The following is a 105653-nucleotide window of genomic DNA, read 5'->3' on the forward strand; positions in this document are numbered from 1 at the left end:
GTGGTTCCTGACTTGAAGAATGGGGACCCCAGGAAGCCACAGAACTAGGTCAGGGTCCTTTGCAAACACGTTCCTGGTATCTTCATCTTTAAATAGAGGCCATCCATTTGCCTTTTGGGATCTTTCTAACTCCAAGATAATGCATAGAAAGTTGGCAGTGGCTGCATTATTGCTATTATCACTTGATTGTTCAACAGAGTAATTGGAAAGCTGTACCATTACCGCAGGCTTTAGAAAGCGAGGTTAAATACCAACCAAAATGGGCACTGACACCAATATTTTCTTACAGCTAATTCTTCATCCCCCTCCAAGTAACAGACACCTAACTGGCTGCGATTAAACAGTAGAGCGTGGATTTTTCTTCTGCAGTGAGACCTCCAGCAGAGGTGGAGGCTGTGAGTGTCAGTGGGCGACGGGGTGACAGGCTCTGTCTGTCCTTTCTCTCTGGCATCCTTGGTGTGCTGGCTGTGGCTCGGGCCGGAACCAGTCTCAGGGGCAACAGGACTCACAGCTGGGAAGAAGGGAGCCGAGGTGGCCATAGACGTTTCCTTCCATGATTGCAGGAAAAGCGAAAACTTGCCCAGAATCATGTTTCTACCCCTAGAATCTTCCATGTGCATCATTTTTTGTATTTTTCCCACCAGAAATGTGTCCTACAGTGCTGCAGGAGGAGCTGGGAGAGTGATTATTTATCTTTTTCTCTCCTGCTTGTGGTGTGATACAAGGACATGAGAATGGAAGCTGGAGGTCAGTGGGGGCCTCCGCCCACCCTGGGGCAGGTGGATAAATTGGTGTCTGTTTGGGAGGGAAGTGTTCTGTTGACTTTAAAGCACATTTACCTTCAACCCAGGGTCTCTGTTTCACTGGAAATCTCCTAAAGGAATGGAGTAGGTGACTTCTCGAAGTGCTTGGAAAGTAAATCGGAAATAATGAGACATACTCACCTCAAAGTCTGTCCACACAGCTGTGAGGAAACTCTGTTTTCAGCCCAGGAATTTCCTCATCTGTGCCCCATCGGCTCCTGTTTATCTTTTCTTGCAGACAAAACCAGAAATCCAGCAAGGCTGCCTGAAACCCAATGGAGGAGGAAGTAAGACCAGGAGAAAGTTTTTATCCTAGTAAAAACCCCGCCCCAGAGTCCGGGCAGAGCTGGCCAAGACAAAACTTGGAGGAAAAGGGGGTGTGAATACAGTTTCTGGAAAACTCTCTACTTCTCTGAAGCCCCGCTGGCTGATGCAGACACTTTTGCTCTCCCCCTCTTCAAAACTCCTCCGCCTAAGTATCTGCTTTCCCAAAGCTTGGGGCATGGTCTTTGAAACATGGTCTGCCATGTTCTCGGGCTTGCTGGCTCCTGAGAGAACGCAATTTCCCCCCCTCCTACTCCTGTCTCCTGAGTTTCGGTCTACGAGGAGCGAGTGGCCAGACACAGGCTCCTGTGACAGCGTGAGACAGTGAAGCCACAGGACACCCCCGTGTCAGAGACGGTGTCGTAGTCCTGGGAGGGCCAATGGAGATGGGTCCCAAAGGCACATTGTTGGCTGAAAAACATGCACAACGATCATGTACATGTCGAAGCACCAATTGAGAATCTGCCCGTGTTTCAATTTTAAAATGTCATATTGCAGAAAAACTTGGCAGGCGCCACAGGGCTGGTTCAGCTCTTCCTTTGTGGGAGAGGGCGAGGGCGGGATCTGTCCACGTCCTTTGCATTTTCTCATAGAGTCAGTTCATGTCATCTTTGTGTACTTAAATATTATGCTCTGTTCTGTAGTGCAATACTGAGCAGTTGTTGGAAACAGTCACTAACATCTTTTTTTTTTTTTTTAAAGATTTACTTGTGCATACAGAACTGGGGTACAGGCCAGAGGTGCAGGGGCGGCGAGAAGATTCACCAGAGACAGAGTGGGGAGCAGAACAGGCCGACTGACGAAGTACACTGCTGAGGGGAGCAGCGGGCGTGTCAGGAGAGGTCTGCCGCGCCATGTGGGTCACCTCTGGGGCGGGTGGGGTTCGAACTCAGGCTGAAGTGGCTTTAGCTTCTTAGTGCTGTGCTTTAATCCACTGCACCACAAGGGCGGGCCCACAGTCACTAACATCTTTTAAGAAAATAAACAAGGGTCCTCCCTGGTGGCTCAATGGGTCAGGACACAGCACTGCAAGCTGGCCGCAGCCATCTCAATGCTGGTTTGATTCCCGGTGTCCTTCGTTGATCTGCCTGTTCTGCTCCCCACTCTGTCTCTGGTGAATCCTCTCACCGCCCCTGCACCTCTAGCCTGTACCCCAGTTCTGTATGCATAAATAAATAGCTTTGTAAAAAAACAAAGAAAATAAAAACAGGTACATGAGCGTGGAAGGAAGTCTCAGCTCACCTTTCCTGGGACTGCTTTGGAAGAGGACCTGCCCTGCAGCGGGAGGCTCCTGGGCGCTTCCAGTCTCTGCAGTTCTGGGAGAGCAAGGCCACATACAGTTGAGACCTCATTTGCTGGTCTAATGTAGGGCGGGGGCAGGGAGGAGGGTCCCAAGTTACACAAGAGGCCTTCGGACCTTCGCTTGACCTTGGACCTCCAGAACAGACAAATTTCTCCTGCAGATCTCGGCTTTTCTAGAGATGCTGAGTTTTTTGCTGCCAGCATGCACTGAGAGAAGAGGCGTCTTTGACAGTGTCCACTGGCTAGTCCAGCAGCTCTGTGTTTGCCCAGGAGAAGCGGCCGGCAAAGCTGCCCAGCACAGAGCCAGCACTGTCCTGGCGAGTGGCCGGTTCCCCTTCCCGCTCCTGCCTCTCTTCTCCTCCCTTCCAAATCCTCCCCCAGATAGGGCTTCCAAGCAGCAGCCAGATGCCTTCCGCCAGCAGATGATGGTACAGCTACCCCTCCCCCCCCCCCCCCCCCAGTGCCTGCTCCAGGCTTTGGCCCAGGGGAGCCACTGGGCTCTAGTAAAGGAGCCAGTCAGTCCTCTGTGCGGGGAAGAGTGGGCTGGGAGAGCCCTTGAAGGCTCCTGCTTGTCCAGCCAAATGCCCGAAGCCTCCCAGGCACCAGTCCTGGGATGCTGCCAGATGTGACTTGGGAAAGTCAGTCAAGGAGATTGACAGGGAGCAGAAACTAAAATAAACAAAGTGAGGGTGCTTTCTGGCTCTCTGGCAGATGGAGACTCCAGGGAATCAGACAGCATAAACAAACAAGCATCAAGTGAACAAAGCCTTCTTCAGCCACGGGTCAACAGGGGAGACACAAGTGAACTACTTTCTTTTTTTTGGTTTTGACATTTTTCAAGATGAAATGAATAAAATAGTCCTCATCACATCACCCTTGTGTGTCCTGGTCAATGTAGACTCCAGGCTGGAAGGCCTTTCTGCTCATACTCTGCATTTAAATCCCACGATCACACGTGGCCCGGTGCAAATGCTGGGGACCTCCCTGGTGCCTCCACCTTCCTCCACCACAAGGAGAATCAAGCACGTCTTCTCTGGATTCTTATTTTGGTTTGCTTCTACTGTTTTGCTGGCTGCAAGTCCGTTCTCACTCACGGGACAGCTGTCCGAGTGCTAATCCCAGCCAGCAGCCTGGCCGTGCCTTGAAGTCGGGAATTCTCATTCATCAACTTTGCTGCCGTCAGCACCATACACATGGTAGGGCAATGGGAACTGATAACTGAATAAATAGGTGAATCATGTATTCATTTCATAACATTTATGATGCATCTGAATATACCAGGCATTTTATGAGGCCGTGATGTTGACAAGACAAATAAAACAGTGAGCTCGCTAGTGTTGTGGAGTCGACTGATGGGTAGATGATGGCAGCTATAAACAGATAATTATAGTGAAGACCTGGGCACAACCATGAGAAGTATATATGAGGCGGGGGGGGGGGGGGGGGGCAGAAGAGAGTGGGCTCAGTTCTAGGAGGGAGGTTAGTCTGCAAGGAAGAGGTGGTGCCATCTTGGTGCAGGAGCTCGAACAGTGGAAAAGCAGGAGCAAAGCTTGGGTTAGAGCTGCAAAAGATTCTTGGGCAGACAGAGCAGAGGCAGGAGAGTGAGACCACAGTGTGGCGGGACAGAATAGTGCAGGAGGAACTCTGCAGGGCAGTTCCAGGAACATTCGGCCAGTGGAGAGCCATGGAGCCAAAGTTGCCCTTGAAGCAACCTCCTGTCCTGCCAGGATGCACAACGTGCCGGCAGTGGGTGGGAGCGGCCCACAGCAACCACAGTCCACAGGAGAACCAGGTGGCAGCTCCAGTGTAGGGCAACATCAGTGTCCCTCCCCAAGCAGAGGGAGGTGTGTGTGGCACCTGCATTTAAGTCTCAGCAGGTAGACAGATGATGCAAAGTGGAAGAGGGCGATGTTTCGGGACGAGGGAACTGCCCAAGCAAAGACACCAACGCGTGAAACATGTGGCCAGTGAGAGGACTGGAGTAGCCGGGCCTGTGTGGCGTGAGGCTGGCTGCTGGAGGCAGCAGGGTGAGGAGTCGGAGACACTGAGGATCGGGACAGGAGGACCGGAGCAGACTGGGGCCTGAAAAGGGGTTTTGGTGAACGCTGGAGGAAGCGAGTCAGAGATGAGTTTCCAACGAACATTAGGAGCAACCGGGAGGTCGGGGAGGCGGGAGTGGTGGGTGGCAAGGAGGGAGAGAGGGGTGAGTGAATGGAAGGATGGAGGAAAGCGGGAATGAACGAGTAGATGCAGCTGGCCAGGTGTAAGCCAGTTGTGCTGTTGTCCTGGGAAACTCAACGCTCTGGACTTTGCTTGGTGTGAAGATGGAAGCGAAGCAGCTACTTCCTTCCAGAGTTGCCATGAGATGAAACTGTGCCTTGATATATTCCTCAGGGAAACAAGTTCTCTCCCAAAGGTCCTCTCTGCAGAAACACTTCCACACTCGCTCCCGCCAGGCTGTCCCCAGGAAGGCCTGAAGGCCACCATGTGCCCAGCTGGAGCGCCAGCGCCCGGCAGGCCAGGCTGCCCTCTCCACCCTCTGCCCCGCTCGTCAGGACAGGCGACATCCACCGCCCTGACTCGCTGGTGGAGTCTCCTCGCTGGTGTCTCAGTTTGCTTCCTTTCAGTGCTTTCTTCCATGTGCTCGCCTATGGCATCTGTGTCACCCTCATCACAATCAAGGTGACCACAGGTGCTCTCGGCAGGTGGCCAAACCCAGCTCCCACAGCTCAGCTCTGCCTCACCCCAGCTCTGGGATCACTGCACCGGGAGTCCCGAGACCAAGTGAGAAATTTTGTTAGAAAACACTGTTGACTAGATGAGATGGTGAAGCCACCAGCAACAGTCGTGATCAGAAGGAGAAAGACTGTCTCGCCCAACCTGCTTCCTTTCTCCCAGGATGTCTGATACCATCTTGTGTGAGGACTAAATCTAAGATGCAGCCTTGAGGACGTGCCCCTTCCCCCACTCCGGGAACATCAAGGAGTCAGCATCTCTGCCTGATGCCAGATGTTCTGACCAGACTCAATGCCCGCCCCCAAATCAGAAGCCTCCATCCTGCCTTCCCTGTCAAATGCCAATCTCTTCCACCTTTCAAATTCAGCTCTACTTCCTTCTAGAACCTGCTTCCCAGAGTCTCTGTTTCTGCCCACAGCCCTAGCCAGTTATGATCACCTGTCTTGGTGTGAGTTCCAAAACTCTCTCAAGTGGGAATGAGATCTTGCTCCTCCTTTGGGTCCTCCAAGCATCTGGGGACTGACTTGTCTGTGAGCAATTGGGAGACGTCGGTGTCTGATGTGCAAGGTCTGGCTTCTGGTTCAGCTCTAGCTCTGCTAACTTCCCAGGTCCACCCTCACCCCTGCCCCCTCCCTGGAAAGCCCACTCGCCTCTGCTGGCCCACGGGCCTCCTCCCGGCCTGGGTTCGAGTGCCCTGTAGTGCCAAGAAGGAACAGGACAGAGACACTCCAGCCATTTCCAGAAATTTGTCAGGACCGGGGGAAGCTCGTCTCTGCCTGTCTTGCGTTTCCACCCCTCTGTCCTTCTGACTGGGGCCCTGCTTGGCGTCCCCTCCCTGCTCCTGCATGCATTTGTGGTGTTAAGTAACTGTCTCACATTCGGAGTAATGACGCTATGTGTGATCTTCCAGAATCTCTTCTGCTTAGCACGTAGCTCCCCGGGCCCTGACTGCACTTGGGTGGCAGCGTGCATTTGCGTCAGTAACGGAGAAAGAAACAGCCCAGCAAGTGCCAGCTGGCAGCCTCTCTGGATCAATCGTATTAACGATCATAGAGACTTCCACAGAGCTTTCGCCAACTCTTTTGGCTTTTTTCAATACGATTATCACGATTACAAGAACACCCCAAGGCCCTTTTACTTAAAGACACAACAGAATACCCCAGATAGGAGTTGAGCTGATTTTGCTCCTCACGGCCTGCACCCTCAGTGCTTCCTGGAGGGGCAGTTATTGGGGCTCACCTGACCTGACTTTGAGGGCCCCAGCCTCAGAGAAGGATGGCAGGCCCCTGAGAGCTCATTCTGTGCTAGTAGCCACATGGCCTAGCCTCTGCTGTACCCTGAGAATTTCCACCTGCCACTTGGAACACATGCTTATAAAAATCCAGGGCTTGTTCCAGGTCAAACAGAAATGCAGCATGAGGCCCTCCCTGGTGGCACAGTGGGGTAAAGCACAGCACTGCAAACCTGGTTTTAACCATTGCAGTGCGAGTCCCTGCCAGGGAGCTGACCCACATGGTGTAGCAGACCTCTCCTGACCCGCCCGCTGCTCCCCTCAGCAGTGTACTTCATCAGTCAGTCTGTTCTGCTCCCCACTCTGTCTCTGGTGTCCTCTCACCCCACCCCCCGCCAGTATCTCTGGCCTGTACCCCAGTTCTGATGCATAAATAAATAAATCTTAAAAAAAAAGAAATGCAGCATGAACCACAAATGTAATTTTTTTTTAAAGATTTATTTATGCGTACAGAACTAGGGTATAGGTTAGAGGTGTGGTAGGTGAGAGGATTCACCAGAGACAGAGTGGGGAGCAGAACAGGCAGACTGATGAAGTACACTGCTGAGGGGAGCAGCGGGCAGGTCAGGAGAGGTCTGCCGCGCCATGTGGAACACCTCTAGGGTGGGGAGGTGACTCCCTGGACTGGAGTCGAACTCATGCTGAAGTGACTTTAGCTTCTTAGTGCTGTGCACCACCAGGGAGGACCCACAAATGCAATTTTAAACTCTGCAGTAACCATATTTAAAAAGAGAAAACAAGTCAAATTGATCTTAATGGTGTTTTATTTACAGCCTTATCAACATGCAATCGATATAGAAAGGATTCTTGAGATAGTGTGTTGTGGGTCTCATCCTGAGACCTCCATGCCTAGACTGGGTCTTTTGGGCACATCTCAGGTGACGGCACCTGAGCTGACACCTTATGGCGGGGCTTGGGTGACAGCAGTGATGACTGACACCACCGAGTACTCATAGGAGGGAGGTTGGCTGAGCGCTTTCAGGCGCTAAATCATTCTAGCTACAACATACGCAGTAGATAGCACTTACATGTGTTTTTACAGAGACGAGGAGGTGGAGGCCGGGACCTGTAATTGTCCCCATGCCTGGGGCTGTGGCTTGGTGATCCGAAGAAGGTCTGCTGGACCTGCTTAGAGCCCCGTTTACTGTGTCCCTTTGGGCCAGGGGGCCCATCAGGTCTGCTAACAAGCCGGTCAGGTCTGCTCACAGGGTACCTAAGAGTGTCTGACATCAGTGTAGGGCCTGCTCTGCTCTGCCTCGCTGTGGCTTGTTCCTTCCACCCCTCCAACTTTAAAGTCACCCATAGCTTGACTGGCAGGAAGTTTCCATTTTGCAGTTCTTACTATTTCTGGAACTCAGAGTCCTAAGGAGACTGTGGCTCTGCCAGCCTCTGTGCCTGGGTACCGGCAGGCCACAAGGAGCTCAGGCCTCTCCAGGCCAGAGCTGTGCGTTCACGTGAAGTTGGCTGGAGGTGGCGTCCGGAACACCACCTGCCCCTGTGGGGTGCTCTGGTCACAGTCCAGGCTGCCAGTCAACCCAAAAGGTCCAACTTTTGAGTCCATATCACAAAATCAGGACATTGCACATAAAAATCTGAATGTATAGTTTCTCTCTAAAAATGAGAGGATTTCCACAGGGCCCCTGAGAAGCAGCTCTGCCCTTTAGAGGAGACACATGCCTTGGACACTTGGACACAGCCCTCACCACTCCCTACTGCCTCTCTGGCACTAAAGAGCAGAGTCCCCATTTGTTATCACATTAATTATTGGTAGTAATCGTGGGGACCTCTCTACGTTCACGTCTCTACCAGATACTGCACAGACAGCCCGTGCATTCCCTAAGGCTGGCAGCATTTCTCTACTTTCCTCACCTGGCACCTGGCAACACCTGCCCAGCCCTCGGGTTCCAGCCCTTCAGCTGCACATGTGGTCATTCTCCTCTGCTCAGCAGGGTGAGCTTCTCAGAGACACTAGGCGGCTCCTGGGCCCTTTTCACAAAGGTGGGTGGTGTCATGTGCACACATGTCATGAACACATATCCGGCTGGGGGTGCTAGACAAAGGTGTTCTTCCCCACAGATGCTGGGAGGAGAAAAGTGGGATTCTACTCTGCAGACAAGACACACGCTGAGCCCTCAGGCAGGAGCACAGCAGGGTGCCAGGGCCCCAGACACAGCACAGGCTGCCTAGTTGAGCAGGTGGTAGAAGGGGCTGCAGGTGGCAGAAAGGCTTCAGCTGACATGGAAGCAATGAAGGATGGGGGTCCGGGTTCCAGGACCACCACCCTGCTAAAGCCAAAGGGCCGTTGCTGGCTGGGCACCCTTAGCCGAGGAGGGAACAGGCCATCTCTACCATCCCGGAGCTGCGGTGTTGACCAGCACTGGCTTCCCTGCTATGGTCTTGCTGTGACTCCTCCTGGCTGTCCCAACGCTGTAAACACCACAACCCCCAAGGATTCAAGGACTGTGTCTACAGGAAAACCTGGTGCATAATGGGAGGTGCTGTTTGAATCTCAGACCTACCCTGGGCTCCATGGGAGCTTTATTTTTATATATATATATGTGTATATATATATATAACAGTTTATTTTTACATCATTTTGTACATTTTTTTCCCATCTCAATTGTAATCCCCGCAGGTTTCCCATCACCAAGTCACCCGTGTGCCATCACCATAATCCCGTGCACTTCCCTCCCCACACCCCCGTTTTTGATCCCATCCCATTCCCCACTCCACCCATGGGAGCTTTTTTATTGTGGCGGTCCCCATGCTGGGCACCCCCACACTCACGTATTCATTTATCCACAAATTCAACCTGTCACATGTAGCATAGCACAAACCCCACGGGAAATAAATAAGACCATCCAATGCATAGAACCTGCAATGCATGAGAGGGGCGGGACCCCAGGCTCCGTGAACTGTTGTGTTGAAGCATCTTCTGCGGCTCCTGCTCAAGACTCCGTGCCAGGGCCCCACTCTGTACCCCGACTTCACGAACCCGGTGGTTGCAAGTGACACAGACCAGACACCCCTGCACCGTCTGATGTACGGTGCTGCAAGGCCTCTTCCTCCCTCCTCAGCCGCAGTCCACTTCCCTGCTGCACCTCAGGGCCAGTGGAGGGTCTGAAGCCACCTAACATTTCCAGAGATTTTCCCCAGTTGCATGTATCCTGGGCATGGTAGAGCCTCCCCTTCCCCAGAAGCCTGGACGTCCTCCCACTGCTGGAGCCTGTAATGAATGAGTTCATTCCCCGGCTGCTGGAGCCCATGACAGCCCATCTGCTGGCATGATTAATTAAAGCTTCGGCTGGCGATGGAGGTGCCATCTCAGGGCTGGGAAGCAATTCATCGGCGCGTCTTCCAGCCTGGCATTTCTGAGGGAGCCTAGAGGGCTAGACGCCAGGTGGAGCAGGTCTCTGAGGTCTGCCCGGCCGCCTTCCTCTCCATTATGCTCCCTACTGCGTCTCCTTCCCAGAAGCCCACTCGCATGAAGGGAAGGGAGAGTGGGGAGACCAGATCCTCACGTTTCCCAGGGTGGGTGGGAGTGGCAAGTCCTTCAAGAGGGTGTTGGCATTGAAGGAGGCTCCTCCCTCTCTTCCTGAACCCTGGGCGCAGGGACCAAGGACCCTCGTGGGTACCTCCATGTACAGACAGTCTTCTGGTCCAGAGCTGCATGTGAGACAAGATGCTGGACCTCAGCCCCGGATCCAGAAATGCAGCATTTGGGGGGCGTTACTGCTTTGTCATAAATGGAGCTGCTACTCTAGTCTCCAGCTGGCCCTGGTGACAGCATGCCTATCTCTGCACCTTCCCAGAGGGGAAGCAACATCTCAGACCCTGGGAATGAACCCACCAGCTCTGGGAGTATGGGAGCATCACACTTCCAGCCCTCTTGGGCAGCCCAAGTCCTGGGACGGCAGGTGGGATCTGTGCAGAGTCACAAAAGGAGCCCCCTGTGCTCAGAACCTAAGAAACTACCCCTGGCCTTGGTCTACAGGAGCTCTGTTTCCGTATCACGTCTCCCCCCACTGCTCTCCGACTACACCCAAAACAAAACTCAAATCTAGGCGGCTCATTCTGTTTCCTTAACATGGCAGTTCCAGCTGTTGTCTTTATTAGGAGCATCTTCATTTTACCAGGACCAATGCCTTGAGCAAGGGAGCGAGAGAGAGACTTTCTCAGACCAGGAACCAGTGAGCAGGAGGGAACCCTGAGGTCTCTTAGGCCCCCTGGGAAATCAACTTTTATGCAAACCCTTTAGCCCTGATTTCTCTATATTCCTCACACCACTCCTCGCCGGAGAAGCATCGCATCACCTTATTATCACCAGGAAGGGGGTGCATGTCTCTACTCTGAATGAATGTCATGTGGAATCCGCGTAGTTCAGGAATGAGGATGACCTTGAATTAACTCACGTCTCCCTGTGGTTGCTTCCATCCATGTCAGTGCTTCTTGCCACGGAGAAGTGAAAGGAGGCGGCTCAGAGACTGGCGGGGGAGGACGGTGTCAGCTGAGCGAGTCTCGAACAAGGGTACCTGAGACAGAAGAGGGCAGGCAGGAAATTGGGGTCACACTCAGAATCATGCCGGAAGAGACGGGCTGAAAGTTCAGGTTCTGCTTTCCCTTCCAATTCACTGTGGATCATAAGGCAGTATCCTGGAGTCTCTGCATTTGGAAATTCTTTCTGGATTTATTATTATGCAGAAATATCATGACAACCAGGAAAGTTTCATGTCTTAAAGCATTTAACAGAAGACTTCTACTTTGTTTCAAAGCGCCATTTGTTCCCCTGTGAATCCAAATGAGCTCAGAACTGGATATTTGTCTGCTTTGTTTATTGATGTGCCTAGAACACTGCCTGGCATATGGTTAAGTATTTCGTAAGTATTTGTGGCAGGAAGTAACCTGCAAGGCTTCATGAAGTTTAATGTTCTTAAGCTTCTTAAAGCTGTGGAATCCTGTGATCAAGCACGGGCTCCCAGTAAGGCAAGAAGAAAAAGAATGATTCTGGTGAAGTGTGTGTATACTGGGGGCGGGAGGGAGGTATTCCCCCTCCCCTCCTTTAAGAATATATGAATAAGATGGGAGCAAACAGATATAGGAGATACCCCAGACCCAGTGGACTCTCTCCTAACCCAGGAGGCTTCCCCAAATCTCAAGAACACCCCTACCTCTCTCTGCTGCCTATGTTAAACTTCTGTGTGTGGAGGCTTTCATTTGGGGAAGTCAACTGTTTTTTAAAAAGAAAGGATAACCACTGTTGGGGGACTGGACGGGGAGAGTATAAGCAGAAGCTGGTTTTGGGGGAAACTCAACTTCCCTTGTATTATATATATTGTATCACATCATAAGAGCCTCAAGAAGTCAAGAGTGTGTGAGAACTCTTCCCTCTGCTTCCTTTGTGGGGTGACTGCTGACTCGCTGAATAGTGGGGAGGATACTTGCCTCACTGAGGTGGTTTAATTTGGTAGGAGAAAGGGAAGAATGTGAAAGGGGACAAGTGAGGAGGGAGGAACTAAAGCAAGATTCCCTACTTTGTCCTCATGGCCAGTGATACCCAAAAGTCTCCCAGCCATGGTGGGGGGTGGACAAGGGAAAGGGTGTGTGGGGAGAGGGGCTAGGGGGCAACAGAGCACCTCACCTGGGCTCCTCTGCAGAGGTTGAGAGATCAGCACTGAGGCACTCAGCCTTGGCTGCACGTGAATTCAGCTGGGGGCGGTAGTCACTGCCAGGCCTGGCCCCCCTCCTGGCCACCTGGCAGGGCCAGTGATCTGGGGGTCTGGAGCTCTTCCGCTGATTCTGAGACACAGCAGTTTGGGATGCCCTGGACTGGGAGCAGGGGTGTGCAGCCCTGGTGGAAGCCCCCAGGGAGCCGCTTCTGGGGGTTCCCCCATTTCTCCTGAGCGTGGGTTCAGGGAGGAAAGGACCTGCAGCCCCGCAGCACACAGGCCAAGGTGGCACAGAGACTCACCGGGCTGCAGAAAATGGGAGCCGGAAGAGCAGCAGCACTTTCCTGAAAAGGAAGAAAGGGGGGGGGGCTGCAGTGGGGAGCAGCGTGAGACAAGGGTGGGGTGTGGCTGCTCCAGGAGGCAGAGGCTGGGGCAAGCTGACCCAGTCTGACCTGTGGGCTGAGGGCCAGAGGGGCTGGGGTCCTGGACCTTGTGCTTGTTCTCCCAGACATCTCAGGGCCCGATGGTTAAGGGAGAGAGGATCCCCCCACCAGGGCAGGGCTGTGGGTGGGGCTAGGCTCTTGGCCACCTCTCTCCTCAGGGTAGCCCTGGCCTGGACCCTCCTGGTTCTGGGGAGTTCCCACAGTCTCCACAGGCCTCTGCCCCTCTTCCCAGTGTGCTAGCCCCAGAATAACCTTGCTGAAGTGCACAGCTGATTGCACTCCTTCTTGCAAATGCAGTTCTCTTCGTGGCTGCCCTGACCCAGCCTTCCAGGCTGACTGCTCACGGCTTTCTATCGCGTCCCTCACCCTCCAGCCAAGCCAAACCACTTACCCTTTCTGGTCCTCTGCTGCATCCACTATCGGAACATCCGGCCTCTCTCTGCTCTCTTCATTAGATTCTTGCTCTGCGCATGCTCTGTATTAAATGCCAACCACCCCAGAAACTGTCCCCAGGTACCAAGACTGAAATTAATCTCACTTCAGTGCCCCTGCTGTTCTTCTTGCTTCTCTTGTACCAACTTTCTCACTTCATGGACTCTGGCTGCTTGAGAACTTCTGAAGGGCTGCAGTGGGGCCTTCTGGCCTGGTTTTCGTGCATGCCCAGCACTGCTGTGGATGCAGCAGGGGCTTGATGCATGCTGAACAAGGAACTGATGTGCATTGGGGTGGGGGCTCACAGGCAGGTGAATGTCTGGACAGGTCAGTCTTGGTGGGAGGGGGGGTCTCTGAGGCCCATATAAGGCCCAATGCAAGAGGATGACCCATCTGCCTGGGGCCACAGAGACTCCCCTCCCACCAAGACTGGCACTGACCACGTGTTCGATTTCCTTATAAAACATGCAAATCTATGAATAGGACATCCACACTTAATAAAAATAACTAGAATTTCTGGTACACTGCAGTTTCATATTCACATTCTCAGTAAGCCCAGACACCGATTCTCTCTTTGTGATTCAGCAGCCTGACCCTTCCCACTCACAAATACCTCAGGCCTAGAGGTATTCATTTGGAGAAGACAGAGCAGGGCACTTTAAAGCCAGTCAGATGGTGGTGCAGAAGAGGAGGAAGTATACAGACGGGGCTGATACTGAACTTACTGTATGCTGTGCACTTTATGAGGCTCATTCACCCCAACCGTAGACGCTGTCACGTCAACCTGGCTGCAGAAACATGATCGTGGTCACACAGCCAGGAAAGAGTAGAGACAGGATGTGAAGTATGCCGCCAGAGTCTAGACTGGGTTTTAGTTAATGATATTTGTAGACATTAGAAAGCAGGTCTGCAGGGAGAGGAGAGGGATGTGTTGTCACCAAATTAAAGATGCTGCAGACAAATGAAGTCCTGGTTCCAGAATTAAGGTTCCACACTGCGCTCCCTCTATGCTCCTCTTCCTTGTAGAGAGGGCTGGACATGTGTCAGGTTTCTGCCCAAAGAAGTCTGCTGTGTGAGGGCTGCTGCTGTTTCTCCGGACAGACACAGCACAGCTGTCCGTGCATCCTGCCTTCTTTCCTCGTTGGGGCTGGAACAAGACGGAGGAGAGGTCAAAGCCAATCTCGTCATGCCAGCACTGAGCGACCAGTACCCACAGGTGCCTAGTTTTTGCCAGGCTTCCTGGGTATGGGGACGACAAAGCTTCATTTTGTTAAGCCAGTGTTCAGTGGTCCCCATAACTCAGCCTCATTTCGGGCAGGGCGTGCGTGAGGGGTGGGAGACAGGCACTTTATTTAACCTCCAAAGACCTGATTTTGCAGCATTTTAACATTTAAAAAATTGGGGTGCAAATTAAAATGGTCACTATTTTTTGTTTGTTTGTTTCTTAAATAATTATTAGTATTTTGGAGGTGAAACAAAAGCCTAGGAAACTGACTGCTGAGCCCACGCCTTCTGTGTCCTCCAAAGGGCATGGTGTACCTCTCACTGCCCATTTTGCCCCTAAAATGGAGAGAAAGCTGGAGGGTGAGTCTTCGTATCCAGGGACGAGAGCTCACAGATTTGCTTAAATCATCACAAGTCCTTGCAAGCCTCCTTGCTAGAGAGAGACCTGAGAAAGTAAGGTCCCTTTGAAATGAAAACTTAGATCATTTATGCAAAAACATTATCTATGCTGCTAGTGAGTAAAACTTTTTCTCAAATTACCTTTGGGGTCTGTGACATCTTTTGAACATCTGCAGCAGTTTCCAACTTATGAGAGTGTTTTTTGATATCTGAAAACAGTGAAGTTACCTCTGGTCAAAGCTTATGAATAATGATCAAAACAGCCTCAATGGCTTGCTTTAAATGACTGATGTAGTATGAAGTTTGTTGCCCCCAAAATTTACTTTGAAGAACACCAAGAATTTCGCCTTTCTAGCACAGACCCTGGGTGAGCTGCAGGAGTATTCTGAGTGGCTCGAGGCTTCTCGGGCTGACCTTGCCCCATTGCTGCCGGCACTCGGCAGCAGGCAGCGCTTGCGTCTCTCTCAGTTCTGTCCGCTTGTGAACATGTCAAGATACAAATACACGGGCTTCGCATTATGTCGGTCCTTCTAGCAAGAGAAAAACGTCAGAAGTGGATGCCATTTCTGTATTACTCTGCACAGATGTCAACCCTGCTTTTTGTCTGGTCCAAGATGGAGTCTAACTTCAGAGGTAGGTGGGTACTTTCTAAGTCCACTCGTCTCTGACACACACTGGGACAAAAACACCCCGTATTGACAGAAAGAGGCCTTGGTTGCTAAAGCTGCAGAAATGACAGCTCAAACTGGGGACAGCTTCTGCTGAGTTTTCACCCCATCAGACATTCCCATGGGTGAGCTTCTGGGTTCTTATTACCCCTAACATCCGAAATGCCCTATGGTTCCTTTTACCTCCGCCCCCACACTCTGCCAATTTCTGTCAATGCAAACTAAACAGAGATTGAGATTATTTTGGTCTCACCAGGGAAGAGACAAGCCATACACACATTACACAAGACTGCATAGATTTGCCAGAAACTCACCACACCGTCCCCTGTGCTCTGGGAAGGGCAGACTTTCATCTAAGTGGCCAGATCAGCAGAGTAGGGAGATAAATTATTTTCCTGTTTTCAGACTCCCCAGAGCGCTCTCATCAGAGCATGAACGTCTGGACACGAGCGGTAGAAATGTGGGAAACGTGGCCACGAGGAGTGTGTGTGCGCGTCTTTGACTGTGCGTTTGCTCTGGCCCATTTCCCTTATTTCATCTAATTCAGATCCAACAGTGTAGGTTATTTTAAAATAATGAGCGGTGACAAATGTGCCGCACTTACTACCTTTTGCGCTTTCCTGGCTGCCTGCAGCTAATTTCAAGAATGGAGCTCATTTTTGTTCTTACTTTGGAAAGTGGGGTTACACTGAAGTTTGATTTGAATCATAAGGTCTACGATGTGACCTATGGTAGAGCCGAACACATGGTCACTAACATCTGCCTGACTTCAGGTTTACAGGGACCCTCCGTGTAGCCCAGAGGTGCCTCGCAGGCAGCCTATTCTGCCCTAGCAGGTTAGAGCTCACAGCACTCCTATATAGCCTCTAAAATAACCAGCTCCTAAGTGCATTGGTGGGAAACAGCTACTTATTTCAGTGACTGTTGAGTGGAAAAGGGGAGGTTCTCTCACGCCGTCGGCCAGGTAAGAAGGCAGGTTCTATTCTTCTCAGCTGGCCCATAGGATGCTCCTGCTCACTCCTAGGCTTGGCAGCCACTTGGTGAGAGCTGGATGTAGGAGCAGACATAAATTCAAGCAGAGTTACCACTAGCTGTTCCTATGCGGACTGGGTAGTTTGCTCCTTGTGTATTTAGCTCCAGGAGCGGTGGATGGAAAGGCAGGATATAGTCATTGCACAGGTCGTAGTTTAGATGCCAATTTAATGTGAGCAAAACTTTGTCAGAAGGACACCTTTTGAGCCTGAAGAGGAGGACACTGCATATGAATATGCCAGGACACGATTCCCAAGTGAACTGGGGTGCCTGGTGTCCTCACCAAACCCTAATCTCAGCCCATCCCTCTACTTTAACACACAGAATCTAATTTTCATGTAGTAAGCAGGTAAAGAAACCTAAGCTCAAAAGCAATAGATAATTATAAAAATAGCCTGAATACTCAAGATTAAAAGAAGTGCAAGGACCCGAGGCAGGCTGCCCACCTACAGACCCAGCCAGAGGCGCCGCCCACGCCTTCTAGCTGCTTTCATGACCTCACAGTGCTGTCATCTAGGTGGAACATGTTTCTGTTTATCAAGCTCTTCATGGGCATGCTCTTCCTCAATGGCACCAGGTTTGTTATCGGGACAATGGCCACACAGCAAGTGGCAGAGGCAGAACTCAATCCCAGATCTGGCTGCATCCAGGCGTCTTCCCACCTGCAGCGACCCCTTTGAGATCTGCTCTGAGTGGGCTACAGTCTGTATCCTGAACCACAAGCTCAGGAAGAGGAAGATAATCCCGGGGAAGGAGGAGATAATACAAAATGAAGCCAGTAGGATGGACAGAGCATTGTTACATGAATCAAAATTAGCTGCAAAACCAGATCATATATTGAAAGCACTTCTTTTTGCCCTTTTCATCTAGAAACTATCCTGAGCTAGGTAAAAACTAGAAAAAAATTAGGTAAAAAAACTACCTATATCTAACATGGTACACTGAAGAATTTCCCGTGTCTGGGCTCACTCTACTTCTGAATGAATGCATGCTAATGACAGAGAATCCCATGGAGTAGGGCCAGTCAGGCCCCATGTTTAAGGGTGAGTAGGCTGAGGCCTGGCCGTGCCAACTGGGGCCTGCACTGTCTGCTGCTCTCCCAGGATTGACAGGCACCCCTGGGGAGCGCCACAGACCTGCAAACCGCTTTCCAGGGAAAATGGTCCTTAGTATGTTTATCAAAATAGATGAAGCTCATATTCAAAACAGTATGCTCTGGCATTAGAGTCAGACGGCTATCTGGTTCTTCCTCTCCCAAGCCTGGCAAACTCATTTTTTCCTTCTGATATTCAGATAATTTAGGCAAAAGTGGGGTTAGCCTTCAACAATGTATAATGCAAGGCTAACTTGATAAAAAAAAAAAAAGAGTAAAAGTTTTTCTAAAAGTTGGGCTAGGGAAGCACAAATAATCCCACTAGGACAACATCAATAGAAAAGTATCAGGAGCTTTAAAAGACTAACACATTTTTTCTGGTTTGACAGAAGGACTGATGTTTCCAAGAAGGAATTCCTCAAACTGCCATCTGGGACTATGCTCGTTAAATTGACTCATGTTGCAGGGATATGATCAGAATGCAGAATTTAGAGAATAAAGCCGTTTCCTCTTGATTCTATGAAGTGCCTCAGTTTTACCCAAGCCACAAACACCCCGTGGGCTTTAACTTCTGAGTAGACAGTAAGATGTGGCATCTTCCACTGGGGTGGCTTTAATGGGCACTGTACCTTGAGACTGACGCAAGAGGCGTTAGCATGGAGGAGCTGTCCTAGAGGACCCCAGGAAAGGCTCCTTGCTCTCCTCGGCTTACTAATGATGATCCGTCCTGAACTCCACAAAGGCCTTCAATTCTCAGCACAGCACCAAAATGTTCTTTTGCAGACAATTAGTAATAAGCAGTGATCCATGGGAAGGAGTTATTTATGCCTTTAATGTTACACTTACAAAATGAAGTTAATCAATGGCCATTTATGGGGGTGCTGAGGATACAGGCGATCGGGCACCTGTCTGTGACATCCAGGAAGCAGGAGTTCCAACTTGGGGTTGGAGTGAGGACAGGAAAAGGCAAAACCAAGGGTTTTGTAATTTTCTTATTTTAGGAAGGGAAGCATCACTGAGAGAAGAGCAAAAGACACTTAGGTAGAGATGGGAAAGACTAGACAGTCAAGGAAGACGTGCTTTTAACACAAGCAAATTTTCACTTTGAGATCCGCAGAAGAGTGCAATGAGATGATTGAATCCTGGCTGCCATTGATGAGTATCCATTCCCTCCCACCCCCTACCAACACTCCTCCCCCTTTTAAGGTTAACTGGTCAGTCAGAGGCTGAGCCAAAAGAGGCTCTTTCTTGAGAACATCATGATCCACTGCTTGAGACCAATAAGCAGGATGTGCACCCTGCTGAAGGAAAGCCACCTGCTACCACAGCCCAAGTAACATGGCACTAAACAGCTTTAAGAGAAAGAGAAATGGGTCAGTCCTTGGCCATGATTTTCCAAACCTAGTTTTCTGTTGGCAGGAAACAAACGTCATGGATTGATGGGCTGAAGCTTGACTGTGGGGGGAGGATCCCAAAACAGATTACATCTCCCGTAAGAGAGGCACCGAAGAGCCATCTCTGGGCCAGAGGAGGCACTCACTGTCAGCTCAAGGGTAGGAGGCGAGCTTCCCAAGTGCTACCCCGATCAGGGGTGATGGGAAAATGGGGCAGGGCTGAGGCTCTTGGCAGTTAAACCACTTGTGAGAGGGGTGTCCCTGGAGAAGCCCCAGAGACATGTAAGACTCTGGCTTGGTCTCGGTCTCTGCTGAGTGGATGCTGTCTGGGAGAGGACAGAGAGCATCTGGCCACATGTCAGCCTGTGCATTCTCTCCCCCCTTTTCTCACTTCCTATGTAAACCAACATGTTCTTGTTGTTTCACTGCTTTTGGGTCGTATCTTGCCACTACAACATGCAGCTGAGGACCTGCCAAATGGGCATTTGCTCTGGGTTTGCTTGGTTTCACTGGGGAGGACTGGAAAACTCATCACTGACTATTCCATAGTTTGGGGGACACCTCACTGCAGTCCTTCCCACATCAAGCTGGACTCTATTTTCAAAAGTTTCAAACTATGTGGGTAATATGCCAAGATCAGTAAGACCACAAAAGAAACAATTCACTGATCAGAAAATAACAATGACTCTTTATAAACCTGTACGGGGTCTACATTATTTCTTCTTTGTGTATATTTTCATTCTAGAGAGAATTAAAGCGATACATGTCTGCAGGGACTATGCCCAGCACTTCCGGTTCCCCGAATGGCTCCCTCCAGCTTGTTCCAGGCAGACGTCTGGCATGTCAGGGATGGCAATTCTTGTAGATTCCTCACTATCCATGCTCATATCAAGTCCAGCTGTGAACAGGAACACACAGTTAGAGAAAAGCCTGGTCCACTCCAGTCCACCATGTCTCTGGTGAGAGTTTAGGGGCATGTTTAGGTGACGTCACAAGTCACTGCCCCCTCTTTCAGGATTTCAAAACAAATACATCTCCTCATTACAATACCAAGAAATTCTCCACAGAAAGGCTATAAGCTTTTTCTGGACAACTGTCACGTGAAGTTTAAAGATAGCCATTTTCCAGACACAAAAGATACATAACAACCAACACTTCTACAGGCTTCAGGCTTTCAGAAGGGATGTGATGAGGATGAGAAGTCCCCAGACGTCTATCAGTCTATTTTGTTTACACTAATTGAGAACATTAAGAATTAGCACTTTAAAAGGCTGCTTTTATTTGTCAACTACACAAAGTACATGTTATAACAGTTTCAGTAAATTACATTTTGCTACTAAAGGAATAGCTTCCCCAGGACTTTTTGGTTCTTGAAAAGAAAAAATTAACCTGAATAAACATATAAACCACAGGGCAGAAGAATTTTTATTATGAAATCAGCTATCTGATTAAATGTACAATGGCAATATATAATAGTGTCAGGAGCTTTTGGTGTGTTAAAAATTCAAACAAAAACATGAAACAAATCTATGATAAGCAGCTTTTGTGTCTGTATTTATAGTTCAGATGATTCCAATCACTGGAACACCTGGTACATATTAAAAGTACTTACTAAATCATCCACATCACCACCTTCTTCAAATTTGGCTGCCGTGTCTTCATTTGGATTTTCTTTGGGGGCCAGAAACTGTGGAAAGGCAAGTGTGGTATCAATATGGCATTTCCCTCTACTGATGGATGATCAATCTGCTGGCATTGCCACTCTGCTTAGCAAAGTCTCTCAGCAATGGACCAAAAGGGACACCGTCTTGATGTAGTCTCCCTCGTTTGGTGTTGGATAAGGGAGGATCGATTTTGAAGGTGAACAACGCATGCTAACTAGTCACCAGAGGAAAGTGAGAAGGGAGGAAAAGTACGGTGTGCCAAGGCAGAGGCCGGCTGCGCACTGCGATGTCCCACACTGCCATTTCTGCTTTCACAGGTGGCCAGTGAGAAAGAAAACGAGCTCCCTAAACTAGTATGTTCTGGTGTCTTCTGAAGGGGATATAAGAATCGTGTCTAATATAAGAATCTAGTTTAAAAATTGTGATAATCTGTTCCTCAATTCCACTGAGACAAGGAAGTAAAAGGGAGAACTCTCTATGAGAAGTAAAACACAAAAAAATGGATGAGCTTAGGGGATTGCGTCAATTCTTTTTCTGGAAATTCCTCAATTTGTGTTAGAAATCGTCTGAAAACAGTAAGGTAGATGCCAAATCTTCTAGTGGATGCTTCTGTTTGGTATCGTAAGTTCTAAAAGGTGGATCAAGGGTGCCGAATTCAAGTCTGTGAAGGTCTCAGCATGAAACTCAGATTTTAAAGGGAAAATGAGTACTAATGAAAACTACCTGAACACTCTTGCTCTCCATCCTGGCCCTCAAGAGATAGTGGTGGATAGCAATCTGTTCCTTCAACACATCTAAGAGCTATTTCCTATTAATCACGTGCCTATCCCAGCACCAGAGGGTGGTCTTAAATACTTAAGATGATACAGAGCCCAGCTGGTAGGACGAGCGTAAAGGGCACCCATCCCTGTCAGCCTCCTCTGGCCAGTGTGCGTGGAGGAGCCTTGGGAGAGAGCCTTTCTGTCCTTGCCTATAGCTGTCTCCACCTGAGAGGGAAAGATGGGGTGATACTCTTCTCACTTCCTCTACTTATAAGCATGGCAAAAACTCAATTCCCTATGCATTCATATTACTTTTATGGTACAATGGACATAATCAAAGGCCCTGAAGCCTATAAACGATCTGACCACGTGCAGTCTCAGGAAACCAGCACTGTATGTCCTTCTACTCTTTCATGTGGAGAGACACACACCCCGAGTGACAAAATGGCAGCTGGAAAGCCTTACCTGAAGACTTGGGCAAAGTCTCTGTTAGCACCGTGGACATGGCCATGACCTTTGTTGTTGACTCAACCTCCCTCCTGAACTTTTTTAGTCACAGTCACTTCACCACTCACTAACATCAATTCAGACTGAGAGATCAAGAAATAGATCTTCCTCTGAGAACACTTATGGATCTTTCCACAGCTTTACTGAACCTAAACTGGACTGTGTTTAACATTGGGAACCAATGGTCTAAGAGACGGAAAGTGTTAGCAATAGGGGTACAACCTGGAATGCAACTGTAATGCAGCTCCAGTATCATCAATTCTTTTATTTATTCTAATAAATCATAATAAAGATTCTCAGGGCATATGTCTAAAGATCAAATTGATTAACTTAGATTCCCAAATTAATCTTCATATAGACTCTCCTAGTTATAATTATTACTATTAAAATTTATTTTTATCTTCTCCTCTTCTACTCATCATTAACCCCCATATGATTTTCCCTACATCCAGAGTATACGGGTAACGGGTACGACTTACCCAGATGAAGTGAAAGGAGTAAAAAGGAGAGCCACGCCTTCACCGTAAACCTCGGTGGAGCCAGAGATGACTGGCATCTCCAAACACAAGACCCTGGGCTGAGCGCTATAGCCACTGCTTTCATTATCCTTCAGTACCCAACACATGGTAGATATTACTGATGAATCTAGAAAATCTCTCATGCATTTTGGCAGCCAGTTTCTAAAAGCACCGGTTGCCCTCTTTCCTTCCCCATTTGCAAAGTCACTTTCACACTGCGCAGTATGTCCACAGGATATACAAATGGCACATCTCTGTGTCTAGGCCAACTTCAAGAGAGGAGCAGTGGCAAACTCATTTCCATCAAGTGCTAAACATCTGCAACTGATTTTCCTGACAGATCTGTTTCACATTTCTACATAAGCAAATTATGGCTAAAAGCTGGCCTGCCATCCATTATCCTTCCCGAAGCCCCAGGCGAGCCTGAGCTCTCACATGTATCACTCATCATCAGAGTTTTTAATTTCCCGGCTGTGCAGTGACACAGAAGCTAGAAATACAGCAGCAAATTCAAGGATTGGCCTGCTTTCTCAATAAAAGTAAGAGTCTCTGAAAGCAGCAGAAAGGGGTAGGAGTCAACTCTTATCTTATGCTTTGGGGGGGGGGCAGTATGATGAAAAAGCAGAGACTAAATGGGACTTTTGTGTGATACTCTCCTTTTTTCAAACCAAAATCATTTGCTCAGGGTTACCAAGAAAGCACACCCGTACCCAGAGATCTTTATGAAATAGATAAACCACTGCTTTTTAAGTGCACTGAAATACAATCCTGGCCACGAGCAGAGAAAAGGAAGACTAATCTGCGCTGAAAGCGCCAGTCCTATTCCTCCGTGAGACTGAAAGCTGACATTCAGTTTGTACGGAGACTCTTACGAGCCCCCAAGTTACACGGCTTGCTGTCAGGCTGACTCGAGCACTATCAAGTGATTTCAAAGACTCACCCATAATCCAGATGGGTAAAAAAACCTCAGAAAGAAAAGTCTGTTTTCATGCATTTTATTTAAAATGACATACATTTATGTTTAATTAATGCTGCCTATGGTTTATTTTATACTATAAAGGTGACATAGTGAACAGAGAAATCCTGCAACCCAGAATGGAAGAACAGGGCCATAATTTCAGTTGTTAAGCTTATCAATAGCCCTAACTAGTTTTCCTAAAAACAAACAAAACCCTCCAGAAATACTACTACTTACCATTCTATCTGATGGGGCTGTGCTGAGTCTCAGCTGGAATAAAGTATATAAAAATGCATATCCTATAAAAACGTATATCCTGGCAGTGGGTTAAAGCGCAGCACTGAGAATCTAAAGCCACTTCTGCATGAGTTCGGTACCCGCCTGCCCTGGAGGTGACCCACATGGTGTGGCAGACCTCTCCTGACCCACCCGCTGCTCCCCTCAGCAGTGTACTTTATTGATTTGCCTGTTCTGCTCCCCACTCTGCCTCTGGTGAAGCCTCTCTCCGCCCCTGAGCCTCTGGCCTGTACCCCAGTTCTGTATGCACAAATAAATAAATGTTAAGAAAAAAAAAGTATATCCTAGGCTTTATGTTCTAACTCCTAGGCACAGACCCACCATAGGTCTACCAAATGATGTGTAGACTATCCAGAGCATTTTTATTCATAACTGCTAAAGTTTGAAGATAATCAAATGTCCAGCATCCAGACAATGGACGAATAAATTGTGGTATCATCATAAAACGGAGCAGTATACGAATGTAATAAAGATGAACAGCTGCCAATATGAATGAATGAAAAAAGGCATACTCCAGTCACATGAATGTTAAGAACAGGTAAAGCTATTCTCACATAACAGATGTCAAACTAGATGTTACCTTGGCAGACAAGGAGCTTCTGATGGGAAGGATACAGGGAGCTTTCTTGGGTTATGGAAATGTTCTATATTTTGATCTGGGTGGTAGTATCCAGATAAATGTGTAAGAATTCATCAAGCTGCACAATTAAGATATGTGCATTTACTGTATCTATGTCCCACTTCATTAAAAATTTTAAAATGATAATTTAAGTATCAAACTCAAACAAATACCACTGTTACTTTTAACATTGTGATAATTTCTTTTTCTTTCTGGTTCTAGCACACAGATGTTCTACATAAGGATTTTAGGCAGAAAAGCTGAAAAAGCAAAGTAAAATATCATGGGGGCCAACAGGAATCAGTAGTTACAGACAACTATTTTCACGAAATGATTTGTAAATGTTTACATTATTATTCACAAGGGCTCTGGGGCCCTCTCACTCGTGTGTACACACCAAGCTGGGAGTACTCCTGTAGGAGGGAGCATAAGAATCTTTCCTTGGGTAGATGTGGCTGGCGACAGTCTAAAGTGGAAGCATGCAGTGACGGAAAGAGGGTTACGGTAGGAGTTTAGGGGTCCAGAGTCTAGCAAATTTTAGCCATGGACTTGCTACGAGACTCTGAGCAAGTCAATTTCTCTCTTAGATCACCTCTGTACAAGGAGCAGGTTGCTAAATTCTGACTATCTTTCACGCTCAGGTGGAAAATCAGCCAATATCCACAATGACAAAGGTGGCCAGACTAGGTAGTCGCCAGGAAAATAACTGCTAAAAATTCTTTTTCCTTCCACAAAGCTGGTATCTAGTGACTGCTCACATGCTCAGTCTTTTGGAGAAACTACTCCAAAGCCACGGGAAAAATCCTCTTTACTTCTATGTTCTCAATACAGGGTAAAAGCATAGAGGGCAGGGGTCAGCCCCAGAATGGATTCCTGGCCAGAGACAGGCTACAGAGCTCGACATGCCATTCTACTTCTCAGTGCCCTAAATTTCTTCATCTCGAAAGCCAGGTATCTGGACTAGATCAGTATTTTTCAGGGACTGTTCCTTGAGGTCCTGCGGGTTCTTTCCAGTCCCCCTGGGCACAGGTAATTCCAATCGGCCACACCCCTGCCCACCAACTGTGGGGCACTGCCTTTGTCTGGCTTATGTATCAGGGTTCCTTGCAAGTTTTCAGATTTAAAAATAAAAACTTGGCTAGGAGATCATTAGGATTCTTTCTAGCTTAATAAAGTCCCATACAACTAAAGCCAATGTTTTCTGCCTTAGTTAAGAATCTGTTTTGTTTAAATTCTTCTAATCCAGGGCTTCTCAACAGCATCATCATTAACCTGTTGGGCCAGACAATTCTTTGCTGTGGGTCTGTCCTTTGCACTGGAGGATGTTTGGCAATACCCTTGGCCACTAGGGGCTTGTAACACACCCCCTGTTGCAACTATCAGAACCAGTCTAGCAGAAGCCTTGCCTGTCCCAGCCCCAGGTCTGTTACTGACTGCAGCCTGGGCCAAACCACTTCCTAGATGGTCCTGGAATGTGCCAGCTAAAGAGCCTCTCTTCCTACCCAGCAGTGCCATGCCTTGAGAATGAACTTACAGACTGAAGGTACAAAGGAGCTACGTAGACTTTACCAAACACTGAATGTTAATTGCAAGTCAAACACTAACAACTAGAAACAGAGCAAGTGAATCTTCAGGTGCAATGACAACATACAGGAGTGTAAAGAGGTTAGGTAATGTTTATGCCTAGGCTTCCAAATGGATTGAGAGACAGTAGTAAATTTAAAAGGAAGCAACTAAACTTACGTTACCGAAAAACTTCCTATTTCTGCAGCAGGGCTGACTTAACTACTTTTCTCAAAGAATCATAAAATCCACATGAGGGAAACTGCTCTCAAGAAGACAAGTGTAAAGATATGGCTTAATTTTCATTTAAAATGAAATGCCCCTCCCTGAGCAATTATTTCCTTTCAAATCATTAATATTCAACAGCAATAATTCGACAGCTTGCTAACTTTAAATAACTTATGATAAATATCTTGAAAAAACTTAACTGAGCTGTGAGGCCTGTTCTTCAATCTCTCTGATTATAATCAGAATCATTAATTGATTATTTGGCTTAATACTGGCTTTGACGGCAATGTAAATGAATGCTCCAGTACATGATCAAAAAAAATTATGCATTCCTAATTTGCCTGGAAAAAAAAAAATAGCTGAAGAAGAATCTCACTCATCAGAGTTCTCCCCACTTATTAGTAAGGCAAAGGATTATGTTTTGACTCCAAAAATATAAAATAAAGAGTTCATGTGATAATGAAGGAAATGCAAAAGGCTCATCTCCAAGTCAGACAAGACAGAGCACACCCTGAAGTGAGTGAGAGCAACCAGGTCTGCCCTCCCATGGTCATGTATTTCCTTCCTATTCAAAGAGGGTGAAGTTTCCAGAGCTGTCTGAAAACACAACCAACAGAAAACCAGTTCTGGATACTAGAAGCATCTAAGGACACTACCTCCTATCTCGTCATTAGCTGAAATTTCTCTCTGTAGGTTCATTTTCAGATACTCAAATTCTTGGTGCTAGGCTCTGTGTCTTTAAATTCCAAGTAAGATACTACATGTGCAACACAGAACGAGCCTCAGACAATTTGCCAGAAGCACATTATCTCTTCTTAGATTTACTTCCTCTCTGTATTTCAGATTCACTTAGCTGTGACAGGTTTGTGGTTAAGATGTATTGCTGGCAGGAAAACCACCTTTTCCAGATTAGTGCTCCCCTCTTCCTCAAAAATACTGTTCTCAAGTCTTACCTGATTTTTTTTTCTTTCAGATTTATTTTATTTCCTTATGCATACAAGAGCTGGGGTATAGACCAGAATTGAGGGGGTGGGGGGAGCGGGGGTAAGAGGATTCACAGAGACAGAGTGGGGCAGGCAGATCGACTAAAGAACATTGCTGAGTGGAGCAGCAGGTGAGACAGGAGAGGACTGCTGCGCCATGTGGGTCAGCTCCCTGGCTGGGGAATCAAACTGTGCTGCAGTGGCTGCAATAGCTCAACAGTGCTGAGGCTTAACCCCTTGTGCCACGAAGGGGGGCTGTGAATGATTTTTTTTAATGCAATGATAACTACAATTAAATTACTGGATTGATTTATTTTAACTAGAAAGTAGATTGACTCACTTCACCCTGTGCAATGGTCATTTAATTCTATGTGTCCACTCGGCTTATCTATGGTGCCCAGTTGCATGTCAAACACCAAATTAGAGATTGCTATAAAGGTATCCTGTAGATGTGACTGTAACATTTACAATTAGCTGGCTGTAGGTAAAGAAGACTACCCGATACATGCAGGTAGGTTCACCGAAGCTGTTAAAGGAATTCTGATTTAAGACTGTTACAAAAGGATTCTGCTTGCTCCAAGTTTGCTGGCCTGCCCTACAGATTTCAGATAGGTCAGGTGCCACAACTGCCTGAGCCAATTTCTTAAAATCACTCAATGCCCCCCCCTTATATATACACATTCATATCAACTTCTCTCTCTCTGTTCTGTCCCTCTGGAGAGTCCTGAATGATACACCCCAGTTCAAAGGGGAACTATCATCACGCCATTGCGGGTGAAAATACACCCGCAGTCCCACGACAGTATTCAGCACTAAGTATGGCCACAGCAGAAGAGGGAAGGACACGATGGCCAGCTTCTAGCACAAAGACCGCTTCTTAGCTAGAGTATGCTGAACTCCCAGCCTCGTACACCCTGACGGGTGGACTGTGTCTGCTCTGCCGGGCGAAGTGCTTCATAAAAATTTTTGTATTTTCAAACTTTTCTGCTAAAATTCTTGTTTTGCTGAGAACTTCAGGCATTTTTAATTTGGCTTGAGTGTAGCTGTACGTATTTCTTGCTTTCTGTCATTCCCTTCACAGACCTCTGCTCGCAGCCTGGGACCACCATCCCCTTAGTGTCTGTACAGCTACTTTTTGAGTCTTCTTGCCTTTTCTCCTACTTTGTAACCAACTGCTTGAGTTCCCGGAAGGTGGAGGGTCGTGTTATCACTAATTTGGCTTGTCAGACTGTAGAGCAGAGGTGTGGTAACATGGCTGCCAGCTAGCCAGTAGACAGCACATACTGGCTTACTGGCTGTAATCGAAACTGAATGTTATGAACCATATACTTTTGTGCTATCCTGTTTAATTTCATTAATATCTCATTAGCAACCACAGGTATACTGAAGGATTTCTGAGCTACATAAATAGCGCATGTATTTAGTTCACAGCTGAATCAGATTTCTTACAAGTACACCAAGCAGGGAGGCCTTGGTCTACCTGTTTGCCAACATAAAGTTCACAGCTCCTGCACACAAAGGGTCTTTCCCTGTTGTAGGCAGAATACCAGGGCTTCCCCACCTTACTGTGCATTGCTATTGCAGTGACCTTGTTCAGGACACATCACCCAGACCACAGAATCTTTGGGGAGACTCTTGGTCATCAGTTGTTTTTTTATTTCTTTAAAAACAGCTCCTCAGGCGACAGTGTGTAGCCAGGGTGGGAATCACCAGGAGAAATGGGTCTCATAGTTTAATCAGGGGCTCATTCAAGCTTAATATACACCATGGAAGTCAGAGGCTGTATAGCTACTGAAGCTCAGATCATACAATGTTCTAGAAACATTATCATAGCTTGTGGAGAACTGAATCAGATTACAATTTCTCCCATGAGGATGCTACAGTTGAAGCAATTTGCCTGTCGGCTGAATAAAGAGTGGCTATACTAGTTTAGGTGCCTTAAAGCTTTACTTCCTCAAGGAAGAATGGACATCAGGAAAGCAGTGCCTACCACAATAATTCATCTAAAGACATCGAATTAACCCTCAGTACCTTTTTGGCTTCCTCAGCTGTGACAGAGCTTCCAGAGACTTCATCTTTGGTGATCAGAGTAACTCCATCTAAAAAGCAATTCACAGAGAAAAATCCAAATACAAGAGTTAATCCCAATCCCACCTTCCTCTCTGCCACACCTCCCCTATCTTTGTACTGGATATTTCTAAAACTATAAAAGTGTTCTTCACTGTAAGAAACAGAAAACTACAAAGTGAAATGGAACTCATATTGTTCCTTCCATCTTGTACTATCATTTCTCCTGTTTTGTTATGTAGAATAAAGGTCACCTCTCAAATGTTACCTGTTCCATGAACCTACCTTGAATAACTACAGACACAAATAATCTCTCCTTTAGAATTCTCAGATCACTGTATATGCCTTTGAAATAGTTTTCATCACATCTTACCTTGTATAACTATCTGTACATAGGTTATCTCTCCTAAAATTGTATTTTTCTCTAGTTAGGGATAGGTCTTACTCAACCTCAATGTAGAATATAGCATTACAGGATTTCCCCTCTATCCAGAAGTAAACTATTTCAATTTTCTATGATTTGGTAGGCTATTTTTTGAGCCTAGGAACTTATATGGAAAAAATACTTGAGCTGTCCTTCACTCAAAAATTAAGCTACCAGACCATACCACCATACCAAATAGGAGCATTCTGCTTTTGGATAGCCTATGAAACCTATAAATAAATGATACTTGAATGACTATATGCTTTGGTTCAAACTCATTAACTACTCAATACAGGGATCTGCTGGCATTTGACGCTGCTAGTATCCTGGCTATTGATGGAACGGCAGAGGATTAAGGTCAAGAGCAATGGCTCTTACAATGGCTGTGTCTATCATTTAGCGCAGCACATCAATTATGGTTCAGTGAGAGCAAATCAAGGATACAAAATCTACCCGTTAGTTTTCTCCTGCTCAAATGCCTTATGCATGACATCCTTTCAGAAAAGCATGTCCGTTTAACATCTACTTGTACCTAGAAACGGCATAGGTCAGGTGAATGCTCTCAATAGGTTATAAGCTCTCAGAAAATATGCATCTTGTGTATGTCCTATAAGTTTCTTTTCAGCAAACGATATGCTGGAGGCATTCGATAAATACCAAAACCAATCTTTTTCATCTACTGGGTCAGCAGTAGAGACACAAAAGTGATTTGAGTAAGCCCCATTCACCACCTATTCTAATTGCTTTTGCTCCCCAGTGTAGAAGTTAAAGGGCTGAAAAATTAACTGTCAGAGAAATGGCTGCCCTTGTGATGAGAAGCTGTGTAGACAGATATGCAACTCCTTTGTAGGGAATTTTCAGACAGGCTGAAACAAGTTTGGGGTTTTTAAGTGGAAAGTTTTATGCTTTGCAACATCACTGTTTTCACAATATGTATTTTTAATAGGTAACATCTCACATGGGTTCTAAAAGAAGATCAAGTTAAAAAAAAAAAAATGGGAAGAAGGGCATAAAGGAAAAAAATACCACAACTAAAATTGAAAGAATATACGATGTCTTCTAGGTTTAAGTTGCACTGGTTGCTATGAATAAGTGAGGAACTAACTGCTTTTGTGCGTGAAGACACCGCTTTGTTCACACACAAGCTCAAGGACTAAGGAAAGCCAGCAGGAGTGAGAGAGAGAGGGCATGGATCAACGTGGATCAAAGGGGTCTATGGATTTGAGAAAGAGGACAATGTTTTCCCACATCTGTTCTTTATTCAACAGTGGGGCACAGTCTTGGAACTGGAGCATGTTGCACAGAGTTTAGGACAGACAGACATAAATGCTTCTCATTTATCACTTTGTATGTGCTTATTAAACAAGAGTTTTAGCTCAATGAATCCTCCGTTCCAAATCCACGTCAGAAGTCACCAGATATCCATGTAACCACATAATATAACATATCTAGAATGTACAACTCTATTTGGAAAATAGTATGAAATTTGGAGAAAAAGACAAATGACACCTTACCCTGAATGATTATTTCCCAGAAATGATTTAATTGTTTCATTTCCACTTTTTCTCGCAGGGCTTTCAGGAAGTCGTTAAAGCGCCGCTCTTCTGAAAACTGGTGCCGTGTGGAGCAGAGGAGGTGGCAAGTCAGAGCAAGAACACAAACAGTCATCCCCAAAGCAAAGTGCTACATATTTTGAATCCACCATGATATTATTAAAAATACTAAAAATATCCTTCTTTGGTAAATGTGACACTTCCACTTTAAATTTCAGTTTTGTTTGCTGGGAACCAGAATCTTTCCTTGTGTGGAAAGGAGGCCCAGAACTTTCTAGTCATCACTGTTTATTTACAGCCCAGTATCTTCTTTTATAACTCTTAATAGACAAACTTAAACAAAAGCAGAAAGAGTAATATGGCGACTCCTCATGTATCCATCACCAGCTTCAATAATGATCAATTTGGCCAATCTGGTTTCATCTCACCCTGCCCTTCAACCATACACACTAACAAGTTTCAGTCACATTATTTTTATATATAAATATTTCAGTTCTCAAAATTAAAAATATATGCCTCTTAAAAATACTCACAAAATTTTGATTAGTAGAAAAGGTAAAAGAGATGTATTAGTCAACAGTATGGATTTGTCTCAACTACTTAGAAAGACTGTTTTATTAATTTGGCTATAATAGCTAGCATTCTACTATTTTTATAATGTTAAATATACTCAAAATGGTTACAAAAATGCAACAGTCAGTAGTCACATTTTCCAAATTATAAAACTTTTTTTCTCATTTTACAGTAAAAATGGTCTCTATATTAAGATAGACTGGCATGTTTCCAAAGTCCTTTGGTTCCCCCACCCCGCTCTCTCCTTCTCTGTCTCAAACAAACCCTGTGTACAGAGCAGTCGGCGACACCCCGCCCAGCCTCACAGCGTTTAAGAAGCCTCTGTATTTTCACTATCTTTCGAATTTAACTGAATCTTCACTTGACTCATTCTCAGACAAAATTTTGTTTTTATACCTAAATATATTATCTATAATTTTTTTAAATGTATGTAGAACATTTGGGTCATCTACTTTTGAATCTTTTAATCTATTCTGATTTTAACAATGTTCTCATTTTTTTAATCATTCATTGTAAGTTGAATCTCTAAACTATTCAGATATTTAACTTGTTCATTCATTCAGCAAATATTTAAAAGCACCCACATAAGAACTAACAGACTACAACTATACTTACTTGAAAGATATATTTTATAATTTAAATCTGGTAACTTTTTGCCTAGGGTGTGTGTGTGTGTGTGTGTGTGTGTGTGTGTATGTGTGTATGTATGTATGTGTGTGTGTGTGTGTGTGAGTACACACACACGCTATGTGTATACACACACACACACAAAGTCTAGAATAAAGCAATTTGTAAGATTTTTGGAAGTTTTTCCTAAAAATTTCCCATGATAAATATGTATCTATATGTATATATATGTATATATGTAACTCCCAGGTATGAAATGTCTCCCTTAGTCACCCTTCTTTATTCCCTCTTAGCGACGACAGTGAGTACAAAGTGAGCCCGTCATTCCTACTTCTTTTGGCATATATTGTTATTCATACTGAGAATGATTATTTCCACAGCCTGGGCTTACCTGCGGGACTCTCTGCCTTTCCCCTGTGACAGTGGTCAGTGGTTTAGGAAGCAGAGATGGGCAAGGACAGCTTTACCTGAATGGCTTCTTCACGGAAGACTTTGATACAGTCCATGCTCTTCATAAAATAAGGCGTCTCATTAGTATCCAAAAACTGCTCAATGCGACTTATTAGTTGGTGACTCACTAGAACATAAGACAATACATTTATTTTCCTTCATCTGAGTGATGCTCGTTAGAGTGCATGCTTTCCTGCCTGTGCATTTGTTAAGTGTCTATGGTAAGTTAAGAGCCTCATGGGTTAAGAAACTAAATAAAGTATTTTCTAACATACTATCTTGAACATATTGGAGAAAAATATTCTTGGTATGTACAAAAGCCCCTTAAGGGCTTGGGTATGAAGGGATGATGAGAGGTAAAATGTTAATACCAGAAATACTTGAGTTTGGACTCTATTTACTCATATTTGTCAAAACATCAAATTTCTCAAATGCTAAGAACTATAGTTTTAGGATCTGGGATTGCAAAAAAAAAAAATTGTTGCTTTAAAAAACTGTGGTTGCTTTTTTTTTTTATCCCTCGGAACTTAGGGACCAACTGTATTATTCAAAATTCTCTTTCTTGGTATTTTCATAAGAAGCAGATCCTCGAGGCCCTCCCCTAATTCCACTCATGATAAGTGTCAAACAGTGCCAGACACTGAAAAGTAGTAAGCTAGGGGCACTCCATCTTTTACCAATCCAGGGCAAACTAGAAAGGATCAGCCCACATCTTCACAATGTCCCTTTACAATGGGAAGCCACTACTGCTTGTCTTCTGCTATTAGCTGAAATTGAATCCTGTCTGCTGCTCAGGTCTACAGGTCATGATACTTAATAAACAATGACTGCCAGCAAGCAATGTCATAAATGCCACAGAAGGAGGAAGTGCATTCAGAATGTTAATACTTCCAAGGTGGGGTGCAACTTAAGGCTGCCTCCTAAACAAAGAATTCTTCAGTATGAAAAAAAATCAGAGGAAAATAGAAACAAAATTAGGAACTCTAAATTGCTGAGCAAATAAAAAAATGGCCGTGACAATTTGTGTAGAACAAATCCAGGAAGTATGAACACACCTGGCCTGAAGGCTCACTCTCCTTGTCCCTGAATCACTACCTGGCTGGCTGGCAGTTTATAAGGAATGGTCAAGGTTTTCACTGAGTCACGCTCACATAATCAAGCCTCACCTGAGCACTCTATGAGTCACATGTGCACACGATGCTGATGAAAACTATTTGAGCAGCCTCGAAGGGTCCAAGGTCCCTAAGTGAATTAGGGGCCAGAGCACTGCTCAACGCTTCTTGTAAGACATGAAATTTGGTGCCATGGACTTATTTTCTAAGGATCTTTCAGCATGTAGAGAGGATTAAAAACCTGGACAAAGTGTTTTCTGATATAATAATTTTGCAGTGAGAAAAATATTCCCAGTAACTATTTCACTTCTTCTACTAACCAGAAGATTATGAGCTCCATAATTAAAAAGTACTTAATAGGGCTCTCCCTGGTGGGACAATGGGTTAAAGCACTGCATTATGAAGCTTTCCAAAGCCACAGCAGCACGATCCCTGGCCAGGGAGTTGACACACATGGCGTGGCAGACTTCTCCTGACCCGCCTGCTGCTCCCCTCAGCAGCAAATTTCAGTAGATCTGCCTGTTCTGTTCTCCTCTCTGTCTCTGGTGAATCTTCTCATCCACCACACCTCTGGCCTGTACCCTAATTTTGTAAGCATAAATAAATCTTTTTTAAAAAGTACTTAACAAACTTGAGGGATTAAAGAAATGCCTGCCTGCAATTTCAGAAATATTTACTAATATACCCTATAGCTATGAATTAATACCCACTACAACTCAAAAGACAGAATGAATGTTCAGATGGTTTTTATTTGATATTCTCCATGTTACTTATAGCAGTCATTTCTCTGATCGCTTGGTATAAACTTCAGAATTATTATCTGAGCACAGGAAAGAACTTTTATAGGCCAATGACTTCAATGTCAGATACTCCAAGTTTCTGGTATCTTTTGAAATGAGAATGAGGAATCTTAGAAAGTATAATATAATGCTCTTCTTTATTCCATTTAGTGATTATTTTCATTAACTTATCCTATGTATATATATTTATTGCATAACTGCTATATATAAGACACATTCTGTGTTTTCTGGGAAATATAAGTAAGTTGAAGATCCTTGCTTTTGAGGAGTTAACATTTTATTAAGGGATATAATATACATCCACAAAAGTAATACTCAGAGGGAAATGTGAAGAGGGTTATGAATGGAATGGAAACTTATCAACTGACCTGAGTTTTTAATACTTGGTAATTATATAAAAACTTGATGAATTCACATGGCTTTTTAGAAAGTAATGAAAACAGGATTTAGCCATTAGATGGCCATGAACAAAGGAATGAAGAACAGATATGGGAAGGTACAGGGTGCTTTGAAGAAAGGCACATGGCCCAAAACACAGAATCTTCTTAAAGGGCAAGAAAAAGGAGGAGTAAGAATTAAACATAAAGAACTGGTTGGAGGAAAGGGAGTTCCATAAAGAAAAACAATGTATGTGAGGGTCTTCAAGAGCCAGAGCTTAGCTCCTTAGAAAGTGGGGGAAAAATGGGTTCAGGGGCAACTCTTTAAGGGACTGTAACATTTAGAGGTCAGACAGAGCGAAGTAGACTAAGAAGGATTGGGAAGGGTAACCGGAGAAAACCAGAGGGCATATGGGGCACTGACAGTAAGAGAAGAAATTATTTAAAGAGATTTATCTACTGTGTCCAAACTGTCACAGAAAGATTACAAAGAAAGGTGCATAATGAGTTCAGGGATTGAGAATTGGAATTTAGGGCCCTCCCTGGTGGTGCACTGCGAAGCTAGCCACAGCTGCTTCAGTGTGTGTTTGATCCCCGCCCTGGCAGCTGACCCATGGAGCAGCAGATCTCTCCTGTCTCACCTGCTGCTCCCCTCAGCAGTGTACTTAGTTAGTCTGCTTGTTACCACTGTGTCTCTGGTGAATCCTCTCACTGACCCTGCACCTCTGACCTGTACCCCAGTTTTGTATGCATAAAAAATAAATCTTAAAAAAAAAAAAAGAACTGAAATTTAGGGAATCCTCAACCTAGTAGCCAGCAACTAGAGATCACACAACTCCTTAACCCATTTGATCTTGATATGTGATAGAACAGACCCACAATTGCAATTTATGGAGAAAATATTTTTTAAAAGACTAAAATAATGCATATACAAAAGTCAACAATGATAATGGTAAGGAAGAAAAGGAAGTAGCAATCTTAGATCCAGTTTCTATTTAAGAAAGAAGTACCTGCATATTTGTGAGCCTCTTTGGATTTATTTATCTTGTTTACATGTTAATTGTTCTGTCCTTCTCTCCAGAGGGTTCAGACACATAGGTAGATAAACTTATCCAAACTTCCAATAAGTCCAATGAATATAAAGAACCAGGTTTTGCCCTTGCAAGAATAATCAATTACATGGCCTGTGCATGTGGCCATGATTGTGAATTCTGTCCTTCTACCTAGACTATCCCATTGCTCACTGGCCATAACGAACCACCTAACACCAGAGAGTAACATGGGATGTGGTACTTCATGTCTCACTGGTATTCTTTAAAAAAGTAAAATGCAGAAATGGCTCACAAAAATAACATTCTACTTTGGTTGAATTATGCTTTTGATTCCCCCTTCCTTTCTGTCTTGATAAAGGAAATGACTGCCATTAGGGTGCTTGTCTCTGCTTCGACATCAATTATATGGCTAAAGAATGACCTGTCAATCTTCATACTCAGTAAATCACAGCCCCAATTATATTTCACCAAAATGCTTTTCAGAATTAGTCAGAGGCTCAATAATACTCATTAGTAACTAATAGAAAAAATGGCCATTGGAAGGACCATTCATCTCAGGATAACAAGTCAGGCTGAGGTTGTCATTTATCTTGAGGAGTCTCCAAAATCAAAATAATTGCTCTGGATTTCAAAAATATCTGTTCTGGATTTTGAGGTTTAAAAATAAAGGACCTTATATACCAATCCAGCATGTTACCTTAAACCAGCTCAGATGATGATACATAAAATTAATCTCAGTACAATAACACTTTAGTATTACAACAAAAATGCTACCCAGATTCAGACATGTTGATGTACGAGAAAAGGGCAGCATTTTCTTGTATAGTCTGAAATGTATGTACTCCTTCTTAAGAGAAAACACTCAATACCATACAAAATCTTACAGAATGTATCACCTCCCTTCTTGTCAAACAGTAACAAAGGCCAGAACACCCAAGGCCCCATGTTCATCAGCCTCTGACTTACTTACTTACTACCTTGTTCTTTGCAAAGATGTTTCTAACAAAATGAAAGGAAGTCATTTACTGTGAGTCTCCCCCTCCATCTGCAGAGCCAAAAAGCCCTAGTAGATTCGCTCATCTGTTCCACATTATAGAGAACTGTAAGGCCATCTCCAATGATTTTACTGAATTCAGTTATCATTTACATTTCCCAATTTAATTCTTCTCTTTACCTCACTGTCTCTTGTGAATTTCACTTATTAAAGAGGTATGCAGTGGGGAATGGGATCAAAAACAGTGGGGGGAGGGAAATGCACTGGACTATGGTGATGGCACATGGATGATTTGGTGAAAGGAAGCCCAAGGGGATTGCAACTGAGATGGAAAAATGCACAAAATTATGTGAAAATAAACTATTATATAAAAATCAAATAAATAAATAAATAAGAGGTATGTACTTTGCAGATATTAGCAGTGAAATAACTTTCTATTGCTAAGACCAGATTTGCATGGCCAATGACATCTTTATAAAACAAAATAGAAAAGTGGCAATTAAAAAATCCAACACTTAAATATGTGGTCAGGTTGGTCCTTAGGAGAATAAAAAGTAGAAATATCTATTAGCAAATAACGTAAGCAAGTTGTCCAGTTTGCCACCAATTAAATTTACTTGTGAATTATAATCAGTTTTAAAAATAGAAATTTGTAAGAAACAATTGCCTGCTAAGAAAATGAGTCTGTTTTAATATAGGCAGCTAAAAACAGAAATGGATCACAAGCAGGTTTCCTCAGGTCTCTTACAGGATATAAATTAATGGGTCACTATACCTCAGTCAGGGTCTAGCCAGCAGAATGAGAATCACTCTGACTAGTTAACATGGGGCATTTAATGCAGATAATTGCCACACAGGTGGTGAGCTATGAAAGCCAAAGTGACCCAGAATTGAGGAGTAGTAAGAAGCCCTGTGCATCCCTTAGCAATGTGGGACACAGAGAAGTGTGGGGTGAAACAAGAACTCAGACATCTGCCGCATGGGAACCAAAGCCCTGGAGCACTGAAGCTGCTGTTCAACACAGAAAGGGAGCAAGAAATCAAATCCTGTCTTCTCCTTCTCACCTTCCTTTCTCCTGTCTCTCATCAGGGTTTCCCACTGAGGGAAGCAAGCAGACCCAGAAGCCAGGAAGTGCTTTAAGGGTCACCTGGAACTGTGTGCTCTTATAAACTCTCACTGGATGCTCGATGACACAGTGGGTATTTCCAGGACATAGCAATTACAAAGAAATTTCTCCCATTTTAATAATAAGGGAAGCTATACAATGTATAGGGTTTTTTCTTTTCCTTCTTTCTAGTGAGGTAGGATACAATGAAATCCAACTTTATAGTTATTGAAAAGGTTCATAAACTTATTTAAAGCTTCTTCTAGTTGTCCTACAAAAATAGAATTATATAAAAAATAGGATTTCACTTCTTCAAACATCCGTAGAGCTACAGACACTTCTCTGTCCTTCAGGACAAGAACAGTAAAACAACTGCACGGACCCGACAAACCAGCAAGAGCACTGGAAGAGACTGAACCCTTGCGTAGTTGTATTCACGACCTTTCAGAAGTCAACTGAAACTTCTGAAACTTTAAAAAAGAAGGTATCCTGGCCCTCCCTGGTGGCGCAGTGGGTTAAACCACAGCACTGAGAATCTAAAGCCACTTCCGCATGAGTTCGATTCCCGCCTGCCCCAGAGGTGACCACATGGCGTGGCAGACCTCTCCTGACCCGCCCGCTGCTCCTCTCAGCAGTGTACTTCGTTGATCTGCCTGTTCTGTTCCCCACTCTGTCTCTGGTGAAGCCTCTCACTGCCCCTGAGCCTCTGGCCTGTACCTCAGTTCTGTATGCACAAATAAATAAATCTTTAAAAAAAAAAAAAAATTTAAAAAAAAATTAAAAAAAAAAAAAAGAAGAAGAAGGTATCCTAAATATTTCCCCTCTGTGATGTGTTGAGTTACCTTTGAAATACCCTTTCTGTTTGCACTTCCAAAAGAGTTGGGACCCAAGACCCCAAGGAGAATAGTATGCCCTGGTGTTCGGGCCTCACTCTAGTATTCCTGCTTTTAGTTTCATGGTCTTTAATGAAATATTATTACTAGGAAAAAGAAATCACCGATGGAAACAAAAGAAATGGAGAACTAGAAAAAAATAAGCTTTATGAACCTGAAAATGGCCTTCGAATGTTACCTTGTTTTCCAGCAGCTTGACTGTGAAGACACAGCTCTGCCATGCTCTTTCGCCCCTTTCCTGTCCTCCTCCCTCCCAGAAACTGTTCTGTTAGACTTCTTGCCCCCAAGTTCTTCACCTAGCACACAGAAGTCACCTGCCTCCCTTTTAAGATCAGGAGAAAGCCCATAGATGTGACACAGAAGATACAGGCAGAATATAACGTATGACCAGCAGCACGGGAAACTGAACTGAGGTATACAAAATGCTGGCCACTCTGGCATACAGCTACTGCCCTGGTGGGTTTATTATTATTATTATTATTATTATTATTATTTTTCTTACCAATAACTAAAAAACTCAATTAAAGCCTTACCATTTAAGCTCCACAAGTTCAGTCACAGCCCATTTTTTCATGCTTAACGATTTTCTCATTAAATGCAGTAATTTCTTACAAATTGCACTAATAAAAGTAAATCCTGCTGGGTATTTTCCCCTCTTCTTAAATGCTGCCTTTTCATTGATGTGTTAAATTAAAACCCCAGGCACAAAGAGCAGAGAAAATGCAAAGTCTTTATTGTCAGAATCTATTCCTGCAGACTATGAGACCTCTCTCACTTTTATTTTTGTTTTTATTTGAGCTGTGAACCCTACTTTGTAGCCACAGAAAGAATGCTATTGAAGATCTCTTGGTCTTAGCTGTCTCAAGAAAAAAGGGGATAGTAAGAGCTAATGAGAAATGGGAAAATGACATCCAGTTCGCCCACTGATTGTTAAGCTCACGATGTAACAGAACATGACCATAGTCTTCTTCATGCAAGATGACTATTCTTATCTTAAATAATTTGGGTGTGAGACCATACCTGCTTCCAAGTCATCTGGAAAATTCTAAGTTTCTGGACAATGGGTGGGTTGGATGACATTCTATGATCTTTTAATTTTTTATTAAAAATATTCAATTTAACAAATCATGATCCAAGTGAAGGTGTTCCACAGAGCCTGAATGTTATCAACTAATATTTACAGGGCTTACGGCAGTTAACTAAAGACCAAAGAATACTCACTCTTTAGTGTAACTAATTTCCCCAATTCCCTAAAGGGCTGCACTTAAAGAACAAAATTGGGATATTATGCTAACATACAAAACTAAGAGGAGAGCTTCTCATCAAATGAGGAAGTGATTTATTTGGTGTAACTATTTGCCATATGTGTGGAAGTATGTTGGAGGTGGAGGTAGGAAGGGAGAGTGGACAGGGAAAGAGGGTTCCATCATTTCCTAAAGAATTCTTTAGAATTCTAAAACTTGATAAAGGTGATACAGAAGAACTGAGAATCTTACCATCTAGACTTGATCTCATTCCAGATAGGCAACAGAAGGAAGACAGAATACAGTGGTTTGTACTGTAGCAATTTTATAATATAGTCTAGCTGGGTACTCGAGTAGATGTCATCAAACTAATGAAAAAAATAAGCAGAAGGAGCCAAGTAGTCATAGTAACAATGCAGTCAGAGGAAATGCTCTGAAGAACAGGAGACCAATCTGGCAATGAGCTCCAATTAAAAGTTGGTAATTGAATGGAACTGCAATTCATATATGAGCTGAAGAGATACAGTGATGAGTCAGTTTCCTCAGCAAAGAGAGAAGCAGGTGGCCACTGGCTGAATGTGCTTTTGTAGACTATGGGCGATGGGGAGCAGCTTAAAATGTTTTACGATGCCTCAAGAATTTGAGTCATTCTTAAATAGAAATACCAGTTATCAGAAATTTTAAATAATTGTATTGTGGTATGTGGTAAATCTTTCTAAAAATGGACCAATAATGATGCCCTGTGTCTATACCTGTCAGGTCCCTCATTTTTCTCTGTCTTTTTCTGATTTTATGACTTGATCCAAAGAACCTGATAATAAACTTTGTTAAATAAAAAATTCAATTTATTATTATTCCTAGCACTGCTTTGTTGAAGTCAACTATGGAAACAAACAAGATTTCTATTAGCAAATAGTGCTCAGATAACATCAAAACAAATGGAGGTTATTTGTCCCATTGATGGTAGACCAGAAGCATAAATCATACTACAGTAAAACTGTTAGTGGACATTGGCATCTCAGTATATACTGGCTCTTAAATCACAAGCATCTCTATAGAGTAGGATTTTGGGCATGACAGAAAATGGACATTCTTTGTTAGAGGGCTATCACAAGCAATACACAGAGGGAGAATAGCCAATGTTACAAGGTTGGCAGCAGAAATATGGTTTGATAGGAGGACAGGGTTCACAGACAGGACCTGTAGGAGGATGGGTCATGAATGGCAGGGAGGGACCAGACTGTGGAAAGCCTAGAATGAGGACTGATTTCAAGGATGTAGGGAGTGATTAAGAAAGACTGATCCATGATCAAATTTCTGCTATAAGAATCTAAATCTGTACAAATATATGAGTTGGGCTGAACAAGAACTTTCAGTATAGTTAGTACTGAGCATGCTGGAATTGTCCAATGATGAAAGAGGGAACACATGATTAAGATAGTGGCAATTCAGGAAGGAAAGGAAGAGACCGATCCGATTAGCAAATGACTAGACATTAGAAGAGAATTAGAAATAGGTATCAAGCAGTAGAAATGTTCATCAGCAGTAAACTCAAGAGGCAAAAACCCTATACTGGAGAAAGGTCAATTAGTATTCACAACACTAGGACACTCTACTGCTTAGGTTGTTGTCTCACTTGGCCTCTACAGCCTTTTCTGTTGCTTACAATGACATCGCCCATGAATCTGTATCAACCCCCTATATGCTACTTTCTGTCCTATCAACTATTTCATCTGTGCATCTAAGTCACCCCTTCCACTCACACCCTAGATCCCACACTGCTCTGACTTAATCATTCCCTTTCATGCCATTACAGGCCATCACTATGGTGACTTCTAGATTTTATATGGACAACCTAAACCTCTGTCCTGAAGTCCTGTATAAGCAACTCAGTATGTCTTTGCCTTCTCAGCAAATGCCAATTCCTTCAGTTGCTCAAGACAAAAAAAAAAAAATCTTGGAAGTCATCCTTAACTTGTTTCTTTTTTTCTCACATCTTATTTTCAAGCCATCAGCAAACCCCATCAATTCTACTTGAAAAATGTATCAGGAATTTGAGCTCAACAACCTCCTTCACTTGGGTTACACTAGCCTTCTAATGCACCTGCCTATTTCCACAGCTATAGGAATGTTTTTTAAAAGATAAGCCAATAATAGATCAGCTTCTGTTTAAAACTATACGAAATTTTCCCATTTCCCGCAGAAGAAAAGCAAAAAGGTCTAGGAGACCCTACATGGAAAGTGCTTCAGCTACTTTTCTGGTCTCATCTACTACTTTTCTCTAGTCACACAGTAACCTTATGCTCTCACAAGTTCTTGAAATCTAGCCGTCTTCTCTCACAGTGGGTGACTTTGTCCTTTACTAATGAACACTAACTCCTCCCAGGAAGCAGAAGATTCCCAAACACGAATATCATGTTGTACCACATGTACCTAAGTTCATTTTTCTTAAAAAGTAGCCTGGGTGTACTCTGCCATCATGGCTTCATCTCAACCTGGTGACTTCCACAGGCTCAGACACCAGCACAGTGGCGGTTAGGCTTTTGTTAGGAGGGTGGGGTGGGGCATAATTCAGTCCACGGCAGGGTCTTGAATCATAACTACTAAAGATTTTTTTCAATAGTCCATAAGAAACCTCAAAGTAAAAAAGTAAGTTTTTCTCCTAGATACAAAGACATCTATGCTGATAATATTCTCAAGTTTTGCTGAAACTGAGTCCTATTTCCCAGTCAAGCTCCCTTTCCACTCCTGGACAAAGAAATAAGCACATTATTTAAAAGTTTTATGTAGATGTGGATGGGTATGTGACAGGACTCACTGTATCAAATTACACTTGCCACTTGTTTTGTATCAGCATATTTTTTGCCTTGGGCTTGCAATTTGAAAGGGGAGGACCAAAACACTTTTATTACTACATTTATGTGGGGTTCCAAGCTGTTTTGAGACTCGCCTTAACGCATTTCAGCTGATTAGTGACTATTTTAACAAAAGCCTACCATCCTTTCCTAAACATCTTAATTGGTTAAGAGCTTCTGTTGCTTGCCACGAGCAGTCACTTTAAGTCATTGATTAAAGTAGTTTGCACATCAGCACAATCTGAAATCAGTTTCCTTTTTCAACCAGCTAGGCTTAAGAAGCAATCTTGGAGGCAGTCCCAGTCAAGGAGAATCAAGTACAATGCTCCACATGACAAAGACTCACCAGGCAAGGAAGAGCCCAGGATTTATAGGAGACTGAAAGAACCAAAGAGCCATGTGTAAGTACTTCCATCACTCTGCCTCACAAATCATTCTCATTAGCATGGACTGCAAGCACGCTGGCTGACATGCCCCATGGACCCTTTCTCCAAAGCACCCCCATTGGGCCTGCCTTTCCATCAGAGGCTGCTGAAGCCCGGCTTTGCTTGTTGCTGGCATGGGTCATCAGTGCAAGTGTTAAATACAGGCTTGAATAAACAAACCCTGGACTCTTCTAGCTGTTCTGGTGCAGGGAAAGTGTTCTTATGAAGTCCACATTTTAAGCCAGAGGGAAAAATATCTTTTCCATTTTTAAAGGAAAAATACTCACAGGCTTAAGGTGAGCAATGTTACCACCTAGCACAAGAAAACAAAACCCTCTAAGAAACAGGAATACTGGTGTATATTACACTCAGACTTCCCTAGAGCTCTCGGGAAGAAACCTTAGTGCTCACTGGGAATGTAACAGCAGCAAACAGGCTTTTATTTTTATGGTACCAGTTGTCTCTCTTTTTGGATAGCCAGCTACATTTTACAAGAGCCATACCCTGCAATTAGAGATATTCTGATCCACAGATTGACAGGAACTTGAAAAGATTTTTAGAAGCTAAGTAAGAACAAATTAGAAGTCTTTTTGAGAGGGCTGCTGAAAACTAAAAACACTTTTAAAGTGGTTATATGTGTACGATGGTCTTTGGATTCTGTCATGTCTTTCTAATTTTTTTCTTTTTATCTTCATCTCAATGACTTCATTCTAATTACTTGTTTGGTGAGTTTAATAATATTAAAAATGTAAACTTCGGCCCTCCCAGGTGGCGCAGCGGGTTAAAGCACAGCACTGAGAAGCTAAAGCCGCTTCTGCATGAGTTCGATTCCCGCCTGCCCTGGAGGTGACCACAGGGCGCAGCAGACCTCTCCTGACCCGCCCGCTGCTCCCCTCAGCAGTGTACTTTGTCGATCTGCCTGTTCTGCTCCCCACTCTGTCTCTGGTGAATCCTCTCACCCTCCGCATCTCTGGCCTGTACCCCAGTTCTGTACAAATAAATAAATAAATATTTAAAAAAAAAATGTAAACTTCAGGGTAATGCCTTGCCATCTAATGAAATGTAGGCAAGCAATGACGACGTTAAAGCCACAAGAGGCCCTCTGTGAAGTATGCAACAGTGTTGTCCACACATTTGCAATAATCTACAAAAAATCATCTTAGCTACTCTGGGCTTCAATCCACCCACACAAAGATAAGCAAGATTTTTTTGGTTGCTAACAGATGTCACCATGTCAAATGATAACACTTCCTTTAAGCAGGTGTCCTTTAAAACTCCAAATAAGTTGATTTTTGTTTTCAAGTGAACTTATCAATAATAAATGAAGCAGTAAATAAGCCTGGATCATCAGATTCTGGTATTTAACACTAAACAAGGCACAAAAAGATTCACTGAAGAACAAGTGAGTTATATAATAAAAAACATATAAAGTATAGAAGTCTAGACTAAACCATTAGGAGCCATAATCTATAATCACGAGTTTCTCTCTTGTGATCAAATGTATCACTGATATTTTGGAAAAGTAATAAGAAGGTATGTCAAAGTCTCAAAAACAAAGTAAAACTTCTATGGAGCTAAGGAGGATATAATTTTAGCTAGTACATATTTAGCATCATTCTTTAAGATATTTAAGCTATCTGACAGAACTTATTTTTCTTCAATTTACTACCTCTGTACAAAACAATAGATAAAGGCCATATTTTTATCTGGAAAGAACTAAGATAGGTTACGTTCATACCAAACATTACATACAAATCAGGGTCTATTAAGAAAACACACATAAATACACATAAAATTCCTCCTAGACTTCAGCTCTTGAGAATTCACAGCTTAGGGCTTGACTCCTGGCAGAAGGTTATCTCATCTATGTAGGTAAACTGCTGTGCAAATGAGACAGTACTTTCCTTTTAAAAGCAGAACTGAAAAGAGAATCTACTGGACTTCAATGAAAATTACTAATTATACCACATTCTACGTATTGCTGAAGTTCCTGTGGGAAAGTGAATTCTAAGAAATTCCCTTTAGGTTGAAAGGATGCTGTCTGATGAATATGAGTAAGGTAAGTTGGAGAATAAAGGCAAAAAAAAAAAAACGTGATGATGAGATGTAATCTCACAAGAAAAAGAGATACAAGTGAAATAAATGCCTTAGTCACCATATTAAAGTGCTCCTCATCTCATTAAAAAGGTGTGTGCACATGATTTCTCACTGTACATAACTCTGATGCAAACAGCCATTCCAAGTAAGAGTCCATACCACTGGACATCAGACATTAGGATAATTTCAAAGGTTTTTTGGTTTTGTTTTGTTTTGTTTTGAAACAAGCATGCTTATGTGAATTCCATTAAGTGGAATGCAACACTGCTACCCTGTCTCTGTGAGAAATTGGTGGTGGGAAGCCCAATGGGACTACAACTAAGATGGAAAAAAAAAAATGCACAAAATGAAGAATGATGTCAAAAACAAACAAACAAAAACAACAAAGTAGTATGCAAAAAAAAAAAAAAAAGAAGAAGAGCCTATAATGTATAATCTAAGTGGCAAAAACAGGGTCTGTGGATGAGAATCTATTCAAATCACAAAACATTACATCCCATCCTGTTAACTGTTCCGCAGAGTCATCTTCTCTGGCTTTATGGTCCTCAGAGAACCTGGTTTTGACACCCCAGTGACAAGCTATTTTACATACTCTCTCGTACTCTGCGAGAACTAAGTTTAGCCCTACCTCAATCACATTAAGTCTTATTTAGAGCATTATCTTCCCAAATCTGTTGTCTACTTTGGGCCATTTTGGCATACTTCCTAAGTAAAAGCAAGGAAAGCACAAGGAATCTGAAAATCTTGGGGGTACCTTCCTGGAAGCTCTGAATAGCTGGCAGAGTTCACTGCCTCCATTCCAGGAGTTACGATGAACTCAGGGTCTTCCAACAACTCATATAACAGATATCACAGATAATAGTACTGAGGTGTTTATGAATATTGTGTGTGTGTGGGAAGGGGAAGGATACAACCCTACTATCACAATTAATAATTATTAAATATATAGCCATGGCCAAGAAATTTTCTATTGTAAAAATAGTGAGAGTGATGGAGTGTGTAGGAAGGGAGGGAAAAAGGGAACAGAAAAATAAAGCTACCAGACAGACAATCAAAGACAGCTTTCAGAAGCATCAGCAGCCAGATAGAACACATTTCATGAGGTTCACAGAGTTAGTTATCTCCTTTATGCCAATAAGCTCAGGTCAGGGAAGCTCCCTCATACTGAAAACCAGAAGATAATAAATGTGTCACTGCCTATGACATATTGCTGATGTCAAGGGTTAGAATCACAATACTCCGAGGACGACTAAACTGCTATTGAGATAGACAGAACAAAATCATACCCATATTTTAGTTTCTAACAATGGATGAAAGGATGGGTTCTACCTGAGGATAAGGCAGACTACCAATTAACTATCACTGATCACACTTTTGGCAAATTTTAAAAGTAAATGTACTGGAGAAAATATAAGGGCTCGCTCCCCACTACCCTAAGCAGAGATCTGTGGGAGAGCTAAGATCACAGCAAGACCTTGCTGCTGCCCCTAGAATTGATCTTTCTGAAATGAACTATATCCTCACATGTTTCTTATCAGATATAACCTAGAATTCTATTTAGCTTTGGGTTAAAACAGCTTCCAGAAATGAACATTAAGTCTGGGACAGATGTTTATTCACCTGATTATCTTCAAATTCTTTTTCATTTACCCTTTAAAGAGAGACAGCTGACAGCTGTAATCCTACAGGACTCTGCAGACAACAACGTTTGTGGCATTAATGCTACCCAGAGTGAGGGCTCCATGAGCTGCCTCTGATGCATGTTTATGTTAATGCAGGTACAGGCCTTTCCCAACTTCTTGGCCTTTAGAGAAAATAATGATGTCTAGAGGTCTGGAAACCCCACAACTGTTCAGTTAGTCATCTGCAGTGTGTAGCACGGGTCTGGAGGAGCTTACGACTCAGTGTGAGGATCCCAGCCAGAAGTCTACAGCTGCTGTGCTGTTGCCCAAAGGTAGCCATAACCTGCTGAGCCTCGGACAGAGCCGTTTACCAGGCCATGTCCCATTGACAGGAAGAGCAAAGGACACACCCAGAAGAAAAAACAGCACCTTCATCATTGTCATCTGAATTATTTCATGTTTTAGGACAAAGAGGCTGAGAATTTGCTCACATTTTAGGAAACGTAATGGCTGCCCCTATGCCATGGAACTGGGGATTAGAAGTAATCCCCTGTGACAATAACAAGGGCAAGTGACGCCTTAATGGCATGTAGGTTATGACAGGTACCGTAAAGGGGCTCAAACTCTTAGGCCTGAGAACAAGAGTGATTTGTCTCTGAAACAGAAAGATATATGGCACATGTTTTATTCCAAACTCACAAGCCCCAAAGAATTTCAATGAATGGTACCCATACCTCCAGGGTTCTGACCCACAAGTTTCCTAACAGGGAGGCCTGTACATGAGTTCTTCCTAGGCCTGGGCAGACCTGTCCTGAGTCTCCACTCATGTGCTCTGACGTTGCCTCAGTGAGCTCACTAATAAGGGATGATTGCAGAGATACGCCAGGAGAGAAAATCCCAGAGCATGACAAAACAGCTCCACTTAGAATCTATCTAGACTGTGTAATAGCAGGGCCAACAACATTTCACTCACCTTCCTCAAAGCTGGTATTCTTCTGCCTCACTAGCACACGGAAGTTCTCAGCAGGGTTCACACTTCCAACCTAGAAAGAACCCACAGACAATAAACCTGCAGATGACTTCTATTTGTGACAGCACCCCAGGCAGTACAAGATGGCTTAATGTAGTGTATGCTTATAAAGAAAAAATAAAGGGAAGGCCCTTTCATTTTCATTTCCAAGGTTCTGTTAAAAGCTAGCAGACTTCTGCAGCCAAACAGCTGCTGCTATCCTTTCACTTGCTTGTCTTCACATAAGCTGACTTCCTTTCAGAGGGGTCAGGAGTATCACAACCCAAGTCACCAACTGGCCCCGGTTGAATGACTCACGGAGCACACGCTTTGTGGAGCATTCTGATACCCACTGATGGGGGAGGTGAAGGAGGGGGTTCAGCGTGTGGCCATTTCACAGTGTATTTGCCCCACTAAGAAGACATGAGAATTAACAGGCTGATTCGCTGAACCGCTCTTTTTGGGGAAACTGCTGCGGACTCTTGGCATTAAAGTTTCGTAGAATATACAAAAAACATGCCCAAGTTGAACACGCCGAGTAAGTGGAGAACATGTATGAAGATTTACTGGGGAGCTAGGTGGGAGAGTTCCAAAAATAAAAACCCCACCACACTTGAGGTGCTTTATGATCTTCAATGTCCTGGACCCAGACTTAAGAGGGTCTAAGGGTCACCTGGCTAATAGGCAATAAAATCAGGAGTTTCTATTGTGACTGATGAGCTCTGGTACCAAATGTACTAAAGTTTCCACTTTGTTCTGTACAGCAGTGAGAAAAGCTTTCAGAATCAATCAGGCCATGATTTTTTCCCCTTTACAATAAAACATTGAAATAACCTCTAAATTACTTTTTATACATTCAGTTTTTCTGAGAACCTTTCTCTTTAAAGAGTATGGCTCAGTGTTGACTATTACCTTATTTTGCTAGTACAGGACAATTTTTAGAATCTCTTCAAAGTAAAAGTCACATAAATTAAGGCTGTATGTTCACATTCCCAAACTTTCCCATTAAGTACTAATTATCTCAAGTATCAAAAGACACTCGATTTGAAGAAATCCTAAGCTGAAAAGAAAAGAGAAGGGAAAGACACTCTTAAATTTTAGAGACCCGGAAACTGACACTCATATTATCACGCCGCACTTATCCTATTATTCTGACCAGCAGAAAACCACGAAATGAGGCCCCAAAAAATACCTCTGCAAAGTGCTCCACATACTACATAACATTTGGGGCGCTATGTGATGTTTATCATACAGACAATCCCGTGTGACTCACTGACAATGACTACCTAAAGGAAGAAGTATGGGACAGTACAGAGACAGGGCCAGAAAGGGACATGTCAAAGGACAGACAAACCACGCAGTCTCCCCCACCCCCGAAAAGGGAAGCACCCCAGAAAGCTCTGCTTACGCTGGTGACGTGGCCTTCAGCCAGGTTGGAGACACTAAAGTTCGCTTCCCCTTCCTCAGTCTTGAATTTTTTAGAGATGGGTCCTTCTCCCTGGCTGGAAAAGAAAGACGTTAGCTTTTCCTTTTTGAACAAAACAAAAAATACAAAACCCAAAACTGCTGATGTGAAAAGTATAAATTTATTTTTCAAGAGGCAAAAATAAACTTCAGAACTGTCTTTCTTAACAGGCAGCCACCCCACCCCCCACCCCACCCCGCCAGTCTCAGGGCCCCCAACAGGCTGGCTGGAGTGGTCCTGGCCTGGAATCACAGCAGAGGAGAAATAATAATTAGCAGTCACATCACAAAGCTCTCTCAAAAGATGAACTGCAAGCACAGGTAATGGAAACTTAACATTTCAGAAGAAACCCATTTACCCTTCAGAAATTATTTGCTAATTTCTGTCTCAGAATTGATAGCTATTAGCTTTCCATATACATGGAAGCCTTTTTGTCTAATAAGCCATCTTCTCCATCATGTATATGAGTTTTATAAGCTGCTACTTAATGGCTGTCAAAACTTACTAGACAACCTTTAATTAAATATGCAAGAGCTTGCTCTTTCAGAAGTCTTCAACTATTAAAAAAAAAAAAATCTTCCAAGAGAAAACTTTTAATTTGTACTCTTATAAACCCAACTCTGTTTGGGACAATATGCTAACAGAGTCCAACAGCATCTTGGTGCTAAGGGAGACAGGACTCCAAGAGAGTGTGTCAAACACCTTCCCTCAGGTAACAGATGACTTTAACAGCCTGCCTTAAAGTCAAGAGGAGGTCAACTGCAATCGAGAGAAAATCAAATCCAAAAGATCTGTCCAGAATCTCCCTCAAGCTACTAAACATAAAGCTATGAAGATTCTTCTCCCAAATAATCTGTCAAAAGCAGCTGTCAAGAAATGACTGAATGAGGAGAGAAATTAGTAACTAAGATCCAGTATTTTTAAATGTGACATGTTTTTGTTAAAAGCAACCTTCAAGCAATGAGGCTTGAAATATAAAGCAAAGAAAAACATGCCATATTCTGGCTCATTCACTAGCACTTAATAACGAATCTCCTCATACAGCTGAAGTAATCACGAGACCCTAAGAACATGAATTAAAAGTTTTGTTACTAGGTTATCTTTCTCACTTATCACTTGCCTTCTTCCCCTTAAGAAATGAAAAAAAAAAAAAAAAAAAAGATAAGTAGAAGGCAGAAGAATGGAGACCAGGAAATATTAATGGGGTGAGTTATCCAGGATGCTTTCCTTTGAGTACAATGAAAAAATAAATCATTTTCTGTTTGTCTTAACGGCAAAACAGGAAAAATGCACAAACCCAAGTAAGTCAGAATGCCATCAGAATTGGGACCTTTGGTGGCACAAGGGGTTAAAGTGTAGTATTATGACGCTATCCACAATCACTGCAGCTCAAGCTCAGCTCAAGCACAGCAGACCTCTCCTGTCTCACCCACTGCTCCCCTCAGCAGTGGATTTTGGTTAATCTACCTGTTCTGCTCCTCACTCTGTCTCTGATGAATCCTTTCACGCCCACATCGCTGGCCTGTACCCCACTTCTTGTATGCATAAATAAATCATTTTTTTAAAAAAAAGAATTTGAGACCATCATTTCAGTTAACCTTTGCCAGTTATTCCCAAAAGACAGATACCACGGTACTGGCTGAAGATCTGGGGACAGAAGGCCTATGTTCTAGTCCCAGCTTTGCCACTGATGAGTCTTGGAATCTTAACACTTTCTTGAAGGTATTGCTTGCACATTAACTTTTGTTTATCTAGAATTTAGAGTCTAGTAAGTTACTATCCTCTCTGAGCTCCCTTTTGATGAAAAGCATCAAAACTCTTCCAAAAATACAAATTAAGTTATACAGTATTATGATACACTACACATTGATACAAAGCACTATGCTAAGTTCTGTAGGTATTTAAGATTAAATGACTTGAAGAATTTCTTAAAACATATGTCTAGCACATGGGGGAAAGACTTTGTTAAGAGTATGGAACTTTGTCTGGTGAAACAGATAGATGATCCGCAAGATGGGCCAGTGTGGAAGGTTCTAAGAAAGGTTCTAAGGAAGAGACGACAAGGAGACATACATACAACTGCATATGCATACATGCAATTTTCCAGAATTGGGCAGGTAAAAATATACCCAGAAATAAGACAAAAGTAGTAAAAATTTCAAGCAGTTAGTATTCTCTATGTTGAATCCTTTAACAGTGTCATTAGGAATTTCACATATATTCTACGCGTATCATGTCTGGGTGAAGTGAGAAAGGGCTATGGCTCATCCCCAAATGATCTGTGAAGGAGCTGAGCCCCGGGAGGTAGAAATGATCCACGCAAGACCGCAGCTGACATACAAATGTGAACAGCTGCTGCATTAAGATGATATGACCATGGTAATTTGTTCATTTTTCTCCTTTCCCTTCATAAATATGTACACACTTTGTAATTCATTTATTTAGCCAAACATTTACTCAATATTGACTGTGTTGGCCACTAACATAGGCTCTTAACTCTAGATGTACAAAATTTAATGCACCATCAACATCTTCAAGAAATTCAGTGAAATAAAGAAGATAAATATATAAACAAGCAATTAAAATATTGTTATAAGCAACATATCCATTGAAGAGGATAGCAAGGATCTTGTATTAGACTGGCTAAGGTATGAAGTATTAGTTGGAACTTAGAGGGGTAAAGGAACAAAATACCTAAATTAGAACCACAGAAATGGTGAGGAGAAAGTGATTCTCTAGGTAGCTGGATTATGAGCACACACTTTTCTTTCTGCTTATCTGGGGCTTCTCATTTGTGTAACAGACTTTAGTCTTAAACTAAATACAACAGAAAGTCATGAAAGCAACAGTTGTTAATCAAGGTCCAAGGATGAATTCAAAGAACATGTGAAACCTCTTAAGCTATATGGATGTTGGGACATTTTCCTGGGGAAAGGGTAAAATAGTTTTTTATTGGAAGGTTCCGTCTCTCTCTCTTTCTCTCTCTCTCTCTCATACACACATACAGGTCAAAAGTCATTGCATAAAAGGATCTTATAGAAGAGAGTGATGTGACCAGAGTTTCTTTTTAAATCACTTAGGTGGCCCTCCCTAGTGGTGCAACGGGTTAAGGAAGCAGCACTGCAAGCGAGCCACAGCCGCTTCAGTGCAAGTTCAATCCCTGTCCCGGAGGTGACCCACATAGGGCAGCAGACCTCTGCTGACCTGCCCGCCACTCCCCTCAGCACTGCTCCCCACTCTGTCTCTGGTAAATTCTCTCACCACCCCTGCACCTCTGGCTTATACCCCATTTCTGTATGTATAAATAAATCTTTAAAAAAATCACTTAGGCAGCAAAATGCAGAATAGACTGGAAAGGATAAGACTGGAATGAGGAAATCAGTTTTGGAGTACATCTAGGATACAAAATGTCTACAGAAAAGCAATGGTAGTGGGCAATGTGAGTAAGAGCTAACTTCTGTTTTAATGCTTACCGTGCACTAGTCACTATGCTAAGCATATTTAAAATATCTCAGTTAAACCGCTGAATAATCCTATGAATGAGCTATTATTATTGTGCTTTTACAAACAAGAAAATCAAGTCTCAAAAGGGCTTGACACTGTTAACATACAGGAAAGATGGGGTCCACAACCAATGCTGTACTCTTAAACCCATGCTGTACTCTACAGCACCTCCTAAAAGGCATGCATTTGTTATCACCTGACAAAGCAACTTGTCAACTTCAACCACTGTTAAAGAGAAAATCTTGGATTTTTTGATAAATGGATCTGACTCCAAAATCAATGCCATTTGCTACTACGCCAATCCAAAGTGATGGGAATAGGTTTGAGATAACTCTCATTCAACCTGGTAAGTTAATTAGATATAGGAAGTAAAGAAAAGTGACGAACTCTAGGAAAGGAGGCTGCATTCACTGAAATATCAGAATAGCAGAGCGATTTGAAAGGAATATGGAAGGAGAAAGATGCTGATTGGAGGTGTTTGCAGATGTCTTTAGCTGCCCAGTGGCTAGGGTAGACAGGTACCAAGTAGTTTGCGAAGACCTGTATGTGACAACTAATAAGAGGCTGGACATGCACTGTGAAGGCAACGTGGGTCACAGCTGGGAGCACAAGCTGCAGGGTCAGACAGCCTGCATTTACTTCGTCACTCCGGGCCCTCCCTAATGGAGCAGCGGGTTAAAGCACAGCACTAAGAATCTAAAGCCACTTCAGCATGAGTTCGATCCCCACCCCGGAGGTGACCCACATGGTGCATCAGACCTCTCCTGACCGCTCTCTGCACCCCTCAGCAGTGTACTGTGTCAGTTGGCCTGTTTCGCTCCCCACTCTGTCTCTGGTGAATCCTTTCACAGCCCCTGTAGCTCTGGCCTGTACCCCAGTTCTGTATGCATAAATAAATAAATCCTAAAAAAAAAAGAAAAAAGAAAAAACTTCACTCCAACAGTCAACAAGCTGTGATCTCGAGCAGGTTTCTCATCTTCTCAAAGCTCACTCTGATAGGCTTAATAAAAGAACCCATCTCATCAGCTGACCAAGAGAATCCAAGCAGATAGGTATGAAAAATATTCTGTGCCTTACCTTGTACAATAAAGCCATCTCTCTCTCTCTGAAGAGTTAAGCAAAGCATCACCATATAAAACTGGCAGGGAAAGAAAAAACAGCCCCTGGGGGATCTGAGAGGGAACTATCAAAGGTTTAAAAAGAAAAACTTGGAGAAGTTAGGGAACATGAGTTTTGAGAGGGAAAGAAGAACTGACAATGTCAAAAAGGTCAAGAAAGAAAAGAACTACAGTGTTGAAATCAGCAGCTAGTCTTCTGGGAGACCAAATTGGGAGAGTGGGGCAGGAGTGCAAGACCATGAGTGCAGGGAAAACAAACGGAGCACACAATTTTTCTAATGAGCCTGGCTTATAAATGGAAAAAAAGACAATAGGAGGTAGTGATTAGAGGGGAAAAGCTAGAGGAATTATTTTATTTTGTTCTAGGGGAAAGAAACGAAATGTTACTGTATGGAGGGAAAGGAGCTGGTACAGAGGGAGAAGCTAAAGATAGAAAAAGGAAAGAAATTACTAGTAGATTATAGTAGCAGATGAAAAAAATGATGGCATCCCAGGACATCAGTGGAAAGATTAACTTGGACAGGATGAAGTACTCTCTTCCACTGAGACAGGAAAAAAGGAAATGAAGATGGATGCAACAGACATGTTTCTAAGAAGCAGGGACAGAAAACCCGGGTGGTCCCTCTGTTGGCCTGTATTCTCTACGAAACCATCATCATCATTGCTAAGCCATCACACATGGATCAGGGCTAGGGCTAGGACTTCAGGAACCTTTTCTTCCCTAACACGGTATTTCTACCATATATTGGGCACCGTGCTGGGCTCTAGGAACAAGAGTTCTCATGATAACACTGACAGCGCTGTGAGACAGATAATCCTTTTTTTTTTTTTTTTTGACAAAGAGGATACAGGGGCTGAGGGAGAAGAAGCAACTAAGACCTGAGGGCACACTGACAACAAGGGAACCCACACACTTTGACCAATGTAGGCCTGGTTACATCTTCACCAGGAGCCAGGGAAGGCTGGCTTCTAGGAGACAGGGGGAGGAGTCCTTGGGGACTTGGGAGAAAAGCAGAGAATTTTAGATAATCTGCACAGAGACAGAATCAAGATCACCTATGAGTTCATTGCATAAGCAGGATTAGACCACAAATGTCCTAATCTTCTGTGAATTCCCTGTCCAAATGACATTTTCTTTTCAAGAGTTTCCAGTAACATTAAGAGAAACTAAGTTTTTGTAGAGTAAGAGTAATATTAATTTAGTGCACTTTTTACTATAATGTCAGAAGGTGCGTTTATCCTCTTGAGGTGAAGAAATGTCACTTCTATCACCAGGGGTTCAACATGAACTCTAGATTTTCCCAAATGTTCAATGTTTTTATTGATGTTATTATTGCTTTGGGTTTTGACTACTGCTTTTCCTTCAAATAGTTTAAAGTGAATAGTTTAAAGTGCTTTAATAACTGCGATTCCATTATTATATTTTGATATCAGGCTGTTTTTAGATGAAGAAACTCTCATAACAGTACAGTTATTTAAACAAAAACAGATTGAGTGACAAAGCTGGGTTGAAATTATGATTTCCAATTCAGAGCTCTCGTCTTGGCCTCTGACACTTCCTGAACAGACATATGCCTACTCTCCAATCTCAGACCCTAACTGACCCCTATACTGGAAATATCTATCCTAGTTAAATATAGAGATGCTAACTTTACACACGCCACTGCTAGCTGTTAGCAACTTGTTTATCTTAGTGAGAGCATTTCTAAAGCTGACTGAAGCATATAAACACTGAGGACTTGGAGCACCCTGCAGTAGGTGCTGAGTAACTCTTCTTGCATACAGGAGGTACTCACTAAATACCTCTTAGATGTGCTATTTATGCAGTTCTCAAAAAGTAAGATTTCTGAAAGAAAGGGTAGCGAGTAGGAATATGAGTGAGTGGGTGTGTGTGACTGAAATTATTCTCAGGCTAATTCAGAAAGGGAGCAAAGAACAGGAAGCCCAGGACACTCAAGCTTCCTGAAGAAGTGAGTGGTAGCGACAGAGCTGGAGGTGTAATCACAGCAGGGATCAAATCACAGACTACAGCCTTCTGGGTATATGTGGTGTGCTTTTTTAAACAACTAATTTACATTTTAATCGATAGAAGGAGGAGAAAATGGCCCATTTCTTTCCCACAACACCAGAAGGTAATCAAGATATGAACTGGAGCTTTACTACACAGAAAGAGAATAGCCACATGACTGCAGTGAGACTAAAGCAAGGCTGTCATGGGAAGAAAAGGACTTTGGATTTTATTGAACTGTTCTACAATATTGATCTAGAGTGATACAGAAAGATGAAGATGTCAGAGGTCAGCAACAGAATGGATTTTTAGCTTGGGTCTGCCCACAGAGCAGGCAGTTGGGACTAATGCCCCGCCCCCCCTCTCCCCCCAGCTCAGTAAGACCCCAGGAGATGTCAGGGGTGCACACACAGACCCTGCCCACCTGGTGATCTTGCACACAATTCAATAAAGCTCTAAAAAGTCACAGAAAATGCAAAGCTTTGTGTTCAACTTGGAGGGTAATTTATTAAATTAACAGTTTTTCAGAACCTATGAAGAGTTCTGGAAATTACTTAATACTCCTCCACTGGGATATTTATGAATATACTTTGTCAATAAAGATACAACTGTGGGGAGAACATTTCTTCTTTAAAAAAAAGTTAAAAAGTTGGGCCCTCCCTGGTGGCACAGCGAGTTAAAGCACAGCACTAAGAAGCTTAAGCCACTTCCGCATGAGTTCCATCCCCACCTGCCCCGGAGGAGATCCACATGACCCGCCCGCCTCTCCCCTCAGCGGTGTACTTCATAGATCAGCCTGTTCTGCTCCCCTCTCTGTCTCTGGTGAATCCTCTCACTCTCCGCATCTCTGGCCTGTACCCCAGCTCTGTATGTATGAATAAATAAATCTTTTAAAAAACAAAAAATTAAAAAAAAAAGTTAAAAAGTTTCTTCAAACTGGACCTCAAAATTCAAACTCATGCACACATAATTTTGATTTGGGGGAAAAGTCACCAATAACAAAACTTGTACCTGGCAAAATTAATGTTTTACACCCAAATGATTCTAGATAATCAAGAACAATTGATTTGCTTTAGTTTTACTTTGAGTGGAATTACTCGGTGAGAGAAACAAACAAAACAGCTACATGAAAGTTTGATTTAAGGATTAAATGAAAAGCTTCATACAAACCTTAACTTATAAATACTCACTATTGGTATAACCAATAACAGCACTGGTATAACAATAGCAGAACTTAGAAAAGGGACAAATTTTTCATTCTCTTTCCCACTTTTACATCAAAAATCTCCCTGATATTCTCCTGACACCTTTTCTCAAACTAAAAAACAACAACAAAAAATTTTAAATGTTTAACCTTTCCTCTTATCCCCAGTATTTACTCGAATACAAGTAAAAAACTTCGCTTAGCTTTCTTACATACAATGCATCAGAATGTGATGCTGAGGAAAAGCCCAGAGAAGCTCTAAGTAGTCCTAGGTGATCGGCAGGGATAAAATAGGAGTATGATGAACAAATAGAAAAAAAATTAGTATTTTCAACTCGAGAATCAAATATCAAAGGGTTTTTTTTCCTGTATCTTTGTGATCCCACAGATCCAATACCAATACTTAATTCCAGAACCCTCTAAGACTATCACCAATTTTATGTGCAAAACTGTCGAAGGCAACCACACTAAGTACTCACTTATCTTGGAAAATGTCCTGGGCAGTTACTTGGTCCCTTTTCTTGACGGCTTCTGTCAAAGGGAACAGGCTCTTTATTTTAGAGAGAGGAACTTGACATTTAGCTGTTACTTCCATGGGGGGATCCAGCATATTCAAAATATGCTGCTGAATTGGAGGCAAAGGTTCCTGAGGATGTAAAGCTCTGTGCAGCAAACACTGTTGGAAAAAGTAGAATGATTTTAAAACATCGTATACAGGTCCTCATACAGCTGCTTGGGAATCCTCTACTTTTAGCTTGGGTTGGCTATGTGTGTGGCAACAAAGATAAAGGAGACCAAAGAGGGAAGGCCCAGCAGCTGGTCTCTGGTGGGACACTGGTCATGCCCAAAGCACCGTAAAACAGACCCAAGTCTAGCCGCACTGCCAGCTGGAGATCTCCTGGATAGGGGCCTCATCTTAAAAAACAGGCTACAGATTTAACTACTTGGAGAACATGTGAGGTTCCCTAAGACACATAATTTTGCTAAAAGCCTCTGACAATCTGGGACTCTAACTTTTCGATTATAGTCCCTTTTGCTTCCTTTTGGCATACTGTGCTTTCTCCCTCGCTCAGTCTTAGAAAATAACATAAAGTAGATGAAACAGGTGGCTGAAGGGAGGCTGCCCAAGCTCAGTGTGTTCCAGGAAAAAGGTGTGAAAGAGAGAGGCACGCTGGGTCTGTCCCAAGCCTCCCTCGAGGGCGGAGACTGGGCTTTTCTCCACAGTTGCATCCACTTCTCCCTATCTCTGCCGTTAGCGCGCTGGTCCAGGCACCAAGCCCTCCAAGTTGGGCTGCCACCAGAAGTGCAGTCTTGCAGTCTCCCGCATCTGATGTCACTGTTCTGCTGTGGTTCAAGTCATCGTAAAACAAATCTAACAAAGTCACACATAAGGGAGACCCCCTCGCTACTCTCCTTACTGACACAACCCAGCACACTGCCCCATGCAGACTCGCTCACACGTGCAGCTCGTTGCAGCCTCTGGTCCCAGGAACAGTGTTCCTTCTGCCTCTCTCACCTGCCCCAGAGCTCAACAGCACTGGCTTTTTTCATCATCATCATCACCATCTCACCATCATCATTACCATCATCATGATTATTATGTTCTTTGCTCAAAAACTGTGTGAGGCACCCCCTGACACTATATATCGAGTCCCGTCACCCATCCTACCGTGCAGTCATGCTCTGTCAGTACCATTGTTTCTCAATTTTTACAGCATTTACCATTATTTAAACTTAACAATTTTTCAGTTTACTTGTCTTTTATCTAAACTTTCCCCTTGAAAGTAGAGCTTTTGTTTGTCTTGTGTGCTGCTGATTTCCAACCACAAAGTAGTGCCTGACATAGAATAAGCCCCTAACAGACACTGGCTGAAGGACTAAAGTGCTCCTCAGAATTCTCCTTGTGGTCAGAGGTGTCAGGATGCGGCAACAAGAGTGAGGCCAAGAAAAAGGCCGGCACAGCTTCACGTGAATGGAAACCTGGACAGCAAGCCACTTCTGTCACCTGTACTACTTTTGGGGATGCTGGTATTTTCTCAAAAAGGTAAATCTTCTAAGTGGAGTACAGGAAGGTAAGCAATAGGATGAGATACAATTAAGGAAATAGATTAAAAAAAAAAAAAAAAAGGCCCTCCTTGGTGGTGCAACGGGTTAGGATGCAGCACTGCCAGCTGCAGCTGCTTCAGTGTGAGTTTGATCCCCTGCCCCGGAGGTGAGCCACATGGCGCAGCAGAACTCTCCTGACCCTCCTGCTGCTCTCCACAGCAGTGTACTTTGTCAATCTGCCTAATCTGCTCCCCATTCTGTGTCTGGTAAGTCCTGTCACCACCCCTGCACCTCTGGCTTGTACCCCACTTCTGTATGCATAAATAAATCTTTAAAAAAAACATTTTATTGACATGTCCCCCCCTTTTAAAAAAAGATTTATTTATTTATGCATACAGAACTGGTGTACAGGTCAGAGGTGGGGGCGGGGTGTAAGAGGATTCACCAGAGACAGAGTGGGAAGCAAAACAGGTATGTTCATAAAGTACACTGCTGAGGGGAGCAGCAGGTAGGCCAGGAGAGGTCTGCCACGCCATATGGGTCACCTCCCTGGCCAGAGATCAAACTCGTGCTGCCGAGGCTGCGACAGCTTCATAGTTCTGCACTTTAACCCATTGTGTCACCAGGGAGGGCTTGACATGTCCCTTCTTTTGTTAGCAAATAATCCCAAAATTAGTTGGCAAACAAGGCTTCTACTATTCCCACCCTGAGACAACATACATACTAGTGATTCTGAAGAAAAAAATAAGGAAGGAGCTGAATAGCTCTTGCAATTTTGAAATGCTGTTTCATATGGTAAGGTGTAGAAGTTGAGCTGTTTTCCTATTCCATTGAGAACAAGTTGGAAGATTCAGTTCTAAAAGATACTTAGGCTTACACAGTAAGTATCACCTAAGAATCAACATTCTACAAATTCAGAAAACCCTGAAGTAGATATTAAGTACTAATTTCCTCCAGAAGCCTCCTGCACTGCTACTTTGTTTCAACAACCAACCACAGTCTTCCTTCTCCATAACATATTCATTTGTTTCAGAGTTTGACTCTGTTATCCTCTTTTCTAATTACCTGACTTTCCCTTGAGCATCAATAACATCAGGCCTGTTTAATGTGAAGCAAAAGGAGAAACCAAAATGATCCCAAACTCTGTGAATCTACCTCCAATCTTCTTGTGCATAAATTTTAGCTCACAGAGCTCTCTTTCAGTTCATTAAAATATCTAAAACAACTTCAAAGCCCTAAGGATCTAAGTAGTAATTGAACACCTAACACAACCAACTACTTTTCACAACTCTGGGAGACTCTGTGATACTCAACTGATATTTTTATATTGAAAATAAACACAGAACAAGCAATGAGCAAATACCCTACCCAAACTCCTGACTGAAAACATTCTAGACTGTCAGTATGAATTCTAGACAATTCTTTTAAACAATGTCATCAACCATCAGTAAGACCTACAAGGGATGTTTTACAGCAGCATCAACCTCTCTTATTTTTTCAAAGGTCACATTTTAAATAAGGCTAATTAAGATACTTACAAAATTCACTCAATCAAAAAATCCTAATCCATTTTTTAAAATGAGGTTATGAGAAAGTGACATTTTTTAATAACTGAGATGCTAAGATCAATCTCCCTCTCTTTTATGCAACTGAGCAACTGTTGCTCACTGGTGGGATTTTTATAATTTGAAAAAGAGTAGAGAAAAACTGCAGGTCACCTAAGTTACTAAGCAGTTGGTACTAGCAATATAGAATCAATTATATAAAAGGCAGTTTAGGCAGTTTAACTATACACTTGCTAGAAGATATTGTTCAGCACTACTTTCCAAAATTAGAATTAGCTTCTTGCCAATAAATCAACCTCTTCCTGCTTCTACTCTCCCTACTCTCAGCTATAATTACTTCTTATTTACATGAAAGAAAAGGAAAGTCTTCCCAGGTCCCACATCCTTCTCACAGGGTCACAGGGTCCCGCCTCCTGTTAATCACAGGGCTACCCTCACTGCACTGCGGCAGAGACTCCAAGTCATCAAAGACTCCCCCAAGCCCAAAGGCTCTCTGCCGTGAGCATGGCATCGTATTCACCGTTGTGCAAGTCTGATTCTTTCCTCTTGGGTGTTCTTTTTTTATACCTTCCAAGACACCAGTTTCTCTAGTTCTTTCTACCTCTCTGACTTGTTTCGGTGGGTGGAGACAGGAACAAAAAAAAAAAAAAAATTTTTTTTAAACAGCTCTTCTTTCTCTAGCAACCCCTGTCACTCACATGGTCTTCAGAACTCTTTTCTCTGTCGTCACTCAATATCCTGTCCCAGATGATACCCTCCCCTTCTTTTTCTATTTAGCTGAGGGGACGTTCATATCTCCATATTCAGTACTGAATTCTCTCCTAGGCCCTGAATCTATTTCTAGCTTCCAGTGGGCTGTATATACTAGGATAGCCATAGATACCTCAAATCTGACACCTGCACAAATAAGTGAATCACCTATTCTGTGTGCTCATTCTCATTCCTCATTGTAACTGTTGGTGTTATCAGCCTCCGAGTCACCCATGCAAGGATTCTGCATACTCAATTCCTCTTTTTATCAACCACCAGCCAATCCCTTACACTCTATCTACTCTACCTTCTCATTTTTCTTCTCTCCGCTGTCTGCCACTGCTTAATTCAAGCTTCCATGTGGGCTGTTCCAGGTTTCCCAACTGGTTTCCAGTCCATGTCCCATGTCCTAACATGCTTAATTTAACTATTTTCTAAAAAATTACATCAACCAGCTGCTGACAAAGTCCTTTTGTGATTATTCACTGCCTTTAAAACCCAAATCACTGGCTTCTTCACAATCTATCTGCTATTTATGTTCCCTACCACCCTTCCCATCATTTTCCCCATGGAGCTTATTCTCCACTCAAAAGGAGCTACTTTCACTCTAATGTACCAGACCTCTTTTATTTCTTTTCTTTCCCTGCCTTCATGCCCTTGTCATATCAGGCTTTACCCTGTTTTCTCAGTGATAACATTATAACCTCTGTATCTGACCTATAATCATGAAGTTTTTGACAAATGTGCCACTGGAATACTTCTTAACAGTGGTGATGTTAATGTACAGTTCATAGGAAATATTTGGATATAAAAACAAAGATAAGTCTCATTCACACAAAATAGAAAAGCCTGAAAAAGGTACAAAAAGAATACACTTTTTTACTAAGTGCTCCTGTTTTTTTTTGTTTTTTTAAGATTTATTTATTTGTGCACATAGAACTGGGGTAGAGGACAGAGGAGCAGGGGTGGTTAGAGGATTCACCAGAGACAGAGCGGGGAGCAGAATAGACCAAGTAATGAAATACACTGCTGAGGGGAGCAGGAGAGGTCTGCCACGCCATGTGGTCACCTCCGGGGCAGGCAGGGATCAAACTCATGCTGAAGTGGCTTTAGCTTCTTAATGCTGTGCTTTAACCTGCTGCACCACCAGGGAGGGCCCCTCTTGTTTTGTTTTTTTTTAACTAACCTTCCTCCAGATAAAAATTAGAAAATATCTAAACTTTACTTCTAAAATCCTTGAGTATTTAATTTTTTTTTTTTTAAGTAGGAAGGGAAAGTGTTATTCTCCATTGAATAGACAGAGCAACCGAGGACCTCAGAAAAGAAGAAGTTTGTTTGAAACTGCCCGATTTTCCTACTTTTCCCTCAGCTCTATTTCATTAAAAAAAATAATAATAACAAAATAACATGACTGGCAATAGCTTTACTGCATTGTATCTTTAACCACTGTGCCACCAGTCACCGCAGCATGAATTCGATCCCTGGATGGCCAGGAATTTAATCCACATGGTGTAGCAGACCTCTTCTGTCTCACTCACTGCTCCCGTCAGCAGTGTATTTTTAGTGGATCCACCTATTCTGCTCCCCTTTCTGTCCCTGGTGAATCTTTTCATCTCCCACCCCCAACACAAACACCTCTGGCCTATACTCTGGTTCTTATATGCATAAATAATCTTAAAAAGAAAATGATGGATTCATCTTTCTTCTCTCACCTGAAATAATCTCTGAAACTGAGGATTTGGAATTTTGGTGTTCGGAAACAAGTCCTCAATGGTATCCTCCTCTTCGTCTTTCTTTACTAAGCTCATGGAGTCAATCAAAGCATCAACAGCACTCAACTGTGCCTCTAAACAAGGACAAACAGAGAAACAGAAATCCAATATGAAAACCTCCATGATTCCCCAGTAAAACAAACACTTTCCATTCACAGACCTTGACAGCCATGCTGGCAAATTATACTGTCCTGGATCTACCCAGAACACTCTCTAGTTATGCAAATAATTTATCCTGAGTCTTGGGTTTTCTTACTTATAAAAAGAGCTAGTCTCACGGATCCTTCCCAGCTATACCATTCTGAGAACCTTTGGCAATGGACTATCACATAAAAAAAAAACTTGTTCCAGAGGAATGCACCAAAACCATACAAAACCCAACTTCCACGTGGTGATTCAAAGTATTCAAAAGTTGATGAGTTAACATTCAAAAAGTATAATTAGCTAAAGGAAAAAAAAAAAAACAATTTATAAAAAGAAGAAAAAACCTTCAGGTAATGAAGCACAAGGTTTATTAGGACTTAATGTAACTTGTACCAACTTAACAGGACATTATTGGACAAGTGAAAAGATTCCTTCAATCTCCTCAAGTCAGAAGAAGCTCTTTCCTCTTAAAACCTAATTACCACATATATGCAGACCTGCAGATGTGTCTGACCACCCTCCATTCAAACTAAAAGTCCCCGAGAGCATAACATGACATCCTCTTCTTCATCCTCTCCTAAAGCCTAACAGAAAGCAAGTGCTTCACAATATCTACCAAGTCAATGAAATCAGCACGGCCCAAACCAATGCAAGATGACAGGAAACTCTCCCCCAAATTCCTCCCCCTAAATTACCCTGTGAAACTTTCATTCTCCTGATTCATGAATCAGTCCAGCTATTGAAAGTTGGAGTGCTATTCTTGGGTCACTCACAGTTACTAGGCAAAAAGTGGAAAAAAGCTAGTATCTCCTAAATGATGTGTTACGCTTCTATTTGTCACCTTTTCAAATATCCCTTTGCACAGCTGTTGCGAAATGAAGGAGCCTATCAATATTTATCATAGATTCCTTCTATCCCATTTGTGGACTTTCCTGGGGCTGTTTCCACAAAGGCACAGACATTCATCACCACCCTACTTACTGTAGGGTCCACCAGGCAATAGGCAGGAGGCGGTATCTGTGTCTGTGTGTGAACATTCAATGACTTTCATCTGCTACTACAAGCTATCATCAAGCCAGATCACTTCGCATGGTACCAGCTACCTAAATGTCTACTTGGGAAATAATCCAAGTTTTAATGATACATTTTTCCAATGGAGAAAATACAAACAAAAACATATTAACCAATAGAAACTAACTCAACAAATTGAAACATAGTAAATTTTTTAGATCCTCAGTGAATTATTTACATCAGTAAGATAATTTTTCAACAGAGTTCTTTTCTTTCCAATACTGTACTCATTTTAAGTTTGGAATTCTCAAGAAGTAGAATCAGAATATTCTAAGACAGTGGTAGCTTCTATACCACTGTATTCAAGTCCATACTTGGCTCCACCATAATGCAGAGAGACTAATTTTCAGAGGAAGGTAAAGATACAAGCCCTATGGATCCGTCTGGGAGAAACAGGGGTCTAGCCAAAAACATGCAGAAGAACCCAGTTCTGAGTCTCGCCTCACAATTACCTAGTCCTACAAGGTCACAGATTTAAACTTGTATGCCAAAACATCCAATCATCACTTTGTGGGTTCTGGAGTATGTTCCTTCCTTTCATCCCACTATATATGTGTCTACATCTCATTATCCATGAGCTCTTGGGAAGACAGGCTCCACATCTGTGACAAACATTCTGTGCACCAGCCTCACATTTACAGATAAAGTAATAAATGCCTTTTTCTCATCAAGCTCCAAGTAACTCCCGCAAGCCAGAAATAAGGAATGAGAGTTGAACTGATACTGTCAGCTCTAAAGAGAAAAGTCAAATCTCCGCCACTGTCACTGAGTTCAAAGTTACATCGAATTTTATGTAGCACACTAGAGTCACAGGCTTGATACTGCACATCAGTCCACCTCAGCAAGGCGCAAGCCTGCTCACAACTAGACAACGGATAGTCATTTCTGGCAAGCTGCGCCCTGATATTGGCTCTAAATCAGGAGGGGGCACTACACAGCACCCCCACTACTGAGAAAACATGATGAATCTATCACCTTCATTATAACTCAGCATGAACGTGCGAATGGAATCCAACTAGCCTACCCTATGAAATTCTGCCTCCAACCACTGCCTGCAGACATGTGATTTCCCAAGAACAGTCTGTGTTTATAGACCATTAGTGAACAAAACAGAAATAAGCTCACCTGTGGGAGTGTATTTCTTGTTATTTTTCAAGGATGAAAACATGTATTGCCGCAAGTCTTCCATGAAAGGCAGCTGCACATACACCAAACACTAATGAGAAAGAAAGGGAGTAAAAGCAAAAAACATCAAATTAATGTAAAAATACAAAACTAGTCTTAAATGCTGTGAAAGAGGCTCAACAAAAGTATTTTAAAGTCAGATAGGTCCCCCTCCCTGGTGGTGCAGGCAATAGTGCTATTAAGCTATTGCCTGCCACTGCGGCATAAGTCCCACCCCTGGCGAGGGGGGTGACCCCCATGGCGCAACAGGCCTTTCCTGTCTTGCCTGCTGCTCCTGTCAGCAGTGGATTTCAGTAGATTTGCCTGTTGTGCTCCCCACTCCACTTCTGGTGAATCGTCTGTCCTACATTCCAGCTTTTGTATGCATAAATAAAAATAAATCTGATAAAAGATTAGATAGACCAAGTCTGGTACACTGAAAATATTTTTATTTCTACTAATAGCTGTACACAACTGTAAACAATCTGAGTATGTAAACATAAAAGACATGTCTAAAGAAAGACTATCAAAGAATATCAGCAAGATGCAAGACTAATATGAAGAAAGAGTCAAGATGACCAGAAGTCAAGATACTTGCCTTCTCTTTCTAGTTCTGCCACAGTAAGTTCTGAGAAAGAGGAAATGGTGAGGAATCGAGACCTGCATTTTTAAATAGCAGAGCCCAAATAAACTGCATTTCACAAGGATCACAAAATCACACCCTCAACCTTTATCCATAGTCCCCATTTGTAAAAATGGAGATAATCTCTATTCCCATTAGGTTCTGAAAAATCATGAAGGATGAGAACCAAGAGAAGGTCACTGGATTGAGCAAACATAAGGTCATAGTTAACCTTTACTTATTTGATTTAATACAAAGCTCCTTACATACTTTTATAATTTATGTTCTTTAGTGGCAAATGAAAGTGTGGTTCAGACCAGCAGCATCAGCACTACTTGGGAGTCTGTGGAAATGGAGGCTCTCGGGCTGCACCCCAGACCAACAGAATCAGGACCTGCATTTTAAGAAGGTCCTGAAATAATTTCCACGCACATAATCAGTTGACAAGCACGGTTTAGAATAATGGAACTGAAGGAAAAAATAGCAACATGAATGAAAAAATGCTGTGGGTTTTACCTCGTAGGTGTCCTTGATATAAGGAAAAGCCACACCAACTTGAGGATTGGCTCTTTTGTCATAAGCATATCGAACGACGGCTACCATGTCCAATTCCTCCAAAGCATGGATGAGGGAGGAAAGAGCCACCGCCGCTGCCTAGTAAGAAAGGTACAAGCATCAGCACATCCCCAACATGCCAGAGTTTGCACAATGCAACTCAGCCTTTGCCCCGCTTCCCTACTGAAATCATCTTCTGAAGTCATACCTATGATCTCAGCTGCCAAATCTTCACTCCCATTCTACGTGTTGACCTTTCTGTAGCATCTCACCACTCCCCACCCTTTCTCTACTCTTTCTCCTTCACCTTCAGAAACATTTTCTGTTATTAGTTTAGTTTGAGGGTTACTCCTCCCCGAGTTCTTCCAATGCATCTTCCAATTCTACTTACAGCCTTTTTCTCCTCTCCTCACTCTAAAACCTGGGGATTATTTTATCCATGTCCCGTGAGCTGATGAATAAAGTCTGTATATTTAGCTTTAAAGCTCTCCCAAGATCCAGACTTACATTGTCTAACATGGTTTACCCCCAATGTCTCAGCCTATCCAAGACCCAAACTAAACTAACCCCCCCTTTTCCTCCTGTATTCCCAACTTCCATTTCCACCACCTCCCTTTCAAACAACCCAGAAGCCCCAAATCTCTGATAGTGCCACCTTGCTCATTCACTTTCAAGTGTTCCACAACTACAAATTCTGCCTCTTTGCTATCTCTAAAATCTACCTATTTTCTTCCATCAAACACTGACACCCTGTTCATAGAGCTAATCATGCTATTTCTTCCTTTAAAACCTCCAATGGGGCCTCCCAGGAGGCACAGGAGTAGTCTCGGCATTGTCATGCTGTCACTGCTGTGGGCTGAGTTTGACTCCCCAGCCAGGGAAGCAAGCCCACATATGGTGTAGAAGACCGCTAATGCCTCACAGGCTGCTCTCCTTGGCAGTGTATTTCCTTAGATCAGCCTATTCTGATCACTATCTATGGTGAGTCCTCTCAACCCCTGCACCTCTGGCCTGTAACCCAGTTCTGTATGCACAAATAAGTAAATCTTTAAAAAAATATATTATGCTCTCAATACTTTGCCATCAAGATCCTCCACAGATTTCATGATAGATTTTATACCATCTCAGTTCGATTCAAGGATATTTACTTAGTGCCTACTTTTTGGTAGGCAGTGTCTTAGGTCCAGTAAGAAAACAAAGATAAGGTCCTGATCTCACTGAGCTAAACTATTCTTCACTAGCAAAAATGAGACACATGCCAAATACAGAATGTGTATATTCCCATTCAAGAGAGCAGATAAGCACAATGGGAATCTAAAGAAGCGATTACTTCCAATGCGTATTTATAATTTTTTATTTAGGTGTCTTTGATAGGGCCAACTGGGCTATTCAAAGTCAAGAAGGATGGAGTAATAAGTGATATTGTATATAGATACTGTAATACAATACTACCTTGTAAAAAACTCAAATTAATTCCTTTCCCTTTCTTCCTCTCTCTTCCACACAGTGTAAATACGAACATAAAAGCATAAATTCGCTATACAATATCTCTCTATATATATATATACTAGTGACCAGAGTAAACATTTTGAAAGGAATTAATCACAGAATCAGAAACCAACAGTATTCTCTAGTTTAACAACCCCCAGAAGGAAAGAACTCCCACCCCAACATCCAACAGGTGGTAAAAAAGACTGTTTGGAATTGGGAAATTACTAGGTTGGGAGTCTGACACTGCCCAGGTAGCTAATCCTTTTGGAGACAGTAATTCTTGTTGAAAAAACAATTCACACTGAACAAAACCACCACCTGTCAGAACCAATTTACCATTTGGTAGCAAACATACCTTAGTATCTATTCCACAGGTTAATTCTCCAAAACACGAAAAGGGCCATTATGCTGGTTATCCTTCCTACTAACCTGTCCTCTGACACAAGTCTTCTCCATGCATTTTTACTGAAGTCCCCACATGACAAGGGTTTCCTTATTCTCCTGGTTATTTCCTGAGTGCCCATTGGTTACTGTTCTTTGACTATGACATCAAGAATTAACACCAAAAAGTAGCCCTTAGCTATTTGGTAGCCCTTAGCTATTCAGTTTTGAATAACCTCAAAGTTACAGGGTCTGCATGAGGCTGGATTTGAATTACGCAGGCCATCAGCTTGCCCTTAGCTAACAAAGTTTAGATAATCACCTGTACCTCAACACCAGCTTTGTGATACAATATACTTCACTGAGTAACCAGCAATCATATAAAGTGATTAGAATTTTCTTTCTGTAAAAACTTCAGCAGAAGTGATAATGCAGTTAAGTTGTATTAACAGCGTATATCAGAACTGCACAATTCTCAACAAGAGTTGATTCAGAAGAAATGTAGGACTATAAATATGAACATTCACATACACCTTTGTGTCTTAGTGAGTCTATTCAGTACTGAGCGGAGCCAAGCATTTTCATCTCCCCAGTCTGATTACCCCAAACAAACAATGGTATACCCATCCACTAGATCAACAGTCAGCTACCAGTCAGGTGTGATGGGAAAATGAAAATTAAGAGGACTCAATCACTTTCACCACTACCTTTCCCCCTCACTCCCCAAACAATCCTCCTACAGTTTACTAATTTCAAATGCAAATACTTCTAGAACATAGAGATTGACTTAAGTAAGAGGTCTAAAACAAACACTAGACTGTAGTTACTCATTTAGGATCAACAGCTCCAGGGAATTAACAGGTCCTGATCTGCAGGTTAAACAGGAAATATTTTACAAAGAGGGCAGGTGTGAGTTTAACAGCCAGGCAAAAACCAGCCTAAAAACAGAATCTCTTAGGGAGGTGGGAAAAGTAGTAAAGAAAGAAGATGGAAAATTTCTCAATGACAGAAGTGATCCAATGAGTCAGTGAGACTCATCTCCAGGATGCTTAAGGCAGGAGTCAATGTTCAGTGTTTATAAAGATGGAAATGTCAACCTGACCCCAGCCCTCCTGAACATTTACCCAGGAGATTCGCACACCCAAATGTGTTTGTTCAAATGCTTTCAATACTCACTTGGTCTCCAACTGCAGAAGTATGTTCTTAGGCCTTGTGCTCACACTATGACAAATTCATTTATTCTTTTTACGTTTTCAGAGTTAAAGGTTAGTGAATTTTCCCATGGTTTTGTGAGAATTAATGTCATTTCAAACTATAAAAAAGCCATGTAACAACTCACCTAAATGTCAATTCAATTCTGTAGCACTATCTCAGATACCACTGTCAACTTACCTGATCATCTTTTGCTGCAAAGACCTTTAGTACTTGATATCCCATAAAATATCTCCTGTGTACCTATAACAGTAGGGAAAGTAATTAGTTTCTATCCAAAAGAAGCAAGACATATAATCACAATGTCACATGTTACTAGGTAATTCTAGTCAAAATGCTCTTAATAAAAATATTCAGATATTAGAAACAACCTACTGCTTGAGGTTATTTTCAGTTCAACACACTATATATCTGAGCATCTCACATATGTCAAACATTGTTCCAGGCACTGTAAATGCAACAATGAACAGGATATAGTCTTGTACTGAGGAGCTCAGTTAGAGAAATACAAAATAAACTGCAATGTGATAGTACTGCAAAGAGCAAAAAATAAAGGAATATGGTTAGGTGCTATAGAAACACCTAAGAGAGGCATCTAGCTTGGTCAGGGGGGTCGGGGAAAACTTCCTCAAATGGAGACACCTAAGTCCAGACTCAAGGGATGTGTAGGAATGAACTAAGAGAAAAGACTGGGCACAAGCATCCTGAGCATGGGTAATAGTGAAAGTAAGGCCGGATGACAAAGGAACACCATAAACTTGGGGAACTGCTTTTAGAGTGCTAAGCAGCACAGTGTAAGGAGAAAGGTGAAAAATGGATTGGCAAGAGTGAAAATATCAGATTAAGAGTCTGTTAGAGCAATGTTAAATGATTTGGAAGTTATACTAAGAGCACGACAAGGCACTAATGAATCAGGAAGAGACCTGGGCAAAAATCAATTAGAGGACTGGAGGAAGGGAAACCAGTCAAACCAAACCAAAGTACCGCAGACCCAACAACTCCACTGAGAGGGAGCTACCCATAGGACACAAAAACATTAACCTGAAACGAAACCTGCACTTCTCGGCTCACTACAGTACAGTTCTCTTCAAAGACCAAAGAGTAACACTTAACCATAGATTACATTTTAGAAAAACTGAGTGAAATAAATATATATTATAAATAAAAGGATCCATCAAAAGCGTACCATCTCAAATAATAAAGAAAAAGCTCATTTATTTTGTTTACAATTAGCAGAATAAGTGCTGTACCTGAGAAGACCTACAAAATCCCAAAACAGAGAAGCATTTCCCCTCAGATTTATATTTCATTTGTTCCTGATCCACTTTGGAGAAAGGAATAATATCACTTCCATAGCGGTACCCTAGAGAACAAAATAGCATCTGTTACACACATGGGACCACATTTTCCACAAGCTGAAATCAGCCCTACACATACATTAACAATGCATATACTCCAGAGCAAGCCTCTATCTGTATACTATTCCCTGGAATCAAATTACTTCCCCTCATGATCAATGGGGAAAAGAAGCAGAAGATGCACAGACAACATATACAATATAGAGGGGATTAAAATCTAATTACATTTTTTAAAGTAGCATCTTCTACAATCTAGTTACCTTAATGACTATCCAGTCTAGAAGAATGTAGAAAATGCAATGTACTAGTTATCCTCCAAAGATAAGTCATAGTTGAATAAAGTACAAGCACGATGTGTAAACATAATAACAAGAACACATTTATTCAGAAACCTGGAGACCACAGAGAAAAATGCCCATAGGAAATTTTCAGAACAAAATGTTCTAAAATAATGCATGCTGGAGATGTATAAATACCAAATAAACAGAAGAAGTCAAAGAAGAGTCTTCTATTTAGAAACATGTAATTGATAAGTTGGATATTTTTCTGCATTTAAATGTATTTTTCCCTGTAATTAGATTATTACTTTCTTTTAAATTAGTCAGGTTATTCATACTATTAGGTTATTCTTGGCTTCTGTAAAAAGTAACAAGAAAGAGCCTGGTTGTTTCAGGGCCTCTGCTCTATATGGAAGGTCATGCCCTTTCAGCATTTACTCTTCTATGTCTAGTAGGAAAAACATCTAAATCCAGAGATTATGGCTTTGGGTAAAATGGAAAGGAAAAGTATATGTATTTTTATTCCAATCAACGAAGAGATTTGTATGTTTTGGGGGCAGAGTCTATAATCTGATGTTTGTTTATTTCTGACAATCTGTTGTTACTATGGATTTAATGAAAAAGAAACACAATTCTATTTTTATGTCTTTTTAAAAAACTCCAAGATCAACTTGACAGGGAAGTATAAGGCACATGATTAAGAACAGTATATGAACCTAAGGACTTCTCTAACTTTTCTGTCAATAGACATTCTACTTGAATTCTTTAGCAGAGTGTTGAAAATTATAATTAAAACTGTCTTGAGTTTCTTGGCTCATTTAAAGAACAAAGCAATAACTTTTTTGTATGACAAAAAGGATAAGGATACACTAGAATACAATCCTATTCCTTTGCCTACATATACTAGTCTCTCCAAGAAAGAAAACTTGCATATTAGGGGGTAAAGTGGAGGAGAGGCAAAGGAAGTGTGTGGGTAACTGCAAAAATATGAGAGAAAAATACAGGTGTATGCTCTTTAAATGGAAACTTTTTTAAAGAATTATTTATGCTTACAAGAACTGGGGTACAGACCAGAGTTGTGGGGGGTGTGGGTGTGGGTGGGGAGGGGATTCACCAGAGACACAGTGGGGAGCAGAACAGGCAGATGGACTAAAGTACACTGCTGAGGGGAGCAGCAGGCAGATCAGGAGAGGTCTGCTGCGCCATGTGGGTCAGCTCCCTGGCTGGGGATCTAACTCCTGCTGTGGTGACTGTGATAGCTGCATAGTGCTGAGCGTTAATCCCTTTCACCACCAGGGAGAGCCCTAACTTAAACTATTTTTAACTCTTCCCTCTCCATTGCTCTACCAATAAACGTCCTTTTGGCCTTCGACAACCAATCTGTTTCTCTGCTTAGAACCAGAAAAATTGGCACCCTGATATCTAATCCCTTCTCTTTTTAAGTCATCATATATCCAGCTGCTATATTAATCTTTGTTTTTTTAAATGTATTTATTATGCATACAAAAATGGGGTACAGCCAGGGGTACAGAGGCAACAAGAGGATTCACCAGAAACACAGTGGGGAGCAGAACAGGCAGACTGACAAAGTACACTGCTGAGGGGAGCAGCGGGCAAGTAGGAAATGTCTGCTACACCATGTGGATCATCCGGGGGGTGGGGATCGAACCCACACTGGAGCTGCCATGGCTTGGCTTAGCTTTGCAGTGCAGCACCAGGGAGGGTCCTGCTATATTAATCTTTCTAAAACACAGCCCCCGTAACATAAACTCTTCAGCCTATTACTCAAAGTTCGCTTACTTCAAACCAGTATGTAGGGACACAGACTGAAGTTAAGACAGCCGTGGTTCAAGTTCTGCTAGTTTCTAGCTGTATAACTTTGAATACATCAATGAATGTCTTTGGCTTTAAGTCCCTTATCTGTAAAATGGAAATAACAATAGTAATTCATTAGATTGTTATAAAGATTAAAAGAGAAAAGGCCGTGTGTTAGATACTAACCTGGAATACTAATCTACATATGCCCCTTATACCCACCCAACTGACTGTATCGCTGAGGTGGCCTGGTACTTTCCTGGTCCTGCACCTTTCATCATGCCATTCTTCCTGTTATAGGCAGGTCATCCTGACAAGATCAAATATTAGCAAGTGATGGAGCCATGATTCTAACCCAGGTCTGACCCCAGAATTCATGTTATTAAAATAAGTACAGGTACTACTGAACTGAACTGAAGGATGATAGAAAGTTTAGGATATTAATTATGTTCTACACATAATTCATCAAGCGAAAGAAAAGGACTATTTACCTTTAACCACTCACTCCCTGCTGCCCCTAAAACACATATAAACATATGCAAACACATGATATTTCAGGGCCACAGATAAAAGGACATTTTGTCAAGGCTTGTAAATTAAAATGATAACTGGCCACATAGACTGGCATTAAATCTATGCAAAGGCCCTGGCTATTATCTTAACCATCATTTTGGTATCTTATAATTTTAGCTCTTGAATCTTCAGGTACTCTCAGCTTCTAACCTCTCTGGATAGAGAAGCTATCTAGACATACAATATAGATCAAATGGGCAAAAATAGATAACGCACAACTCTAACAATCTTTTGAACACTAAAAATATAATAAACACAAATAAGTATGCTTATCCCCTTAATTACTTCAAGTGTACATAACTGGCAGGATATATGCCCTAAAACTGGCACTCTGAATTATCATCATGAAAGGCAAAACAAGATATAAGCAACAAAAAAACTTGCTTCAGCCACATTAATGTAAGCATTTCCCTAGTTAGTAAGTCTCAAACTTCAAAATAAAAAGGCCAGTGTGCTGTCCTGAGTGAGAGAGCAGATGCTCAAGCACACCCCAGAGCTCTCCTCTCTCAGACACCACAGCTGAGCTGAGGCCCCGGGTCTCAGGGCCCCCTGAGATCACACCTCTCTGGAACTCAGAGAGATACATGGAGTAGGTAATACTACAAACACTAGTCTGCCTCAAATCACCTTGAAGAAAATCTCTGTTAGGCAGATGTGCAAATTCTTATCGGCATACTTTACCCTGAATAATATCTTCTTTTGGAACTTCAGTTTCATCATCATCATTTAAGCAGTAGACTGTTTCTTTTTGTATATCTTCTCTTCTCAGGGTTCTTGCATCCACAACTGTCCAAGTCTTCTTAACTTTCTCCTGTGTAATCTTTTCAGAAGAAAAATAAAGAAACAAGGAAAGGTGGGATTCCAGTTGGGAAAAGGTGAAATCTTAAAATACTCTCTGCTTTATGGTGAAAAGCCAGAAGAGTTACTACCTAAGTTGTTTGTTTGCTCTTATGTACTGTGGAATTTTTATTTTATTTCATAATGCTTTCTGATTTCATCTTTCCCCAGAGTAATTTACAGATGATTATTGCTTGTATATTCATAAATATTTTCTATACAAAACTCTCAGATTATGTAGTAACAGAGGAGCATATATATTGTTACACCAGTTTTTCAACAGGGAAGAAAGGAAAAACAACCTATCAATAGTCAGAAATCAACAAAATTTTTTTTTTTAAGATTTATTTATTTGTTCATACAGAACGGGGGTACAGGCCAGAGGCTCAGGGGCAGCGAGAGGCTTCACCAGAGACAGAGTGGGGAGCAGAACAGGCAGATCGACGAAGTACACTGCTGAGGGGAGCAGCGGGCGGGTCAGGAGAGGTCTGCCACACCATGTGGTCACCTCCAGGGCAGGCGGGAATCGAACTCATGCAAAGTGGCTTTAGCTTCTCAATGCTGTGCTTTAACCCGCTGCGCCACCAGGGAGGGTCATCAACAAAAATTTTTAAAAAGGAAACTATTTTATACTTTAAAGAAAAACAGCAAGGTAGATTATGAAAGGCAAGGGATCAAACTGGAATCTTATCAACTATTTACCAAAGCAACTGTTTCAAAAGGGTTCTGTTATGTGTAAACACACATAACACAAAGGTCAAATTCATGGTAGTAAGTGAACAGTTTTTGATTCTTCACATGTCATTAATAAGTGAATTAGGGATGACTGAATTTCCACAACTGTGAACTTGCTCTGGTGTATACCTGTATTTCTGCTCTGACACTGCAGTGGCACAATCCAGTGCATTAGCACTTTTTCCTTTAAAAAAAAGAGAGAGCGAGAAAGGCCTGGAACTCCTGATTAACAATCAATTATCAATAGAGAAAAGGAGGGAAAAAAATCAACCTCCATTAGAGACAATTCTTAAAACTGCCTCTCCTAGCATACCTTTTACATAAAAGCTCAATAGAGACTAAATGAAGAGGGAGAACAGTTAGCGAAGCAGTAATTATGGTACTGAATAACCCACACATGAGTTGTCAGTTCCTTATATAATAAGCATATTTGTCTGCCTAGTAACATTTCTTTTAAAAATGTGTACCCTTTACTTACCGATTTATAAGCCACAATCTTTATAGATAAATTGGAGCCAATGGTTAGTTGACAAGGCCAGGGCATGGAATGCCTCTCAGTTTTCTTAAAGACACACAGCTGTCTCAGACTCTCACTTAATAAAGAAAAAATGTATAATGAAAGCAACAATTTTAAAATGTTAACTTCTGCTAGAAAACCCTTAGTTTTCTAGAATGAGATGTGAGGCGTGGCTGATCATAAAGAGGAGCAGCAGGCAATGGCAGGAAAATGACACCCACAAGTTGGGAGAGAGCCGGCATACAATTGTGTTGGCTTAGGCGGAAGGAGCTGCATCACTGGGCTCATAGGTGAAAGCGAACATCTCTATCGCCTCCTATTCAATCTTTCCTTCAACTCAGCCAGTAGGTCTTAATTTTTTGTTTTCAGGGCCAAGTACATTCATAAAGGAGTTTGTCCATAAAATAAAGAGTTCACCAAGAGCCTGAAAACCACCAACCTGAGGGTGAGAACCTCTGCTCTGGAATGTCAAAGGGTGGCATCAACCTGCCACTACTCCTCATCTTTCTGTAATTCATCAGTTAGTCCTAATTCTCTTAAATAAAAGACATGATACTTACATGCACACAATGGGGAGAGCTAAATAAAGACTTGTTAGTTCTAAAAGGAACTTAGCAACCCATAATCAGTCTGAAGATGAAACAGAAAACTCTCGGCTTCTTAGTGGATGGTGAAGTACAATTGGAAAGTTTGCTTTGTTGTATGACACTTTAGGGATATCACATTCATAAATCAGTTTTGCCATTACAAAACACATGACAATAAGTAGGTCATACATACTTACATGTGGGGTGTTTTCTTGTTTACCTTCCCACTACCCTGTCAACCTCATAACCAAACTATTCCATGAATAAAGGTTTTTTTTTTTAAATAACTGTGTTATAGTTTACTGCTGCCTAAGATCCAAATCACAGTATAGCAGGATACAGAGTATCTCAAATCTGAAACTATTTTTTATAATTAAAAATGTTTTCTTGCAAATACATGAAAAGGAAGGACCCAAGAAATGTAACCCACGCTGGGCATAAAAAAGAGTTCTACCACCTCATCTTCTACATTATGAATTGTTAAATCATTTGTGTTGTCTCTATATTCCCAAACTTCATTGACACAGCTCTGGAAATATGAAATACTGTATCAACCACAAAAAGTTTTAAAAAGGGACTGGGGGTTCATCTACCATTTGCTTAATACAAATGAAAATATTAGTTAAAGAATGCCTGCTAATGTGAGAGTGATCCAGAAAAACAACAGCACTAGGGAGCATCAGATCAAGAGAAATCTACTTAGGTCCAGTTGAAAACTGTAATGAATGTTTTCACTTCTTACCTGAAGGAATAAATTTCATCCAGACCATCTTCACCTTCTAAAGACATCATTACTTGTTTCACTATCTGAATACCTTCTTTTTGCTGTTCAGTAATTCCTTTTGGAGGAAAGGAGGGTCCCTGGTGGCCTGAGCCCAACTTGCTGTTTCCGCTGTCCCCTGTTCCATCTTCCTTGCCAACCGGGAAAGGCAAACTATCAGGAAAAGATCAGCCATAGTCAAGAAGACAAGCTCTGAAGTCAAATAATATTGAAGACAATCAATCCTGTGATTGTTGCTTAGTAGGCAGGAAAAAATGGACATGTCCATGGATGGACAGAGCTTTAAATAGATAATGTCAAATGGCATTATCTATCACTAATACTCTGTCAGTTTCAAGTAAACATCTTTGACTTGGCAAAAGGGATGTATTTGTTGGCTTGCATAACCAAATCATCGAAAGGGCAGGTGGCATATGACTAGAATACTAGACCCAGATGCAAGGAATTTGACCCTCTTACCCTGTAACTCCCTGTTTTATCTTCATTTGCCTTTATGCTGCTTCACACTCTCAGCTTCACATCCTCCACAACACCTCTGAACACATTCAATTCCATATTCCCAAACTTTACTACCAAAGAAGGGCAACAGTTAGCCCTCTACTCTCAAATTAAAAAACAAAACAAAACAGGCCCTCCCTGGTGGCGCAGCGGGTTAAAGCACAGCACTGAGAATCTAAAACCGCTTCCGCATGAGTTCGATTCCTGCCTGCCCTGGAGGTGACCACATGGCGTGGCAGACCTCTCCTGACCCGCCCGCTGCTCCCCTCAGCAGTGTACTTCGTCGATCTGCCTGTTCTGTTCCCCACTCTGTCTCTGGTGAAGCCTCTCGCCGCCCCTGAGCTTCTGGCCTGTACCCCAGTTCTGTATGTACAAATAAATAAATCTTTAAAAAAAAACAAACAAAAAAAAAAAAAACAAAACAGTAGTAAACCTGGAAACCAGACTTAAAAGATGTCAGCCCTCACTCAAGCCTCATATGGGGGTAAAATTAGAAGGACTGGGTGATGCTCTAGAGAGACATATGTATGTATATACACACACACAAATATATGCATACATACACGTATAAGCATTAACTATCCCTAAGGTTACTATAAAGATTCAGTAAAAGAATGTGTATAAAGTGCTTAAAACTTATTGTAGATACAGAATTTCTATACAGAAATAACTTCATTGCTAGATCTAAGTTAAAGCAATTTGTGGAGTGTTTCACTCCAGTTAACTAAAATGAGACTAAAACTAGATGGGAATATTCAACAATCATGGCACAAACCGAAAAACCAACCACATTATATGATAAAACTATATGGCACTTTATAAATGCTTTCATACAAATCTCATTTCACCCTTAATACTAGGTACATAGGAATATCCACCTGTGTTTTCTCGAAAGATGAAATTATTTGGCCAGATACACAGCTAATGAGGGCAAATGCTTGGCACTGGAGCATGTATCACCTTGCTTGGCTTGGGAACCTAAGCAGCTGAATTCAGCTAACCTTTTAGTTTACTCAACATTACCTACTGGTCGCCCTGTTGTGGATGGTTATATCTTTTTATTAAAACTTTATCTTTTTATTAAAACTTAATTACATTTAACTGCCTTGACATACACTAAGCATGACAAATATGTATGTCCTGCATTTGCTATCAGGAAAAGAGCTTCCAGGGAGCCCCAAGAGCATCAGGCTATTGCTATTTCCCTTCATCAACCAGGAAGAAGAGATGAATGTCATTAAAATGGAGAGTCAGAAAGTTATCCTGGAAAAAGAAGTTACAACAATAGCTCTCTTCTATGCTGCTTTCGACTAGAAATATAGTTTCTCCGTAGTCGAAAAACTGAAAACTAGGCCCAGGAATGATTCTGCTCAGAACACGTGCTTATTGGGCCTGCTGGTATTTTCTTAACCCAAGCAGCGCCGCCAAGCGATAAAACCAAAAACTCGACCTTGTGTGCAGGTCTGTAGCACAAGAGGACAGTATGTCACCCAAGAAAACAACACAACTGGCTAAATAACAAGCAAATAAAAGAAATAGCTGTTTCCCCTTCCGCATGCTTCCTGATGACTTTGACAGAAATGCAGTGTGTTCAGCCACGTAAAGGCATCCTGGGATCCAGACAGGGACCAGAGCAGAGCTGGGCTTTTGGAGTACTGAGAAAACCTCAACTTTGTACAAGAGTCACTTAAACAGCACTTAATTTCTCTGAAGTACTGTCTTAACAAGTTTCAGTTTGAATAATTTTTCTATAATTTTACAGAGAGGAAATGCCCTTCAGCAGTCTTAAGAGGTACATACATACAAGAGAGGTTCTTACTTCCCCAGGGCAAACATTTTTAAAAATCCAAAGCCTTACCACTCTGAGGTGGAGGCTTTCTGGTATAGCTCTCAAACTGAAAAATGAGTGTCCCTAGAAGACAACTATTTCAGCATCCTATACTGTCACTCTGCTTTCACCAAAACTAGGACAAGAAAAGACAGATTTCAGATATGTCAGGAAGGGGCAGTGTAGTGCAAAGAACTTTCTGTTAGCAATATAAATAAAAGAAGTAAATGCCTGGAGAGAAATTCAAGTCATTAGAGGAGGGAGGACTTTCTCTTTCCCCAGTAAACGGTAAAGTACATTTTTCCACTGCAATTCATACACCTCATCTTTAAATACAAATAAATGAATTCCATTCTATTTATCAATTAGAGATATAAAATTTATATATCCTTTAAGATATAAACAAAGCTAATAATAAGTATTATATGTTTTAAATGATTTCTGAGTTGACATTACTCTCTACCCTAACAATGTCTCCTGACATAGTTCTATAGCGCTATTTAAAAAAAGACATTGTCATCAGCTAATTGTTTGGGCCAAGTCCTCTAGACAGGCAGGAGGTGAACTGATTGTCTTCAAAAGATTCCTACAATTCTTCAATTCTCTTGAGTCCAAGAACAGTGAACAAACAATCTGCTACAGAACTAAATTCCTGGGTTTCACTGTGACTTTCATCCCTTATCACCAAAGCTCAAGAATTCCTGAAACAGAGTGAATAATCAGTGGATGCCTGCTAAGCACAGTCATTTGACAGACCCAACTTAGAGCAGAAGGAGACGTCTCCTGGGAGCCAAGTGCTTTATGAAGGTGTCCCACTCATGCATTGTGAGAGCACAGGCTTTGTCTACAAACGTTATTCTTACAATCTTACAAGAATTGCAGGGAGATGCCAAATTTCTTCAAGTTCTGAATTATAATATCCAGCTGATCTTTGCTGAATGGGCTGCTGAGGTCAGTGAACACTTCAATATGCCTCTTCTCGAACTTCTTCCCTCTAAAAGAGAGTTGATCACATTAAAAAATCATTCTCCTGAATTATTTCCTACAAAATCAAATGCACCTGGTCACTGAGTAGAAAATGGTGAAGAAATGGTTCTAGACACAGTTAACAAATGGATTACATTATAGGAGCCCAGTATTACATGTGCTCCGTCAAGTTCCTACTAAACATGTAATCAATCTGGTTATAACTCATACTTTAACACTTTGGGAAAAAAAAATTGAATCATTAAGGAAACATAATGCCCCTGATTTCCCAACTCCAACTTCAGTTAAAGGTGTGATCATTATGATTAAAAAGGATCCCTTTCTGGCCTCCACAGGGGAGCATGGAAACAAGGGATCTCTCTGTGTACAACTTCAGTCTTGCAAGGAGTCACTTTCTGAACACCTTTTCCTGATTCCACTCACAGGTCTAGTGCCAGGATTTAGCACAGAATGTGCAGAGACTGAGAAGTGATAACACCAGTTTAGTTAGGCTTGAGGTTTTAGTGCAAATATCTTGGTAAGAGTCAGGGGTAAATGTGTTTTACTTAGAGATGCCCATTTAAAAGGCCAAGTAATTAAGCAATGAAGTTGGGGGCTCCTCTGGGTTTAATTTCAATTACAACTGGACCACACCACTTAGTATTTTTAAACTTCCTCGGTAGTTAGCTTAAGTCAAAGAGCCTGAAATAAGACAAACATTTATTTCTCCCAAAGAAATGCCCACCAAGAATAGCCCTTCCTCTTTTTAAACTTATGAAAAGGAGAGACTGACCTGAACCACTGATATCTTTCAAATTCTATATATGCTTCTTTAGTCATACAAACAGGCTGCTTGACTAACAATGAATCATATGGATACATCAATCTATACCGAGCAAAAGCACATTTCCAATCTCTTCACATGAGACACTTACACAGTTTCTTGTTGAATAACATCCATGCACACGATGAGTGCATCCACGACTCATCTAGTTAAGGACAGAAGATATCACCAAATAGTCCCTTTATCCCAAGAACCAGAAACATTTTTTAGTACTGATATCCGCAGAACTAGAAATTGTTGACACAGGGCTGGTTGTGTGATGATTTAAAATTACTTGCCTGAGTAAACTTCTTGCAACGTTTATCTCACTAACATATATTCATATATGCTACATATTATGTGTGTTTGTGTGTGTATCCTCAAATATATAACTAGGAAAAGTAAAATAAGCCAAAAGGTAATCTAACATATCCCATTCATTTAATCAAAAATTATACCATTTTACAGTATCAGGAAACCAAATTTTGCATATAGTTCTTTCTTAAGTATGAAATAAGCTAAAATATATCATTTATGTCACTCCCAGTACAACAGCACCTCCCAGTGCCCAGGGACAGCACTACTGTTTAGAAAAGGCAAACATAACCCCTTAAATCTATAAAAGAAATTAGAAATCTCACAGTTTAAATATTAGTTTGATTTTCATCACAAAAATGTTCTCCACCCAAAAAAACATGGAAATGCTTATGGTACACTCTTTTAAAAGATCTCTATGTGTATGGCCCTCCCTGGTGGTGCAGCGGGTTAAAGCACAGCATTAAGAAGCTAAAGCCACTTCCGCATGAGTTCGATCCCCGCCTGTCCCTGCCTGCCCCGGAGGTGACCCCATGGTGTGACAGACCTCTCCTGACCCGCCCGCTGCTCCCCTCAGCAATGTACTTTGTCGATCTGCCTGTTCTGCTCCCCACTCTTGTCTCTGGTGAATCCTATCACCCTCCACATCTCTGGCCTGTACCCCAGTTCTGTATGAATAAATAATTAAATCTTTAAAAAAAAAAGATCTCTAGATCTCTATGTGTAAACATTCCTAATCACCATACCCGGTACACATAGCAACTACATGTACCCCCAGATCTCTTCCCTAAACATGCCCTCCAGCCCCTCAACAGCCTGGAGCAAAGAAGTAGTGACAGAAAGGCCTGGAGTTCAGGCACCCAAGGCAACGTGATTAATTTCACATTAAATCCAAATACATGTCACCTCCCTGTTCTTAGAACCAAAAATGTCCACATACTCAGAGCTGAAGTTCTTAGAGAGGCTCACCAAACTAGATAATGACTCAAGATAAAGTAAGATTTTTCTTCTTCTCTGGTGGAAAAAGGATACAATCAGCATGTTGTGAACCTAGTTGGATTTTGCTTTCAATGTCTTCCAGCAAGTCAAAATCTGGGAGCATCAGGTGTCTGTGCACAGTGATGTTCCGATACTGACCCTCACCAGCCAGGGCATTTTCGGTGCCATCTGTACCAAAAAGGACTAGTGCAATTTCATCCTTGCTTTCAGCAAACACCTAGAGAAAAATATTGTAAGGTTGAAAACCACCTGAACGTCACTGAACACTTACCTTTCAGGGAGTAAGATGACAAGACCTCTGTATGCCAGGTCTCTGGGCCATTGTCAACTACAGAATACTAGGCTAGATGGCCCGTGGGACAATGACTATTCCTTGGCTGCAAGCAGACTTATCCAGTGACTTCAGGCCCCCACTCCCGCCCTTTATTTCAGCATAATTTAGGGTAAGGGAACTGCTCTTGTTGACTGCCAATCAAAAGTCTAATTCTCAAAACAAAAATTAGTTATGAATAATCTGAAAAGCTGTTACCCTGTCTTCTTCAAATGACTATGCAAGATTTAAGTTTTCCAGATATTAAAAATGTTCCTGGTTCATATCCTTCTCCCAGAAATCTGTTACAGGTATACATCCCATGAAGAAATCCTTGCATGTGTACGCAAGGAGACACTGAACAAGAAACTCACTTGAGGCCTATTTAAAACATGCAAAACTGTCATTAATAAGGGCATATAAAATCATGCTGCAGAGTATTATACCCCAGTAAAATGAATACATTTATACCATGTTTATCAACGTGAATAAATCTCAAAATCACAAGGTAAAGAAAAAATGGTAAATATGTAATACAATTACAAGTACCTTAGAGAATATCATAAAACACTAAATATTTTTTAATGAATGTGTTTATACTCAAAAGTATAACATATACATGGCTATAACTAAGAGAATTTTGAGGGAAGAGGGAGAGAGGACGAAAGGAGGATTGGGAAGGGATACACAAGAGACTTAAAGTTTATCTGTAATAATTTATTTTTTAAGAAAAAGAAATCAAATAAATGTGGTAAAACTTTGGGATATAGCACCAGACAATGTGAAAATAGCTTTCCATCATATTATTCTCAGAAACTGCTATCATGGATTTAGCAAAAGTAGCTGTCAGTCCAGGCAGGAGGGGCAGAAAAACTGCACACTGCTAACACTTGTGCTTACAGCACGCAGAGTACTGCTCTAAGCACTGCATTTACATTTAGTCTTTTATTCCTCAAGCAACCTTTTGGGAGAGATACTATTTTCTTACACATTACACATGGGGTACTGTGGTTGATAGTTTCCAAAATGGCCAACATTTCTTCCTTCTCTCCTAGTATTTGCAGGCCACTCTTTAAGACAACAGAGGAAGCTAACTGACTCCCAAACCCAACTTGCTGTATCAATGAGAACTTGCTGTAATGACTTGCTTGGCTGACAGAAAGTAGTAAAAATGACATGTTGGGATTTCTAAAGCTAGCTCAGCTAGTTCATAAAAAGCCACTAGCAAGTCTCTTAGAATATCCACTCTTGTTCTATTTCTTTGAAGAATGTTATTGAGATTTTTATTGGAATAGCATTAAATCAGTAAATCACTTTTGGTAGGCTGGCCATTTTAATGATGTTGATTCTTCTGATCCATGGGCAGGGGATGTCTTTCCATTTCTTTATGTCTTCTTGTATTTCTTTTAACAGTGTTTTATTATTTTCTTTGGAAATGCAGATGGCCAACAGGCATATGAAAAAAGTGATCTTCAGCATCACGTGTAATAAGGGAAAAGCAAATCAAAACCACAATGAGATACCACCTCACACCAGTGAGAATGGCACATATTAAAATAACTAGCAACCACAAATGTTGGCGAAGATGTGGAGAAAAAGGAACTCTCCTACACTGCTGGTGGAAATGCAAACTGATACAACCATATGGAAAACTGTTTGGAGGCTGAAAATGAGGCTTCCATATGACCCAGCAATCCCACTACTAGGTATCTACCCAAAAGACACAAAACATTGATTCAAAAGGACACCTGCACCTGCTGCTCTATTTACAAAAGGGAAGATGTGGAATCAACCCAAAAGCCCCAAAATAGATGACTGGATCAAAAAGATGTGGTACATATACACAATGGAATATAATTCAGTAATCAAAAAAGATAAACTCATGCCCTTTGCAGTAACATGGATGGAGCTGGAAAGGATCATGCTTAATGAAACAAGTCAGAAAAAAAGAAAAATACCTGGTGGTTTCACTCATAACAGGAGTGTAAGGCATCAGGGAAGGGGAAAAAGCAATTGTAATAAAGTAAAAACAAAAAGCAACAATCAACTATAAACCAGAGATATTCTATAGGGGTGGAAAGGGGGACAGAATCAAAACTGGGGTGGGAAGAGCACACGGCACTATGGTGATGGCACAAGGGTGAACTCGTGGTGGGAAGTCCATGGGGATTACAATCAAGATGAAAAAATTGCACAAAATGAAGAATGATGTATACACACACACACACACACACACACATATCTATTTAAATTAAAAAAAAAGAATATTCACTCTTAGGATACTTCATAGAAACAGCTGCTATTATATGAGAATCCCAAGCTACCTAGAGAAGCCCATGTATGGGTTCAAATGGACAGCCCCAACTGAGCTCACAGTCACCAGCCGGCACCAACTAGCAGTCCCAGGAGTGCGCCACCAGATTTAGTCTGCAGAGGACTCCGCCCCAATAACCCTGAGTGCAACTGCACAAAAGGTTTCAACAGTCATCCAGCTGAGCCACCAGGACATTCCACAAAACAATGACAACTTTTAAAAAATATCATTTAAGGTAGTTTTGGGATAGTTTGTTATCAGCAAAAGGTAGCTGAAACAGACACAAAGAAGTTGCAGGACTTGTTCAAGATCAAAAAATTACATGAGTTTAATAAGTGACATGGAGGGTCAAAGTTTCAAACCCAAACCTTGATTCCAGAGATTGTGCTTAAAACATTATTTGACACTGTCTCTTGTTTCTGACACTACCTGTAACAGCCAGTGGAGAGACCAAAGTAAGGAGAGGAAAAGACATCAGGATCTAATGGTAGTTTGACTTGTATGTGAAGATTTGGAAGAAAACTCAGGTTCCCAAAAACACAGACGCTAGACATTTAACAAGCCTGGTTCTTGCATTATTAAGTGGGGGTGACAAATAATTAAATCATCGTGATAAGCTCAAGGTAAATCTGCAACGTACCTGTCGCTGCACAAACATGGTCATCACCTTCTTTGCCAATTCAAATGGTGATTCTTCACCAGGAAAGGAGTTATTCATGGCAGGGCCCACGTCTAAGCACAACACAACAGCTGCCTAGAAAGAAAGTGCCAAAGAGTGTTTGAGAAAATGTTACTAACTGGTCTAACTCAAGCCAAACTGATGATTAAGGGATGCGTGATGAAAGACAGGAATGTTCTAAATAACATAAATTTTCACTGTGGAAAAACCTGAAATAGTCTTGATACTTTTTAAAAGCTAGGAAGTGGCCTCCCTGGTGGCGCAGTGGGTTAAAGCACAGCACTAAGTTAAAGCCACTTCAGCATGAGGTGATAAATAAATCTTTAAAAAAAAAAAAAAGCTAGGAAGTATGTGGCAGGGCAGGAGATATCTATAGATACCTACTGCTCTTTTGATCTGAGCTAAAAAATAAACCAGTACTACAGCAGATCTGAAAACAACCTGCACATTAGAGATAAGTATTGTCCAGATGAGCAGACAAACTGCAAATGATTTGAAGACCTATAAGCATGTGAATACGTACTTATAAGCCACTGATCTGAGATATAATCTGTTCTGAAGCATTTCTGTGACAATAGGTGACTGCTGCAATCGATGATATGCTCAAAGGATACATCAGATAACAATAATGTTTGTAGGGCACTAAGGAAATAGGGGAAACACGAACAAGAGGTAAAAGGAATACATGCTAAGTTCTATATTTGGCATCCAAAACTTAACTGAAAGAGTTGGAGAAGATCTGAAACTAATAGCAACTCACAATTTCAGAGTAGATTATAAAATGAGTCACCTGTATGGATGTTAACTGTAGCATACATCACCTATCTCATTCCATACTCCAAAATATTTTAGGTATCAGTATGCTAGTAGTAGTATGATAAATTCAAGGAAGGAAAAGAGAGAAAAAAAAAAAGTTATATTAGCAACCTGGAGACCTGAGACCCAATCTCATCTGGATTACCAATTAGTTCTGAATCTTTGAGATGTCATTAAAGCTTACTTAATTCTAGGAATTAAGGACTTAATTCTAGTCACTAACTTTACACAGAAATCGCTTTACAGGAGCTTTCAGGTTTTTTTCCAGAGTTACAATTCTTTAACACTATCTCACCTGTGCTTAGTACTTATAAGATTACATCTGACAAACTGTGAGCAGTTTAAAGCATCACATCTGATGAGAAACACTAACTGTAAATGAACATGAAGTCAGCATGTTAGAGTAGGGTCTGGAGAATATATGCCATGAGGAGTAGTTAGGGGAGTAAAAAAGGATTTTTAAGCCATGTATGAAAAAGTTGGGGAATATGATAGCTTTCCCCAAACATCTGGCAGGTGTTATAAAAATATTGGCCTGCAAGTGAGATAAAAAGATCAATGGAAGTTACAGGGAACCTGGTTTGACTCTCTTTAAGGAGAAAAATAACACGAGTGTACAATAAAAGAATTGCTGTTTTCTTAAGCAGTGAGCTCCTGAGATTAGAAGTATTAATATTTTGAAAATCTGGATAAGTTCCTATCAGGAAAGTTGGTGTCTACATTTGATTATGTCTCAGGCATCTAGTTTTTTCCTAGTTTATAAACACTGGACATGATTCACTAATATTAAGATTTCTGGAATAAAGATTGCATGTTTGATTTAAAAAATAAAAAATTTCTTTGAGGCCCAGAAAATTTACATCATAAGAATCTTAAAAAATACAAATCTAAAAATATGCTTTCATTTATTTAATAGATGCTCAAAAAGGCTACTGTTAAACAGTTACAGCAATTTCCCAGAGAAATCAGACAGACAGCACTGGAGAGGTGGAGAGAAAGAGATTTAATTGTCACAATGGCAAGCTCAGTGGGTAGTTCCCAAAAGCCTGAGCCCAGAATTGCAGGAACAGTAAGGTTTCATACAGTTTGTATATAGAAACTTGTTACACCATCCACTGGAGATTTTATTGTTTGGGAAGGGGCCAGTGCAGCCATAGCGACTACAGTGGGCAAACAACACAATGCAGAAACCTTCCACTCCAGCAAGCAGCAGGCAGCAGAATCCAAGCAGCCAATTTAACAACTTCCTGTAGACTTAGCAACTTCCTGCTTCAAAACCAGAAAACTAAAGCGCTTCAAAACCAGGCGACTAAAACTCTTTTGCCAGGAATCAGACATCAAAAAATGGCATCAAATAGTTTAATAAAATGTAACTTCCTGTCTGTGCATTGACAAGTGTCTATATAACATTTGAAATTCTCTTCTGGCAGCAGTAAAAAAAAAAACCAGGAAAGAGAAACTGGGCAGACCAACCATTTCTGTTCATTTATATCAAAATAATACAGGCTGATAGAACTTTGCTGCAAGCCCACTTGCAGTAAGTAGCTACTCTCTAGAGCTGCAAAGTTTTCAGCAGCCAAAAGACAAATAGGTGAGTGGCATCAAACTTTCACAATCTTTTAAATTAGCATTTCCCAACAGGAAGCCAAGGTGGCTATATATCACTTGCTCAAACTCCTACTTTTTCTGTGTAACAGATGCTAGTAACGCCTAGCTTTTGGATGTATGGAAGGATGGACGAAAGGACAGACAACTCCCTGGAAGACAACTCCCTCTAGTAATCCTACTGAGACAAGTGACACCTCCCTTCTTAGAATATATCATTTGAGATATTCATTATAATGTCTGTTACTAAAGTGGGACACTGAGAGTCCAAGCCTCCTACCATCACAGGCAGAATCTAAGATTCTGAAACCAGACAGCCTGGATTCAAATCCAGATCCCCCCACTTATGGACAGGTTTGGACCTTGACGATCTGCTTCACTTCTGTTTTATATCTCAGTGTTCTCACCTGTAAACTGGGGCTTATTTTGATCTCATGGGTATGTGAAAATTAAACAAGACAGCAACTATCGGATCAGAACTAAAATTTTCAACAAATGAGACGGATTACAGCTATTACAAGTATATATGACGCTTTACATTTTAAGTTTTATCACTCACAATGCCTCTCCTAAGTATTGAGTCTGTGTAGCACCTGCTTAGCAAGGCTAACTTCCGTTATGAAAATGAATTTCAAACTTCCCGACTCAGAGGCAGTGGAGAAGGGGGGGAGGGTTAAGGAGTCGGTCAGGAGAGTGGTCTACAGAAGTGAGTAGAAGGAAGTGAGAAGACAGGAGGGGATGGAGAGTGGGCGAGAATCAAATTCAGCTCTTAGGACTCGTGATCCCCAGCTTTTCCCACAGTGCATCACGGGGTTCCGGTTCTTCCTACCCAACGCATTACGGTGATAGACCCTCTTATCTTCGCATCGCCTTGACCCTGCCTTCTGACCACCCACTACAAACCCGGGCGTAGGCAAGGCCCAACCTCGTGGACCGCTCTACCTTACTCCTGGAACGCGCCATGTTGCTGTTCCGCAGGTGCCTGAGCACCCTTTCCGGGTAGGAACTAGCGGGACCGCTCCTTAGTTCCGGTGAACTCGGTTCCGCCCTTGGTAGGAAAAGCCGCACGGTGGAGACTGGAAAGGGCGAGGGAAAACGCTGGCGCTGCGAGCATGCGCAGATTTCCCAAGCTCCGCCCCGATGGCTACATGAACCACCCTGCAGTAGCACTAGGTGAATGCGGTTTACTTCCTTAAAAGGTTCATTTTTCTTTTCTCCCTTTGGGAAAAACACTTATAGCACTGTGTGTCAGGTCTCCAGAGTTAGAGTTCCCCATATTCACTGTAAGTGTGAATATGAATAAGAAGCCACGTCTATACAAATGTGTTTCCTCTTCCCAAAAGAGGACTTACGACTTAACTGATGCAGTGATTTTGGAATCAACTTCTGGAGGAAGAGTAGGACTCAAAAGTAAGAAGGGCTTTCTTTGAGGAGGAAATGGGATGTTCGAAGGCCAAGAAGTATGAAACCACAGCTGCTAAGGATCTCCCGATTGTTTGGAATGACCCTACCTTTGAAGGCAGGTGGGGAGGATTGATTCCATAAAGCTGAATGGAGGCAGGTGTTCCAGACGTGGCAGTTATCAATCATGGTGCCTGGCAAGCATTCAGAGCTTCCTCTTTGAGAGAGGTGAGCCCAAATGCCACCTTGCACAGAAATAGCTGATTTCTATACCAAATGACTCATAAGCCCGACAGGCGATTCTACAAAGAATCCAGCAACTTGCAAAATGTCTGCAGAATTCTGCCCAAACTGGAGGATTTAATCCAATCATATTCTCACCCTCTTAAAAATTGTATTCTGGAAGCAGCAGGAACTAAAACTGGAAAGATGTGGCAAGGCCCAGAGGAGGAAGGAACTTAAGGGGAGCAGAAGTTATAAATACACTGAGGCCAGGGGAGTTAGACATTTTCAGAATGAGCTCACAGAATTCAGCAGTCTTTTACGATTCTGATTCAAGCACATGGAGTTCTTTTACAGCAAATATATTTTAAATTATTTTTGTATGACAGCTAAGTACAATTACCGGACTGACCGTAGGGAAGGACATTTGCATACTTTATAACCATATTTTCGTCTTGTATATTATGTCTAGTTTTCCTTTGTTTTCTTTCCCTTCTCCTTTCTCTGTCTTTCCTCTCTTCTTTCTCACAATTCCAACAACCTCCAGTACAGGTTTGCTGCCTAGAATAAATATCAAAGAGTCTAGTATCTGTGCTTGTTTGCAGCTCAGTCATTCCATATAAGTCTCTAGAATCATCCACCAGGTCACCAGGCAGTCAAGGTGCTGAAAACATATTGAGACTTCAAGTACAGCTTTCCCTGGCAAAAGGTCTCCACAATAAAGGGTGTGGGGCATGCACTGTTAATGAGATAATGCATGTAGTTTCTTCTTTCTCCACTATGGAAGGACTTATCCATGTCAGTTCAGACTCTATTTGAATTTGTACAATACAGAATTGGATATGAAGAGGGAGAGCAAGAGGTTGAGAAGCTAAGGCTAGTAGCAGAGAAGGGGTGTTTTGGATAGAGACCTAAGTGGTAGCCACTGTGGTATGGGAGGAAAATGGCTGAGATAAGGAAAGATGAATGACACCATTATTTTGGTGGCCCCTATAAGTCACACCTCCTGGTAGTCACTCCCTAATTTAGCCCTTTCCCCTTGAAATTGGTCTTGAAATCTACTTTGATCAGTAAAACATAAAGCAGAAGTGACACTGGGTCAGTTGTGGTGTCACAGTATCTGTGACACCAGATACCATGTGTAAAGACTGACTGCTGTCACACTGTTAAGCCCCACCTCACCTCATGGAGAAGACACATGGAGGAGCACTATGAGGGACTGAATATGTCCTCCCCAAACCCACAAGCTAAAGCCCTAGTGATGGTATTTGGAAATGGGGCCTGTGAGAGGTCAGTATGGTGAGATGAGATCATGGAGCTAGGACCTTCATGATGGTATTATTATTGGGATAAGAGGAGACACTAGAATCTTCTTCACACTTTCCCTCTTGTTCCTTATATTTGCACAATGAAGAGGTCATAGGAACAGATAGAGAAAAGGCACCCTCTGCAACGCAAGGTGGGGAGCTCTCAGAACCCCGCCATGGAGGCACCCTGATCTCAGACTTTCAGACACTTGAGCTGAGAGAAAGGAATTTGTGTAAGTCTCCCTATCTATGGCTTTTCATTATGCCAGTTCAAACAGAAAAAATACCAACATCTCCAGGGGTAGGCCAGGGGGCAGCCGGTGCCAATTTGGCAACCATAACAGTGAAAGCATCTTGTAATAAAAGCTCCAGCCCTATCACAACATTGAGAGATATTGAACCCATTGTCCCCATGGAGTTCTGCCCAAATGGTAGACTTAAGAGCAAATAAATAAAACAGTTGTTACTTTAGGCCATTGAGTGTTAGGTGTTATGTTGTAAGAGATAACTAAAGTGATAGGGATGTTTGAAATGATTGCTATAGAGTAGACAATGCAGCCTCTTCAGGATAGTTAATAAAAGCAAATAAAGAGTTTGATTTATCTTCAAATTACAATGTAAAGTGCTGGAATGAATTTGATATCACTCTGAGAGTGAATTCGTGAGTATTATACAAAATAACAAGGTGTTTTGTGTTCTGTTAGAGCTGTAATGGTGCTTTGTTTGGACAATTGCAAAAATAAGTTAAAAATCTTAACAGGGTACATATATGAAAACTTTATATCCCAGAAGGATGTGAACATTGATATACTGTTATATATATATAATAAATATTATTTTAAAGTACTATTTAAAAATATGTATCATAGGCTTGTTAGTAATTAAAGTAATTGAGAAAGTTTGGCCATGGGTCTTTTGCAACACTGCAAAAATTAACTTTTGAGCAGTCATCCCAACATGATATAATGAAACTTTCATATCACCTGAAATTAGTTATTTTTAAGATGTAGGCTCATGCTTATTTGAAAATGTGAGAACATGGATTTTATTTGCTTTGGATTTGAAATAAAATGAAGACCTCTATCTAATGTCAGTAGACAAGATAGCTGGAAACATTAGTATTATAATACTGAATCAGACCTCATTAGCTAGCTCAGTATATTATGCTGGAAAGGTATTGGAAATACATAATCCTTGCACTTGATATTCACCATAGATTAGATAACTATGACAATGCTCAATTATGGCATTGAACTCTCCAGTTTCTCCTCTAAGATTTCCTTAGGTGTTTGCTGATAGCAAAAATGAAATTGCTATAGTTCTGTTTGGTTAAGTGTTCTTTCCTCTGGTGTAAGCTTTTACTCCTTTTTGGAGCCTTTCTAAAGTGGTTTCAATTTACAAGTCTATTGCTCCACTAGGTGGTGGGCCCAGCTTAGGTGAGGGACTTGTCAACTTCATCTACTGACAGGCATCTTCCTGGCTTCACCCAACCTCCCTCCACAGCCCCCTGGTGTAAATTAGGACTCTTTTTGGCTTTGGCCATTGATTTCTCTAACCCCAGAAAAGTACAGCAAATGTGGCTGCAACTTCTTAATGTAGGTTTAGGTAAATATGTGAGATATGGAAATTGTGCACCTAAATGGAACCCCCACAAACAGGTAGTGCCTGGAAAAAGTCAAGACGTACGGTTCATGCTAAGATCATTATACATTTATACGACAGTCACTACCTTACCCTTTTTGTGAAAATGATAACATTCAGAACAATTTTGGGGAAAAAATCTCCCCCAAAAGCACACATAAATGTTAATCAGATTTTATTTTTATTTTCTTTGTCTTCATTTCAGTTGTTTCTATCTCTGCAAAAGCACCAGAGAGCACCAAGTTTATCTTTAGAAATGTTGGACATAATTTCCCCCCACCCGAAACTAATGGCAGTTTTTTTGTTTGTTTTTTGCAAAAAAGAAAAATAGTTCGTCTGGTGGTGGGTTTAGCTCTCACACACTACATGTCTTGTGGAAAAGCATGGCCAGCTTCTCCTTGTGGTGTCACAACAGTTCTTTAAAGATCATCTTTCTGAAATGTGAGCTAGAAGTAGGCACCAGCTGGACACAAACCCGGCTGCCCTCTTAGGATCTGACTTCTGAAATTAGAAGGACATCTTCAGAAATGATGTTTTTAGTTCAGAATTATTTACCTGGCTTCATCTGGTTTACACCCTTGTGGCCAGGAAAACACAAGCTTCTCAGCACAGCAAAATCACATTTTCTGATCTCTAGGAAGGTCTGGTGAGGGAGGCTCTGAAGACAACAGAAAGCTAAATTGTCTTCTTCCCATGAAGAGCTTCTGATCCAGTTTGGAAAAAGTTTGACAGATGCATCCTCCCTTCACCGTTTTTAATCGGCAAATTAGACTGAATGTCTACGCTGTTCCACTTCTACCAAGGAAAAAGTTATGCTACCACTAGATTAGAGTATTCAACTATTCATTCTTCTTTCTAAAAAAAAAAAAAAACCTGGGCCCTCCCTGGTGGCGCAGCGGGTTAAAGCACTGCACTACTAAGCTTAAACCACTTCTACATGAGTTCGATTCCCGCCTGCCCAGGAGAAGTCCACATGGCGAGGCAGACCTCTCCTGACCCTCCCGCTGCTCCCCTCAGCAGTGTACTTCGTCGATCTGCCTGTTCTGCTCCCCACTCTGTCTCTGGTGAATCCTCTCACCCTCTGCATCTCTGGCCTGTACCCCAGTTCCAGATGAATAAATAATAAAAAAAAAAACCTGAAACCACATTTATTTCAAAAGTACAAGTTACTAATACTGTATATATCATATATCCATTAAATGTGGCCAGTATCCATGTATAAATTTTCTGTGTAAGATTCATAAATAAATAAATACATAAATAAGTAAAAATGATAAGAAATTTGGGATCTGAATGTATTTAAATAATTACTGTGAGGCAGAGATTCTTACTTATCTACCCAAATAGCTACTTTTCCCTTCTCTTAAGGATGACCCCAGTATTTAGTCAAAATATGGACATGCAGCCAAAAAAACTACATTTTCCAACTTCCTTTGTTCATGTGGTCATGTGACTAGGATCAGGCCAATGAGATAAAAGAAGTGTTGGGTGACTCTTAGAAAGCCTCCTTAAAGGAGGAGGATAGGGCCCTCCCTGGTGGCACAGCACGTTAAAGCACAGCACTGAGAAGCTAAAGCCACTTCAGCATGAGTTCAATGCCTGTCGGGGAGGTGACCCACATGGCCCAGCAGACCTCTCCTGACCCGTCGATCTGTTCTGCTCCCCACTCTGTCTTTGGTGAATCTTCTCACCACTCCTGCACCTCTGGCCTGTACCCCAATTCTGTATGCATAAATAAATCTTTTTAAAAAAAAAAGAAGAAGATAAACTCTGCCCCTTCCTCTATTCTTCCAGAAACATGGGTGTGATGGCTGGAGTTGTAATCAGCACTGGGGCGAAGTAGGGGGTAGGCGGTGAGGGGGCTGAGAATAAGAGCAATGAGGACCTTATACTAGGGGGACTGAGAGGTGCATGGAATCTGCTGATGTCATGGAGTCCCTTGAAGCTCCATCTCCAGACTTCTATACAAGAAAGAAGGGGACTTCTATATTAAACCACTTCAAGATTTTAAGTACAAAATCAGCTAATTCAAAAAACTAAGTGATATACACACATTATATTCTGCTACACGGTGGTAGCTGCTTCCTAAAACTTTCACACGATCCTGATCTATTGTCTTATTGGTAGACTTGGTCTCCCTGATTCTCCCTACCCTTCTGTCATATTTAGTCACATACCGCCTGGGTTCCAGGCACCAAACTGAACTGACACTCAAACTGAACTCCTGTCCCTGGTAAATGGTCAATTAAGGGAAAGAAATGAAGGTATTTGTTCGCTACAGGGACTAATTTGGCACAAATTGCTTTTCTGATTTTTTGTTTGTTTGTTTGCCCTTTTTGAATCATCAAAATGGTAGGAGAGATCAGTGTAGGTTAGAATTTTCCAGAAAAACTGTGTGTCTGGGAGGAAGGGGTAGATTTAGAGAAGAAATCTTCTGGAATTGGAAGATGATATATAGTCTACTGGAACCAAAGAAGGAAGGAAGTCATTGGGTGTTCAGACAGTGGAAGTTTCTACTTCCTGGGTGGCATCCTTGTTGGAGAGAGTGCCTGAGATGTTATCAGATTCAAGAAGCTCCACAATGCTGTAGGGGGAACAGTCCTCCAGACCCAGCTTGCTGCACAGCCAGCCACAGAAGCCCTTCTCCATGTCCCTGGCAGCTTGCCACCATGCACCCCAGGACCATGAGAGCTGGGCCACAGCAGCATAGAGGCCCAGGGAGGAGGCCATGGCCATGATGAGCAGGGGGTAGAAGAGAATGAGGCAGGGGCAACATGAGACCTTGTGCCAGAAGGTCCTCTCCTCGTTGTACACGAGGAAGATGTTGTACCAGGTGATGGTGCCATAGTAGAAAGAGACAACGAAAGACAGGATGAAAATCACAGGCAGGCAGACCAGTGTCCAGAGGACCACGTGGGGCCCACGGTCAGCTGCCATTGGGCAGGTCTGTCGGCCTTCAGGTGTTGCTTCCCTGGACGATTCATTAGGCTTGGTCAATTCCTGCAGCTCCTTCTCTGTCAGAGTGACGTGGATGTCCACCATCTGACCTTTTTTCTTCCCTCTTGTGATGGTCCCAGTTAAGGTGACGTAGCGGCTGTCCAAAGGCATGTTCCACATACCTGTGGGGTATAACGAAGGTGATGACAAGATGAAAGGGGTGAACCTCATCCCCAGAGGTGGGATATGAGGCTAAGAGGGCCTGTTTTTATGGCCTCTGGCACCCTGCTGTAACCCATGGCTCATGGGGGCCTGAAGGGACCTTTCCTGGGCAGAAGCCAGCTGCACTGAGCCTCCCACAAACAACTCTCACTACACGTCTGGGTAATGTTGTGAGGCAGGTCAAGTTTGTTTTCATGTTCCCACTCTACTTTTCTGGGCCTCAATCTTGGCACAATCTCTGTTGTAGAAAGGAAGTTTACTACCAATACCACTTCATAGGTTCTGCACTGTATAATTTCTGCTGTAGAATGCTGGGAAAATATGCTTATTGGTGAGTGTTGGTGAAGACTGGGTTGAGTGTGTGTCTGTTATACAGAGGAGCAGCCCTCTCTCTTCCTTCTCAGTCCTTGCTCTGTTTCCCTGACATGGGGGTCTCCTCACATGCCTGTAGCCATCCAGTCTTCACATCCAAGTTCTATACATATGTGTACGCACACACCGTCACCACATATCTAACACACACACCACACACAGCCTGTACAAACCAGGCACATACATGCCAAGTTCATGTAACACATCACATGCACACCTGTGCCAGACACATGTTTACACACCATGTGCCACGTGCATGCCATGATATACTGTACACATATACCCATGCCATGGACATAGCACACATGCAACACATACATGTAATGAATACAGGTGCACCATGTACATCACACACCCACATGACACTTATGTCACCTACACACGCCATCCCCCCCAAAAGTAGTCATCCTTGGTATGTAAATGCAGCCTAGAAGCAGGAGGTGTGGAAAGCACAGACGAGACACAGAAAGAGCAGGGCTCCCGACAGCAGTCCCCCTTCTTCTCTACACATCCTACACAGAAACAACTATTTCATAGACAGGCTCGTGGTAAGCCCACCTCAAGATCTTGCACTTGCTGCTCCCACTTCTTAGAAAGTTCTGGCGCTCCACTTTATCACAACTGAGGCTTTTATGTCATTTGCATCACTATGTCACTACCTCCAAGAGGCCTTCCCTGGCCATGCAACCTCCCCCACTGCCCTCCAGCAGTCACCCATCTAGCCACCATGGCTAGCTGTCTTTGAAATTCACCCATTACCTGCAATTAGCTTCATTTGCTGACATGTTCACTGTCTTCCCTCATCTAGATGGCAAACTCCATGAGAGCAGGGGCCTTGTCTGTGGTATGCACTGTGGGTGCAATGTCTTGTTAAAAGACGCTTAACAGAAAGCCAAAACATTTGTTTTACGAGCCCGACCGCCCTTTTGCCTTCCGGGGTTTAGAGCCTGTTGACTTAAGACAAATGTTTAGAGCCTGTCAACTTAAGACAAATGTTTAACACCCCTACCAAGAATGTGCTTATCAGTTCCTGGAGTTAGGGGAGAGGGTGGTCTTAATAGGAAACACAGAGGGAGCATTCCGCTGGGGGAAGGGCATTGTAAAATGTATAAAAACTACTGCCTGTGAACAATCAGGGCTCTCAGTCTTGAGTACTACTGAGCCCCGGCATGTCGGTTTCTGAATAATCCTGCCTCTGCTGGATTTTAGTGTCTCTGTTCTCGTCCTTTCTGCGTTTCCTCGAGGATCGGAATTCTGGACTCAACAGTCTAAAAGATCTGTCCACCCACACACATAGGTCTACTTCACCCATCTATTGCTGCATAGTAATGCTTAATAAGGACATCCTACAGTTTCATTAGTGGCCATGAACATTCTCATATGTGCCTCTTTGTACACACGGGCAGAGATTTCGTGGGATAGCTAATGAAAAGATTACTATAACTTGTTATAGCTTGCAGGAAACTATTGAAAGTCAACTCTTATTGTTACTTTATCTTACATGCATTAAATAATTTGCATTATCTGCTTGTCTTATTTATTTTCCTGTATAAACTGGCCTCTTCCATTATACTAACAGTTTCAGTGGGAGATCTCTACCCTGTCCTTTATAGTAGACACACAGCAAAAACACTGTCAACTCTTGAATGAAGACCGTCATGCAGTCTTTTTGAAGCAATGTATCAACAAGAAAACATTGATCAGTGAACAAAAGCCTGCTGTTTTCTGGAAGATTCTCAATTGGCTTTCTTCCCAACTGGTTTTAAACAAGTGGTCTGAGAGACACTTACCATCATCTGCAGAATAATCTAGGAAATCTTCTCCTTCCTCTTCTTTTGGCAGGTCTCCACCTTCTGATTCCCCGGGCTCTTCATCCAGTTCCTCATTCTCAGACCGGTAGATGATGATGGAAGCTGGACGGGACTCTTTCCTCTTCTTTTTCCTGCGACCCAGTGTGGATTCTCCATCCAGGGTGAGGGCAGCAGCCACAGCTTTCCTCAGAGAGCCTTGCTGGGGGCTGGAGGGTTGGCCTTGGCCTTCCACTGGTCCCGGTTCTTCCATCCTCTTGTTCACGTGGTCTAGTTCGTCCTTGCAAAGAGTGCAATCCGCTTGTACAAACTCACAATACACACAAACACAGCTTCTTCCTACAAGGGGCTATGCAAAGGGCTATACAAACCCAACAATGAGTGACACAAGCTATGCAACCTCTGTCATCAGACACGGTCCGGATGGAGGGGAATTGCTCTGAAAAATCAGACTTTCCACGCCAACTTATGTTATGACCTCCCTTTTTTGTATAATCATAAAATATTCTGAGCAACTTTCAGCTTACAATTGGACTGCCTCAGCCGCATAAGGCCTGCCTGCCCTGACAAGCAAGCACTGCACCAGGGTGAAAAATTCCCCTGAAGTCAAGTGACTTGACTACTGACTGATAAATAAAAGCAAAAGGGCTATTTTTGCAAAGTCTCTCTCACTGCAGATGGAGGATAACCCAAATCTTATCATTCTATTATCTCACCTAGCCTTCTATTCAGCTTCTAAAGAATTACTCAAACTTCCTATTGTTTGGCCTTTAGATGTGGAAATTCATCCAGGTTGCCTGTTTTTAAACTAATCAAGTTTTCCATCTGCTACACCTTAAAGGAATCCACAAAAGTCTTCTGGCTAGTTTTTCAGGATTCTACTATATAGACTTTAGATAAGAAAATTCACCTATGTCTCCTATTCAGAGATTTGATTAGCAAGGAATTTCCTCTTCTGTCTCCCAGGATGACTCAGGCAGAAAAACAAAAACCCATTAAGTAGTAGATAAAGTTTAAGGGACTTCTATCTTAGTTGATCTCCACTATAGTAATATTAGTCATAGACTTTGTGTACTTATGCACCTGTTTTTTACCTTGATTGATTTTAGAATGTTGTAATCTCAAGCAAGGTTCAAAACGACCTCAAACTGTTCTTAGAAAAAAAGATGATTGTAATCTCTCAGCCCAGTTCCTGTGCTGATATCATCCCACTATTTACTCCTAATGTATAAAAATAAACCTCTGCTGAAGGCAGAGCAGGAAGATTTGCACCCAACTCCGACTCCCGTGTCTTCCTCACTCCCGCTCTCCAATTTTTAGAATATCTCCTCGCCGACGTCGTTCCCACCTTGAGACTCTGCCTGTGACAGCCTCTCTACAAGCTGAAATTGGGGCTGGTCCCTGACAAATGAGTTCTGCTTGACACACAGCAAAGCCAAGCCATTATCAGGGAGCTAAAAGGGGAAGACGGAGAGAGGTGTCGGAAATGACCCTCAACAGCAAAAGCCTTTCTCGTCTTCTACTTCTCATCACACTTCATTTTGGGGAGAATTACAATCCATTCGTTTCACAAGAATGGACTGTTGTGAATAAAATTTTGTGTTGCAATATTTCTTTTTTACATAAACATATATTATACAAAACCCATCTGTCTAGCCAGGGGATGTCACGTATAAAGATGTTGGGTGAAGAAGCCCCCTAGAAAGATAGTAATTAAGAACAATACTTACTCCCAGCAGAGATGGGGTGTTGGGGAGCCCTAGGGCGTGGAGTATTGGGACAAGAAAAACATCAAGGCTGTGGCAGGAAGCCTGGTCATGAATAAGCCTGATCAGGTTGGAGGACTGGCCCCTGTGCAGGCCAGGATGGCTTTTTTCTTGTGTTAGTGAAACAGTGTGAGAAAAGAACAATTTGATAACACTGAACCTTGGCAGAGAACGAGTGCCAGAAATATGCTGAACACTTAGAAATAAGAAAATGAACCTCTGTTCTGTAGTTCTGCCTATGCTGGATCTTGTTTTGTAGCTTTGCTGTTTCTGCTAATAAAAGCTGTGGTGTGCTGAGGAGAGCAGAGCAAAACTAAGAATCTCTCTCCCCGGATGCCCTTTTAACCTTCTCAGAATGTAAACCCTTGTCCTTTTATTTTCATTTTTTAAAGATTTATTTATTTATGCACATAGAACTGAGGTACAGGCCAGAGGAGCAGGGGCAGTGAGAGGATTCACCAGAGACAGAAACGGCTGTGGCCAGCTTGCAGTGCTGCGTCCTAACCTGTCACGCCACCAGGGAGGTCCCACCCTCATCCTTTTGACTCAGCTTTCTGTGGCAATGGAGATTCAGATTGCTAGGACTATTCAGATTGCTGGGCATTGAATGATACATTATACCTGTTATCAAATGAATGAAGGCAACCTTGAACAAGCCACCCAGAGATGATAACCTTGCTGTCTATAGAGGATATGTGTCTTCTGACTTCTCGTTGGCTCATGATCCCAGAGTTGCTGGGATCAGTCCCATCACACGAGGGAGACAGTGGAGAGGATGCACACTTTTCATGCTTCACACACTGTCTTGTCTTTTTGTTCTCCAGGTAGAGCGAGGTGGGAAGAGAGGAAGGTCTACAGAACATTTTTAAAGGAAGACCTGATTGGAATGTTCTTGGTGCACCAAGCTACTGGAGGAGATGCTTTGAATGCTGCTGTAAAGAGTTGCAAATTAGCAAAAATTGACCAGTTACAGCTAGCTATAGCCAGCGAGGTGGCTAGCTTTCATATGCGTCTTTTTTTTAAGACTTATTTTTAATTTATGCATATAGAACTGGGGTACGGGCCAACAGTGCAGGGGTGGTGAGAGGATTCACCAGAGACAGAGTGGGAAGCACATTTTCCCCTCAAAGGTTAAGCTACCTTTCCAGCAGGAGCTTTACTGTTGCCCTGTCATTACCTTTGCCCTCTAATTGCCTTTTTTTTTTTTTTTAAATCTGTCTCCTTACTGGATAGCAGATATTGCACATGGTCCAGGTACACAGGCCCAGAAATGAAATACTGACAGGTGGGATTAGGTTTCAGGAAGTTCTCACAGCTTGACTTTGGCTCAGAGGGAGTGTACTTTTTTTTTAAAGATTTATTTTATTTGTGCATACAGAACTGGGGTACAGGCCAGAGGCTCAGGGATGGCTAGAGGCTTCACCAGAGACAGAGTAGGGAACAGAACAGGCAGATCGATGAAGTACACTGCTGAGGGGAGCAGTGGGCGGGTCAGGAGAGGTCTGCCACGCCATGTGGTCACCTCCGGGGCAGGAGGGAATTGAACTCATGCGGAAGTGGCTTTAGCTTCTCAGTACAGTGCTTTAACCCGCAGTGCCACCAGGGAAGGCTGGGAGTGTACTTTTAATGAGTACCTTTAGCTTCGCATTCTTATGCATGGAGGTTGTTGGGGTATGCAACTCTGCTGGTAAGGTTTCTATGAACACAATGTGTTCTGGGAGAGGGAGATCCAGGGTCCAGCAGCTTTCTAAGAGAAATAGCTTCAGAAGTCAAGGATCTCAAACATTAGAACACTGACTTTGTGTTGCCTATTACTTGGCAGGGCTTTTCTACCAAAGTAGCCACAATGCAGAAGAGCATGGATACCCAGTCACAGGTGCATGTGACTGGGCATGATCCTCTCCAGGATTATAATTTTCAAGGCTCATTTTAAACATTTACATGGATTTTGAATTCTATTTTCTAGGAGCCTATGTTTAACAGAAAGTATTTTCTTAGATTCTCTAATTCAACTGATGTCTAGGAAGCCATGTCTCATCCGAATTTGGCCATATTTAAAGCCCATGTCTATTCACTGTGCTACGCTTCCTGCCAACATCTACCCCAGACTTGGATTATTCATCAAAGATGAATACTTGTCCTATATTAAGGATCTATTCCTATGTTGCTGATAATCAGTCTCTAAGTCTTGCCAATCATTCCTATTAAATCTCCTTGCTAATCTGTTCATTTGACTTTCTCCTACTACCATTGGCTAGAATATATTTCTTCACTGAAGCTGGTTTATATGCTTTCATTTTAGAATTCTTCCTCTAGTGTTTTAAACTGATTAACAGAGAAAAATCTTTTTTGTAGGCTGCCTAGTACCATCACTATCTTATCATTCTTTCCAAAATATATCTAAAGAACCTGGTGTTTGAGGTTCTTCATATTCATATGTTAACCTAGAATTCAGTATCACACTTTCCTCATGCCCGTCCCGCCACATGACTAATCAACTTGTCTACATATGCTAGCTTCATTCCAATTCTTCCAAGACAGATTCACTCATGTCCCCTGCTGGGACTACCCCAACACAGAGGTGTCTTTGCCCTGTTGGTGCAGGAGTGTGGTGGAATGACATGAGTGTTCAAGTGAAAAATGGCTTATATGAATTTACACTCAGATCATTTTCTAATCCCTTTCTTTTGCCTTCTCCAACTCTACACTTCAATACACTTGTCAAGTGTACAATACTTCTTTGTGCTTAATTAGGCAGCATTTCATGTGGTCTTGTATTAATTATGGTTGGCTTCAAGAGTTTTCATTCATCTCCTGGGGGAGATTAATAAAATTTCAGAAATCAGGAACTATCGTAGCTATTTTCAGCTGCTATGGGAAGACGTGGACACACTACAGTGACCCAGGAAGTGCTTGTTGGCTGACAGGACAAAGGGGAAGGAAGTATGATATGAACAACTGTTAAGAGAGGAAAACGTATTACCTATCTTTGTCTATAGTACCTGATCCGAGAAGCAGGTACTGAAGATTTTTTCTTCCTTTTAAATTACAAAAAAGAGAAGGTAAAATAATTTCCCCACCTTCCTGGGCTACAGTGCTATATTCCCCTAGACAGAGAACCTAGTCTTATAGGTGTCTAGAACAGTGTCAGCATATAGCAGAGGCACAATAAATGCTGACGGAAAGCTGTGAACTGGTTTGGCTGTTGGCTCTGGACTGGTCCTATTTCAAGGTGGGGCAGGGATAGATGCCTATCGACACTCCTTCAGCACTGAGATTCCCTGAGTTTGAATGCTGAAAGTCCATAGGTCCCTGTCAATGTGAGCCCTGCCAGCAGCAGCATTGCCTGGGGTGAGGATAGTGAAGTTCACAGGCAGATGGGGAGGGGGCGGGAAGATGGGTGAGCTGCCAGAGCGCTTTAGATGAGGTGGTATGACATGAGACTCCATAGGTCCCTGTCAGTGTAAGCCCTGCCAGCACAGAGCACTTTAGATGAGGTGGTGTGCTCATGTGGTGTGACAGAGTGGGAGTGTGGAAGGATCACAGCCACAGTGATGCCTTCCCCCAGGACAAAGGGGGCAATGATGCAGGGCGCAGAGTGGCCTTTGATTCAGCCAAAGAAGCAGTCAGGCAGTCTGGCATGGTTGCCCTAAGAAGAGATGGCTCCATCAGCACCCAGCGCTGAAACTGGAATTAGCCTCCAGTGACAGTACTGTGGCTGTGTTCTCTAGGACTCTGGGGGTTAACTGACTGTTGAACCCTGACTGAGGTCAAAGGCAGAGGCAAAGAGGTCACCACACCTTTTCCATCAGAAGATCTCTCAGAATCAGACTCTCTCCCTGTTATGAAAATGAGCTTCCTGACTTCTCATATTGCCACTTGTTTGCAGGTAAGAAACGGCTCACTGTCATCCTTAGCTGTTGAAGTGGCTCAGTCGGGCCATCCTCTTTGTCCTGGAAGGTGGTCTCCCTCTCCACCAAGTGGCCATCACACCAGCTTTGTCCTGTGGTCAGGCCCATATGGACCACCTCTGCAGAACTCTGAATCCGCAGGTCCCGATAAAACATAAGCCATATTAGATGATACCTTTAAAAAAATTATCTTTAAAAGCAATTTATAGCACTCCTTATTCCCAAGAAAGAAAGTCTGGAATTTTCTGGAAAAAGCAACTCTTTCTAACAGAATGAGGCTTTTCTTTTTTTCCTATTTAGAAAATATTTTGTCACTGGGATTAAAGTATCAAGAATTCTTTTTTTTTTTCTTCCAGTAATGATACTTTAGCTTTTCTATTTAAATCTCTTGTTTTTGTTGATGGTGTATTTTTAAAAAAATATTCCTCACAATTGACCAAATTCCACATAACTGTTGGAATGAAGTGATTCCTTCATACTCTGTCTAGCAAATGGGAAGCAGAAGAGTTTTCCTTCATCCCTAAAACAGGAACAAAGATAAGGGCAACTGTTTTCATCAGGAGGTCAAACAAGGTCACAGGGATGGAGGAGCAGGGAGGAAATGACGTCTGGTTACACTTTTCCCCCAAACCATTCATTTCCAAGTCACTTTCTGACTCCTAAGTGGTGGGTCCAACAAAAGAATGATGGCATTTGTTTACTTTTGCATTATTTTCCCGTCTGGCAGGGTAAATACAGTACCCTGATAGAGAGTTAGAAAAAGCAGCCTGCCTGGATTCCTAAAGGTAGAGCACCAGACAAAGCCCCTAGGCCCTCCAAATTCTAAGGCAAATCTCAGTTGGTGTAATTTCACTGTAGTGGTTGACAAGTGATAAGTATCATTAACAATAAGGAAAATCTGAATCTCCCCATCATCAGAAGACTCCCTGCCCTGTGTAAGGATTCCTAGAGGGTAGGATCTCACACACCTATAGATGCTTTCTTGTAGGAAGCATGCACCCTTCAAGGAAAGATCCCCTTAGAATGGATCAGTTTATGCAGCCAATGGGATCAGATCTCAAATCTGGTAAAGGTGGCTTCTTCGCTTCACTGCAGGTCGGGAAGAGGGAGAGGAGGTGTAGGTGGACTCGAGTTCATTTAAAAAATCATTTATTGTCTTGGTTCTGTGGGTAACTT

At 42.4% G+C, this 105653-nt stretch overlaps 2 protein-coding genes across 3 annotated transcripts in view; both read right to left on the reverse strand.

The window, feature by feature from the left end:
- Nucleotides 1–19472: 19472 nt before the first annotated feature.
- XRCC5 (X-ray repair complementing defective repair in Chinese hamster cells 5 (double-strand-break rejoining)) lies at nucleotides 19473–89906 on the reverse strand. 2 transcript variants are annotated; one of them, XM_004674806.2, is made up of 21 exons: nucleotides 89833–89906; nucleotides 86431–86544; nucleotides 83200–83383; nucleotides 81965–82013; nucleotides 80935–81057; nucleotides 77699–77890; nucleotides 76331–76445; nucleotides 74962–75100; nucleotides 71507–71619; nucleotides 70437–70499; nucleotides 67134–67271; nucleotides 65957–66047; nucleotides 63557–63690; nucleotides 57963–58159; nucleotides 49593–49686; nucleotides 48149–48218; nucleotides 32617–32726; nucleotides 30911–31007; nucleotides 28937–29004; nucleotides 20420–20494; nucleotides 19473–19705 (listed from the first exon to the last, which is right to left on the reverse strand). In XM_004674806.2, the coding sequence occupies exons 1-21, from the start codon at nucleotides 89851–89853 to the stop codon at nucleotides 19691–19693; spliced, it is 2202 nt and encodes a 733-aa protein (XP_004674863.2). In that variant the 5' UTR covers nucleotides 89854–89906; the 3' UTR covers nucleotides 19473–19690. The 2 variants fall into 2 exon arrangements, with proteins under 2 accessions (XP_004674863.2, XP_012584147.1); XM_012728693.1 differs by lacking the exon at nucleotides 89833–89906 and adding an exon at nucleotides 89720–89818.
- Nucleotides 89907–95168: 5262 nt separating this feature from the next.
- The window catches only part of TMEM169 (transmembrane protein 169), a 33395-nt gene continuing 22910 nt past the window's right edge, over nucleotides 95169–105653 (reverse strand). The window contains exons 4-5 of the mRNA XM_004674313.2: nucleotides 98783–99080; nucleotides 95169–96580 (exon numbers count right to left, since the gene is read on the reverse strand). Of these exons, the coding sequence (XP_004674370.2) occupies nucleotides 95958–96580; nucleotides 98783–99080 (921 nt within the window). The 3' untranslated portion in view covers nucleotides 95169–95957. The remainder of the gene's footprint in view (nucleotides 96581–98782; nucleotides 99081–105653) is intronic.

The sequence above is a fragment of the Condylura cristata genome, unplaced genomic scaffold (genome assembly GCF_000260355.1).
Source record: "Condylura cristata isolate star-nosed mole 26May11 unplaced genomic scaffold, ConCri1.0 scaffold00002, whole genome shotgun sequence".
Lineage (NCBI taxonomy): Eukaryota > Metazoa > Chordata > Mammalia > Eulipotyphla > Talpidae > Condylura > Condylura cristata.

Excerpts from the sequence above, each read along its gene's own strand:
- XRCC5 (XM_004674806.2), bottom strand. The coding sequence starts at position 89,853 with ATGGCGCGTTCCAGGAGTAAG. Across the intron at positions 70,500-71,506 it reads GATTTTGTAGGTCTTCTCAG|GTACACAGGAGATATTTTAT; the intron begins GTACAGCACTTA and ends CTACTGTTATAG. Across the intron at positions 31,008-32,616 it reads TCCGTGAAGAAGCCATTCAG|TTTTCAGAAGAGCGGCGCTT; the intron begins GTAAAGCTGTCC and ends ACACGGCACCAG.